The sequence below is a fragment of the Protomyctophum parallelum genome (assembly GCF_964188405.1).
Source record: "Protomyctophum parallelum genome assembly, chromosome: 16".
NCBI classification, from domain to species: Eukaryota; Metazoa; Chordata; class Actinopteri; order Myctophiformes; family Myctophidae; genus Protomyctophum; species Protomyctophum parallelum.
Window position 1 is genome coordinate 4601937 of NC_139711.1, and position 144179 is coordinate 4746115.

Sequence of the window (144179 nt, forward strand, 5' to 3'; positions counted from 1 at the left end):
TTGATCTGAGCTGCTCTTTATTAATGCTGCACTTAACACAGAAGACCCCTTTTGCTTTCATCCTTTCATCTGTGGCCACATGTCCTCACTTTTATCATTACAGAAACCATGGCCCTCTTTGTCTGCGCGGACACGGATTACTCTATGAAATGGAGCCCTTTGACAGTAAAGTCTCATTTAAAATACGTTTTCCCACAGCCCAGGTACAAGCTATTAACACACTGGGCTGCTTAAGGTTACATATTCCATTAGCTTTTTTTCTTCTTCTTCAGACCGAAGAATGAGAATGCATACATCACTACCGTCAGTTCGAGTGACTGGTTTTATCCAGCAGTTCTGAGATTGGCAATATGCAGGACAGTCTTAGACTTGAATGCCCTCTACTGACAAAGAATGGAATAGAAAGTTAAATCAAACCAGACAAAACTAATGTAGCTCTATGGGTCACTGAGTTTTCTCCTCAAATACCTTAAATAAGCACATTAACAATAATTACATTTAGAGGACTGGATTTTAGTTAACACAAGCTTCTCAAGAGTGTGTTGGCTGCTCCATTTAGCCACTTTGACTTTCACTTTCAACCTGGCTCACAATTTTGGGCATGTCATCACAAACGATTAAAAAAGGAGAGAAAAGTAGTCAAGTGCCTCAAAATGAAAACAACAAAATAGCGAACGAATATAGACAATCTACAAGCTCACAACTCATTGCATCTTGAAGCGTTGAGCGGTTACTGTTAGATTTTTTTTTTTCATTGTTAGTTAGGGTTAACCCTAACCCAAGTATCATTATCGCTAAAAGAGGTTAAGCAAAACTTAAACTAACTTTTAGCAAAGGTCACAAATTCTCTAAATTGAGCCTGTTCTAATCAGCACCAGGAAATAGTTACGCAGATGAAATGTGTTGATTTTTATTCAAAAGTTACTGTCTCCAGACAAGTACAAATCAGAAAGAGTGACAGATGGAGAAAGACAACTCAGAATGGGTAGAGTGCAGAGGAGAAAAAAAATCTGACATGGCCAAAAAAAAGGGAAGGAAAAAACAAAAGGAAAAAGAAAATAAAGCTCAAAGTTTTTGTATATATATATACATGATCTAATACGAATTTATACCAATGTAGTGGTAAGTAAAGTAATAACAAACAATAAACAGTACTTTCTCCGTAAAAGAATTTGTTTTACTTACATAAAATAATTAGGCAAAAACACACACAGGCTGTTCATCTACTTTTATCACATTACATCCGACCACCTCGTGTCTCATGTCCTAAGAAGCCAATCAACCAACCATTAAACATGACTGATCCTCTGACATGGAAGATTTACTGTAAGAGAAGATGACCTTTCACAAGCATGTTTAAGGCTTGGGCATGGAATGAAACACAAAGCAAAAATACCCCAAAGTAGACAAATCAGGATACCATTAAAATATTTGTGTATGTGACATGGACATGTCAAAATCTAAGCTTTTTTTTTTCTTTTTTCTTCTTTTTCTTTTTATCTAGCTGCCAGAGCTTTCTGAATACCTTCTCACCTTCAGTAGGGTTTGAATAACTAGCTTGTCCTCTTTTAAACATTGTGGATTTTTAAGCATTATTATAGTGACAGGACTGTTTGTTTTGCTTTAAAGCTGATTTTTCACAAGTCATTTCATTAGTCTTACCAAACTAATTTACACGTAGGAAAAAAGGTAGAAACCCCAGGACATTATCAAGACAAAGAAAAAACCATAAAAATACAAATTTAAAAATCTTCCTTTCACGCATGGCTTTCACATGCTTTCAATTGTTGTGTGTTTTTTTAAAGTCTACTTACACATTTCTCAAACGTTGTGACTGCAGGTTGAAAATAAGAAAATAAGAAAACCAAAAAGCACATTTATAAAATCAGCACCGATTCATATATTTATATATATATATATAACCTTTTTCGTATCATTGTTATTTAAAATGGAGAGCTAACCCAGTTCCACATATCAATATGCTGGATTTCCAAGGAAGAAATTAGATTTTCTTCGAAACGTGCTGCGGCTTTTTTGTTGTCATTTTTTCCTCTTTTCCTCAACAGTCCACACAGTGGCACTAACCAGGACATACATATATTCTAGGGGTAAATGGAGGAGAGAGAGAGAGAGAGAGAGAGAGAGAGAGAAAAAGAAAGGAAGAGAGAGAGGGGGAGCGGGGGGGGGGAAGAGAGGTCTGAATCTTTGGGGTAAAGCTTCAGGCCGTGTGGATCCACTGGTCTCTGGGCAAAATTCACAGCACTGAGGGGATATTTTTTTTACCCATTTTAGATGATAATGGCTTCACCATATAAACCACCAGTGGTTATTAGGACCCGACCCCGGTCCAAAAAAAAAAAAAGAAGCGAAGGGAAAAAGGAAGGGGATTTTAAAAAAATAACAGAAAGAAATGAATAAAACCAGAAAGCCGTCCATCCACGTGGCTAGAACACAGTACAAGCTACTACAGTCTGTTTATAAATTACTACGTCACACCTGGTTACTGACTACCATTATAAAAAGGGTTAGACATAAAAAAAGGCTCTTAAGTTAAACACCAATTTGTCCCCATTTGAAACAAATGAAAAAAAAAAGAAAGAAAAAAAAAAAAAGGAAGAAAAAGATGATGGATGCTTTTCTTTTCTTCGGATGTCTGATTTTTAAATCGGTTCGGAAGTGGCCTGTCACTCTGTTTTTTGAACAGGAAGAGCTTACCCAAGATTATAAAAAGTAAATATCTGAAACAAAGTCCTCTCTGAGCAAGCAACACTGAGTGTGGGAGTCGTTGGTCCACGTATGTCGAGTATACGACAGAAATGTCCTTTAGATAAAAAGAAAACACTTCTGTTTATCGCATCTAAAATTCTCTTTAAATACAAAGCGCCTCTTCTCTTCTCTCCTCTTCTCCCAGCATCTAAATATTAGCTTAAAACATGGACACCCCGAGGACCTAGAGACAAACAAAAAAAACAACATTGCTTAACAAATCAACAAATACCAAGGGAAACTCATTGCTACAGCAGTAGATTAACACACCACCAACAAATAAACAAAACACTCCGGCATCTAAGCATTTCACTTGGAATTTATGTAACTTTAAGCTCCTCTGAAAACAGAAAGCGTCGTGCATCATCGTACCAAAACACGGAAGACAGTCGACTGCAATTAATGATTCAAGTAGGCTACCCGCTACGATATTATTATATCACAACATGTTATATCATTGACTTAAAATGGCATTATATCAACATGGATAGTATGATTAAATAAATGTCTTTTTCCGAAATGACTTTGGACATGTGGAGAACTAGTTAAACTTGCAGAGTGACGCATTACTTTACCTGGGTTACATCTTCTGATAGTTGTACTCGAATGTTGACATGACATAAATAATCCCGTTTAGTGTTTCATTAGCGTGAGCGTGACAAAATAGGCTACAGCTGTTCCGCTCAACACATGTGAAATGAATGGTGAAAGATAACAAGGTTTCGACAGTGATGTCACTGTTATGCTATACAACACGGAACACCACCGTCGGTGACAAATCCTTGGTATCGTCGTGCAACCGAGTCAACTTTTCACAAACCTTGAACAAATGGACCAATTAAAACTGTCCCACACCCACCCTTCCATTATGTTGTGCAAATGATTCAAAAATAGGCGAAATGTAGGCCTATGTTTTTTCTTTGTGTCATTTTATACATCGTCAGAATCCGCGTGGTCATTTGTGCTAAAAGAGATCTTTCGAGACCCGTTTTAACGTGCTATGTAAGTCAATGGGGACGTGAGGCACACTTAGTTTAGCCCATTCTGAACGGGAACCCATTTTGGTGTTGGCATCATGTTATGCTTTAGCTATTGAAAAATAGCAGATCTACAAGCTCATAGCTACGAGCTTGTAGGTCTGCTATTTTTGAAAAAACGAAGAACGACTGTGACATTTTTAGAATCTGATCTCAGGTCAGAATGGGTTAATCGGACCAGTGTGTGTCCAGTGGAAACCTCGTATGAATCTGATCTCGGGTCAGAATGGGTTAGTTACCGTGCCATGTACCGGTAAGGCTGGTAAGGCTATACCAAAGCATCAAGTCAAATTGTGCATTTCAGGACAACGAGTCTCACCGATTCATCCATGATGGAAGCAGGGTCGAAGTAGTCTGGCTTCAGCTCGGACCTTTCACGTCGATTCTTTGAGGGAGGCTGGGAGAGAATGACACAGGTGTTAAACATTAACCCAACGAAAGAACGCAGTTTGAAAACGGTTCAATCAATACCAACTATTATTATTTTTTTCACCTTGTAAGATTCAGTGAGCTGCTATTTTCTACCACCACTGGTGGTGCCTTTACATTTTTTTTTAAATATATTCCATTTTGTCAAGTCCTTCATGTTATTGTACCGTCCTTCTAATGAGCGACAGTATGTTTACAGCATAACTCTATAAACCAATGACGGCACAGACAGCATGCGTCTCGCCGAGGCTCACCAGGTCGATGTCCATGGTGTCAAAGTCCATGCCTTCGTTCAGATCGTCCATGCGACCCTCCGATGACATCATCACATCCTCCACTATTGGCTCCTCGTCTTCCTCCATAAGTCCGGTGCCACGGCGACTGCACACACACATACAAACAAAAACACATTTACACCAATTGACTTGTGTGTGTGTGTGTGTGTATGGGAGGGGGGTGTGTGCGTGTGTGTGTGTGTGTGGGAGTGTTCGAGGGTAGAACAGTGCTAGGCATAATATAGCGCGAAACGGTGCGCAATCCATGGTTCAATATACACTTTTTTTGCACGGTTTTGCAACTTCACTTTCAATTTGACTACTTTACACACATATATATATATATTACTGCCAAAATGGCACGGTGTCTGTGACACTGACGAAAACCCCTCCCCGCGAGTGAATCCATAACAGTGTTTCTCCCCAACAGTAGCTCATCTACGAGCATGATTGCGTCACATTGTGAGCTTGTTTGTATGTTCGACGAGTAGTCAGATTAACAAAAAAAGCATAATGATTAGCCTACTGTCATCTGGACTCATGACAGCAGAGATTGAAAACACTTTAACCCATTATGTTATGCTTTAGCTATTGAAAAATACCGAGTGGCGTGCTATGAGCTTGTAGATCTGCTATTTTTCAATAGCTAAAGCATAGCATGATGCCAACACCAAAATGGGTTCCCGTTCAGAATGGGTTAAGGGTTAGGGTTTGAGGTAGGTTGTCGGTCTAATGACAGTCGGACCAATATCATGTCTAAACTAAAGCCTGTACCCGACCAATAACAACCAGAATTGTATTGTCACAAACTCTCCCTCAATGAAAAAAGAAAAAAATGAAATGCTAACCAAACTGAGGACTAACTGAACAGTTTCACCGCTAGTGTGTGTGTGTGTGTGTGTGTGTGTGTGTGTGCGTGCGTGTGTGTGCGTCTTACATAGCATGCTGCAGATTTGTCCTGAGCTTGGCGTAGTTCATGGCTCTTTCCTGCTGCTGTCGAGCTTCCTCCTGCTGTCTCTGTGCCAGCATCCACGTGACCTGGGAACTACGCACACGTGCACGCACACACACACACACACACACACACACACACACACACACACACAAAGACACATTAAGACACTGGTTCTCGATCTGGGGTCCGTGAGCGTGCTCCAGGAAAAAAAAAAAAAGTACAATCCATTTTTCTGCTCATTGAAAATAGCCGTATACATAAATGTTTGAGAACCACTGCATTAAAATAGCCATATTTTGTCCACACAGACGGTTAAAATGCCATTAACATGCTGATGCAGCATGCATGCGACGTTGAAATATGTCCTGCTGGCCAGAGGCCCAGTTTAATATTCATGTCAATTTACTGGTCAGCCACTGACCTTATTCATATAGAACTTGGCAGGCCTTTAGGCGTGAGGATTTCTAAACGCATTTATGTGCAAATAGGAACTCAAAATCAATCCTGCCCTCGTGCATTTTGGCTCCCGATCAGGTCCAATCGCCTGGGCACTAATTAATGAGTCTGATGTGAAGTTTAACAAGATAAAGATGTAAAAATCAAAATCAAAACTAAATGTCTTGTTGGGAATGGGTGTCTATGAGTATACTGTAAAAGGTTAGTGAGGAGCCTGTCTGGGATGAAAACAGTTATACAAAATAGCACCAAGTACTTTACAATTACATTATTTAATCCGTTTGCTTTCTTGCAAACATAAAACACTGAACACACACAGTCGCGCAAGTGTGTACTCAAGACACGAAGCAGACTGAATCAAAGCATTTATGAATTAACATATGAGAAGATGATTTGGGTGCCTACTTGTAGTCCATGGGTGTTTGGTGGTGCTGAGGCGTGTGCGGTAGGTGTTGGGGGAGCTGATGCGTTTGCGGCTGGTCGTGGGGGATGGGGGGGTACACGGCACCCATGTAGCTGTCCTCTCTGCCCCGCTTGGGGTCCCTCATGGCCGTGGAGGTGAGGTGGGGGGACGGCAACATGACCGGGGTCGTTATGCTCTGCTGCCAGACGTCGCTGCTGCTACTGCTCTCCTCTGGAACACCAAACACGAGATACACTTTCAATGACTTACATTTCAGACCCAAAGTCACAGAACTACCAACTCAAGTCACCAGGAGTCCAGGATTGAACTGAGGTATTGCAAGACGGTCGTAATTAGGGATGGGTATCGTTTAGATTTTTGCGAATCCGGTAGCGATTCCGGTTCTTAACGGTTCCCTATTTAGGTTCCAAAATGGTATGAGATCAAATGTTTATTTAACAAAAAAGCTCAATGTCAATGTAAGACGAAGTAGGCCTATAATGAATAGTATAACATCCTCTCCTTTATTGAGCCATTTGTGGATAATATAGTGATTATTTTAAATATAATATCCATTCTGTATAATACAAGTTTTCCTCCTTTTTAGTGTTGTAGGCTTTTTCTCTTATTACCAAACAAATAAAAGCATGTCTGAGATCTGAGAGCAACACACACACACACACACACACGATTGACTGGGCAAATTAGCATCGCTAATGAAGTGTGGGGGGGAGGGGCAGCGCATCTCCGGCGGATAGGTGAGAACGAGTTTTCCGATCGACGTGCTAATGGGGGGATCATTGAAAACAAAGGCGGCTGACATGCTGATTCCTGTCCCCATGCTGATTCCTGTCCCCTCTCTTAAAAGTTTCCTCCCATAAACTTCACGAAAATGACGTTTAAGAAACGCGTGTCACTGTCTCAGACTCTGACAACAACTAACTCCATGCAGAGAGATGGCTCCGCCTCTGCAAGCCACAAGCACACAACGCGTCGCTGATGCAACGCGGTGTGGGCTTGTAGATCAGCTCTGTTCCCTGCGCGTCTATTAAGGGAAGAAAATAAAGAAATATCGTGTGACTGCGTGTTTGTGGGAACCGATAGAGAGAACCGAAATTGAATTATTGTAATGGGTACCCGGTACCCAGGCACGTTTGGTTCGGTACATACTTGGTCCCGAGGTTCGGGAACCAGCCCTAGTCGTAATACAGTCACACAGCACTCATCTCGCTCACTTCTCCTAGTATGAGGACTCCTGACCACGAGGCCTTTGTTTGTCAGAGTTATACTAGTAGGGCTGGGCAATTAACTGAAAACATATCAAAATAAAAAATGAGAAACTATGACTGAATTATACTTCACTAGTCCTTACCCGTTCTAATATATGTGAATATATGTTCTAATAAATGACTTTGGACATGTGGAGAACTAGTTAAATATAGATCTAGATCTATACAGTGAGCCCCCTTCTCCTCCTCCCATCTGCTATTTAATCTGCTCTCCCGGCAGCATCTGGGTTAATCTGGGCTCCAACTCTTTCATAACATCATGCCTGGCCTATAATGCATGGCTGATGGAGACGTCCACTGTGTGTGGGCATTCGACAGGTCTCCACTAGAAGTAAAAAAAGGGTATCGAGCCGATTCCCAACAATACACAAAATACTAAAGACAAGGCGGTGATCCGAGCACTCAAAAAGGTTAAAGATGAGGAGAGGGTGGATAAAAATCAATGTATTTTATTTATAAAAAGGTTAAAAGAAGCCAGGGCCCTAATGAAGAGTCTGTTGGAATAAAGTACATCTACTTTTATCCACCCTCTCCTCATGTTTAACCTTTTGAGTGCTCAGATCGCTGCCTTGTCTTTAGTATTCCAGTCCCACTGATATTGGAAGCACCAGCCCTACTTTACATTTTTATTTTTTGCATCTCCATCGAGCACCTGGTTGATTTTCTTTTTGTCGCTTTTCAATAAACAAATTAATTGGAAAGGAGTTTTTTTTTTGGGGGGGGGGGCTACGTATATAAAACAGAGTTGCATCATGTCTCATGAAAAGAGTATAAAGAAGACTTCATGGTGCGGTCTGCACACGACACATTTTGCAACCACGCGTGACAGCAATGTCTTTCATACCTTTTACAAAATGGCTATAATATAACGGGGCAATATATTGTCCACCATTGAGAGGGTGGGATCATAAACTGGACGTAGTCACTGCTACAGGAGATCTATCGGTGACAGTGTTGGTGGCCCACAGCTGTACCGCATATCTCTTTGTTTGCCTAAAGGAAAAGGAGAGGCCTGTTTACCCAGAGCTGTCTCGGTGTTGTCATACAAGCTGAACTGCCATCGCTACTAATGTTACAGGACTTGTTTCAGAATGTCCACACAGCTAAATACTGCCAGTGAATAACTGCTGGTGCTCACACATTCAGCGCAAGCTGGACCAGTGCCAATTCACAATGTGTACATTCTGTGCCTTTTCTATGCTTAGGCGATTAAGGATCTTAATTAAGGATTAATGTTCAGTTCAATCCATGAACCATGAACTGAGTTCACAATATTCTGAGAGAAAGTGAAAAAAATAATAATTGTACGGTATGTCTCTCGTCTGTAAATCTGAACATGAAATGAAAAAAAGTGCACTTTTTTTGATTAATCAAGTCATCGAGAAGGTTTTTAATATTAGTTTTTATATTTATTAACAACTCAATGAACCATTTAAGTGATCTTTTATACTTTGTGAAAAATGGCTGATCTAGCTCATAACACGTCGTATTGTGAAGTGTTGCAAAGCTCTCAGATCGGCTATTGTCACTATTATCGTTTTTTTTTATGAGCTTGTAGATCTGCTATTTTTCCAATAGATAAATTATAACATAATGTTTAAAGAACACCAAAAAGGGGGTTCCCCACCCCAAAAATGGGTTAAGCGTCGTGTGTGTTTCTCTCTAACCTTCCGGCAGCTTCCTCTTGGCCGTCGAGGGTCCGGCCGACACGACGGGGGGCTTGGCTTTCTTGGAGCGGACCGAGGACCCCCGGCTGGAGTAGCCGCTCATGACGGACATGGTGTCGTCGTCGCCGCCCGCCTGGAGGGAGTTCCTGTAGGAGATGAGGGGGAGCCAGCAGTCCTCCCGCTGCAGCGCCATCTGGAACGTCATGAAGCGCTCCAGGTACATGTGACTGTGGAGAGAGAGACAGAGAGAGACAGAGAGAGAGACGAGGGACAGAGAGCAGGTGTGTGAGGTGACAGCGGCGTTGTTTTCGTCGACTTAAACCGTGACGAAAGATGTCCCGTCGACTACCTTTCTCCACTGACGGAAACTAAATGGAAACTAAATAAAAGAAACTAAGCTACGATGACTCAAACTAAGACTAAATATACTGACAATTTCGTCAACAAATAAAAACTAAGACTAAAATAGTTAGGAAGGGACTAGTGGTATATGGGGACTAGGTTGGTGGAGGGTGTGTAGAGCCCAGGATCACATTAGATGATTGACACAGGGGTGAAAAATGGGTTACAAAATTGTGGGATAAAAAATATATATATAAAAAAAAGGAAGGGACTAGTGGACAAGAGATTCAGTACAAGTCCTTTTACAATTAGTTGCATGCTGAAAATAGCCGATCTACAAGCTCACAACGCGTCGCGCTGCGAGGAAAATAAACTGTCATTACGACGGCATCAAGGCCCGCCAAAACACATTTTGTTCGACTAAATCAACTGTAGATGTAGTCGACTAAGATCTTATGATATTTAGTCGACTAAAACTAGACTAACACTAAAACATTCCAGGTGACTAAAACTAAATGAAAACTATTCAAGAGACCGACAAAAAAACCAAAATCTGCTGCCAAAAGAAACACTGGATGTCAGCAGCAAACACATCTCAGAGGCAAATATTGTACTTTTTACTCCATAATAATTATTTGACAATTTGACTAGTACAATGTTACTAATGCAAGATACATTATCCACTTTTACACTAAGACAATCTTAGATTAGCTATTTTCGAAGAAATTACAAACTTCCTTCATAAGTATATTTTGATGCCAATATTTTATTATTTTTTACTCAAGCCAAATGCGGAATACAGGAATTTTACTTTACTACTTCTTCCACCAATGGCTAAGACAAGATCCACAAACTCATGCACACTCACACTCACACACACACACACTCACACACACACACACACACACACAGCATACAACCAGGTGCACATTCCTGTGGGAGGGGAGAAGCCACCAATCACGCTGCAGCAGCGCCAGTTGTCAGGAACACCTGTTGCACAGAGACACCAGGGGCTCACGGCCCGTCAGTCAGACTTACACCGTCCTCTTGTCCTGTCTCATCAGCTTGGAAGAGAACTCGCTCAGGATGTCGAGAAACGCTAGGTTGAGGGGAGTGTTCCCGTCTCCCTGGGGACTGGGCTCTTTGAACGCAAACTCTATACCATCCCTGAGAGAGAGAGAGAGAGGTGGAGACAGAGGTAGAGAGAGAGAGAGAGAGAGGGATATATAGTCAAAGATAGATGGAGAGAAGAGAGGAAGACAAGGTAATAAAAAAAAAGCATACATTGACAAACCACACCAAACAGGATGTTCCCGATAACCGAATGAAAATTCTAAATCCCAGGATGTCACGCTGAATAGTTCGCATATTTTGCTTTGCATGCTTCTCAGTAGCTGCCACCGGTGATTTATAACCGCTTAAACCAGACGTGAAGAACACGGCATTCGTGTCTGATAATACAACGGTTATTTATGTCTTAAATCCCCCCCATTCCATTACAACAACACAACCTGTCAAAGTGGCTTAGAACACAAACGCCATATGGCAGCGTAATATAAATGTGTCGCACAAGCGGAGCAGAGGACTCACTTGTGCAGCATGGCGATGGCGTCTCTGGTTTTGACCTGGTCCAGACCGAAGGTGAGAGAGAAGCGACGGGCCAGCTCCTTGATCCCGCAGAACGCAGAGGAGGACCGGTCGAACGTGTGACCCAGTTCTGACAACATCTCATTAAACAGCTGGAGAAGACGACAGTTGCAATTATCTGTTTAGAAACAGTCTGACGTGTATAAGGCTGTGCGTGTGTGTGCGTGTGCGTGTGTGTGTGTGTGTGTGTGTACCTGTTGCAGACCGAGGATCAAGGTCTTGGCACACTGAATCTTGTCAATCTGCCGAGTCTTACTCATCGTCTCCTTGATGATGTCACCGTAGTCGTTGTAATACTACCAATAAAGACACAGCAAGAAATTCTTGAGTCAAGTAAAGAAATACACAACATTTGAGACTACAATAGACAACAAGACTAACGCCCTAAACACACCAAAGGGTCGAGACGGTTTTAGCGCTGTAGCGGTGTGATATGTCTTGTTGCACGTTATTCAATGGCCCAAACCACACCAAAGGGATCGAGACGGTTTTAGCGTTAACTCCTTGCAACCGTTTGGACCCAAGGAGTTGAATGGAGACCCTTTGGTGTGGTTAAGACTTAAGACTACAGTCCAAAATACAAAAGATACAGACTTCCATTAGTGCAAAAGTAGAATGGTTTTCAGCCATGCAAACTGTTTTGTTAACGCCATCTCACCCTCCCAGAATAGTGATTAGGGTTGGGTGACGATACGAATACGTCGTCAATCGCGAATATACGAATCCAATCGCCGAATATTTTTATTAGGCGATTTCTCGGGACGATTTAGCCCAATTAACCTGTAAAGTGTGAGCAACATGTGAATCAATTTGGCCCAGCAAAGTAGTAACAGCGGCCGGGTGGAAATCACCTCCTCCCGTTATAATTGTATGCTCCCACAGTCCCCGCACTCAGCAGCATCGGGCACCGGGGCACGGCACTTACGGCAGCCGCCAGCCAGAGTAAAGGCTGGGAGCTGGGAGGATGTAGCCTACATGTTGTTTAGGCTCCGGAGTCCAGACCCATGCAGTTTAATAATATACAGTCACAACAGAATGCACACTGCTGTCTCGTGTCTCATCACAATCCCAATACCTCACCCGTGAAGTTGGGGGGGAAAATAAAAAAAACTGTCTACTAGTGTTAGTGTATAGCCTCGGGGATCATTCGTTAGCTTAGCGCTTAGTTTAGCGCTTAGCTTAGCGTGTAGCCCCTACTCGTGCTGCAACCCACTGATTGAACTTCATATCCGCCTGTAATCTAAGTTATTTTTATTCACAACGTGAACGAACCCCGACACCAGCGCTGCAAAAATAGACAGATCTACAAGCTCTCAACGCGTAGCGAACGGCACTGCAAAAACAGGCAGGACGCGATGCCTTGAGAGCTTGTAGATCAGCAGCAGCCCCGGCCGCAGCAGCTTGTGGGCTCCGCTGCTCCGCTCCGAGCCTCCGACGGACCGGTGCGGGAAGGCAAGGGAGCAAGTTACCCTGGCTGCGCAGCTGAAACAGACTGATCTACAAGCTCTCAACGCCTAGCGAACGGAGCTGCAAAAACAGGCAGGACGCGGCGCCTTGAGAGCTTGTAGATCTGGCTTTTTGGCGACCTGCAGTGAGCTGTTCTCACTTTACCTTTATGACATGAATACATCGTTAATCGGCGAATATTTGTCAGACGATGGGCGGTTGAAAGAAATTGGCATATCGCCCAACCTTAATAGTGATATAAAACAATCTCACCTCCCACCCCCCCACTAGCGACGTCTCACCTTCCCAGTGTAGAGATATAAACCCTCAATGTCTCACCCTCATGTACTGTTTGAAGATGTCTGCTCCTGTCGACATCTCCACCACACAGTAGATGATCAGTTTACAGTACGCCGCCAGAAGATTCCTCCTCTTGTGGAGAGCTTCGATCTTCCCTGCCTCATCATCCTGCTGTCCATCTGATGGGACACACGGACACACATCAGTCCACATCAGCCACTCAAAAACCACAATAGTATCCATCAGGGACTTCGTGGCAAAATCTCAATTTATGTCGTCGCCGTTGCGGAGAAACCTTGAACTCGACGATTGTAATACAAATAATTGTGACAAACGATTTAATTATATATATATTTATTAATGTGGAACATTTAAGAGAAAATTACCCTTCTTTGTGGTTTTTAGGTTTTGTGAACAAAAAATGCACAAGGCACGACATGACTAATAATATACACAGAAATTACCAGTACAATAATATATATATTGTAATATTCGAAAACCTTTTCCAACAAAGAAACGCTTATGCAACAATAATGGGCATTATCTCGAAATATTTGCGATCAGATGATAATGCAATAACCCATTCTGAACGGGAACCCATTTTGGCGTTGGCATCATGTTATGCTTTAGCTATTGAAAAATAGCAGATCTACAAGCTCATAGCGCGCCACCGAGTGGCGCGCTACGAGCTTGTAGGTCTGCTATTTTTGAAAAATCGAAGAACGACTGACATTTTTAGAATCTGATCTCAGGTCAGAATGGGTTAATCAGACCAGTAGTGTGTGTCCAGTGGAAACCTCGTATGAATCCGATCTCAGGGATAATTGTGACAGGACTATATCGTACCTGTGCTGTTCGTCTCGTCGTCCTGGTCGATGAAGACGTGGGTGAGGATGAAGGAGAGGAGTTCGGCCTGGAGAGTATCGTCCGGAGAGTAAACCAAAGGCTCCAGATAATCTCGGCCTACTGAGACCATCTGATGGCTGAAGATCAACAGAACGTCACACAGGATGGTGAACGCCTGGAGGAGGTAAGAGGGAGGAGAGTGGGAGAGAGAGAAATTAGGACGGCGTCTTTCAGCGAGTTACATTTATCCACTTAGACCTCTAGACTTGTGAAATGATGATGTATTGTTCCCTCTGGTAAGAAGAGAAATAACGTGTCACACAGGTTAACCCATTCTGACCTGAGATCAGATTCATACGAGGTTTCCGCCGGACACACACTGGTCTGATGAACCCATTCTGACCTGAGATCAGATTCTAGAAATGTCAGTCGTTCTTCGATTTTTCAAAAAATAGCAGACCTACAAGCTCGTATCGCGCCACTCGGTGGCGCGATATGAGCTTGTAGATCTGCTATTTTTCAATAGATAAAGCATAACATGATGCTGACACCAAAATGGGTGCCCGGTCAGAATGGGTTAAAGCCATTGGATTTCACATTTAAAGCAAAGCGATATTTTGTGGTCAAAGGTAAGTACATTCGTTTTCAAATGGGATCTAGATAGATATATATATATCATTTGCAACAGTGTTAACAGTCATTACAATAATACTTCATGACTCAACTGATAAAATTGTACACAAACGCAACATGGGAAAGCACAATGTGGAGGAGACCTGCATTCAAACTCCTGTGTGGCAAACTACCTCCATCTATCTTATAAATACCTGAAGTCTGTCTCTGTGCTAAATGAACAGATTAGAAACGCTCCGTTTATTTTTGGCAATAAAACCATGAATAATAATTACAGCTCCCATGACTGAGCATCGATCTAGCTCTGCTCAACTGCAAAGCAGGAGCACTATGCTCTAAGATAAAGTCTGTAAATGTACAGTAGCTACAAGAGGACTTACAACTTAGGACAGAATTGATTCAGCCTCATCTTATATAAATTCACACTGGCTGTCAGGCTGCCTGTACTCAATTATACTGTACTTTAAATGTTTTCCTCCCCTTTATTTCACAATGTAATGCATGAAATAATGTTAAAGGAGAATTCCTTGCTAGAAGGCTTTCTTAGCTTTATTTGTAGTTGTTACGTCCCCACCAAAGAGGGGACGTTATTTGTGCAAAAGTGCATTATAGGCTGTTTCCACTAAAATAAGCCCTCAATGGGGGTTGGGTTTTTGTGCCAATTCGCTTATTTCCATCGAAATAAGTAGTAAAGTGTGCCGCTTGGGATACTATTTACATATACGGAGAGGATATATACAAAAAAAAAAGATTTTTGAGCGATGGAAATAAGCAAATTAGCACAACACCCCAATACCCCATTCAATTCAATGCAATGCAATTCAATTCATTGAGGTCTTATGGTAGGGGAAATAGCCAATAATGCGCTTTTGCACAAAATAACACCTGGACCTCTTTGGTGGGGACATAACTAGAGATGCAACCGATCCGATATTATATCGGTATCGGCCTCCGATCCAGCTTAATTAATGTATCGGAGATCGGATTTGATGCCACCGATACACGCTCCGATACAGGAGGGGGACACGTGTTTAATGTTTACAGTCCGTCCTGCACAGACAGTGCAGTGAGCGAATCCAACCTCCAGTATGTACAGACTGCAAACAGAGACTATAGAAAAAAGCCCCACTAAGGTGCAATATGCAAGAGAATGGAATCACTTACAGACTTAACAGTAATAAAAGTATAAAGTTTACCCGTCATGCAGGATCACTTTAGGGGTAAAAATGTACCTTTGCACATAATAATAATCCATAGTATTAATTAACAGGTTGCCATTCCCTTAAGGTTTACACTTTACAGGTTAAACAGTTCATATTCTTATTTTTACAGGTTAAACACTTAACCATAAACAACCCCTCTTTGAATTTTTTTGTATTTTTTTGTTTTGCTATGTAGCCTACAGCAAATATCGGATCGGCAAATATAGGATATCGGGAAATTTCAAAACTTATATATCGGATCGGAATTGAAAAATCAGTATCGTTGCATCTCTAAAATAAAGGTAAGAAAGCCTTCTAGCATGGAATTCTCCTTTAATGCTAATAGAAAATGTCTCAAAAGTCGACCTATAGCACAGGAACAATCATTCCAATGATCTGCTATTAATCTATCATCTATGAAAAGTAGGCTGAAAACCTTATTTTCACAATAGTCCGGCAGCCAACAGGATTCTTTTGTTTAAAGTGGGAAATTTGGTATATAGTCATTTCTATTGCTCTAAAATATTGTCTATATACATACATTCATGAATCCCCTTGCTGATCGGCTGTATTGAGCAATTTCTTTTATAGGGTGATATATGTGACCATACCATAAACATCCTTTATTACACGGCTAGGTTAAATACTTGATTCTGATTGGTCAATCGCCAAATTCCTCGGTCTGTCATTTCTGGATAATGACTGCTCCGCTCTATAACAGAACGATGCCTAATCAAACCCTCGGAAGACTTGCTGTGCCCCGCTGATTTACTGCTGTTTCCACCGTGACAGCCATGTAAACACACACACACACACACACACACACACACACAATGTCATTTACAGCTAAACATTGCTCTCAAAAATGTTTTGAAAACATTTGAGCGAGGAATAGACGGCCAGCGCGACACAGGAACTATCTGACGGCTATGGCCGTTTTTTAACCCAAGGAGTGTTTTTTTTGTGCAAACTACTAACTTGGAATGGATTCAGAATCATGAAAATCCAATTTTGATATTTTTGCCTATGGTCACATATAAACCCCTATAAAAGAATTGCTCAATGCCGACAGCCGGTCAGCAAGTGGTATTCATGAATGTATGTATATAGACAATATTTTAGGCCAATAAAAAAGACCCACACCACTCCACGCCCCCGGCTGCCGGACTACTTAACAAGGCCTGTGTGTACACACTACACACATTGCTCACCACACACACACACACACACACACACACACACACACACACACACACACACACACACACACACACACACACACACACACACACACACACACACACACACACACACACTTGGAGCAGTCTTTGCATGCACATCGAAACCCCAAAAACCAAACACATGGGATAGGATTAAGCCAAGTGCACGTTACCTGTTCTTTGACAGCTGTGTTGACATTAGTGAGGTAGCGTTGACACATCATACAGAACGCCCTCATCTGTTTCCTCAACGTCACCATATCGTCCTGATTTACAAGATAAGCAAAACAAACATCATTAACATCATATTGGCACTAGCACACAGCCCAGCCCAGTGCTTCACACAATCCACGGAGAACGGAGTGCAACTCACCTTTCTGGAGCTTCCTTCAGACAGCTTCGCCAGTTGCCACTGAATTACATAGTGGGTACACTGCAGAGAGTGGATCACTATCTGCTCACACACACACACACACACACACACACACACACACACATTAACAGTGTACCAGGGCTGTTATAATTTAACCCATTCTGACCTGAGATCAGATTCATACGAGGTTTCCAACTGGACACACACTGGTCTGATTAACCCATTCTGACCTGAGATCAGATTCTAAAAAATGTCAGTCGCTCTTCGATTTTTCAAAAATAGCAGACCTACAAGCTCGTATCGCGCCACTCGGTGGCGCGATATGAGCTTGTAGATCTGCTATTTTTAAATAGCTAAAGCATAACATGATGCCGACACCAAAATGGGTGCCCGGTCAGAATGGGTTAACTAAAGCCCAGATTTAAATAATTTTGTTAAGTGAAACAAAAAATAAGTTAACTAAATGAGAACTAATGCAGAATGCAAAACGAACTAAAATTAAATAGAATTGTATGCAATACATCCGCATTCTTTCATTCAACTTCTCTATAAATACAAGGCTTTCGTAATAGTACCTGAAAAAAACCGAAACTATAATGAAATAAAAACTAAACTAAAACAGGAAATTAATTCCAAAATGTATGCACTCGTAAAATTAAGTCTAAACTGAAAGAAGAAAAAAAACACCAAACTGAAAAATGTAAAAAAAAAAAAAATACAAATATACTAATATTTAAAAACTATAATAAGTCCGGAGAAAACCAACCTGCTCGGGCATGTCTCCGTTCTCGATGCCCGTGTTGAGCAGCTTGAAGTTGCTGGTGAACAGGTCCCACCCCGAGAGATCATGAGCACTGGAGTGAGATGGACACGAGAAATCTTATTTAATTTGCCGATAATTGCCGTCTCATTTCATAAGTAGTTGCACACGGTCACGATGCATTGTGAGCTTACAGATCTGGAACATGAAATTAATCGTCTGCTAAAAATGACATGCCCAAAATAGAGATGCCAGGTTGAAGGATTTTTCATTTAGACCACAAGATGGTAGTAAAATAAAGTAATGTCCCCGTACTTGTGGAAAGCTGTGATCCTCTTCAGTGTGGACAGAACCTGGTAAGCATCGTCTTCATCTGCTTCTTCACCCTGGAGAAAGACAATGATAGAGAACGACCTTTAGAGATATAATATACCTGAAAGGGGGTCAGACGTGTGCCCGGCACCACATTTAGGCCTGAACTCAAATAAATTAAAAAATCTTCTAAATCCTCCAGTTTTCTGAAATAAATATTCTCACGATTTTTCAAAAATAGCAGACCTACAAGCTCGTAGTGCGCCACTCGGTGGCACGCTCTATGAGCTTGTAGATCTGCTATTTTTCAATAGCTAAATTATAACATAATGTTTAAAACACCAAAAGGGGTTCCCAGATCAATCCCAGAATCACATGTAGCAGAAGATGCACATTCACCTACCCACTGCCCTCACTAAATTAACCAACCAGTAGAGGGCAGCAGTGAGGGATACAGTACTAATGTACTTGGGCAGAATCAATTCAGAGAAAAAGATCCAAGGTGTTATTTTAGCCACTATGGTGGGAGTATATAATACAAACATTTTAAACAAGCACAACTTTGCTGTGGTTGGAGATATTGTTCATAGTCTGCCACTGAGAAAGTTTGCTTGGGCATTGAGCCAGAACTCTGTTATGACTGTACTGTCCCAACAGGAACACTGTATTAACCCATTTTGGTGTTAGCATTATGCTATGCTTTAGCTATTGAAAAATAGCAGATCTACAAGCTCATAGCGCGCCACCGAGTGGCGCGCTACGAGCTTGTAGGTCTGCTATTTTTGAAAAATCGAAGAACGACTGACGTAGAAACATAGCTTTTTCAGAAAACTGTCATTTTCAAACAGACATTTTTATCAGGTCTAAATGGATTAAACGGCAACGACATTTTACTTAATCCCAAAATAGTCTTTGTTGTTACTATTATCGTTTACCTCTTGCAGGAAGTCCTCCAGTAGTCTGTTGAACTTGTCCACCAGTTCGTCTAGTAGCTGCGAGCGGGCGATGTCCACCCTGTTGTAGATGGTGTACTCCTCGTTGCAGAGGGCGTGGTAGGTTCTGGAGCAGGCCTCCAGGACCTCGATGTCCGTGTGTTTCTCTACGATCTCTCGGATCTGACGGAGTAACGACTCCAAGTGCTGAGAGGAAGACGACGAGATGAGAGAGAGAAGGTTTCAATGTGCGATATAGGGATGTGAAACGATTCATTTGGCAAATCGATACATCGAGGCCGCAGATTGACGCGTCGATCGTTTTTTTTTGTCTCATTTTATTTTGTCGCTGCACAGCGCAACTAAAATTCCTTTAAAGTGCCACAACTTCTTCAGATGCACCCATAGTGTTTAGAATTTGCATCAAAATCAATCAATAATAGTTTATTTTGTAACCTACTAACCAATAAACATGTGTTTATTTAACACGGCAACAACAACAAAATCCGTAGGCAGCATCAGTTGACACTTGACATTATTCTAACAACGCCTCTTAAAACCTAACCTAAAGTTTTCTGAAAACCTTCAAATTCTTACAAAACAAGCCCAAATTGATTAAATCAATTAATTACCAGCTGCATTATTATTATCTGTGGGTCTGCTGCTGACGTTATGCCACTTTTTAACTGCGCTCCGCTGTTATGCTCAAATTAGTGACCCTTAAGAATTCTGAGGCAACATGGCTGGAGACGAGGCAGACAATCAGAACTGCTCAACTAGCCATGCCGCGCAGACGATGGGATGTTATGGGTTGTTGCCAGTGGTGGGAACTGTCGTGACAGAAATAAGCCTCCAAAAACCAAACCAGGCAAGCAACTGTGAATGAATCCACGTTGGGCTGGAAATATGCAGGCTTGGCAACCAGTGTTGCCAACTGGTGACGGAGCAGGCTCAGCAGAAAATGATCTCCCGTCGATCTCCTGTCGGGACTTTCACAAGCTAATATTGACCAGCTTGCAGCTGGTAAAAAAACAAATAAACTATGCGTTACCTTCTCCAGACGTCCTGTGGTGTAGATCTCCAGGTCAAAGTACTGGGGAAGCTGCAGCAGGTTGGTCACCTTCTCTGCATCCACATTATACTGCATCACACACACACACACACACACACACACACACACACACACACACACACACACACACACACACACACACACACACACACACACACACACACGGAGATCAACTTAGCTAACTGACTTGCAATATTCACCAACCATTACGCAAATTAGGGGCCCCGTGTCCACAGAAAGCATCTTTTGAGTCCTCATCCTACCACCGAGCGTCACATTTCAGCACTCCCAGCGTCCAGCTTTTTTTTTTTTTTGCCAGAGCGCTCTGGACACCCCAAGTACAAAATTGATACAATTTGGGGAGAGGAGCACCGCTCATCAATTTCACTTTCCTGCACGGAGGGCTGGACAGAGACACTTTTGCTCGGTGCATGTTGTGTGGCGCTCTGGAAAACAATATCTTAAGCACTCTTATGCAAATAAGAGTATGCAAATATGCTTTCTTTAGACAGTTTCCTTAAACATTTCCGAATGATGACTACGATCTACAGTAGCTCTGGTCCATAGCTCTAATGCCGTTGCAATTAGAGCTATGCTCCCCATGACTTCCGGGGCTGACCAGCCTCTCAGCTTTAGTGTAAATACAAAAGGCAGGTTGTGTCATTAGAAAGCCTGCTTTCCTAAGTGGAAGCACTCTGAGCCCCCCCCAACACACGTATAAAAAGGTACTTTTTGGCCAAAAAGGGATTTGTTTTCCACCGAAAAATCTTTTAGTTACTCCACTGCGCCTTCTACCGATATTGCCAAGAGAAAACCCTCATAAAGAATATCTTTCCTCTGGTGAAAAAAAAAATATTTTTCTGGCCAAAAAGTACCGTTTATACGTGTGGTGGGGGGCTCAGAGTGCTTCCACTTAGGAAAGTAGGCTTTCTAATGACACAACCCGCATTTGTATTGGCGAGAAGCTAAAACGTTCTTTTTATTTAAGCTAAAGACGAGAGGCTGGTCTGCATTTATGCGAGCCCCAGAGGTCATCGGTAACATAGCTCTAAATGCAACGGCATTAGAGCTATGGACCAGAGATCCAAGTACGATCCAACCCTCGAGGCATACACAAACTAGATGTTTTCATAGAGAACTACAGGTTCTCACAGTGAGAGCAACAGCGGTCATGTAAGGACGTCTGTGACTCTGTGCTGTGTGTGTGCGGTGTGTGTGTCATACATACTTTGGCCAGCAGAGGGGGCAGTGTCACAGCAAATAGCTCTGTCATCCTGGTTCTGTCATCCAACTGTGTCTTCTTCTCCTTGGCTGTCATCACCTGATCATGCAAGCATAATAAATATTGAACTGGACAACTCCACAAAAGTCTCTCTCTATACGAGCTAAATTATGGACATAATTTAAAATCATTAGGCAAAGCAGCAAGCGTTGATAGGAGTTCAGAATAGATAGGGTAGCACAATTATGACTACAATTTACAATCTTGATTATTTTATTTGCCGAATACCGTAATCATCATTATTAATCATAATCATTGATTATTGGTTGGAAAGGATGATGTTATGGGCAAAATATGTAATGGCCTATGTGGCCTTATTGTGCTGTGAGCTTGATGGACGTGGAGATGCGTTGAAATGTTTTGGCCCTTGTGGACTCAGTTAACGGAGGTCATGGTGCAAACAGCTGACCAAAACAAGAACTTTTGAATTAACTGCCACATTTCCGCAATTACACAACTGTGAACCGTAAAATTACAATTTCCGATTACGTTCGGTTGAGCATTCCTAATTTCAAAACAACCCTTCCGACCATGAACCACAGGCACAAGAAAAGGGAATAATAATAATAATAATAATAATACGCTGTGAATCTCACCCTTTTCCCGGTTCCTCTTCCAACAGGCGGATGACACTCAGCGGCCTGTCGTACCGTACAGAGCATGATCTCAATCAGAGCCGTCTCCTGTCGGTCTGTCAGAGCTGCAGGACAACAGGAGACAAAAAATATATTTTCACGATTTTTCAAAAATGGCAGACCTACAAGCACGCGCTATGAGCTTGTAGATCTGCTATTTTCCAATAGCTAAATTATAACAATGTTTAAAACACCAAAAGGGGTTCACGCTCAAAATGGGTTAACTACATTGGAACAAAAGGAGTTGACTTTACACATGTATTTTCGCATTTACTCAAAACTGCCACTATTGTGGCATGCACCAGGTCTGACCTAGACTCGAGTGTCAACCGTGAAAAATGGTCCTGTCCAGTCAAGGACGCCTTTCTTTTACGCCTTTCTTTTTTAGGGGATAGACAGTAGGCTGACAGGAAACGGGAGAGAGATGGGGGAAGACATGCAGTAAAGGCCGTGTCGGGCTCGGGAGTCGAACCCGCGGCACACTGCGACTGGATTACCAGTCGGGTGCCCAGACGGTTACGCCACCGCCTGGGCCAAAGTAAAATATATTTGAAAGAAAACTATTCCACATATTTTTCCAAATACAAATTAAATGTCTGTGCCGGGGCGGTTGAGCTCTTTTACCTTCTTCTCCTGGCAGTGGATCGTCCAGCAGTAAACTGCTCATACAGTCCCAGTCTTTCAACACCTCTGGACCACAGTCCCATAGAGAGTCTACCAGGTAGGCTGCATGTTCATGGAGCTGAAAAGACAACGCATGGTTACCCAGTAAAGAAATCACCATCCATTTATACCGCTGCATATCGTGTATATTCCGCTCGAGCACCCAAACTGTGGAACGCATTGCCAGTGCACATTAGGGTAGCCCCGTCCGTCCCCATTTTTAAGTCTCGTCTGAAAACCCACCTTTATACAGAGTATTTTTTAACTACTTAATTAGCCAATTTGTACATACATGCTTGCTATTGTTTTGTGTGCCATTATAATTTTGTTACCTAATTTTGTTACCGTCTGTTTTTTCTTGTTTTTAATCCTGTTCTGTGCAGCACTTTGGAACTATGTTTTGAAAAGCGCTATACAAATAAAGTTCATATCATATCATATATACAGCTAGAACTAGAATCAACATTCCTTCACAAACTGACTTAATGATCCATAAAAATGCAACTATGAATGCATTTGGGTTGCATTTGAATGCATTTGGGTTCCATTTGTGTACGCTCTTTGGGTTAATAAACAACATGGTCATGTTTTTCCGTGTACCGTACCTCGCTCTCCAGGAAGAAGAACACGGTGGTTTTGATGAGATTGGCATTGACACTATGTCTCCCTCTCCTCTTGGGGGCGCCCTCCTCTTCTGGTTCCTTATGGCTGAACAACCTGTGGTGGAGATGTGCTCCGCAGTTAATCACTGTATCTCTCTCTCTCATAAGAAGTCCTCAGAGATAACAGACTGTGGCGGTCAACACTGACAGACTATTTAAAATGAAAGCCAAGTCAAGTGCAGAAACTCATTCAATCACACTTCCAATAATGGAATGTAAAAACTAACTTTGTGGACTGCCGACATACGAAATAAAGGCTTAAAGAATCCATCTGTCACATTTCTAGGTCAGCAGTTTTAAAATGTCACAACTTGCCCCTCTATTACCCATAAGTAGTTAGTAGTGGAGTCTACACATTTCTAATACAAACTACGCCTGATCTCTGCTCCTTGCCTCTTCCCTGCACTCTCTCCACCACTTTTCTTATTGTCTCCACCAGGCCGAAGGCGTGGGGAGAGAGTATGATTGTCTCCACCAGACCTAAAGCATGGGGAGAGAGTATGTTTGTCTCCACCAGACCGAAGGCATGGGGAGAGAGTATGTTTTGCACTCCGTCCATCCGCCCGTTACCAGCTAATCTCCGGCACCGTTAACCTGGTCAATGCTAAACTTTGCACACACACTCCCTGGATGCCAACGATGAACCTCTGCCCAAATATTCCAGAATGGCATATCTGTTATAGAACCCCTAGAGGCCAACTTTTGTAAGGAGATTTTTTGAAATTACTCCTCCAGATTTTGTCCAAATATCCCGCAAATCGTTACACAGTATCTCTATAGTCATGTGCTCAAGACAGATCTGTCCAATATTCAATTCACGAGAAATCCTTAACGCACTCTCCTACTAGGCTGAGGAATATATCCCACCCTTTTCACATTGGCCTGTTATAGTGCCAACAACAGGTGGATTTTTGCAAAACACATTTTTGGAACAAAAATCATCCAATTGCCATCAAGAACAAATGGCACCCTTTTCACATTGGCCTATTATAGCGCCACCAGGAGGCCACAACCCGACCTGGCCTGGTGGAGACCTGTGCCCCGAGGGGCACTTTATCTAGTTGACTAGTTCCCTCTGCTCTTCCCCCATTCTTCCCTGTGCTCCCTCCTCCGTTCCTAACCTGCCTCTACTGTTCAAGAGAAAAGTCGCACCATCATGTGACAGCACGTCCTCAATATGCACACTGTGCAACAGCTAGAACAGATGTTATCAGGCAGTATGTTCTAAAGAAAGTTAAGGTCATAGTGTTTTACATTTCAAAACAGTTATATTTGAAATATGTTTTTCCACTAGCTTACACAAATGTGTTGTGTGAACACTTTTCTAAATAAAATAGTCTGTCCCCTACACTGGCAATCACAGTTTTTACGCTTTAAGGAAGATCACCAGAGGTGTCCCCAAAAAAAAGTTAAAAAGCAAAGTTACACACTATGCCTTCAAGACATGCAACATAATATATGCAATATTTTAAAGGACAGCAGTCAGTGATCAGTGATACAAATTTAACTGGGTTGTCATTAAAGGGCCAATAGACAATATGCAGCCACTAGATGTCATACTTTTACAATACCTCTGTTGCACATGGTTCTCCATTCCCCAGTCACATCTATAAGGGGCCATGTCCACAGAAAGTGCTTTTGAGCTGCCCGAGGCCGAGCATCGCATTTCAACACGTGCCGAGTCCAGCGTTTTTTTTTTTTAGGGTGGACCGGTGGAGCACCCTGGGCGCTTCAAGTAGAAAATAGTTCGACCGACTCATAAGTCATCAATGTCACTTTTCAAGACCAGACCAAATCACAACAGAGGAGAGCCAGGACTAAATGAAAACTCTCATCCAATGCCCCTTCCTTCCACAATGTGGATGATCAACAAACATGAGTTTGATCCTCCTGGCTGTGTCTGACATCCTGCTAATAATGGCGTCAATATACGCTCTGGACATGATATCCAAACCGCTCCTCCGGTCAAAATGCGCTTTCTGTGGATCGATATAGTTCTATATAAGAATATATTTAGGGTCAAAGTACCGTAATTTCCGGACTATAAGCCGCGGCTTTTTACCCATGATTTGAACCCTGCGGCTTATACAACGGTGCGGCTAATCTATGGATTTTTACAGCTAACGCAGAGCCATCTCAGGCTCTGAGCTAACGTAGCTGCGGCTTATAGTCCGGTGCGGCTTGTATATGGGATTTTCCCTAAATTTGGCTGGTGCGGCTTATATTCAGGTGCGGCTTATAGTCCGGAAATTACGGTAGTCAACCCAACTCAACCCAAGGCACAGCTAGGAGGTGCACCACCTACGTAGACACACTGCAGCGTGAGAGTTAGCAACACTGCAGAGCATTTGGACTCACTGGGTGAGTCTGTGGATGTATCATTTTCTTTCCATTATTCTACCTACGTATACACACATGGATGCTTTAACCTCCAACTAGACAATCAGCAGACGCCCCTTATGTGCCTTACAAAGTACACGGTAAGATACATTGAATCCCAGTGGTTTAGGGTACACTGTCCATCTGTGTGCATGGCATGGACATTAAGAATCACTGTGACATACTTCTTGTAGAGGAATTCCCCGGCCGCGACGGCGACCGGCCGGTGGGCGGAGTAAACCAGGTGATAAACGCTCTCACAGTCCTCGGGGCTCAGCACCTCATCTGTACTACTGCGGAGTTACATGGGCACAGACAGACACAGAGAGAGAGAGAGAGAGAGAGAGGTCAGTCACCAAGGTTAGAGTACATGCTGGTGTCTGCCCGATTGAGCATTACATTGCACTGCAGGTAAACTTTGATTTTATGTTCATTGTCAATTTTTCGTTTTCATTTGAAAAACGTATAAAAAATAATTTAAAAAAATAATGAAACAAACATAACATTACAAAAGGCACTAAGCATGCAGAGCATAGGAATTAAAAGCAGGACATGCAGACACTATCTGCAGGTAGCTGCAGAGATATTAGACACACATCTGATATCACCTGTACAAGTAACCTGATAATCTGTGTGCTTCAACAACCACCCATTGAATTTAACCCATTAAGACCCGAGGCCGATTCTACAAATGTCTTCCAAATCCTAACAGTTTTCTGATAAACGTATGCTCAAACCTTTTCATGTCAAGTAACCCCCCCCCCCCCCCCCCCTTTTTCTTTTTTAAAGATTTGCACACACAAAAAAAAGCAGATCTACAAGCTCGTATCGCAGCACAAAGTGACACAATATAAGCTTGTATATCTGCTATTTTTGAATAGTCAAAGTATAAAATGCTTTTTTGCTCGTATCTCGCAGATGATTTCCCGGTGTGAATGGGTTAAGTGGGGGGAGAATAAGCTCGTAGAGAGAGAGAGACAGAGAGAAAGACACTTCTGATACAGCCTGTACAAGCATCCTGACAATCTGTGTGCTGCAACGACAACATCCCATTGAACTTAAGTGGGAGGAAAACAAGCCTGCTGGTTTTATTACAACAGCTGGTTATCAGATAAAAAATAAAACAAACCAGATACTTACTGCAAGACTAGAGTGAGCAGTTTTATTGCTTGTACTGCAACATCATATTCCTTGTCTAGGGTCATAGAAACAATACGATCCTGTGAACAGAAGAAGAGGGGAAAAAAATAAAAAATAAAGACTCATTTCATACTGATATGGCTTTTCATTTCCTTTGATCAACCACCATCTCTTTATTAGAGGTCCAAGTTTGCGGTATAAAACTGTCTCTTCACATACGGTGAGCAGTGTTGCCAGATGTGAAATATCCCTTTCTTTAAGTTAATTATATATATATATATATATATATATATATTAAACAAACTTGAGAGGAGCCCACAACAAAATGTCAAGCATTAAAGGGATAATTCCTAATTGTTTTACTTAAGTTGTATGAAATACTTGCCATTAATATAGTGGTTCAAACTGTATTAACCGATTGCCCGAGTCCCGTGGTGGGAGTTCTGCTCTGGTTTTGGTGAAATTAAGTAATTCCGGTCATTTTGTGGGGGGCACAGGGACCACGCATTAAAAGCAATTAATTATTTCGCTAAACTAGTGTCATTTGTATTGTTGACCTACGGTATTTCTACCATATAGTGCAACTTTCGTTAATTTTTTTTTACCCCTCCATCACACGGAACTATGTTTTTTGTCTCCATATCACTACGCCCCAAAAACAGTTCTATGTGATAGAGGGGTCAAAGTTGAACAAAGGTAGCGCTAATATTTTAGAAATAGGTCAACAATACAAATTCCGTACATTTTTTTAAATAATTTACTCCCATGTGTGTATATATATATATATGTACCCTGACGTTAGGGGGCGTCATATCCCAGGTCCGTATACATACGTACCCCAACGTATACGTAATAAATTTGTGCCTTTGTACCGCGACGCTCGCCATGTAAAAGCTTCTATAAAAAATGGTAAACATTGTGTGCTTGTTTAGGGATGCACGATATTGATTTCTTGAAACAGATACCGATAACTTCTTGCTTCTCAAGACCGATAACCGATAATGACCCCCATTTAATGGCATTTATATAAGGGGCCTCAATTTATTATTTATATCGTAAAATCAATGTCAACTTAACTCTGAGAGAGTACAAATTGAACCAAATAATTTCGTTCCATTTGTAAACTCTGACTCCCCGGATCCCACTTTGAGAACCACTATTGTCTGTGTGTGTGCATGTGTAAACACAAGTACAACACTATCCAAGTTCCAGTGATAGACGTTGTTGTTGTTGTTGATGACATATAAGTCATTAGCATGGTCTGTAGCATCAAGTAGCCTATTGCCAAACAGCTACTACTTCTACATTTCTCAACCAAAACGGACGCGTTTCACAATGCTACACAACTGGAGCAAATGAATAAACTACAACCGGTAACGAGTGACACGCATTCAACAGCACGATACACGCTCGTCAGCTACTGGGCTCAGACAGTCAGCGTCCGTAATGAATGTGAGTCAGTGAGTGAATGAGAGAGGGGCGATAGAGAGGAGAAGCGGGCGGGGCTATTAGCCCGCTATGGAACACACACATTTGGGCACACCACAGAAATGATAATGTTATCTGGCCGATAATTATGACCTCATAATTCCCGATATCGGGCCGATAATTATCGGGCATCCTTAGTTCCAATGACACTTGAGTGTGTGTAGTGTGTGTGTGTGTGGGGGGGGGGGCGGGCGGGCAAACTCCGTCTTTTAAAGTGAACGTGCATGGTGGCTATTGGAAGTGGGGTTTATGCTAACAGTTAGCCGCGATAAATGAGTTAATGCGTGGCCCACACTGGCCCCAGTGCCCCCCCTCAAAATGACCGGAACTACTTAATATTCACCAAAACCAGAGCAGAACTCCCACCACGGGACTCGGGCAATCAAATAATACCACTATAGAGCACCGAAGTCCTGACGTAACTCGCTCATCCCTTCGATTTCCCTGGTTCACGGAAGTAATTTCTCTATGGAGAATAACATGGGGTGATCTTAATATCGTCTACTATAAGCGTTGTGGTCCAAAAATAAACAAGCTGTCTCGGCGTTATTGTCAGGGAGGTGTCTCTGTATCGTTTGCAACAGTCAGTCACTCATATATGATACAGTCTGCTTCTAGCGAAAATCTAACTAATTCAGCAGCAGTAACATTAGCGTTTTCTCTCAGTCAGTTGATTCTTCATATCCATATGAGTGAAGCGGCCGGGATGACATGTTCATTTTTCAAATACAGTTCTTATATGAAGCAATCTAAAAATCCTCCTATGGTGATTTCAATGCAACAAAAAAAATACATGAACCTGGGGACTGACGCCCTCTACTGAAAGTGACGTCAGACTTCGGTGCTCTATATTAAACTAATCAACTGAAGTTCAAAAATTGTGAACTATCCCTTTAAGTCGAAGTGGTGAGATATTGTGTTTGTTGTGTAAGTAGCACTGACCTTAAATCGACTGGTGAAGAGCTCTAGTCTGGTGTTGAGTTCCCTGTTGTAGTAGAGCCCCTGTAGAGCAGTCAAACATTTCAAGCGCACCTCGCCTTGCTGGGAAAGAAAAACAACAACACACAAAGGTTATCATTTATGAAAGGCTCAGACCGGATGGTAGTTTAGCAGCATCACTAGCAAAGTGTTGTTAACAACAGGAGAGACTACAATAAAGGTCTGCTACCACAAAATCTTGAAAGAAACTGAAATTGACACTGTAAGAACAAATCCTGGTACAAAATATTTTCAGATGTGAGGTCCGTAAACCCTAATAAGTGGCATCGGGTCCCCAACTCCAAACCAAATCTAAAGCCAAGTGTGACCCACCTTATCGTGCATGGTCCATCCCACATATTTCAAATAGCTGTCATTGAGGAAGGCATCGCTGTAGAGTTTCATCCACACTCCAATCTCTTCTATACAGATGGCTCTGATCTCTGCTATCGAATCACTGACAATATGACAGAGAACGGCAAAAGCATTAATACAGAGTCTGTTAGGGTTATAACGATCTTTTTTCTAATTGATTAATGCGTACATTTTTGGGGGAGATTATTCGAAAATCTGATTATAAATTTTGACCACAAAATGACAAACATAACGCAAAATTATGGTAATTGCTTGTAAGATTATTTGAACCCAAACATATGTGCATCTTGACATTTCTTAATATTACCCAATACACAGCCGACTAAAACATAACTTTAATTTTCTAAACTAGAACAGCAAGCAAGCATGCACATGTAAATAGCACACATTAGCATTTAATAATGGATGGCATCGTCAGTTGTTAAATGATTTCAGACACAGATGTGCAGGCCTACCGATATCGGTGAACAAACACTCCTTTGAATATCGCATTCATCATGTTTTCAATCTCGTCCTGATTTTCTTGGAGCTAAAGGAAAAAAAAGCACAAGAACATATGTGAACACACTGGTTTGGTTAAAACAAGGAAGCTTCTTGGCCCAGGCCTCCGGTGTAGCCGGCTAGCGGTCCAGGCACCTAGGCTGCAAATGGTTCGAATCCCGATCCAGATGGCCATAGCTGCGTGTCACTCCCCATTTCCTGCCAGTCTACTGTCCTATAAATAAAAGGTGTAAAAAAAGCCCAAGCTAATCTTCTAAAAAAAAAGGCATGTTTTTTTTCCTCCAAAGCCCACACCGCCAATCAGGTGTTTTGACGTGTCTTGCTATTAGTTTTACGCTAGATGGCGTTCTTCGCCAACATATGAGTAACCATTTCACTCTGCATTACACAGAGATCCAGGAGAACATGTGACCGCAAGATATCCACCGTTTATCTTCCCGTTTATTCGACCTGCGGAAACGCCTGTATCTCGCCTCCTTTGTTTTCCTCTGCCTTTTTGGCGAGACCTGCCATTTTCAAATTTCAACTGATGATAACTGGGGAACGGATGGTCGAAATGAAGCGTAAGCTTAAAAAGGAAAATCGCTGTTGCTATAAATCGCTATTAGTTATAAAGCACAATGTTACATTCTTTAGAATCTCAAAAGTGCTACAGGGTTTAAAAGCACGACATGAAAACAGCATAGGCTACAAACAATTTCATGGGACCCAGCCAGGCTAAACAAAAGGGTCAAGTTAAAACTAGGTAAAATAAAAATGTAAGAAAATGCTTTGTTAAAAAGGTAGTTTTTATTTATTTATGTATTTACTGTGGCAGTAATTGAGTTTAAGGTAAGGAAGGAGTGCCAAGCGGGCATTGTTATTCGTTAATGCAAGCGGACAGTGTGTGAAGACCATCTATACCACCATGCAGTGTGTCTGCTCAATGGTGAACCAGCAGATGGACGCCCAGTGGGACCTGCTGTTAATACGCAACATAATAATAAACTGCCAATGGTAGCCGAATTGCACTCTGCAGTGCAGTGCGCTCCACACCGGGCACACACCTATGGAGGTGTTGCCTGTGATATAAGCGGAGTGGATTTGTTCTGACAGCAGACAGGAAATGCAACAAAACAGAAATTGGTTCTGGCCCATGTTTCTACAGGCTCACTGTCTAAACTGGATGACGCCAGCACACATATTTCCAGTAGCCAACAACAGACTATATAAGAATGTGAGTCACTGTTCCAAGTCATCAAGTAGCACAATTATGAAATTCGCTCGAAGCTTTAGAGATACAAGGCTTTGGAAATCCTGTTATAAATGGAGGCTCAATGGAGCTGGATTTAAAAATCCCATAGCTGGTAAGGACGGAGGCTCTCCGTAGCAACCGGAGCAACGCTAAAAGGTAAATTGATTGTTGCTGCTTTCATATATGGAGTATACGGTTGTCTACGAACATGTACGTAGTTAGCACCTTTAGTAACTTTAGTACGATTATAATCGTAGATAGCAGAGAAAAAGTTAAAGCACTAATTTCTTATTTAAGACAGTATACAGCTCGAGAAGAAATGCTGACAAGTTTACTATATTTATATACCGTACAAAAGAGGGTCTAACAGTGCGTAACGATCCATTAACCTAATAATGATGATGCAATCCAATCAATGGAAGCAGAAATATCAATTTCAACCTTAACAGTACAGTAAATTGTTGCAGAACACTTTAATTCTGCAAAAAATAAATTTAAATTAAAAGGCAACAGCATGGAGGCCGCTTGTCAATGTTAAACCTTTCAACTTCAGTGGACATTGTACAAGGTCTTTTTCCCCCCCTAAAACTGCCATCCCAAACTAAAACACAAGCAGCGATAGGTGTTCCGACTCCGGCACCAGGCTGACGGAAAACTCAAGTCAGATGAAACGGACAAGAATCAAAACACAGCAGAAAGCCAATGCTTCACGACGTCTCCACAAAGTGAGACCGACCTCACCTCTTTACGTTTCTGCAATAGTAGCTCAAGTCTGTCGTTCGCCCGCTTCGCCACAATCTTGTTTCGCTCTGCTTCGTACTGTCTCTGGGTATTGTCCATGTTAATGCTCAGGTTCAGAGCTACATTCACCAGGGCTGTCATCAGCTTCATGGCTGCCAGAAAGGAGAAAAAAAAGACACATTTTTACAGAACGTCCTCAAACCGCCAGTGGCTGACTGGAAAATGCACTGATCACGCAATATGGTTAACATGGTCAGTGCATTTCCCCAATCGTTGCCGTTTCAATTCCAGACAATGTGTTGCCATGTAATTCATTAGGGTTGTGATGGTATAAAAAAAAGGGGGGAAAAGCAATGTAATCCCATGGTTCAAAAAATATGTAACTTTTACATGTTGATGATAAATGACACACAGGGCTGTATTTTGCGTGTCTCAAGTACCAGGTCTTATTACCTAACTTGAGTAAACTAAAGACCTGGAGGCGTGATCAATGCCATTTGGCTATTCCGAGTGGCCAAAGAGCATTGATCACGCCTCCAGGTCTTTAGTTTACTCAAGTTAGGTAATAAGACCTGGTACTTAAAGACACGCAAAATACAGCCCACAAGGTCACACGACAAAACAAGAACACAAACTCTCCCTCTCTCACACACACACACACACACACACACACACACACCCTTACCTGCCAGTGTTGAGGTGTGTCTAAACGCTCGGACCTGCGAGTCCGACAGGCCGGTGAGGAGTGATATGACTGTGTCCATCATGTACTCGTCGTAGATGATGCTGTACTGGCACTGGCGCACCAGCACGGCGATAAACTCGCAGAAACTCGACTTGAATTTCTTCCACTGTGGCCCCGCTATAGTCAGAGGGTAGTCTCCGCTGTCCTGTAAGGGGGACAGAAATGAAAATATCACATTGAATCCATTTTGGGCTGGGACCCCTTTTGGTGTTACCATTATGCTATGCTTTAGCTATTTTTGAAAAATCGAAGAACGACTGACATAGAAACATAGCTTTTTCAGAAAACTGTCAGGATGTAGAAGACATTTTTTTAATCTGATCTCAGGTCAGAATGGGTTAAAATCTTTTTCCCCCCCTATATCTGCTTGGTTTTTTTTTTACCCTTTCCCAAAAGCAGTTTATAACATCCGTCTTGAGTGTTATATAAATTGTTTTATTATTATGATTATTTCTATTATTAGTAACACAGTTACCATGTAGTGTAACATAGCTCTATGTTTGTTGTAGGACTGTCCCAGAACATATTAGATACTGGTTAGAATGAAACATGAGACCAATTTCACCAACGAAATGCATTGAAAATGAGAATACAACCCTTCGCCAAGTACCTCCCAAACCCGTCCTTGTCCAATAGGCACGTTAGCAACGGTTACTAAGAGAGTAGACATTGGCAAGCTTTACCTTCTCACCCATTGAGAGGCGTGTTAAATGACGGGATTTCAACATATAAATAATGGATCATTTCAGTAGCAAGAGCTTTAACATGTCTTCTAAATCTAGTCAACAAGGCCTGCAGTAGGCTATGCACTGGACAAATGTGCATGACATTATTTCAATGAACTAAAAAATACAAGGAAATGTTAGAGAAACCGTATAGTACAACTCAATTCTATGTGACCAGGTCAATTTAAAAAATGTAGATTAAAACCTAAATCAGATGAGACGGAATTCTCAAACATTAAATTAAACTGCATATAAGGTTGGCAATTTGAGAGAGAGAGAAAACAAGTTTAAGATACAGTGTGTCACTTGCTGTACAATGCTACACAGACTTGGGAATGAATGGGTTCTAGTGTGAGTCAAAAGGACTGCTAATATTAATTACCTCATCAAACTCCTCTGTCATCCGTCTGATGATTTCAGAGTTCTGCATGTTACGGAACATTTCTCCAGTGACCACGCCTGACAAACACACACAGGAGGTTATTTACTGTCAAAGAAGACCAGCTCAACAATTGACATTCAATGTAGGCCTAAGCCAAATAGAGGCTTAGGCCTTGGACATTCTGTCCAACAGACTGTTGGACAGACTGAGACATTCAGGGCAACAGAACCAAGCAGCACAGTATTAAATGATGGAATTGGAGGGCCGTTGTGACTCAGATATGAGGCTAAGTGTGAGTGGTAGTCACCTTAAGACTCTGTGTGTGACTGTATGCGTTTGTAATAAAACTAGAAAAAAAACCTCAATCTGGGGATGGCGCATTTAGTCACTATGGTCCTACTCTCAGGAAAAACTGCTCGATGACCTGAGATCTGTAAAAAACTGTGTCATCTTTTAAAAGTAGACGTAAGAACTACCTATTCTGTTTGTGTATGTGTGCATGTCATTGCAGTTTCTCACAGGGGGTGAGCATGAGCTGTGTAGGAAGCACTCAAATGCTGTATCATGGAAATGTGTGGATGTTTTTTTTAATGCTTTATTTTGTGTGTGGGTGGTAAAGTATGCTGTCTGTATGAACACTTTTTTCATCATTATTTTTGTGAAGCACATACAGTTTACCTAGTGTTGCTTTTATCAATACAATTTACTTCAATGCTATACATCTTACACACACAAAAACACTTTGAGCTTAAAGAAATAAAACAATGGAGATACGCACCTTTACATCCCGAGCACTGGATGAAGAAATTGATTAGGTCTAGGAGAGCAACATCTCTGTCATGTTTGTAGGATTCAATCCAGTCATCGACAACAGACTAAGAATCAGAACAGACACAAATATTCTCATTCTCTAAAAGTAAAGGGCTAAAACCAAAGCAACACAGCGCTTCATTTCCAGGGAACAAGGAAAGCTGTCGTACTGTACCTGCATTGCGCTTCTCCCCAGCCTAACCACCTCAAACAGCATCATGCCCTCCATGCCATTCTCCTGGTGGTGGCCATTTAACCGGCCTGCTCCTTTGCCTCCTTTCCCCTTCTCCCCCACTGCTTTCTTCCCCTTCTTTCCACCCTACAAACATGAGAACAGGTAAACGAGAATAGGTGAGCGTTCAAGTGTCATTTTAAAAAGGTTACGTACACACAGTTTTATCAGCTTGGCTAAAACCAATCAATTAGCTAGGATAATGTAGAATGAACTTAATGAAGACACGTTGAAACGTTAAAATGTTGAAACTAGGCTTGGCTGTTTCAATTCTGTGTTCCAGCCCTATCTTCCTGTTTATGTTTGTCGTTTTTTTTTTTTTTTGTCCAGCACCTTGAAAGAAAGTTTGGTCACAAAAATAACAGCACAAAAGGCTATGTGCTCTACCTTTCCTTTGGATGACACTGTACTTCTTCCATCTGGATCTTCAGAGAAGTCTGTGTCTGAAGAGAAACGTGTGTCTGTATCCCTGGTGGGAGGTCAGAAAAACAGATGTTAAGACACCAGTTCACACCAACGCATATTCAAATGAATACACCGGGTGAAGCATTGAGACTGAGGCCACTCACTGAGGGAAGGGGAACTCCGACGGTATTTCTGGTGCCGCTATCATTTCTGTAACATCTTCCGGACAAACTCAACTTATGATTGACTTGAGATCCCAAAGGACAGGAGGGGGTCGCATGTGACCTGCAATACAGAAGGGAAATTTTAAAAAGGACAGTGTTACTAGTGTCATTGTCAACACTGGCCACATTGTCTACATAAACCTCTACCCTTTCCTACAAATTTGTCCATATTCAATAAAGGTTACAGAACATACCTGGCATTTTAGTCAATGTTAGTTCAAACTCACTGTATCATAAAAAGCCCTCCTTAAGCTGAAATTTGAAATGCAACACTTAAGCAACCCATTTTCCAGACACAGCCTTTCAGGACATCAAATGTGGAAGTCCCAATTATTATCTTTAATGTAAGCCAACATGCTCTCAGAAATACACTACACTTGTAGAACACATCACTTGGGAGTCAGGGACACTGTCTGCTAATGACAAGAAATTCAAATTAGACTGGTATTGTCCTATATTGTCTTTTAAAAATAAATGTACACCATTCACACCTTTCAAATTCCGGCACAAAATATTTTTGTAAACAGCATTGAAAGCGAGAGCTGAGCATGTAGCCAACAAGTTCCTCAGATAACACATGCTCCGTAGTAAAGCCAATGTTTCTTTGATGCTGTTTCACAGAGAGAAAAAAACTGCTTCACATGGTAACAGGAGGTGGCTAGGCTACAGATCCTCTTGTCACGCACAGCTGCATCCTCATTGGCTCCCTCTCTTTCTCCTCTCCCTCCATATCACATGAATCGGGCTCTTCCTCAATGGCCAAATATGGCAGTGCCCTATCCGCCCCATGCACGTTCAGCCAATCCCTACACAGTATCAACATCAACAAGGACGCACAGTGGGCTCCAGATGAACAACTGCAGTGTTGTGATGTGACATTTACCAGAGCAAATCTCAGAATGTGACAATAAAACACAGATTCTCACTGTGTGCCATCATAAACGGAACTGGGTATGAAATAACAACAACAAAACGTTAAGTGAATAGAATATGAAAATGTATTCCATAGATGTAATCACTAGAGATGGCAAACATAACTCCTCCCCACTGTAGCGAGGGCCTTGATCTGGGTGTGTCTTCCTGTAGTAACACATACAGTAGTGAGTGACACGCAAAGTGTGTCATTCAGAGATTAACTGTAACATTTCCATCACAAGCACTGGATAACTAGTTCAGAAAGAAAAATGCCCGTTGTCGCTCTGTGCATACAATACATGACCTGATCTCTAAGTAATTATAAGCAATTGATGGTGGTGATCAAAACATCACCTCCCCCCAGAAAAAAAGATGATCCACATGGCCTTAAGATGAAAGGTCTCATCAAGGCAGCACATGAGCATAAGCAACTCATCACCATGTCACTACACATGCAATCTTGCAACGTGTGACCGCGGTGTATTAATATATCAATCGTCGTAATAACGCGTGTTAGTACCGTTAATAACATGTTTACTTTCCAGAGCGGCATTTATGTTCTGCGGGATTCAAGGGGTGTTGACTGAAAAAGTGGCGCCAAACCCGGCTACGTTACAAGTCATAAACCCGGGATCAGCGAACCCAGACAACACTGCGAGACAGATGAAACACAACGGCTTCATAACGAGGCTGTGTGCGCGACGAAGACGCCACAATTCACCGATCTGTTGCCACCAAGCAGGCCGACTAGGTTGCGCTCTACGACGGCGCATGTCAAAATTGACACCGGTGCGGGTGGACGGGGGTTGCTAGAAGGCTAACTAGCCGAGTGAGTCTCTTTACGTCCCGCAGTCAATATTTTGATAACGAATTGAAATCAATAAAGAACAATAAAATGTAAAAACCGCACGTACGAAGCAAAAAGTGTGGCAACAACCACGAGATGTCTTGTTATTTACTAACAATGAGGACCCACCGACGTCCATCTGAGATGAATAAACGTAAAAAAACATTGAGCTCATAACAAAACAACTAACGTTACGAGCAGAGGCTAAAGTTAGCTGGTTAGCAACAGTCCTGGTGTTTATTTTGAACCAGATAAACATCACAAATACCAACAAGGAGAAAACAAAACAACCAAAACAAGGAAAACATGCATGCTAGACCTCTAAACATTAGCGGTGTTTTGCTGCTAGTAGCGCCGCTATAACACACATCGCGTCGCACGAGCCTCTTTCCTTCCGCTCAATAAAATTGACGTCATTTTCGACCAAAAAAGTGTCGACGCGCGTCGCATCGGCACTTTTTTCGGTCGAAAATGCGTCATTTTTATTTCCTACGTCATTTTGGTCGAGGCGAGAGGGGTCGCACGACTAAGTATAAACGAATACTTAAAAAGAAAGAAAAAAACATCCCGTCCTCTCGTCCTCCATCTTGCATCGGGACTTCCAGGCTGTGTGTGTTCTTGCATAAGCTGCAACACAAACACTTTGTTTACGAATTAAACGCCAATTAAAACAGACGAGCGACTCTAAACGCACGATTGTGTCTTTTAAGTTGAGAATGAACAGCATTTTGCGAGGCGAGACGGGGGGCAGGAACGTAGCTAGTTAGCCTAGCAAACAATCGAAGTAGCTGCTAACAGCGGCTAACACTAGCCGCGGCTAGCTGTGCGAAGCTAGCTAGCAAAATACAAACCAACTTAACTTCCAGATTGCTCCTCTGCTCCTATCCGCCATTTTACGGCTAACTTACCGTGCGTGTAAGACTTTACTTCCGATAGAATCCCGACTTTCGCTGTGCTTACGAGGACGTGGTCTCCATTACGACACAAATGTGTAAAAAGAGTTTGAAAGTGGCGGTCAGAGGCGGTTTTCGGACGCTGCTCCGTACTTCAGTTTGTTGTTTCGACGACCTGAGGAAGGGGGGGAAACTGGAGCACAGCTGCCACCTAGCGGTCACATTCGGTACTGTCCACAATAAACCGTGAAACGGCTGACATCTAGTGGCGAATGACTCGAAGTACAGCTGTCATCATCGATAAAAGCGAGCTATAATATCAGTATCTTGACAATATAATATGAGAGCCTTCAAAACTCACCAGTGGCACTGGTTAGAATTTGTGTAGATCTTCTCGACTGGTATTAAATGTATGTCGTTTTCTCGAACTTGATAATCATCATAGATCCTGCCAAATTCTGGGCTTGGAATTTTTTTTAACCATCCTCATATTTTACCTTATAGGCCTATTATGTAACACACTTTGACAGGACAAATTATATAACTCCGTTTTGAGTTACATTACAGTTTGCTAGTTACACTTATGGGATTTTCAGGATTGACTGGTTAATTATTATTCATTAGGTCGGAGACTGAGAGGCTTGTTATCGGTAAATGGATTGCCTTTCATACTTTACTTTATAGTATATGTATTGGTGTATTTAGAAACAAAGAGTAGCCTAGCTCTATTAGCTAACACAGTAGTTTCCGAACTTTCCGTGTCAGTACCTTAGAGTATATACCCATAACCCATGACACGGAAACTACCAGTGGAACCCATGAATTGATTTCATATTGATGTCAATTTAATTGACAAAATGTGAGAGGCATATTAATTATAATTGTCAAGAAAGACATTTTTGATTTGATTAAAGTACATGTCTTGTGCATTAGGAGCACTGTATGAGGCTTGGTCAAGAAAAAAAGTTAAATATGTTACATGATTCTATTCTACATGTCCACAATAAACAAAGAAAACATTTTCTTTAAGTTTCTTAAAGTACTTTAAATTTATTTCACACGTAAATGCAAAGCTGCATGACGGAATGGAAAGGGAGATGTCCCAGATGACCCAGAGTGACAGATGACTGACAGACAAAAAAGTAGTAGAAACTGACTCAAGTCTACTACAAATGTCAACAGCAGCAAGAAACTCTGAGAAAAAGAAAACCCTAAAATTCTAAAACTGAAAGCATACTCAGCAAAAACAATATTAAGAGTGACATATACATAAAAGGACCATACATGTGACCACCATCAAATCCGGATAAAACGTCAAAATTAAATAATAAAATTACACATGTTGAGCACTAACTTGGAAAAAAGGCACCTCTGGCAAGCAAAACAAAATGTGTCAGAGTGGTAATCTCTGTGTCCTTTAGTGTCTATCTACTTATGCAGTGAGATGCTCACCAACTACCCTTTATGAATCTGTGTCATGAACAATATCAACAAGAAAGGTTTATTATCATATTGTGACAATGTAGCCATCTTGTGCCCTTTTCCCTTTATCGTATATACAATTGTATACATGTGTACAGAATGCTATTTATTTTATTATTATAATACATTATTATAATACCTCTATATACATTAGATTTTAGGAGAGTGTGTTATAAAAATAATAATCAGTTGACAAAGCAGCATCAATTAGTCGTCATTCCAGGGCCTGGTTAAAGGCTTATTTATACTTAATTGAATGACCGTGTTGTATTTTGAAATGAAAAATGTTCTTGGCATGAATCACTTTTCAAGTAGCCTACAACAAAGTATATTTCAAGGAAGTATAAATTAGCTACAACCACTTCAACCCTAGGTACTTTGTTGACCAGGGTCCCCCAGGGGTCTATAACATTTGTACCCTATTTCTTCCCCCTCTAGTCTACGCCAAATCTCTTCGCTGAAAATAGCTGATCTATAAGCTCACAACGCATCTAATGTTCACCCACTTTTACCCAATGGTCGCCCATTATGAAATGCCCAGAATAGGGACTGTAGGGTTCATGTGGTTAAGCAATATACGTCTTGATCTTCTGTGTTATGGCACCGCAGCAGATGGGACACTTGTTGAGGGCCTCGGCACACTCCTTGCAGGTGACCAAGTGACCGCAAGGGATGAAGACAATACAGATGTCTCGGTCCATACATATTTTGCATTGTTTTTCCCTCTGCAGCTCCCGTAGTTTCTCCAATGGATCCTCATCTGAAAGACAGAATTATAAGTACTTTGAGGGACATTTTTCTGGTGATTGACCATACTGTAGAGAAATATATGCAGATGGCTGTCACCATATTGGTGAGAGCAGGCCATGCATTGTACCAGAGACAAAAAACTTTTTTGTATTTATAATCATTACTGTTAGTATACAAGACTGTGCTAATCACCTATTACTACTCGTTTCCTGGATTACTTTGTGACAATTTATTATTCCACTTTAAAGCCTTTTGTATTAATTTTACTTCTACGTCTTCAAGCAACTGTAACAAGTCAATTGGGGTGATGTACTATACAAATCTCAATACATACTACTTTATTGTCACATCACAAGCCTACAATCTGCAGAAATCAATCTACAGAAAAACAACTGAAGTTGAAACTTCACATGACAAATGTTAATTGAACTAGGACTAGTCTTGCAGATAGTTGCCTCTCGCAATTTCAAATGCTTCCATCAGTACGGAAGCTCTGATCATGCGATAAAATGTAAGTGAAGCCTCCTCCCCACTTTCGCTTTGTCTTTACAGTCACGCAAATGTATCCTAATATAAATCAAAATCATCTAAGCATATATATAGCTTACTGCTTAGCAGAAATGGAAATAGAAAAATGTAAAGATATTCTTTAATATATTTCCGTGAACTGAAATGGCAGCTTCCTTGCATGGATTTCGGGAGATGAAGTTTGAGAATTGAGACTACCCGGCGGTAGATTGTGGAATAGTTTTCAGGCTACGCAACACTAAACTAGGACTAACCGTTATTGGAGGATAGATATAATACCAAAGGGAATAATAACAATCTTGACAGTCATTTCCCTCTCGAAGAGATGGATAAAATACAGAGCTCTGATTTATGGTGCGTTACCCATTCAAATCATATTGTAGAAATAAAGGTAATGGGTCACACACACCAAGACTGCGTTTCAGTTTTTATTCTTGCATGATGGAATGACAGACGATTCGGCTATCCAGCCTTCATCAGTGTGTGTACACTGATGAAGGCTGGATAGCTGAAACATGTGCGTGACCCATTACCTTTATTTCTAAAATACAGAGGACACATTGAATTGTACATATGTGTAGAAAATACTGTATTATGTGCAAATATAAGTGGTCTACACACTGTAGCAAATACCAACAACATAATCATCATCATCATCAATAACAACAAAGGTTTGTTCAAGACCGTGACATTTGATTTAAAGCTGCAATCCAGAACTTTTTTGTCTGTGTGCGTGGATAAAATGTTATTTTGACCAAAGTGTATGGTAGAACATGTTAATACAATATAATTATAAGAGAAATGTAGACACCGGCGTGTGTTCAGGTAGGACACCTAATGGGCGATAAGTGGTATTGCCTGAAGCACAAAAACAACATTTCCCCTGCTCAAGTAGGCATTCCTTCTTAGCTCATTGGTAGAAATGGTGTTTGAATCCTGGGGGGAGGCATTGCAGCTTTAAAAAACAAAAAGGTAGGCCATCCTAAACAGATATAAAACAAAGGAGGCAGTCTTTCAGATGGAGACAGACAGAATAAAAGCAAGAGAAAGTACCTTGTGACTGGGTAGTATTACTCTCTGGGTTGGGGTTGGGGTTGAGACAGTCATGGATGAAAGCCTCCAGGTTGGGGTAGCCTGAACCAGTCCGGCTCATCTTCTCCTGGATCGTTCTCTCTATCACAATGGGGTCCAGGCCCATCTCGAGAGCCTTCTGAGCCATTTCTGACTGCAGCACATCTGGACAAAAACAGAGATGTTTGTTACAAGATAACCGGCATGGATCAATAAGTAAATGAACACACGATTAAAAAGAAAATAGTCTGAAATTAAATGTTTACCATTTTGATGACTTGAAAATCCATTCTGATGACCTGGTGTCTGTAGAGGAAATATGTTTATTTCATTATCAACACCGGAATTAATGAAGCAAAGCTTGACCTCCGCTTACATCAGCAGTCAATGTAATTAAGCAATAATGCAGGGAGGGATATACCACAAGATTTTGACACTAATGTGGTCGGAGTGGTGCATATCAGTATCGAATGGCATAGCACAATGATGGGTGTATTATTGTGATTATACAATTCTTTCATTGTATAATATAAAACTAAGAGAAATAAAATAATTTGACACCAACAGCTAGCGGCAGTCATTGCAAGGTGGCAGGTAAAGTAAAGGAGTGCTGGTATTGTGAGCTACTGGCACTCATTACACTTGACTCGGTCGGGACCCATTAAAGGTATATTCAGTGATTTCACTCAAAAAATCTTAGGTTTCGTTTTTAGCTGTGGGACCCAGCCTTTCGTCCAATCAGGAGAGAGTCAAAAACGAAACCTAAGGTTTTTTGACCTCAAGGGGTTAACTGGGGACAGGGAGGAACTCCTTATATGGCCAGCACACTCTATAGTAGGGAGGATTATCACAACAAAACAAAAAAAGAAGTGATATTTGAATTAAGTGAAATCACTGAATATACCTTTAACAATTTCAAATAAATTAGCTTACAGCTCCGTTTCGTCGAGGATGTTGTAGCTGAACACTGTTGACAAACTCCTGTCCCTTTTCTGCCAGCAGGAAACTGCACCTGGTTAAAGAAAACAAAAAGAGTCAGAATGTGGAGGAGAGGAGAGGAGAGGAGAGGAGAGGAGAGGAGAGGAGAGGAGAGGAGAGGAGAGGAGAGGAGAGGAGAGGAGAGGAGAGGAGAGGAGAGGAGAGGAGAGGAGAGGAGAGGAGAGGAGAGGAGAGGAGAGGAGAGGAGAGGAGAGGAGAGGAGAGGAGAGGAGAGGAGAGGAGTCTTACCCAGGATAGTGTTTGGCATGTTCCTCCCACGGGTCTTCCTCGGGTTGCCAGCCTTTCAGACCTCCACCACAGCAGAAACACGCCACCATGTCCCGTACTCCTACAACACAGAAATACAACGTTTACTGTAAATCTTAAGCTTGCTAAGATGTCATCCCAAATTGTATAGCCAACATAACATAAGTGCATTTATTGATTTTGGTACCAGCAACCTCCGCATACCCTCAAAATATTTTCCTTTTAAAATCAACACTAGAAAATGCTTGAGATTTCTCCAAGGTCAGAACTATCACATATTATACGAACCTCTGCTGTAGAAGCCAGCCGCGGCCAGTCTATCGTGGTGAATGAGGTGTTGGACACCGTCAAAACTCATAAGCCTGTCTTCATAGCTGCTCATAGGAACAGCAGCAGGGCTGTTGGGAACAACAGTGCGTGGGCTGATCCCTCCCTCCTCCACCTCCACACCTCTAAGGGAAGGGACGTTGCCCACGTCGTGCCCCAGGATGAAGAAGCAGTGAGGGAAGTGTTTGGAATGTTCTCCCCAGGCCGTGTCGCCCGGTTCCCATCCTGCCAGCATGTTTCCACAGCAGAAACACTGGACCCGGTCCCCGTCGCCCAGGTAGTAGAGACCCGCTTCTGCCAGGTCCCGGGGCCTCACGGGGACAGTGGTGGGCCACGGAGTAAATGTGGCCAGCCGGGAGTCCTCGCTGATCATGTGGGGGGCTTTGGGGTAGGGGGTCTGATCGAACACCTCCCCCGTCCTCAGACGAAACTCCATGTCTTCCATTTCCTCGTTGTAGGCGGAACCATTAGTCAGCGAGTCAGGGTTGACGTTGGACCGGTGTGTGCACCTGAGAAACTTGCACGACGGGGAAACCTGGAGTGCAATGAAAATAAGAGTTAGGTGGGTGTTGTAGTATTTTGGTAATTCGAATTAGTTTTAGTTTTTACTGGTATTTTATTTTCACCTCTTTGTGTCGTTCCACAGGCATGTCTTCCCCGCACCAGTTTTCCACGGTCTTCTGGCAGCTGAAGCAGCGAACGCGGTCAGCAGGGCCGGTGAAATAGAAGCCGGCGCGGGCCAGCCTCTTTGCCGACAGCTGCTGGGCAAGGCTGGAACCTCGGAACGACGCGAGACGACTGTTCATCAGAGACCAGTCGGTGGCGGCATTGTCTGCCTCCAACTCACTGTCTTGTGTGAAGTGAGACATTTTGGAGCCCAGGGTTCCGCTGAGATGAACAGAGACGACAGAAGACCTGAAGACAAAAGACATGGGTATTATTATTATACGTAGGTATGGCTTATTAGGCAGGTTCTTTTTTTAGCACGGCTGTATAAACGAATATCTATACATTATATAGATGTTCATTATCATACTTTCTACAACATTATTTTAAATTGCGCCATTTTTGCACATCTCCCATTAGTGCCGCTTTCTTTTATAGGTTAGAATGCGTGTCCTGTCTGTAACTCTGTATACGTTAATCTTTCAATCTTTTTTTGTTTCATTACAATCCAGTATAAGCTCTATTAATCGTATTTTGTGTATTGTATCAACGTCGTCACTCGTCTTGCAGAACACGCTACACTAACATTGAGTCTTTTGCCTGTTCTGTAACAATCAGCGGGAAATAATCAAAGTCAAAGTTCGTCAAACAAGGGTGTGCTGAAAAGGAATTTGTTGGCTGGCCACTGTGCCTTTAAGAGCAGCAGTCAGGCTTTGGTCACATGAAGGCGTTGGCTGTTCCATGTGAGGGAGGAGGAGTTGGATTGGCTCTCAGTACTGTGTGCACCGTGTGCAGCACTAGTACACACACACCCCCTACACACACACACACACCGCACAGTCAGGAACACAAGGCACACAGAGTGCCAACTACCAGCATAATATCAACTCATTCTATGACTTGCAGTTCTATACCTTAATTTATACTTCTGTAGAATGATGGTTGTTAGCCAAAAATTCATAATTATTTTGTTACGAAATATGTGTTTCAACATCGTAAAGGAAAAGAAGCTCTTCATACCTCTTTAACCCGTGTTATTCAGAGGTTTGATGTCAGCGAATAAAACATATGGAAATACATGGTGTATATATGAAGTCTATAGAAAACATGCCAATATCCAGAGAACATATATATGATTGCGACCATAGGTCGCATTTTCTATGAAAACCTGAATCTCCCGTCATCACACCTATCACACCTCCATATATGGTCACGCCTTGTGACATCACACCTCCATATATGGTCACACCCCGTGACATCACAGCTCCATATATGGTCATGACTGGTGACATCACGCCTCGTGACACATCACGCCACCATATATGGCCATCTATATATATGAAGATCACGACACAGACCTCATCTAACCCTGGATAACCATACATGGAGAAGACTGGATCATCACCTAGATCTGCATACTGGAGCCGGCCAGCAACTCTACATCTGACGGACCTCAAACCCTCTAGATCTCCATATATGGAGCTGACCTGTTCTGACATTCCATATGTTGATCCTTCCCTAGAATCCCTACCCGTCCCTCCTGTTCCGAGTTCCGACATTCCATATGTTGATCTGAACTTCATCAAACACTGTACACTCAAGACATGCTCCATATACAGCGTTGCAGTCCCTCCCCCTTTCAGAACAACGAGTGGCCCAGGAAATGAATCCCAATGCATTTTTCCCATAGGCAGAAAGATGAAGTTTGTTGTCATGATTTGTCACAAGAGTTGGCTTCGTACGACGCTTAAAGGAGAATTCCATGCTAGAATACTTTTTTACCTTTCTTAACTTTCTTTGTAGTCGTTACATCCCCACCAAAGTGGTCCAGGTGTTTTTTTGTGCAAAAACTCCTTATTGGTTATTTCCCCTACCATAAGCCCTAAATGAATTGCATTGGATTGAATGGGAATTGAATGGGGCTATGGGGTGTTGTGCTAATTTGCTTATTTCCATCAAAATAAGTAGTAAAGTGTGCCGCTTGGGATATTATTTACATTATGAAGAGAGGATATATACAAAAATTTAATAATTTTGAGCAATGGAAATAAGCGAATTAGCACAACACCCCATAGCCCCATTCAATTCCCATTAAATGCAATGCAATTAATTTAGGGCTTATGGTAGGGGAAATAGCCAATAAGGAGCTTTTGCACAAAATAACACCTGGACCTCTTTGGTGGGGACGTAACAACTACAAAGAAAGGTAAGAAAGCCTTTTAGTATGGAATTCTCCTTTAAAAGGTCTTTAAATATATATATGTTTTGAAATGCCTATGGGAAAAATGCATTGGGATTCATTTCCTGGGCCACTCGTTGTTCTGAAAGGGGGAGGGACTGCGACGCTCTATATGGCCAGTACAGAATTCATTCCATAATGTTGATCTTACCCCCCATGCCAAAGCACCAGCACTCGCCCGGCAGTCTGCCGTCTGCAGACGGATGCGTGTAGCCATGCACGCAACCTCGCCTTGCGTCTTACTGGTATTTGTGTGATTCGAAACGTAACCCACGTGACCCATAATGATATGTGTGAGAGAGAGAGAGAGAGAGAGAGAGAGAGAGAGAGAGAGAGAGAGAGGGAGGATAGTGGCCTCCAGTCTGAAGGCAGTAACGTTCATAGGCACTGCTTTGGGATATGCTGTGACCCATAAGGGAACAAAGAGCTTAATGTGGGACTTTGTTAACATCCTATAGGGCCATGTCTCGCTGTAGACAGTTACTTACAAGTACATCCTGCCGCTGCGGCAAATGCAATTTGTCAGAGTGAAAGTGTTCTCTGTGGGCATTTCATGTTCGGATGAGAAACAACCATGTCTGACATTTGATTAATGTTGATTGATCCGGCAGATATTTACTAAATTAATGTGTGTTTAACCAAAATTACATCAATATCATATTTTGAGGATTATTGTAGGTGATTTCAGAGCTTACTTAGCTAGAAGTCCAATAAGTTCATAAAGTTGTATCACTTTACTTATGTAAAGCAACTTAAGACATGATATATCCATCCAAAGTAAAAAAAATATATATATGAGGACGATAAAGTCTCATATCCACAAAATCGTTATTATATCAATAACTAGAACTTCGCGGCCGCTCACCCCAGAGTTACCTTGCCGCGCACTATGGGAAGAAGGAAATTGCGGGAGTTGACTCCACATGTAGTAACGGATGGGTTATTAGTTATTATTATGTGTCCTTATTAGTGTAGTGTAGTGTAGTCAACACTTTATGGCTCATACACACTGCCCGTTATTTGCTCCGATTATGCTGTCGGGGAGCATTTTTGGCGCTGACCGACAAAACGGCTGATCTGACGTTAAGCGGTGCCCAAAAGGTAGATCAGGATCTACCAATATAGATCACAAAGGCTTTGCAGGTAGACCACATGACATGGCCCTAAAAATATATATAATTTTAATATAAAAAACGATTTTTGCATCTGCCGCTTGAGATGACCTGAGATGACTTGATTGATTGACATCAAAAAGGGCCTGTCAGCTCAAACACACAATGCAATACTTGTTGCGTACAATCATCAGTAGCAAAGTCAAATACCAAAAATAAAAACCAATGGGATGATAGTTGTATTTTGCTGGTCGTTTTGAAAGTAGCTCTGAAGTAAAAAAAAGTGTGGGCAGCCCTGGTATAGATGATTATATATATATATTCATTCCGTGGGTAAATCCCTGGCTGTAGGCTACCCACATATTGGTAGCATATTACCTATATTAGGCCAATATTGGCGTTACGCATTTCAGTTGAATAATGTTGTGTGCGCACGTGCGCGTGCGGAGAAAGACAGTTATTTAATGAAACTCAAGATTATAACGTCCTGTGGTGCCGTGTATAGGCTGCACGGCTATTCCTGTGTGTGTGTGCGTGTGTGTGTGCGCAATGAAAAGTACTCGGCAGGCGAAATGGCGAATTCGAACGGTGTAATTGTAATAGTTTGGAACAAACCAAGTTCTGTGGAAGAACAATGTTGACGTAACTAAGAGATTCGCTGAGTAAGCGATATTTTATATACAGTGATTTAGAAGGAATAAGCAAAATTGTGAGGCGAAGATTCCTCTCCTTCCTTGTTTTATTCTCCTGCGGACAGGACTGTCAGGGAGACTATCAGAGCAGCACAGGGGAGTGGCTTCAAAGACGGGGTAGTAGTTGCCAGGTTGGCGAATTGTAAGCGAGTCGTAGTGTGTGTTGAATGGCATTTGAATGGCATTAAGGGCTTGTGAATGAATAATCTCACATGTAATTTGTGCTCACTTGCATAGACCTGGCGAATTTAGCATGGTGAAACAGTCTCAACAGTGTTCCGGGGGTGTGGGTGCTTCGGGCGATAATGTTTGTAGTAAACAAATGCATTGGCGGCATGAGTGTGTGACGGGAGGCATTTTTGGTGGCAGTGCCAGTGCCAGTGTTTGGCGGGTGGTGTCGAGTTTTGGCGCTCGGCGCGATAGGAGGAGATAGGTCCCGAACACTGCGAAGGTAAGTGTGTGACGTCACTGCCGTGTGAGTGTGTGTGGGTGTAGTGTGTAAGATGGTGTTGTGGGTGTTGCAATAGCGACGTAGCTGTTGTGGCTTTGGGTTTCTTGCCATGTGTTGGGTACAAGTTCTCCAATATAGAATAGATAGACAGTATCTCTAATGGGGATTTGACTGTACCCAAGCTTTCTGATATAGGATGATACAATAATTCACAATATCCTCATGTACGGCACTGTAATACCACCACAGCTCACTGACCATGGTTGTCATTTAATGATAATTACCTGCTATTCCACTGTGACAATACAATGAATAGGTTTCAGTCTGTCTGGGTTGTAAGGACAGATGAGTTTGGATCATACGAGTTGAGGCGTCCTTGATCCTGATCCTCTTCTGAAGGTCAAAGGTCTTGAAGAGATTCTTTATCCTGGCTAGAAGACCTAATGTCCTGTCAGAATCAGTTGAGAAACAAAATAATCCAATTCTGTCCAAATGCGTTGGTTGGCATCCGTTATACTATTCAGGTTATCCTGCTGTCAGAGTGACGTGTCGTCGGTTCCATCCAGTTGATGACTGTGATGTCAGACGTAAACGTGTAGTCAGCTCCATTATGGAGATTCAGCCAATGATGTCGGTATTGGTCCGCTCCATATATGGAGATCCATGTGATGAAGAGTCGATAATGTTGAGGTTGTAGTGTCCACCGGCTTCAACCATCCAACAAGAACACAGAGATTACCTTCTCACAGTTGTACCCAACTTGAGACCAGCCAGGCTTATCAGAAAATGTCCTTATGTAATGTCTTACCCAATTCCTAAAGCATTAAGCAACATTTCCATTATCCTAACTAAGGAGGGGGAGTCAGTGGGGAGATGATTAGGTTATGGATGACTTTGATGCAATCACATGATCAATCACCATCAATTGTCTCTTGATAAAATTGAGGACCAATCTTAACAGGATTAGTTAGTTTGGATTTTGGATCTTTGAGCAGTCAATGATATCATTAGGCACAACAACCACCACGAAAGTGTCACGCTACTATGATTGATTGCAGGTATGAACCTATATGGGTGTTGTACATTTATAAAGTAAAATATTTACAAATGCCTGAGCCCATAGAGACAGTCAGAACTATTGATCTAACACGGGTTAATGCGTCCGATTCCACCTAGCTCAGTCAAATGTGTGCACAAAGTTGAAGAAGACATGGCTGAGAGGATGCACTCATAGCCATGTGATTTTAAGTCACACTGTATTGACTGGCCACACGTACACTCTGGAAACATCACAAGGCTTTGATCCAACACAATGAGCCAGACAACAAACCACCCATATGGTGGTCTTCTGTTTTGGTTCGTGTTTGACAGCTGGAATGGAATGTGGCAACGCAAAGCATGCATGACCAGTGACGATTTATCGTCAGCATGTAACATAGCCGTGGTTACAAAAATAAACACAAAGCCGCTAAAGACAGCAACTAGCACTAGTTACTAGTGTACTATTAGCCTATACGTTAACTTGGGCACCAACGGTATTTAGTTAACCCTTTGATCGGTGCAGCTGAGCTGCATTAATGATGAGAAGAGATAGGCGTGGATAGTTGGATACAGGCAGTCAACGCTACAATATATAAATACGTCAGAAGTAGTGTTATACCTGAACTAAAACAAGGACCAATGGCACGTCACTTTTAGTTTAACTAAAGTTATAGACACGTTATAGACACAACCATGGCGTTAACAGCTACATAATAACGGTAGGCTATGGGTAAAGCGCTAGTCTGTTTTTTTTTCTCTCCACACAACTCACCGCGGCCAGTTGTAAAGCGTGCCTCCCTGCCACTGTGTGTAGTCCCTTGTCACCGTGTTTGAGAAGTATGTCCTTTTTAAACCACAGTTTAAAGCAGTTTATTTATAGCAGATAGCTGCTTGATGTGACCTCGTCGTCGTCGTCTCTGCTACCAGGAAGTCAGCGACGCAGTTGTTGTGTGTGCACACTGTGCAGCAGTGCGCAGCGCTTTTGCGCATCCCAGCTGACCACAACCACACGCATGAATGAAATGGGGAAAGTCTACCAATAGTGGGGAGTAAATAAATAAAATAAATATGAAGTAAATAATAATATAAGTGAGTAAATAAATACATGTATTCATTTAATTGCATTATTTATTTATTTGTTCATTTATTTGCATTTTATTTATCTATCTATAAATGCACCATGTCTATAGCTCTGTCTGCCTGTCTGTGTGTAATCCACCACGTAACTCGAGAACTGTTAGCCCCACCGACTTCAAATTCGACACACGCGTGCCACACCACCACAGGGGGTGCAGTGCCGGGTGTCAAGTCGGTCGGACCCACGGTTGTCCAGAGCCGCCCCAAGGCCTCTGGTCGGGCTCTGGACAGGGCCCCTGCCCAGGGTCCATATCATTCTGACATCTGCATAGACTCCATATTTGGGCATGCCTGACAAAGAACTCCATATATGGACATAAAAGCGACACAGACATAGGGTGCGTTCGGAAATGTGCACCGGGAATGTGGTCAGTTTGTTGAGTGTGGTGGGCGGTGACGTCACAGAGTGCGTTCAGTGTGCCTTATTTACGAACGACCACAGCTGTGGTGCATTCACACCGGACAACCCCAGCTTCAGTGTAGGGTCGGTCCCTCAGTGCAGGCACTCGGCACGGCTGGTGCGCAGTGCACTGGATTTTCGAAAGACAACGCACTGAGTGCACTGAATAAACGTTCCGGGCGCATTTACGAACGCACCCATAATATCTGGGCGGGTCATGCATTTCCAACTTGCATCGTTCCAAGTAGGCAAGTGCCCAACGGGCACCGCTGTAGATCGAGGCCCCATGGGCACCGCTCTAGTTTATTTAATTGTGGTATCTATTATTAAAGTTTAGGCATTTATTACATTTTTCGACCTATGGACTTCCTGTCGTGCTGTGAAACCAACCATGGTGACTGTGATAGTAAAGCTAGTTCAGGGGTCTGCGACGTTTTTTCAAGCCAAGGACCCCAGGCCAGCTGTATGACAAAGCATTGAACTCCCACTACTTCTAATCATTTTAATTCACTTGAAGGTTTTTTAAAGCTAACACACCATGTTGAGTGATGACAGAGATTTCAGACTAGCTGTTTTTAATTTAAGTGATCATGGGGTATGGGCATGGCCCTCATTTATCACCGTACGCCCAGTAGTAATAGTACAACATACATTACTGAACAGCATATCTACAAGCTCACAAAGTTTCACATTGTGAGCTTGTTGATGCTAGTCTATTTAACAAATGTCTTATTTTGAATAATTTTAACATTTATTTACAGAGCTCCCTTTCAAACTTAATTCCACGATCATCTTCCCATTTGGAATTAATCTTGGATGAGGTTTTGATCTTCCGGTGACAACTGAGCGGTAAAAGCGATATCAGTCCCCTTTTGAACAATTACATTAAATTATTTTCCCATATTCCCTCAGTAGGTGAAACAGAAGTTAGTTAAGACTTTACTAATGCAGAAGCTTCGTTGACCAGCCTTTTTGTTTCCAATACTATTACAGTGATGTATTTGAAAATAAAAATCTCACATAAATTGAAAAAACATGTAATTGCTGTAAGGTCTTTTAAACAACAACAGAGCCTCTTCTGCTCCACTGAGTAAATCAATCAGTTTCAATCAGTTTCACTCTTGATTAAATCAAGAGAGAAAGGTGTAATTTCCCCCACTTGATGTGACAAAGTCGATGGGTGTCAAAATTAAACAGACTACCGTAGATTTCACAACATTTTTAATTCACAAAAAAACAAAACATGAAGCATGAAGACAGGAGGGAGAATCTCAGAGCAGGTACTGTAAACCTACAGCCAGGTAAACGTAAACTACAGTAAAAAGTGCTCGTGCATCAGGAGAGACAAACCTCCAAACACTGAAAAACAATCCAATGTTCTGCAACAAAAATAAACAAAAAAATATACTGTAACTACCAAAATGGTAACATATGGCAAAATATTTCACCACAAACACATTAGCTGGGCTGGGTAAGGTTCTTAAAACAGAGAAACCTCTTATAAAACCGTCTTTATTTAACCTATATAAAAAAATATTGAGGGATGTTTTACCCATCAAAGAACACTGGCTCTCAGAAGAACCCTGACCTATTCCCCTGCCTTCCCTTGAGAGATGAAATCACCAATCACTCACAGTATTAGTACAAACGTTGGTTACTGGTCAGCTTTCAGTGACAACACTGTGCTTTGAGTGGTTCTATGAAAGGCACGGCAGTTTTTGTCAAACATACATTTCCATAAAATAAAAATAAATCGGTCTTTCCGTACATAAACAAGCCATACTACAGTACAGAAGGGGGGGGGGGGCATGGGGGACATTCAGTAGAGTGCAGTAGTATCTATATACATGTATGGAGTGGACATCCTGACAGTGGACAGTTCAGCCATAGAACCAGGCAGCAGTCCCAGTGGTCTAGTGGTTCCGAGAGAGCGTCTGCAACCAAAAGGTCACAGGTTTGATTCCTTTGCCCCGTTTGAAGTGTCTTGAGCTCCCATGTACAGTATGCACATCAAGCTGGAAGTCATAAACACCTGAACATTTTCAATGTAAACCCACTTTTTCTGAACAGTAGTGGTCTTTTTGTACCTGGACCCCTAGTAGCGCTGAGTTTCTTTTCTTAATCCGTTTTTAGTTTTTCTAGACTTTTTTTTAAAAACCGTTTTTTTGTTTCTCAAACAACACAAATGTGATAGTGACAGGGAGAGAGAGGGACAGGAAAGGCAGGAGAGGACGACATGCAAAAAAGAGCCTCGGGTCGGACTCGAACACGGGACAGCTGCGCGAAGGGCCACCACAGCCCCACCAGTATGGTATGTGCTCCTACCAGATGAGCCACCGGGGGTGCCCTAGTACTGCTGGGTGTCTAACCAGCAGTATCAATGGTATAATAGAAAACTAGCAGTATACCATTAGCTCCAGTATGCAATGTCCAGGTTTGGAGAACACTAAAAGCATCACCGTGATGTAACATCAGTGACCACCAGAGGGCGATGCAGGTCCTGGCAGGGGTCCTTTTGTCTCAGTCTGAACAGCAGTTCCTCTTTCTCCTGACACAAGGACTGATTAGCAGCAGTCTGCCTCTCCAGCGCCACCTGCAGGGCCTGTTGCTCTGTTATGTGCTGCCTGAGAAACAGAAGAAAAACGACTTTTAAGATATTACACACAGACAAAAATTCTAGAGAGATATACTATACTCTATTCTGTTGTACAGAACTACAGATATTGTACTCAGAGATGTACTCTATTGTATTGTAGGCTGCAGCCTGTCCAACAGCATAATTAAGTGTTAAAACTGTGCAGGACAGCTAGAGACTGGAGATTCAGATTTTTTTTACAAGTTGCTGCTCTAATTGAAATTGCAGTGACAATTATTTATAAGAATATAAATGTGATATCAATTGTAAACCTATTGTTACAGTACATTATATATTTGATATAGGTATAATCTAGATTTATTTACATACTTGATGAGAGTTTGGTTCTTGTTTTTTTGAACCGTTAGATCTTCACTCTGCTTAAGAACATTATCGATCTGATCCCGCAGAGCCTGATTTTCCTCCTTCTGGAAAACGACACACACACACAGACACACACACACACACACACACACACACACACACACACACTATTATTACGTTTTAGTGTGTGAATTTGAAAATATATAGATAGACCTATATTGATCCAGAGGCAGCACAGCAATTTGAGATACAGATACAAATGAAAGAATAGTACTTTTCTTTCACTATTGTTCTTATACTCTTATACTATTGTAGTTTAGTATTTTTTGTAATTAATTCATTAATTAGTTAATTATTAAATGTGTAATTTGTCATTTAAGCCATACGTTAATAGTTAAAGTGCAGTTTTAGTTTGTTACTGTAATTAATGTAAACATAACTACTTTTGGTTTTAGGACTACAAAGTCAAGTGCTTTATGACATTGATACACAAAAGCATTTGATTGGGTTTGAAGGTACAGTATAACATCGACCATAGAGGAAACCAGATGGGTGGAGGGAGACAAAAGAGGATTAATGGCATCTTTCATGGGTACACACGGTCGGTCGCACGCACTCTTGAAAAGCTATACTTGAGACAGCTGATTCCTTCATAATGCAATTACTTAATTTGTTTACAATTTTGGACAGAAAGCCGTGGTGTAAGTTTAACATCGAAAAGCAGCTTTCTGTGTCCAAAGCATTCACTGTGTTCACTTCATGATATCAAATACAATATGCAAAATAATGCAAGGTATACTACTGTATTATTAATCAGCTACACTGATTTGCCATATTTCAACTGAATCTACTGCTGGGCAGTCGAGTTTGATCAAAAATGAATCTGTAGAGTTTATTGGGGGTTTGACTACGTTTCTTCGTGTTTTCTCAGATTGAGCTTCCTTGAGTCGCTTGTGTTTTATGAATGGCTTTGTCGTTATGTTCATTTGTGTCTGTAGTCTATTGGCTATTTTGATTTGTACAAGGCGGCACATACCTGCATCTAACCTCAGAAACAATTACAAAACTTAAACTATTAGCATTCAAAAAAAATAAATAACTGTGCTCATCCTCCATGCAGGCTACTTGTGCGACAGTGCTTTGACTTTTCAGGCTTTCTCCCACGGGTTACAGTTTGACTCATCTGAAACATGAGTCTTATTGAGTGTTCTCGGGGAGGGGGAGCACTTAGAGGTTAAGACGTAGTTAACACAGATATAAAAACATAGATCCATCATTGGCCACTGCAGTTCATTTTATCACGACGCGAGGGCAGAAGTGTGCTGGAAGTGCGGAAGGCATGCTACCACTGGTCATAGTGGCCAATCACAGTGCGTCTTCTCCGGGACTTATCAATTCAATTAAAAGAAGCTTTATTGACATGATAAAACAAACGTTTGCATCGCCTCTGATTGGCCTACCGAATATCTCCTTCTGTGACGCACGCGGAAGCTGGGAAGTACCCTCCCTCGCGAGATACAGACTCCCCAGAGCCGAAGGAGGCATCTACCTTTTTATGTCTATGGTAGTTAAGATGCAGTCTGCTAGTTACAGAGTTGTTGGGGACACCCACCAGTGCTGCCATGTGTTGAAGTTTGATTTCTTGGTCTCGCACGAGTTCAGACTTCATCTCTATCACAAACAACAAAGATTCAAACTGCTTTTCCCAGAATTCACCTCGGTTGCCATGTGCCTGAAAGATAGAGTAAACATTTGCAGCAGAGGGTTAAATACACACACACACACACACACACACATTTAACATCTTTACTTGCATTCACATTTTACAATAAATTTCTTGAACACAAACAATAGTGGATGCGCAAACTTGAAAGAACACACACACACACACACACACACACACACACACACATACATACACCCCCCCCCCCCCCCCCCCCCGTACCGGGATGTTTCTTTGAAGGTCTTTTGTAAAAGATGATTGCTGAACTCGTTTCTTCAGCTGTTGAAACTCCTTCAACTCACAACTCAACACGTCTACCTGCTCCTAAACACACACATGACATATACACACAACAAACACACAAGGTCAACAAACTCATTTGACAGAAAACTCTCCGGGCCTTACAATAAATGAAAATATGAATAAAACGTGTCCTAAAGGGAAACTTACCATATTTAAAATCTAATTCCCATTGGTCGGTTGTAAGGAGACATATAGTGTGACAAAACACCCTATGCTTCTGTGTCCGTTTATGTCATGAAACGAGGACATCAGACATGTCATCGGGTGTAGACAGATGACAACAAAATGCACTGAAGACATACCTAGAGTAGGTCATTCTTCGCCACACATCTCCTCGCATCAGAACAATGGGATTTAGGTTCAAAATCAGCAACGTTTCCCTTTAATACTAAATGATCCACTGGCGGTTGACACTCAAACAGAAGATGTACTTGCATCGGTATGTTTCATACCCAAATGCAACTCATGTGATTTCTATAAGGCATTAAAAATACAAGAGGAACGAAATAGTATGAACTTGTACAACAACGCATACAGTACACTACACAACACAACACACACCAACTCTAACCGAGGTTGGCATTTCCATTGACTGGACAATACAAGGTCAGACAGTTAACAATCTTTACTTCTTTAATTTAATCCTCATCAATTAATATTATCCTTAAAAAAAGAAGAAGAAAAAGGATCCTGAAAATAACCTGATCAGACATAGTGTATATTTTACCTCTGGTGTAAATAGCAGAGAGACAGACAGACAGGTAGACAGACAGGTAGGCAGACAGACAGACAGACAGACCTTCAGGACACCACTCTCCTCATCATGTCGTTTCTGGAGCTCTGCGGGTAACAAACAACTTTGATTATTATAAATAGCAGGAGAAATAATGTAACATTGCGATAGCTCTGGCCTATTTTGGGCAAGTTATTTATCCCATTCTGAACGGGCACCCATTTTGGTGTTGGCATCATGTTATGCTTTAGCCATTTAAAAATAGCAGATCTACAAGCTCATATCGCGCCACCGAGTGGCGCGATACGAGCTTGTAGGTCTGCTATTTTTGAAAAATCGAAGAGCGACTGACATTTTTAGAATCTGATCTCAGGTCAGAATGGGTTCATCAGACCAGTGTGTGTCCGGCGGAAACCTCGTATGAATCTGATCTCAGGTCAGAATGGGTTAAAGGTGAAAAAATGTATATGGGCTATTGTCGTCGTATGATGACGTCAGGCTGTATGCCTTTTTGGTAACAAGTGTTCATGTACGTGGTTTATGTGGAGATGCTCGGGTCAAATGTACGTGAGTCAGAGTGTCATGAAGCTGGTCATCATTCCTGAACCTGGCTTAACCACTTAACCCATTCTGACCTGAGATCAGATTCATACGAGGTTTCCGCCGGACACACACTGGTCTGATGAACCCATTCTGACCTGAGATCAGATTCTAAAAATGTCAGTCGTTCTTCGATTTTTTTCAAAAATAGCAGACCTACAAGCTCGTATCGCGCCACTCGGTGGCGCGATACGAGCTTGTAGATCTGCTATTTTTCAATAGCTAAAGCATAACATGATGCTGACACCAAAATGGGTGCCCGTTCAGAATGGGTTAAAACCTATATGGTTGACTGGAGTACCTCAGGGCTCTATAATAATATTTTCTATTTTCCGTTATTGTGGGGAAAGCTTCTGCTGAGAATAGCCGATCCACAAGCTCACAACACTGTGACGTGTTGCAAGCTTGTCGATACGCCATTTCATATGAAAATTATGAATTACTATCGATATCTTAGTTACAACAATGACATTGCGTTGACATGTTTTTTTAAGGGCAACTGTAGCATAATCGCAATATCACACGATTGGCACGACAAGTCCCATATAGTAGTCGCAAATGAGAAAGTAGAGACTATCACTGGCTCTCAACATATAAATTCTCTTTGATCTGTAATCGTGCATATAAAACATATATTTCCCCTCAAATGCCCCAGCCACTACAGCATCGTTCATGTGAACTACTCTGTCCACGGTTATTCATTGCAATGAAGAGAAAATCGCTATGATGATCCGCGACGGCTGCCTGTCACCATTGGCGAGCACGGGTTGAATGCATGCTTCAAGCCGGCAGGCAGTCGCCGCGGTGGTGACAAACCGTGACATGACACTATTACTCACTTCCACTTCCACCATTTCAACAGCACATACAACCCACTCCACATGAACGATATTCAGTATTTTAGCTGCGACGTGAGCGCCCCCTCCTGAGATACTTCCGGGTCCTACTTTTGTGTCGCTTTTGTGTCCCCATAGAGTTATACAGTGACGCTCCGTCGGACTAAATCTGAGACTAAAACAACCACGAAAGTCTAATTTTACCGCTTTCCTCGCAACAACAAAGCTGCGCCGCTCTCCCAAATCTGGCTGTGACAGGCCGTCTGCCCCACATGGAATACTATCGCCATTTTATTTTATCGTGTCAACTAAATCCTCATTAATGCAAACTAGATTCAACATACTCAAGCCTGCACAAATTCTAAATATGCCCCCGAAATATTTTACAGAGCAAATGGTTGACACCTTCAATAATAACGATAATAGTCTTTATTGTCTCCACATCATATATTTTTGTTGTCATGGACACTTGTACCAAACAATTGGAAGCATTAAGACCCTTTTAACCCTCAATGGCTTCCTTTCTGAAAAATAACGTCATTGTAAAAAGATTCACACGTTTAGATATTCCATTTACAATGAGATGCGGACGGGAGCTGGTGCCACTTGGACCCGGACGTAACGTACAGTAGCACTACAAAATGACGTCGGACTTAAATACTGAATTGATGTAGCCAGGAGATTTTATGGGCGTTCTGTGACATCTAGGATCCTCCAAGTTCTTAGGGGTGCTGGCTGCTGGTGTTTTCACACCACCCAGACCATGCGCTATACATAGCGATTCTAATCATTTCAATAGGCCTACATACTGTATATATTAAATCATAAACATACCATTTCACATGAACAATGTTGGTGAAACTAAGATATGGGGATAATAATATACATCGCAATCGCATCGCGTTTTCATTATAATACTGCTGGGTTGAACACACTGCCACAGCCTCGCGTTTAGGGTTGGGATTCGTTAGGATTTTAACGGTTCCAGTTCCTAACGGTTCCTTTAACCGTTAAAGGAACCCTAATATTATTTTTCCCCCTTTTTGTCTGACATAGATTATGCTTGTATTATAACTAACCTAACCAAGTACATAATAAACACAAATTCAATTATTGTAATTGCACTTTACAATTATGAGGTGGCACTATTATCTAAACTTCAGGGAACTCGTCGCATTTATTGCACTTTCCGTGCTCAGCCTCAGAGTCACTTCCCTCTCTGTTAACCACACTCGCTCCGCGGTGGTGAGCGGTCGCTGAATGCACAGAACAGTGGTATCCTCCCCGACCCCACTCACTGTATAGGTGGGGAGACGGCACCCCAGTAACTTGACTCTGCTTGCATGCATGCACAGACGCATCGGAGCTAAGTGACGACTGATGAGATCCGTTTGAGGATACCGTTAATAAAAAAACGATGGAATCCGGATCCGCAATGTCGGAACCGGGTCTGAAAGGGGCCTGGTTCCGAATCCCAACCCTACGTCACGCTGCAATTGGCTAAACGTTTAAATCCCCCCCAGACGTCCCGAACAGTAAACTCTAGTGGATATAAACAGTCCCTTTCAGCCAGGGGGGGCCAAAGGGAGAGTGTGCTGTTGCAGGAGAACACCTCAGCATCATAATATAGGGAAAGATAGAGGGACATTTTTATGTTTATTTTATTTGAAAGTGAAATATCCATTTAATTAGTTGGAGTGTTTGAGGTTTGCTCCCTGTATACAATCATGCCATCATAGGACAAACTATACACACTAGTAGTGCCTACGATGAATCAACAGTGAGTCGTGTTCATACTCGCATGTGAACCTTTTCCTGTCAGCTACTTCCATGTATAATATATATATTTATGTATGTTTGGATGCTTCTGGGCCTCGCCTGTCATCACCCCTGGTTTTAGCATCACAGTGGCATGAATTGTGGGCAACTGCCTAAAGTCCCCGAGAGTCATGAACCGACTTATCGGGAACACATATCAAAGTCTGAGTCTGCAACATTGATATTGTGCCAACGTGTTATCAAGTTAATGTGATGTTAGCAGTCTGGCTTACTCACAGCTGTACTATTCTTATTTTTTTGCCTGGTGGTGACTAACTTTACACAACACTTCAATTATAATATTGAGAATAAGTAAACATATCTTTCAGTATCTAGTTAACCAAATTAAAATTGAAAGACTTTTTCCAAATTCGTTCAACTCTACTTTTTTGTAGTTTGCCAGTACACAACAATGCAACTCGTTGCAAAAAATAAAAAATAATTTTAGAGACCAGCGGACTGACCAGTGGCGTGGACTGACCAGTGGCAGACTGGTGCCATTTGGACATAATGGTTGAGAGTAGTTTCAGTTGCAAGGAGTTAGTAGCTGCAAGCAGTTGCATTAATGTACATGGACTGGACCTTAATTTACACTGACAAGTGTGTATTTTTGTTGGGATTCTGATCACCAGCAGTGATCTCAAAGCTCTGACAGTGATGAGACTTGCATGCTCTGCAGCGACCTACAATGGGTGAATCCAGAGTCAGACCTCTGCAACTGGTTGCTGGTTGCAACGAGTTGCGTTGCGAATCATTGGTGTGGACTGGGCTTAACACACACATGCCGTTTAGAATGTGTGTGAGACTAGTAGTGTTATTTCTTCTCAAATATCTATCTGTCTCACCCTCTAGATATCCATGCTTGTTTTCCTACATTTCGAAGGCCTTGAGGAGAAAGAATCCTCAACTGAATAGAAAAAAAAGCAGAAACTCCTCCATGACCTCATTTTACTCTGAGGGCTGTTGTCATGGCAACTTTGTTTTGTGGTTTACCTTCTATGTTCCTGTGGTGCTCCTGTGCCGTTTTCTGGTTCCTCTGCTCTTGCACAACATTGAGCTCAGCAGCTGTCTCTGGCTTAATCTGAGACAAGATTACATTCATATGATCAATCAGCAGTGGTGGACAAAGTATTCAACCAAATAGAGTCAAAGTAGGCCCAGGCCGTAGCGTAACGGTCTGGGCACCGGACTGGTGATCCAGTCGCGGTGTGCCGCGGGTTCGACTCCCGGACCCGACACGGCCTTTACCGCATGTCATCCCCCCATCTCTCTCCCGTTTCCTGTCAGCCTACTTTCTATCCCTTAAAAAATCAATAAAGGCGTAAGCCGCAAAAAAAAAAAATCTTAAAAAAAATTAAAATAGAGTCAAAGTATAGATACTCCTCCTCGATGTACATGTCTTAAGTAAAATTTAAAAAGTATTCAAATATACAAATTATTACATTTTCTTTTTAATATCAATGGCTGCTGTATTGAAATGTATGTACTGTAGACATTGTCACAATTTTTAATGCTTTTCCAGAAAAAGTATCAATAATACTGAAAATAGCAGATCATAACGTGTCGACTCGTGAGCTTGAGTACTACAGAACTGTACTTTGTCTGTCTGTGTGTGTGTGTGTGTGTGTGTGTGTGTGTGTGTGTGTGTGTGTGTGTGTATATATATATATATATATATCCAGTAAACTGTAAAGTAACCTACATATATTCAGAAATCTGTTCATCATTTATGTATAGTAATATGACAGATGTTCATTAATCAGTACAGTAATTGACAGGGGGGGGGGGCATTCGAGCATGGGTATTATTTGTATATGTATTTTATTTTAACATTTTATAGCGATTTATTATTTTATTATTTACTATAGTCCTACTAGACACCAATAAATTACATCTGGCCACAAAAGATCACAGGATCTACTGAATGTGAAGGTAGCCTACTGGGGGGAAGCCACACAGTGTCATAGGCTCAATATGTCAGTTTGACACATTCAGTAGATCCTGTGATCTTTTGTAGCCAGGTGTAATTGCTTGGGGTCTAGTAGAACTATAGTAAATAATAATAAAAAATATTAATTAAAATATTGCTATAACATTTTGTAAACTTTTAGCCCCATGCTCAAATTCCCCCGCCCCCCCCCCCCCCCCCTGTCAAAAACAGCTAAAATCCCTAAAACGAAAGAAAGCAGCTAATTAAAATCTTTTAGTTTCTCTAATAACAACCTAAAACATGAACCTTGGTTGAAAAAAACTAAAGTTGTCCTTTAATTATGGTGTGGTACACAGTAGAAATGTAACCAGGGTTGAAATCAGTGTACCCACTGGAGAATGTCACCCTCTGTCAAAAACATTCCAGAGATTCCTCAGATTCCATCACATGCGTTATCAGTATTTAGTTTGTTTTAAATCCAATGCAACACAATGTGTTGCAATGGACACAGCGTGTTGCCGCTGGGTGGTGGCTGCATGTGCAGTGTAGTCGTTAGGTCATTTCTAAGCCTGGGAATTGTATAGTCAAGGTCAAGGTCAAGGTCAAGGTAAACTTTATTGTCCACAAGGGAAATTTGTCTTGGGCTTTCACCCCAGCTACAGCCACACATAAAACATCAATGACAACAAACATACATTACAGAGGAAGACACAACATTACACAATTGCACACATGATGTGGATAATCAGGCCTCACGTAGTTACCGCTGTTTCAGAGCCTCGTTCAGCATCTTAGTTGATGCTGATACAAACGATTTTTTAAATCTAATGTACTTCCACTTTGGTTCTTTGTATCTTCTCCCAGAGGGCAGAAGTACAAACTCGCCATATAGAACATGGGTAACATCACTGACAATTTTTTGAGCCTGTTTTAATGTAGCCTGCTCATAAATAGACTGAAGAGAGTCAATATGTAGGCGGAGATTTTACATTCTTACTCTTTGGATTCATTTGTACTTTTTCTACCATCAGTTGATGCTTCGTTAACTATTTTAGTAAAATGCCCAGTAGTGCTACACGATTCTTGCTCAAATGTGAATCTCGATTTTTTTTTCCTCCACAAGAATTGAGATCACAATTCTCACACGATTATTTTTTTTTTCCTTGAAAATATTTATTTAAAAAAAACATAAGAGAAACTAAAAAGAATTGGACATCCAACTAGTGCTGCACGATAGGTGTCTCAATCACTATCTTTTTTCTATCAAATGTATTTATTTATTTTGTGCTTTATACATAGATTAGCACAATAATAACAATAAACTTCTGATGTTTTAGTAACATTGTTTTAAATCTAAACCTATGTTCTTGCTGTTCTACGTACTGTACAGCCAACCAGTTGAAGAAATCAACCGTTTTAACCGTTTTAACCGTTGCATTATTTACAATATTCCAAACCTTTAGGGAACCCTTTTTGGTGTTACCATTACGTTATGCTTTAGCTATTTTTGTTTTAATCGAAGAACGACTGACATAGAAACATAGCTTTTTCAGAAAACTGTCATTTTCAAACAGACATTTTTAGAATCTGATCTCAGGTCAGAATGGGTTAATGGAAGATGCTTCTGAACATGTATTCTATTGCTAGTTTGACCACTTCAAATACTCTTGAGCCGCCTGAGCAGCTCATACAGTGGCGTAGTACTGGTTGTACTGGGACCAGTGGCGTAGTACTGGTTGTACTGGGACCTCACCTTGTCAAGAATACTTTGGACCAATGAGCACAGCTCTCCGTGGGCGTGACCTTTCAGTAGCTCTGCCCTCTCCTGTGTTCCGTTGGCCAACAACACTTCCTTCAGCACCCTCACCTGCCAATCGTACTGCTTTTCTACGTTACCTAAATGGACAGAAGGGCAGACATAGGCAATAAATCCATCTTTATAATGCTCGCTCATATATCATGCTGCCTTGGTTCAATATGAATGAAGCCGTATAAAACCACAAACTCATCCAGTGCCACATGAAGCCTTTGGACGCCTCCAGGGGGCACCATAGATTGCCATGGGCGCCTTTAAACGTCTTTTTTTTCCTTTTTTTTCTTTATCCAGATTTAGAAAATTCCTCTAATCTGGTGTTCAGATGATGATATGCACATTACATGCACAATATAATTACAAATTCTCTCTTTTATTTATAATGGGCTTCGGTGGCAACGAGGGCCAAAACTGGTATCCACCTGTGGCACTGGCTGAGTTAAACCATATAAGAACATTAAAACACACTGTATAAAAGACACATTAGACCATATTGAAACACTAAACCACATAACAATGTGTGGCAACAATTTTCAGCCAGCCAGTTTGTTTAACGGCACATGGCGATCGTTAGTCATTTCCGTTTTCTTCTCCTGTTCAGATCCTAGATCCACTGTGTGCAATCCATTACCTCCCGTTTTCCATATCCTCAAACATTACAATCAACTAATTGTAAGGAGTATGATTATATGCGGCCACATTTATATTAAATTATCAAAGTTGTGATGCAGGTTCTTTGTGTGTGTGGGCGCAATTACACCTTCGCCTCACAGAACGCGTCGTCCAGGCGTCTCTTCCAGGTTTTTAAACAGCTAGTCATGGATGGAAATGACGCGTGCGTGTGGCTGCAACTTGACGCGTCGGCAAAAAAACTGAAAAGCCGCGTGAGAGAGTCATTTCCGTCCACCAGCGGTTTAAAAACCAGGAAGAGACGCCTGCTCTAAGCTGTCGCTTCATCGCACGTTTATGTGCCCACGCTCTGTGTGTGCGTGTGTGTGTTAAAAACACTACATATAACCAGCTATACACAGGCTTCTCACAATTTTTTTAAATATTTGAATCTTTTTCCAGGGGTCCTGGAAATATAGTTGGCTATGCATCGTTATTGGCTATTGATTTTCTTAATAAAAACCTTTTCCAAAACATGTACAGTATAACATTACACAAAATATGTAACATAAGCCAAACGGGCAGCATGATTGCAGCCTAATGTGTATCAGTCCAGTTAGTACGTGACAAAAATTACAGATCTACAAGGTCACATGCCTGGCTCCAGCCCTGAACTGCTAGCCACAATTCAGACTTGAGTGTCAGGCTACCCTGACCTGTCTTTCGGACCCTGTCCGAAAGACCAATATTTCAGTGACAAAACGTCTCTGCACCAAGAACTGAAGGATTATCTTCAGGATCTGCTGAACCGTGGGTGGATTTCAGAGTCAAGGTCACCCACTATCACATGCATGCAAAGAATGCCTTTAATATTTATTGCTGAACATCCCAAACAAAGTACTACGGTTGTCAGTGCCTTGACAATACATTTTGTTTATGAATAGTAGGCTACTGAAGTCTGCAGGCTACCAGCTAGGGAGGGGAACATTATCACACAAGTCCACATGACCAGCCAGCCTGAAAAGTGAGAATTCACCACTGACTTCACTAGCACTGGGTGAAATGGACAAAATGTATCAAACATTTTTGTGATACCACATAACTTGACATCGATTTTGTGACGATATGATAATACCCATCGTATTGAGATAATGTTTTTTTTATTCTAGACACTTAATTCACTTCATACAATTAATAAAATGGACATCAGGTAGAAAAACCAATTAATTAGAGACCTTTAAGTGAATTAATTTCAAACCTATATAACTAAAACAAAATATATACCTCCCAGCGCACACATGCACACACATGCCTCACCTCCTCCACCATCCTGATGTTTGACACCTCTCTGTGTCTTCTCTCCCTTCTTCCCTTTGCTTTTCTTCTGATGAAGAGAAGAGGGAAGAAGAACATTAAATCATTGTCATTCTTTTTAATTAAATTACTCAAGTGTATTAAATACTGGTAGGACAGAAAACCAGCAATACTAGAGGTTAGGACTGGGCGCAATAACCAAGGCATACCGTGTTATCGACTTTTTATCCCACGATTTTGTAACCCATTTTTCCCCTGGTGCCAACTGCCTGAACTGTAAATCTGGGCACCACTCTCCCTCTGCCAACCTGGGGAGTGGGGAGTCCTGAACTGAGTGCATGCTTCCTTCAATGCATGAGGAGTGACTGTATCTCTCTTTTAATGTTTATGCCTTGCTTTTCTTTTCTTTTTTGAGTGGTGCAACCACTCCAAGGAACAGCAATGTCCGTATGTGTGGTTAACCTATGTGTGGTCCCCCTATGTGTTGGTTAATGAGCACCAGTATAGTGAGTACCAGTAGGGGCGCTGTTGTGCCATGCAGAAACAGAGAAGAGAGAGAGACAGTGCTGCACTGTTGCCTGCTAATGAGAGAGAGAGAGAGAGAGAGGGGAGAGAGAGAGGGAAGTTGCAACACTCGGTTCACACGAGGGTGATTTTTTTTCTCCATTGCTCTGTAAAGCACTTTGAGCTGCATTTCATGTCATGACAGGTGCTATACAAATAAAGTTTTATTATTATGAATTCCACGATACCGTTGCTAAACAGTGATGTACATGATAACAACATCCCATACTGCCCCAGCCCTACTTGAGGTCTTGGTAGAATAGTAAACCAGCTGTACCAGGGGTCCTGGTAGAATATTAGCTTCAATAGACAGCTAGACTTTTGAAGGTCTTGCTAGGACAGAAAACCAGCGGTATTAGGCTTGTAGGATAGAAATCAACAGCACCACTGAAGATCTTGGTAGCACAGAAAACGGGCAGAACTAATGGTTCTGATTAGAGAGTAGCAAGACCAGCAAAAGGGCATAGGGTGTGGTTTTCTGGTTCCCCTGAAAATCAGCCATTCATTTTTTCCCCATAGAGATTTACTAAAATATTTACATCAATTCTTTTAAGCCTATAACTAAAACACATTAGCCGGGCCCGGGGAGCCACAGGCCCAAAATCTCAAAGGTTAAGGATTAACCGGTGATGTCATGACATACATTTTATTTGTGTTTTTGAGTGGTGCAACCACTCCAAGGAACAGCGATGTCCATGTTCACCTATACCTGTGTTCACCTATGTGTGTCTGTGTTGGTTAATGAGCACCAGTATATGACTATGAGTACCAGTAGGGGCGCTGTTGTGCCAGAAACAGAGAGAGTGGGTTAGTGCTGCAATGTTGCCTGCTAATGAGAGAGAGAAAGAGAGAGAGAGTGGTGGGGGGGATGGGGAGTTGCACCACTCAGTTCACACGGGTGTGATTTTTCTATTCACTTGGTCATTAAAGGACCACTTCACCACTTTTCAACCTATCTTCATATAATAGGTCCTCACTAATAATCATGATAAAATGGCGCAATTTGTTTCTACTCTGTCTGTGTCTCATAGGAGGGCTGTGGGCAGTTCAGAAACCGTCTTCCAGTGACATCATCGATGGGGAATACAAGCTAATAGAAACTGCAGGCTTTCTAGTCCTGAAAAGTTGCAATGCGAAAATGGAAGCCATCGTTCTCACGATGATGAAAATCTAATCATTTTTGTAAAAAAGAATCTGCCTAATGATGATGTCACTGGAAGACGGTTTCTAAACTGCCCACAGCCCTCCTATGAGACTGAGTAGGAAAAAATCGTGCCATTTTATCATGATTATTAGTGAGGACCTATTATATGAACGTTGAAAATTGGTGAAGTGGTCCTTTAAGGTCCACAGAATGAGAGGTCCACACCATAGACAACCAAAATAACTAAATAAGGCAAAATGTCATCATACTTTATGTCAAACTTACTAGGGGGTTTTCATGATTCTGAATCCATTCCAAGCATTAGTTTTGCACGAAAAACACCTAAATCTGGCCATATCCACCAAATGTGCAGACCTCATCACATTTGTGATGACGGCTATAGCGCTGCATGGTCCCAGGAATCACGATATAAGTGAAATGTAGTATATCATTTAAAAAATACAATTTAATACACATTATTATTATAATTTTGTTTACAGAATCAAAGGTTTTATGATTATGAACCACCGGGATCCTGGATGGCTAGGATTAAAATAATTGATATAAATATTTTTGTAAATCACAATGGGAAAGATTAATGGCCGATTTTTCAGTGGAACCAGAAAACCATGTCAACATGCCCTATACTGGTGTCTTGGTACTAGTAAAGAAACCAGCAGCAGTACAGTACAAGAGGAGGACCAGTTGAACAGTTGAGATCATCATGAGTAAACTATCCATCTAAGATAGTGTCCAGAAACACCTCCAACCCCAATTTGACTCATTAAATTACCAAATATTAATTGGAAAATGTACTTTACATCAATATAAGAAAAAAAAACGTTTTAAGAGGAAAATAATGTAAAGTCCTGCTGTGCCTCCCAGCCCACACAAGTAAAATACACAGACTGCTGCTTTCATTAGCCTTTACTACTCTGTTTAAAGAAAGGAGGAATTCAGTTTTTAGTGTTTATACAATGGGGCGTGCGTGTGTGTTCCTGTCCATGCTCTCTGTACAACTTACTCCCATGTCCAAAGCTGTACTATACTGTACATTAAAGAGGCCCCAGTGTTAACAAGCTGACTTGTCCACTTACTATTCTCTCTCTCTCTCTCTCTCTCTCTCTCTCTGTCTGTCTGTCCCTCCCTCTCTTCTCTCTTCTCTCTTCAATGGGGCTTTATTGTCATGGGAAACATACATTACCTTGCCAAAAGCAAGTGTGAATCATTCAGTCACACATGCCCCCCCCCCCACCCCCCCCCCCCCACCCACCCACCCACCCACACACACTTCGAAGAAAGAATTGTAAGGTGAACTGACAGCAAACTGTGTCTGTTTTCCTTCAATGTGTCAAATATATCACACAGCTGTTGAATCTAAAATGGAACTGACCTGTGTAAAGAGTGTGGATGTATGGATGAATGAATGGCAGGTCCTGCTACAACACAAAAAGGTTCTAGACAGCAGCTGTCAGTCAATGGGAAGTTTAACCAGCAGTCTGACAGTCATAAACTCAGAACCTAAGACATTAGACAAACTGTCTAATTGGACTGTTGAATTAAATACTGACTGTACTGTACTATTAAATATGGAAGTAAGATATATGAATTGCAGTATTAAATACTGACTGTGGTGTAGACTGCTGCATGACCATAGGCTAGTAGAATACAGATTTACTGTAGCAAAACTAAAAGAAAAGAAAAAACTAACATAAAGTAACCAGGTTTCTGATAAAAGAAATAACCAAATAATACCCCAATAAACACTCAATATTTCATTGAGATAGCCTATGTATACTATAGGTAATCATAAGAGAATTAAGAGAATTGCATTCAAAGTCTAATGTTTAAATGAAAATGTGATTGGAAATCGTATAAGCTCAGTGGAGGAGGTACATTGTAGTGTTATTTAAATATATCTAGTACTATGTGCCGGGTGTTCATGATATCATATCATTGATATGTCACTCGTCTGTACATGTCCTCTGCTCAAAGCAATACAACTAGCCTACAATAAAATAAACCGGTTTAATCTGACAAACAAATTAACAAACAGTTGCAGATTCCTTTATTTGTTAATGTAGTTTGTTTGTAGGATATAACTTGTAGAGTTGTCAGATTTCACAACAATAGCCTACTTCTGTTTGAAACCAGCGTAGAAAAATAAATGAAGAGGGTGAGATTGGAAACAGATGTTTAACAAGTGAAGTTGTTCAACATCAGACTTGTTTCGTTTTAACATAAAATAAAATAACCGATTATGCCGTCGCTGTTGTGCTCAAATTAGACACACACAAACACAAATACATACACTAAACCAAAAAAAACGAATGTTTGACGAAGGTAATTTTGTAACAAACATTCTATGCACGTTTCCTCTAAATACAGGGCCATGCGGTGACAGTCTGTTATTGAACCTCCTCTATGTGGCACTAAAACTAAATACATCAAATTACAATATATCTGTTAAATATGTCTACTGTCAACTTTGAAGCACCTACCGTGCTATGGTTGCAGCCCATCGCTCCTCTTCTTTACTCTCTGACCTTCTTCTTTCTCTCTCCGTTATGATCAAACTTTCCCAAACACACAACTGACCCCTCTCCGCCCTGAAACAAACTGTGTGCGCAGCAGAGAGCAGATCTACAAACCATCCGTCAGACTGCTTACCATTGAGTTTGGGAAAGTTGAATGCCCGAAGATCTGCGTCACCGCGCAGCGGCGTGCCCATTGGTATTTGTGATTTAAAACGGCTACCGTAATACTCCAACAAGATCCGCAATGTTCAGACAAAAATGAAGTTATTATGCAATTGACCTGAAAACCTTTGGACAAAAATAACTGGTTTAATTTGTTTTACAGGTAGTCATTTATGCAGTCCCACTCTATTGTATCCGTTAGGATTATTCTTCTGCCCTTTAAAGAAAAGGTATCATTCTGGGTGTCAGAAAACAAAAAATATATAGGCCTGTAGATTCACATTGACCAATGGTGGCACTATAGCAACTTTACTTCACTGACACATACCTTTTAACCTAATACAGTGGTTCTCACAGTGGGGTCCGGGGACCTGCAGGGGTCCTAGAGGAGGTTCCAAGGGGTCCTAAGCTAAATCTCGTAATATTATTGTTTAACCACTTTAGCTGATCTAAGCTCACAATCACAACCCGTTGTGAGCTTGTAGATCAGCTATAAGTAATAATAAACACATTTTGACATCTCTCGGACCATATTATGTTGGTTTGCTAGCACATTTTCTGTGGATCATTCATTTGGGACAAAATTAAAAAAAACTGACATATAGCTTTGGTAATTCAAGTTCAACATTCACTTTTCCAACAGCAGTAGAATAATGTTTAGCTATATCAGAGCTAGATAAAACAAATAAGTGAAAGAACTGGAGAACCCCACCCAGACAAAGAACTGGAGACCCCCACCCAGACAAGCACTTGGAATTGTAGGAGCCGAGGCATAACATTTAGTTTGACTCTGTTCCACAGATACATATTGAGTGAGAGAAACAATGTTGCACATTAAGATAATCATCTGAGTGGGTTTCTCTCTTATGGGGCTTTTTCCATCCATCCATCCATCTTCAACCGCTTATTTATCCGTAGTTGGAGTACATGGGCAACAGCTCCACCAGAGAGCTCCAGACAACATTAGTAACTTCCTACTGGGGTATCCCGAGGCGTTCCAAGGCCAGTGAGTCGATGTAATCCCTCCATCTGCACCGTGGTCTGCCCTAGGGTCTCCTACCCTACCAGTGCGACATGCATCGAGGACCTCCCTAGGGGGAGAGAGAGACCACCCGTCGGAGAAAGGGGCTTTTGGGTAGAGAATAATACTTGGCCATTATTGTCATGTTTCTATCAGAATGTAGGCATTTAACCTTGCCTGGTCACCTCTCTCATACTCTGTCTCATCTCATCTCTCTGTAACATAGTTATTAATGGAAGGAATGTTCTCGTCAGACATTGGACAGGAGGAATGGGGTTGCATTCAAAAACAGCAGATAGCTAGCCTGTACTGTTCACAAGTCAGCAGACCTGCAGTAACACCAATAAAACAGTGTCACATGACATGTCTGCAAGCGTGAGATACACATTATTATAAACACAAAGTACCACACATCCTCCTGGGTAGCAGCAGACTGCTGGGCGAGCGCTGGCTCTTTGGCATGGGGGGGGGGGGGTCAGATCAACATATAGAATGAATTCTGTACTGGCCATATATGGAGTGTGTCTTGAGTGTACAGGGTTTGACGAGGTCAGATCAACATTATGGAATTTCAAGGCCTTAATGTTGGGGCCTGTTGAGTGTGCTGCCGGGCGCAGCTGCACTAATAACTTTGGTCAAAAGGGAGACATCGAAGAACCAAGGGTTTGAGGTCAGATGTAGAGTTGCTGGCCAATATCAGGGATCTCCACTCCATCCCTGATGTCACGTGATGTGACTGACGGAAAATGTTGGAATGGGAGTAAAATGTACAATATTTGCTTCCGAGATGTAGCAGAAGTAAAATTTTGAGGTACATTTTAAGTACAGTACTTCAGACGGGGAACTGCCCATAGATCCGAAGTCCCGTTAGTACGAACATGCATTAAGTGCCACGGATGACAAGACGTCTTGCCTTCCTCTAATCTGGTGTACAGGTGATGACATGCACATTACATGCATAATAGAATTACAAATTATTTCTCTTTATAATGGGAGAATTGGCACTCAGAGCCTAAACTGGTGACCACCAGGTGGCGTTGAAAGAGTTTTAAGGTTGGTGAACATGCACAAACAAACTAACAGATCAAGGATGTTCTAAAGAAAATCACAAAGAGAAAAATAACTTGCTCCCATCATGGTCAACTGTTTATTCAAGTTTCAACCAACAAGGTATTCAGAAAGTTATCTGGTGAGCTTATAAACACAAGGTAAATGACTAAAGTTCAAGATACACAATCTTTATTAAATTTACTCTAAAACAAGTACAATTATTTTAACCACTTGAACTCAAGCATCCATATTTAGGGGAGGGGGGTGGATCTCCACTAAGCATCCAAATTCAGGAAGGGGGGGCGTTAGCCAAAAATAGCTGATCTACAAGCTCACACCTTCTGAGGTTGTAGATTGGCTATTTTTGCTTTAGAAATTTGGCGTTAATGGGAAAAACGTACAGAGCTCAGGTCCAGTTTACTTAAGGGTTAAAGTGGTTAATAAAAAAAAAGACATCCAGTAGACTGGTAGGAGAATAAAACCAATTAGAAAAACAAAACAAAAAGAGTGGAAATAAAATAGCTGCGGACACAATAAATTAAATATAAATACAATTATCTGTCATCTGTATAACATTCTCTAATCTAACAGCAGTCCAAAGTGGCAAGTACAGACTTACCAGCCACAGATGAAATTGACTAAGTTAGTTTTGCATTTTTTATTTTCTCCCAATTTGGTCATTTAACATGCCATTATTCCCCGTCTCCATTGAAACCTGCAGTTTGGTCTTGCAGATGGTGTGATGATCGACCACATGCATCTTGGCTGATACATGTGACATCAGCAGCCAAATTATTTTCACAGGACAGTTATTTCACCGGGAGGATGTAATGCATGCAGACGAACACGCCATCCTTCCCAGTTCCAGTCTCTGTTGAAGATGTGATCCAGTGACCAACCTGTAGGAGTCGCTAATGCAACAATAGAGATTGCCCTCCCCACCCGCCCACGAATACAGCCAATATCCTCTGTGCATAACTGCCGTCCCAGGGTTCCAGAAGGTGACGTCATCGGTTCTGGTACATTTTCCCATAGCTTCGTTAGATTGGCTCTGCAACAGATTCGAACCGGAAACGTGAGAATTTCCGGTTCAAATTTGTTCAGAGACAATCAAACAAATCAAACAATGGGAAAATTAATCATTGGAAAGCCAAGCCAGCTTCATCGTCGAGGATTCAAACCCCAGCTACACAGTGGTGGGCAAAAACTCGACCCCTGCGCCAACTGACGCCCCTCTCAAATGTCCTTTAAAATCTAACACAAACAGGCACGTATGCATGCGTGCACAGTGCACACACACACACACACATACACATACACCGTGTAGTGCTCAGATGTATATGGGGTGGTAATTTCGAGGTGTGAGTTTCTTGCGGCAGGTAGGACAGCTGTGAGAGTGACGCAGTGCATCCCTGAGACACTGACTGCAGAACACATGACCACAGCGAGTAGAAACCACTAGCCTACCGCTGTCTACGATCTGAAAATGAAAGAATTCATATTAATACAGACTATAGGATGACACAGAGTAGACAATACTAGCTTAGTTAACACCCTTTATAATCTGGTAAATAGAATTATTCATATTAACCCATTCTGGGCGGGAACCCATTTTGGTGTTAGCATCATGTCGTGCTTTAGCTATTGAAAAATAGCAGATCTACAAGCTCATAGCGCGCCACCGAGTGGCGCGCTACGAGCTTGTAGGTCTGCTATTTTTTGAAAAATCGAAGAACGACTGACATTTTTAGAATCTGATCTCAGGTCAGAATGGGTTCATCAGACCAGTGTGTGTCCAGTGGAAACCTCGTATGAATCTGATCTCAGGTCAGAATGGGTTAATACACATTAGACGACAGCAAGTAGACACGACTAACCTACCGCTATCTACAAACAGAAATATTCATATTGACACATTCCCTCCCGTTACCATAGGCGGTAACGTGAGGGAATGTGTCAATATGTGCCAGAGAAATAAACAACATAAGCAAAGAAGAGCACTCATCCGGCCAACCCGGAAGTGATTAACTATTATGCATAGCGTGACCTCAAATTAATGTATTATTAAGCTCTAAACATGGTCCTTTATCTCAAGCTGAGCCCTAAAATGCTTCAGATCGCATGCGTGCAGGAGATTTTGGATATTCAATGTAGTCACCATGGGAGCCACCGGAGGCCAACGATGGATTCTAAGAACGGTAAATAAAGTACTATTAATTCTGGATTAAATAACATTAAACAAACCCGAGATTTATCGTGTTGGCAAAGGAGGTTGCTAGCATGAATCCCGAGAAATCGTGGGTCTGGCATAATTTGGTTAACACAACATATGGCCACATTGTGGTGGTCTGACAAGACACTGTTTTGCATGGTGAAACATGTCTCAAAGTCACACTTTTATCACAACAATCAAGCAAAAGGAGATTCTGCCAGTGAAGTTGTCCAACAAATAAACAGTCAAATAAATATTGTACAATTATAGGAGTAGGAGACACGCATGAATATAAAATATCTAAATATTGACAAGCAATTTAAACTGTCTGGGGTGCAATCAAAAGCCAAAGTATATATATATATATATATATATATATATATTATTATTTTTATCCCACGATTTTGTAACGCATTTTTCACCCGTGTCAATTATCTAATGTGAACCTGGGCTCTACACACCCTCCGCCAACCTGGGGAGAGCAACGGACTTGAACTCATGCTCCTTTACACCTGACAGGGGGGAGTTTCCCTGGTTGGACTTAGTAGTAGATATTAAAGGACGCATGAAGTGTTTTAAATCAAATTCCCCTCCAATTATAAAATTGGTTTCTACCTCTGTGTAGGCATCCATACACACAGGACAGCTGACGGTTCCAGGCGTCGCCCTGGAAACAGAACATAAAACATAAGAATGTGTAAGGGGAGGAAATGTTTGAATGACAGAGAAACTCATTGGCTGCAACATTTCCTCCCTCCACGATCAGTCCACTGTGATCCTTACTATTCATAATGTTCTTTTCCATTTCAGATGTTACCTTTTGAATTAAATTGCATTAACAGAGATCAACCAGTAAATTAATCCCGATTATAGCTTACACTTGCCATGTCTATTAACTAATTATATCGCCAAATTAATATTAACCTCAACAATGTATGTCTATTAAAAGCAGCACATCCCTGATTTTTAACTTTATCTTTGTACAATTGGTCCCCAATAGAGCACCGAAGTCGGTAGAGGTCGCAAAGTCCACAGGTAAATCAGGAGCAGTACCATTTTAGCTAGAAACAGACTATCAAATATGACTCAACTGTCATAAATGATACACACACACACACACACGTCCCTGACAATATCGTCAAGACGGTGTCCATAGAGAAAAACGTCCGTGAACACTTTGGAACCAAAGGACTAGCGAGTGACATCAGGACTTCGGCACTCTATAAAGCTCATTATGGCCCGGACCACTGGCCCTGGTGGTCCGGGCACCTAGGCTCCAATGCAGCCCGACAGCATGTTGGAGTCCCGAACCTGTATTACTTTACTATTATTTATTTGACTATTTTTATATATTTCGGAAAAAGTCGCCGATTTAATATTAAGGTTCCCACTCTTCCAGTAGCCCGTTCAACCTTTAGGACTGTCTAATACCTGGTTCTACTGTTTTGTTCTTCATTTGTTTTGTCATCTTCATCACTGCTGACCACGTAACTCTCCGGACTCTTGTTGAGAGAACCTGACAGAACATGAGGAGATAGGAAGAGAGAAAATAAAGGACCACAAAAATATATAGATTCTTCTCCTCCTATTCTTCAGATGCTACCTCATCTGAGTTGCTTTTAGAATATGAACTGAAATCTGAGATTGTACTCATTTACTAGGCTGTAGTAATATCACTGATCTAGGACCTGGTCCTTGTACTCCATACTTCTGGTTGGTTGATTATAATATTTTTGATTTAGTATCTGAAATGAGTAGAAATCTAGAATGCAGTTGAATAAAAATAACACTTACGTTCATCAACCACCTGGACAGACAGAGAGAAAGACAGACATCAAAAGTCAGAAAAGCGGTTTTCCAGAAAGGTTACTTTCAAAATAATGTAATTAAGACTGAATTCTTTAATAAGAATTTCCCCGACACATACAACAAATGACAACATTCTTCACTGGCTCCCAAAGCAACTGATGATAGTGCTCGCCTGATCAGTTCAATTCAGTAGAAAAAAATAACAGTAAACGGATACATGTATTGGTTTGGACGGCAGTCTGCGGGAGGCCCTGGCAACTCCCGGGCCCTAAGCGGCCGCGTTGTTCGCGTATATAGGGTGGGTCAGCACTTTGTGCATGTCCATGGTGCGTCAAGAGAGACAGAGTGAGTGTGTGCGTGTTGTGTATCTCACCACTATAGAGTCATTGTTGGTCAGGTCAACAACAGCTGGGTCAGATCCCTCGCAGGTCAAATCTACTACATCGCCGACACCTACACGTGCAGTGATAATTTTAGTAGTAATACAGATGGCAGTACTAGTAATACAAATAGCAGGAACATCAGTAGTCATGTCCAACTCATCCGTTATTGAAGGCATCTGTGTCATTTATTTGTATTTCTTTGGCTATTGGAAAATAGCAGATATACAAGCTCATATATAGCCCACTAGAGCTTGAAGATCTGCTATTTCTGAATAATCTTGAATATTTTGTGTAAATCCTTGAAGAGCTAGGCCACCCCACCACTTCAGGACATTGTGGTACTGCATCTAAAACGGCTTAATGTCATGGAATGGTTTTTAGAGTGGTGATTTAAGCCTTTAGAAAACCATTAGAAATACGTTTGAGGGACGTAAACAATATGATTTAAGATTAAAAACAGTTTTAAAATGCATGTTGAAGTTCCTTTAATGAAACATTTGCTTCTGGAGGTCTCTGGAGCAAAACCCGTTCAGATGGGGGTTTGTGATTTTGTCACTTTTGTGAAATATGTTTTTTCCAGAAAACAGTTAGGATTTAAAATATTGTTTTTAGAATCGGACTCAGTCTTAAAATCTTAATGTGCTATGGACAGCTCGCCCTGCATTGTCACTCACTTAATACTGTATGGCCCTATAACAAACACTTACTGTTCATGCTGCTGTCCAACACGTCTGCAGCATCGTTGGCTTCTGATGCGTCTGTGTTGGAGTTAGTGGGGCTAGCGTCACTACTAGCAGAGCTAGTATCATCCATCCTGCTTGTCTTCTTGTTACCCTTGGATAGAGTCGTGGACTTTCTCTTCCTCAGACCCTGAAGTAAAAAAATACACCCACCCACACACAGAAATTGGTATCGCATGTGCAAACGCACATACATCTAGCATAGCCCAATAATACCGCTCTATATTATACATTTGTATAAATTGTATATTTGTCTGTCATTAAATGTTTCAATTAATTGAATAAACAGGACCCCAATGCCATATGGTGCTTTCTTGGGTTCAATCCTTTTAGCATTGCATTTGTATTAAACTGTACTCTTGTGTGTTCTTTTTCGCAAACTGTTATTAAAGTATTCAAACTAATTAACTTACACTGCTCATGGTTCCGTCCTGTTGCTCGACAGCTTGGATAGAGACGAGAAAAAACAAAATAAAATGAAGTCTAGTCTGATATTTCACAACAGTAAAACTGTGGATTACTTCCTTGTTGTGTAGATGCAGCATGCCAGTGTATTATTGTTCTAACGTTAGATTTTTTTCCTCATGCACCACTTAAATTGTATTTTAGATAGCATGTTGAATTGAGGCGTTCATTTTTTACCTGGTATCCTAGCTTGTTTTCTCCGCAACCGCAATGTGATCGTTACCTTATTGTAGTTTGTTTACCAGAGTTCATGCGTACTCTGTTTATTCCGATCTCACAAAGTTCCAAGTCACTCTAGACAAAATTCTAAAAAGTGTTGTATTTAGTTAATGCTAACCCACTAGCACTTATTGCTAAGCATGACCGGGTCACCGGTCGTTAGCTTAGCTTATTTTAGGTCCTTTGACAAACATGAACAGCAGGTAACAATTAAACACACCGAGCAGCAGGTAACAATTAAACACACGGAGTTTCCTCCCTCAACACAAATATCTAACAAATGATAGTTAAATATTAACATAACACAACATGCTAAACGGTGGCCATTCTGGCCAAGATTAGAAGTATAGTTCTGTTTCCCACATTAATACATTGAATCAACACCAGTTGGCGTTTATTCCACGAGAAGGAATACAACAAATATACATAGGTGTATACAACGTATAAACATTAACCTTTTCAAATCAATTCAAATTTCAAATGAAAACACAACCTACCGCCGTCAGATTGTGTTTGAGCTTGAGGTAGACTAAAGCAGCGCACGCGCAAACACACTTCTTCTATGGTGTCTGACTGTCTGTGTGTACTTCCGGCTGCTGTTCTTTTTTTTGCGGCAGCAACCGGCAAGGCAGCAGGTGGACAAACATCAAAATTAAACTCTTGTGGATGTGAGTTCAGACTGTCTTACACCAGTGGTTCTATTTGAATTATATTATAACGGAATGATAAGTGATCTTCTTTGGTTTCTTCCTGTAGAACTCATACTCATTGTGTATAAAAGGCCCTTTATATTAAAATTAACTGACAGCATGCAAGATATTAGATGTATAACTATATGAGTTTCACAGAGACAACCAGCATCTTTCCTCTTTCTGTGTTGGATGTGCATACCGGTAAATGACTAAAGATATAGACCTTTTACTGTATTCATTTAAGTTTATAGTCCATAGTTGTTTTGATAAAGATGATGTAGGCTATGTTGTTGGGCCAATTAAGTAACAGACAATCTCTCAAATGTTTGTCACCACCAGACCAGTTAAAGTACTTTTTGGGTTGAATTTAATTGAATAGTAGTGAATACAGCTGTAATCAGGTTAGGGTTAAGTTAGGGTTAGCTCTGGTCCATAGCTCTAATGCTGTTGCATCTAAATGCAACAGCATTAGAGCTATATGGACCAGAGCTAGGTTAACCCTATAGTCTCTTGATGGGTTCTCAGATTGGGTTAACCCATCCCTAACCCTACGGTCCCTACCATTATGGTACTGAAAAAAATCACACCCGTGTGAAATGAGGGGCACTAATATATTAAAACACAAACATTAAACGCCATTAACAATAAAGAGACAATATGACGTAATGAGACACATGACGTAAATGTTCCCTTCATTGTCAATGGTGGCGTTTACAAAACAAACATTGAACTAAACACAAACATTAATATAAAAAAGGCAAATCTCAGATGGAAATAAAAACCACACTTGTGTGAAGTGAGTGGTGCCTTTTATCATGATGATGATGTCCGATGATGTCAAAAACATGACGTAACAGGGGACCTACACACAAAGGCAGACATTGGAGCAGTTATAGCACCGCTCAAGAATTACACCCCAGTGTGAAATGAGCAGTGCCTCACTATTAAAGATTGCCGTGATTTTTTTCCACCCTAAAACATGATCATCAGGTCTTATTGTTATATAAGGAGGTATAATATTTTTTTAAAGTGTACAGTATTTGTTAAAATGTTGTTTTTATGTGGGCATGCCGATCTCCCTTAGAGATAGGGTGAGAAGTTCAGTTACACGAGAGACTCGGAGTAGAACCGCTGCTCCTTCGCCTGGAAAGGAGCCAGTTTAGGTGGTTCGGGCATCTGGTTAGGATGCCTCTCGGGCGTCTCTCTAGGGAGGTCCTCGACGCACGTCCCACTGGGAGGAGACCCCGGGGCAGACCAAGGCGCAGTTGGAGGAAATACATTGACCAACTGGCCGTCTCGCGATCCCCCAGGAGGAAGTCACTAATGTTGCTCTGGAGAGGGAAGTCTGCAGCACTCTGGTGGAGCTGTTGCCCCGCGTCCCGACTACGTTGCCCCGCGACCCGACTACGGATAAGCGGTTGAAGATGGATGCCCACCAGTTCATTAAGTATGCCTGGTGGGTGGTGATCCACAACTGAAGCCGCACCCACAGCTGTAGTTGTATGATAAAGGGGGAGGGGTTAGGCTGATAGTGTGATGTCACTATATTACTGTTTATTTCATTGGCCCGTTTGACTGTCAAGGGTTCAGCCTCCAGGAAGAAACCCTAAATACAAAGTTAATATACCATTGCACATAAAAACGACTCCAGGGTGTCTAATGAAGTACTGTTACCTCATAGACACAAAAACTGGAAAAATACAAAAATGGTGGCGCTCCCTCTTTAAGTATTTGATGATGATTTATGATGAAAAACTACTTTCTGGGTCCTATCTGATTGCATTAAACACTATTAAACTCACTTTGCCTGTGGCTCAATGTGCCATTCACTTTAAGCATGCGCATACCCTCTATATACTTGAAATGCTGATCATGATTAGTCCACTTTCGACTTCACTGGCCTGTGAGATTAGCGGGAACAGCCACACATACAAGATGGTTAGCCCCCTAGATGCCTCGCTGGGCAAAAAAAAGACAAAAGCACACAAAACATGAACGTAAAAACACAATATAGAATAAATAAATGAGGCTTACAGGCCACAGATTTGCAACATCCAATTCAGAAGAAACCTTCCTTTTCTTCTCTCTGCTCTTTGCTGCCATCTTGAATATGCTGCAACACGGGTGTGATCAAGAAAGAACGAAAAGACTATTTGCTGAATTCTGACAGCCCCTGCCTGTCCTGTTAGAATTCAGCATATGGGCACATGGGAACGCTCTGAGTCTAAGAGGAACAAGAGGAACTAAATCAAATCAAAGTTTTACAAATCAATAAACAAACACAAACAAGGGGTCTACTAACGGTGAGCTTCTGGCGTCATATTGATGATTATTTTGCAAACACAAAAGTCCCTTCTCTGATGGGGTGGTTTGAAAGGGGAAGATGGTCATCGTGCATCACATGTCACTATGTCTATCCGCACCTCCAGCTGGAAGGCGTCTGGGCGCTTCTCAGGGTTGACAGCCAGCATGTCCTGGAGAAGCTTCCGCACTCCCTCCGACATGGAGCTCCCGCTCTTCTGAGGGATACGGAGAACCATCTTGGGGTTCTCCAGCAATGCCTTGCCAACCGGCACAATTTCCATGCCCTGCTGTATGTGCGTGCCAAGGAGTTCACGCTTGGAGTCTGGGTCAATGAATGTGATCCGCTCAAGCATAGCCCAGATGATGATGCCCAGGGCAAAGATGTCGGCCTTTGCCGTGTAGTGGCCCCACCACACCTCGGGTGCCATGTAGGAGTCTGAGCCACAGGCCGACGACAGCCAAAAGTTGCTGACGTCAACAGTAGCCCTCTTGTTATTGGCTCTACCTCGTCCTCCGCCTGTCACTGCACACATGTCGCTGTCTTTGTCACTCGAAGCAATATTATTTTTGCAGACCTTACTGAGGCCAAAGTCGGCTAGCTTGAGGACCGGTGAGCCAGACCTCTGTGAAACGAGGATGTTGTCTGGTTTGAGGTCACGGTGAACTATGTTGTTCTTGTGTAAGAAAGCCACGGCACTCGCCAGTTGACGCATGAAGCTTTTGTTGGTGTGGGGACTGGGCTGCCGTGACAAGATATACTGGTTGAGGTCCCCGCCCTCACAGAACTCCATGACGAACCACAGGTAGCATGGCTCCTCAAGGTAACCCAGGATGCGCTCACCTTTGAGTGAGGTCTCCACCAGCCGCCGGTACAGTTTGGAATTTTTATTCCCGTGACTCATCTTCTCGGCCATGTCATTCCTTTGTAACACACATTCCTCAAGTTGGACCACATTTTCATGTTTTTGACGCAGACTCGCCATCGCCCAGAACTCAGCTAGGGCCAGCTCGACCTTTTCGGGAGTGTCACACAGGACCTTTTTAACAGCTACCCGTGCCCCGGTTTGTCGGGTGATAGCTTCGTAAACAACCCCATAGTTTCCCCTGCCAAATTCGCGTAACAAATTGTAACGTGGCGCCATAACAATGGTGTGTTCCAATGGTTTGTTTTTAAGGAAAGTAATGGTGACAGGGTCTTCTTTCATGGGGACATCCGCACTGCCGTTTTCCACCGCATGCTTCAATTCGGCCTCCGAGTTTAGCTTCTTCAACCTATTGACATGAATAATCGATCGGATAGGATAGGATAAGACTTCATTGGCTTTCCTTAGCACCCTTCCCATCTTTCGTCTCCTCCGATTGCAAGTGTTCATGTCTTTTTTGTCATTTTTGTGTGCTGAGGTGTTTTTCTTAGCTTTAACTACTTTCATTCTAACTGAATAGTTTGAACTCCTGATGTTTAGTTTGCTTGCCCTGAACATGAGATCTCTCCACCGTGTTGCCCAAATGTCTGAAAAAAGTGCATGTTCACTGCATATCCTGCAGAATACGATTCTGTCGTACCTGTCGCACAATAAGAAATGGAGAGGTTTGTGAGCCTATATCATTTGTGGTGTAGCGTGACGCCATCAGCCTCGCCCAAATATGTCAACGCTAGTCGTGGGGGTAATATACATCTTTAAATATATTCGGTCACGGGATCTATGGCATGTGTGTTATGTTTGTCACCGATGACCGCTTGGGATGTGTTGTTTCCGAGTGAGAATTCTGTCGGACAACCAGTGTGCAGAACCAACAATCCATGAATATGAATGTATGTATCTGTCGGTCTCTCTCTCTCTCTCTCTCTCTCTCTGTGTGTGTAGGGGGGCGGGGATGTACTGTAGTCATCACCTTACCTGATTGGCCTACCCATCGGCTTCATGGATTGGCCATTCAAGCTTTGCATCACGTTTGTGTTGCTGCAGGCTTATGCAAATTTAAAGTAATTAGTATAGTTTCAATATACAGATTTTTGAGCGGTACTATAGCTGCTCCTAGCCTCGCGTAGCGATACTAATATCACTGCGTGGATATTAGTCTCGTCCCTCTCAGCAATAGATTTTTTCAATCTCAATGTCCCGCCCCATATTCGCATACTGGGCCCTGGTTGGTTATAGCCTGGCTCCAGACGAATCTGGTTGGCTCGTCACCACTTCGGCCGTGAAGTCCTCCCACAATTGATAGTGGCCAGACTTAATCTGCCTGGGGCAATATGCATCGCGAACGCAGATGAAGGCTGGATATGTGAGGCTAAGATGCTCTTAACACTTGAGTATGCATGTGTGTAGCAGCACAAGTCTCTGTCTATTAGTCTATTTCAGTACGAAATAGGTCCATATTGACATCCGAGATGTCATTTGTTCTCAGAACTGCTCCTATATAGGCCATACCTGTCCTGCACCACTACCTTCAACACCTGGGTAGGCACCGCTGACTTCACACCGGGTGTGATTTCTTTTTTTGAGGTGCCCCTATGCACTTATGCATTATGCATTTGTACCACGGAGTGTGAAGATTTGATTGGCTGAGCATGCACAGAATGTGATGATGTATGATGATAAGAATGCCCCTTACTTCACATGAGTGTGATTTTTTTTTCTCGGTTTACCTATGATTCTATAACTTCTATATGCATTTGATGCATTATCTCATGTTTACCTCGCTTATTGTGAATTGCTCTCGAGAAAGAGCGTCTGCTAAATGCCTAAATTGTAATGTAAGTGCTATAAGAAAAACTATTGTGCAAATTAGTCAGACTACTTAGTACATTATACCTGATGGCCAATCTGAGAGAAAATTACTTGATGTGAGTTTTCTCATTTTCCCATCGTCGATGGGAAATTTTAATTCACTAATAAATGTATTATTAATCAATAATTAGTTCAATTGAAACAAGGGCTTCGTTAAGACCTCCGTAATATTATGGTGTGAAAAGTCGGAGCAATTGGTGCAACCAGTGAGGAGCTACGACAGTGTTTCAGACATTCATTCATTCAGACATTGAGTGAATTATAGTTAGATTAGATGTGTCTGTTGAGCAAATCGGCTATTTCTGTCATACACAATTCCCATTGACAATGAATGGACAATTTTACATACCGTTACAAACTGTTGCACAACAACCAGGGGGGAAAAGGCAAACCACAAACATTTTGGGGGGAATGCAATGAATTTTGAGAAAAGTCGAAGTCATGTTGGAGCTATAACAACCCTTGGACCGTGTAGGTAATACATTTCATTTTGCCCTGGATTCCTTGGACCACGATGCAACTCCACATGCCATATACCATTTGTGCCTGACTGCATTTTCTACAAAACACACCTTTTACCAGCCCAACAGATCTTGTCTTATCCCTGGAGTCATATGATTAAAACATAGGCCTATCAGTCATATTTTACGACTGACTCCAAAAGGTTGCGATCTGCCCCAAATCTTTTGCACAGATTGAGCGGGGGCATCTAAACACGGAGCCAACCACAATTCTACTTACACGCATAGAGATAGAGGGCACCACAAATGTTGCATACACATGATGTTTCCCAAATGCAGGCACAAATGCTCTTGTGTGTCATGACACGTGACAATGACGGTCAAACAAGGTTTTCGTACTCCATCGTTTGCCTCTAATTAGATTCACAAAATTGTGTCCGGGGCATAGACTGTAGAAAAATAGGTCCGGGGCCTATATGTTACGAAGGCATCTGACGGGGCCCTGGGTAGGCAACCCAGCCTGGTGGAGATCTGCATTCAGGAGTGCTTGGCTCAGTTCAGGCTGCATGAACAGTACTCGAGCACTCTGTTTCTGCCCCCTCTATATCGTAACTCTCCTATTAGATGGCTCTGCTCCCACCGAGTGGTTGAGAAACTGTTGGACGACCAAAAACACTAGCTGGGGTTCCTGTGGTGTGTTACATTGAAATTGGTGACCTATGAATGCGGTTTAGACGGAAGCAACAGCTGTATCATTTTAAATAGTCTCACACAGGGCCTTGCAAGATGCGGGCTGTAGCGCTTAAAGGGCCACTTTTGCAACCAGATCTTATTTTAATGTTGTTTGGGAGACAAGAAACACTTTCCTGCATGGGGTTTTTATGTGGGTAATATGTCTTTTTAGATATTTTAGTATTTCAGTGTCCATGGGCTCCATGACGTCATGGACACTGGGCTCACTTCCTTCCTGGACTACAATTCCCATAATGCTTTGGTCCACTGCTCCTTGTGGGTAATGGACACTGAAATACTAAAATATCTAAAAGGAAAGTGTTTATTCTCTCCCAAACAAATGGTTGCAAAAGGGGTGAAGTGGCCCTTTAAGCGCCACTAAATTCCATTGTTAATCCGGGCCTGACTGGACGGGAAGAGGGGAGGGGTGGAGCTTGGTGATCATTATAGTTCACAAGTTACCTCGTCCATCCGCACCTTCAGCTGGAAGGCGTCAGGCCTTTCCTGGGGGTTGACAGCCAGCATGTCCTGAAGAAGCCTCCGCCGTCCCTGTGACATGCTCCTGGTCTTCTGAGGGATGTGAATAACTCTATTGGGGTTCTCAAACAGCGCCTTCCCAACGGGCACAATTTCAGCGCCTTGCCGTATGTAGGTGCCAAGGAGTTCACGGTTGGACTCTGGGTCAATGAATGTGGTGCGGTCAATCATAGCCCAGATGATGATGCCCAGGGAAAAGATGTCGGCCTTTGCTGTGTAGTGGCCCTTCCACACCTCGGGTGCCATGTAGAAGTCTGAGCCACAGACGGACGACAGCCAGAAGTTGTTGACATCCACAGCATTCTTGTTGTTGACTGCAATTCTTTTGCCGCCTGGCACTGTGCACTTGTTGCCGTCTCCGCAGCCTGAACTGAGACCTGTGCAGATTTTGCTGAGGCCAAAGTCAGCTACCTTGAGGATCGGTGAGCCGGACTTGTGTGAAATTAGGATGTTGTCTGGTTTGAGGTCACGATGGACAACGTTGTTCTTGTGTAAGAAAGCCACAGCGCTCGTCAGTTGGCGCATTAAGCTATTGTTGGTGCGGGTATTGGACCGCTGTGACAAGATATACTGGTTGAGGTTCCCACCCTCACAGAACTCCATGACAAACCATAGGTGGCATGTTGTCTCACTGTTGAGGACAGTTTGGTAAAGCTTGGTAGTTTTATTCCCATGACTCATCTTCTCGGCCATGTCATTCGTTTGTAACACACATTCCTTAAGCTGGACCACATTTTTGTGTTTCTTTCCCAGGCTCGCCATGACGCAGAACTCGGCCAGGGCCATCTTGATATTTTCAGGGGTGTTGCACTGAACCTTCTTAACGGCTACCCTGGTTCTTCGGGTGATGGCTTCGTAAACAACCCCATAGTTTCCCCTACCGACTTCACACAGCAAACGCGGCATGTCCACGTCCCGCCTCCTGAGGCGAATTATGTCCCTTTTGGATCGAATAGGATAGAGGGCGAGACAGCTTCTCATCTTCCTCGGCCTCCTCCCTTTGCATATATCCATTACTGAAGCTAGTTTGTTTGAACTTGCTGACTTCAAAGTTTTGTTTGGAGTGAACGTGAGGTATCTCGCTGTGATATCAAAATTCTTCAAAATATCAGGTGAGGGTAATTGGCCAACCTTGAAAATATATTAAACTTTTGAATTGTGCCAAAATCCCAAACCTGCCACACAATCAGAATACTTAACAGTCATTCAGCTTTATATTATGTAGAGTGACATCAAATAGGTGTCAACCCTGCCATGGTAATTATTATGCCCATAGTTGTCCAGAACCGCCAAATTGGCCCAGGGTCCATTATACTGTATGGAGCTGGCCTGTGCTGACATCACAACACTCCATATTTGGGCATGCCTGACACAGAACTCCATAAGCTGGCCTGTTCTGACATCACACCACTCCATATTTGGACATGCCTGACACAGAACTCCATAAGCTGGCCTGTTCTGACATCACACCACTCCATATTTGGGCATGCCTGACACAGAACTCCATAAGCTGGCCTGTTCTGACATCACACCACTCCATATTTGGACATGCCTGACACAGAACTCCATAGGAAAAATCATACCCGTGTGAAGTGAGGGGCGCTCTTATCATCGTACATCATCATGCATCATCTCACACCGGCCAATCAGAATGCCTGTTGCCACAAATCTACGTCATATTTGGCGGACATTTCTCCTTTCATTGTCGATGGCAAATCACTCATTCTTGAGATGAGGGACAAAAGTGGAAAAAACATGTCCCACACATAAGAGCCTTATTATTGTTAAAAATAAATAAATTTAATAAAAATAAAAGCACTTGCAAAGTTAAATGTAATACAGTTGTGTATTATTATGCCATTAATTTCATTATAATTGTTTTCATATGCCATCTGAATTAGTTAAAAGCAGGCACTGTACCCAAAAACGCCTGTATTTAGCCTGTCCCCAGCAAGTGGTCATAATTTCAAACTGCTAAAAAAGTGTCTAATACTGTCACAATCACATAAATATACATACTAAATTAAAGTAGATTGTCAACAACATAGCAAACAATATACACAATAATTTTAATTTATATTTTCCATTAGATATCTCATATCAAATGTGTGTCCCACGTCTCCCGTCAACTCCGTCAGGTTTTTTAAAAGTCTTAAATTAATCAGAAAATATTGTCGACAGATTTAGCCTGAAGACTCCTTTTCCAAGACCCGTTTGTATTTGTTGCAACAGTGGAGCACCTGGTCTGACAAGCAGTCAATTGTTTGATATTTTAAACAAACAATGTTGATATCAGGGTGGTCACAGCTTTTACATGTCAACTCCGTCAGGACATTATTATGATCTTTGTTAAGAATTCCAAAATAATGTTTATTATAAAAGTTTAGGGTTAGGTTTAGCTAACAAATGAAGCAAAAACAAAATGGCTACATTGTACTACAGAGGGTTAAGATGAAAACAAATGACATTTTGTCAACTCCGTCAGACGTCAACTCCGTCAGGTTTTGTGTCTGACGGAGTTGACATGTATCTGACGGAGTTGACAAAAGTGTTCCTAAAACAATAAAATTATAGTTTTTGAATAATGGGACGTATTCTAATTTGGCACACAGTTAGAGCATGCCTTAAGGAACATTTTTGGCTATAGGGCCATCACAGATTTGTCTCGTGGTGACCATGGCAGCCATTTTCCAAAATTGCAGCCACCTGATGTTATTTTACAATAACTCAAGTTCTAGACCACCTAGGATCTTGATTCTGGTGACTAAGACTACATTTTCAAGGATGAGGGATACAGTGGTACAATTTAGATTTTCCCTGTGACCATGGCAGCCATATTTCAAAATGGCCGCCACCTGCTGTTATTTTACAATAACTCAAGTTCTACACCATCTAGGATCTTGATTCTGGTGACCAATCATACATTTTCAAGGATGTGGGATACATTGGTACTATTTAGATTTGTCCTGTGACTATGGCAGCCATTGTTTTTCAAAATGGCCGCCACCTGCTGTTATTTTACAATAACTCGAGTTTTAGACCACCTAGGATGTTGATTCTGGCGACTAATAATACATTTTAAAAGATGAGGAATACAGTGGTACTATTTAGATTTGTCCTGTGACCATGGCAGCAATTGTTTTTCAAAATGACCACCAACCTGCTGTTATTTTACCAATAACTCAAGTTTTAGACCACCAAGGATCTTGATTCTGGTGACTAATCATTACATTTTCAAGGATGAACTTTCTCTGGGAGGGGTCAGGGCTTATTTCAGGTGCAGGTTGAGTTGCTACTGACAGGACATTAAAAGGAGGTGGGCTTTCTGGCCTTTGACTTGTCCCTTTCAGGTACAGATGCACAGTTTGACTTCACTGGCCACTGCAGTGTGGCGTTGATCTTGGTGGCCTCCTGCCAGTGTTTCTCCATCCTTCTCATGACCTCTGTGTTCTGGGGCTCTGTTATAGTCAACTTACATTGTCTTGGCTGGAGATTGCTTTCCTGCAGGGTCCAGCCCAGTCTTGTGCAGATGGCTGCTGGCCCACCTGGAGGCCCCAACCTCACTTGTTCGGTTGGTGTGATTAGGTGGGGTGGTCTTCCCCAATCAGGATGAAGGGTTTAACCCTTTCAAATGGCCAAGTGTCTGTATTTAGTTGTGAGGCTAGATACAGGATACGATTTCTCACCCAGCCCCAGGTGACTTGAGGTGAAGGCTCCTTTGATTTGGTAACATTGCTTTGGTTGACATGCTGGGGACACAGAACGACACTGATGCCTTCAGTGTCTGCACATCCTGCCTGATAGTCCTGAAGGCAGATCTTCTGTCTTCAGTCTTTCGCTCACTGTTCACCTCAAGCAGGTCTTCAAGGTGTTTGCCTTTGCACAGGCTATATGGCTAGGACTCGTGCTTCAACCACTCAGAGAACTCCAACATGGTGTTGGTTGCTCCTGGGCCGCAGAGCATTGTGCGGCAGAATTCAGCTCTCATCTCTGGTGGCAGCTTGTTGAGGAGTCGTGCTGTGAGCCGCATCTAAGTTCTGTGTCTCCCTCTGGGCCTAGGGTAGACACTTGCTATTTTCCGTAACACTAATTGGTGGGGCTGTCCAAACTTGTTGTTTAGTTGTCAATCGGGTCTCTGTTGGTGAAGTCGGGTCTTGGTGGTCTAGAAGATGAGTTAGTCAGGGGATATTAATACAATCTGGTAATACATTCCTTATCAAGAATTTTCTTCACCAATGTGTTTGGAAGGGTGTCTACTAACATATCCCACATTGCTTTATATTCAACCACCCTAGGGGAACTTTTGACAGCTGCTGAAAGTTGGGGTACCATCAACAACCTATATAAGGCAAAATGTTCATTATGCTTTAAGTAGCATGTGACATGTCAAACTAGGGAGTTTTCATGATTCTGAATGCATTCCAAACATTAGCTATGCACGAAGAACACTCCTTGGGCTGAAAACGGCCATAGCCGTCATCACAAAATGAGGTCGGCACATTTGGGCAAGTGGATATATGGCCGAATTTAGCCCAAGGGATTTGACCCCTAGTTTGGCCATATAGACTCCCTAGTTTGGCCATAGCCACTTGGTATGGTACCCAACTTTCAGCAGCTGTCAAAAATGTTCAATAGAAACCAATGTGGGATATGTTAGTAGACACGTTTACAAACACATTGGTGAAAAAATTCTTGGTAAGAAATGTATTCACAGATTTAACATTATTCTGATCATATTCCCTGACTAAATTGGTAAAATAATAGCAGGTCCACCATTTTTGAAAATGGCTGCCATTGTCACAGGATAAATCTAAATAGTACAACTGTATTCCTCCTCCTTGAAAATGTAGGATTAGTCACCAGAATCAAGATCCTAGGTGGTGTAGAACTTGAGTTATTGGGAAATAACAGAAAGTTGGTGGCCATTTTGAAAAATGTCTACCATGGTCACAGGACAAATCTAAATAGTACCAATGTATCCCACATCCTTGAAAATGTATGATTAGTCACCAGAATCAAGATCCTAGGTGGTGTAGAACTTGAGTTATTGTAAAATAACAGCAGGTGGCGGCCATTTTGAAAATGGCTGCCATGGTCACAGGGCCAATATAAATAGTACCACTGTATTCCTCATCCTTGAAAATGTGGGATTAGTCACCAGAATCAAGATCCTAGGTGGTCTAGAACCTAAATCAGTTAAACTTGTCAACTCTGTCAGATGTTCGTCAACTCCGTCAGACGTTCGTCCCGTGATGTTCTTGTTAATTTCCAAAGAAATAGAAAATTCGATGTTAAATCTTTTGTGCTTATGTATTGAAACACCAACTGAAATGATACGTAATTATGTTTTTTTTTTTTTTTTACATGGTTTTCATGTTATAATATTGAAAATAAAGGTTGAAATGACGGATTTTAGAAATTGGATATTTCATAATAGTGTGATATTGGAACAAAACAATATTAAAAGAATTGTATTACTTAACTTGATTACTGAAAGCCATTATAAGATAACTGAGGACTTTATTATTGTTGAAATTATCAAATTCAATTAAAAGGGATTTTAGTGTGTCTGACGGAGTTGACAAGAATCAGGTATTAAGTGCATAAATGTCCCATTTTAGAAAGAAATGTTATGCGAAAAACCTGTTCCTTCTCAAGATTGGTAGTTGAGACCTGTGTCTACAAATACATCTATTTGATTTGAATGTATCTTAAAAAAAAAAAAAATCTAGTTTGAAAAAAGTTTTGTCCCTTATCTCAAGAATGGGTGAAATATGAGACGTGTGGGGACAAGATGGCGTACATTTTCCCTTCATTGTGACGTGTGGGGACAAGATGGCGTACATTTTCCCTTCATTGTGACGTGTGGGGACAAGATGGCGTACATTTTCCCTTCATTGTGACGTGTGGGGACAAGATGGCGTACATTTTCCCTTCATTGTCAACGGCATTTAATGTTTGTGTCGCGGACATCTTGTGGGGACAAAAGCTGTAGGAGGGGCTAGCGCCCCTCAATAAAGGGACAGAGATAAACATACAGAAATCTCCATACGTATATGGGCATAAAAGGTGGGTGGAACAGGTATTCTGCATATCCGGTTGTCCAGAACCAGAACAAAAGCCTCATTTGCCATGCTTTGACAAAGAACTCCATATATGGGCATAAAAGGGACACATTAATAACTAGAAAAAGTGCCCTTCTGGGCACAGGTCTCCACCAGGATTCTTCCTCAGCCTAGTGGGAATATGTGTGCACAGTTTCATCGCAATCGGACGCTGCGTTGAGGAGTTGTGGCGATTTGTACAAAGCGGGCTACTCCTGAAAACTGTAGGAGCCAATCGTGGCCAATCAGGATGGAATATGAGAAATCAAACAAACCTGTCTTGATCACATGACTATGGAGATCATGTGTACCGATTTGCGTGAAATTTGGATAAAATCTGAAGGAGTAATATTAGAAAATGTGTTTTACATATGTCGGCCTCCTGGTGGCGCTATAAAGAGCAGATGTGAAAAATTCCAGACAAAGGTTTTTCCGTGGCCTCTAGGGAGTTGGCATACAAAGTTATCCACAGATCCGTGCAGTTAGAGGTAAAAACACTTTTCGGCCAGTTATAGCGCCACCTTGAGGCTGAGTTGAAATTGTTCATGTGGCATTTCGTCCTCGGCCTAGTGGGAATGTGGGTGCACAATTTCACGGAAATCACGCGATGTGTTCATGATTTGCAGCATTTTGTTTGAAACTGAGCACTCCTGTGAACTTTGGAAGCCAATCTTAACCAATCAGGATGGAGTGTGAGAAATCTGAAAGACCGGTTTCGTTGAATGGCTCTAGAGAGACTGTGTACCAATTTGCGTGATGTTTGGACAAAATCTGTAGGTGTACTGTGCAAAAACTTGTTTTGCACAAAGCGGCCTCCTGGTGGCGCTATAACAGGCCGTTCTGGAAAGTTTGGGGCAGAGGTTCATCGTTGGCATCCATGGAGTGTGTGTGCAAAATTTGGCATCGACCGGGTTAACGGTGGCCGAGATTAGCTGCTCACGGACACACGGACGGACGGACGGACACACACACGGACGGACGGAGTGCAAAACATACTCTCCCCCCATGCCTTCGGCCTGGTGGAGACAATAACTGGTTGGGGCATTGCATTTCCGGTTGTCCATAACCAGCCTCTGCCCGAGCTCTGGACCTGATCACCCCTACAGTATATCTCCATATATGGATCTGGCCTGTTCTGACATCACAACACGGGCACCGCTCTAGTGGTACTGAAGTCACAGTACAGCCATCGCAGTGCTGACATCAGGTGACTGACATCATAAACTGGCCTTGAACTACTGAGCATATGCCCATACATGGACATGCCTGACATCACAGTAAGTGGCAAACGAATGATTGAGAAGCTGGGCGGAAAGCAACTGCTGACGAACCACATGTACCATGAGGATCAGCCGGTCCGCTACAATGCCCTGCTGGCTGTGCAGAAACTCATGATTCCACAACTGAGAATATCTGGTCTACTGATCAGCAGCAAGCCTTAAGCCATGGCATCCAGACGCTTAACTCTTCTTGTGTATGATGTGTCTAATCAATGTGCATCATTCATATTGCTGTTTTAATGATCAAACTGTACTGTGTGTTTGTGTAACTAAGACGCCGTCTTAGTTATGATTATGGTTACTGCGCTAAGTGCTCCGACAGTGGGATGGATACAATGGGTATTGCTTACCAGAGGGGCATGAGTCCAACAGGCGTCATTCTCAACATGAAGGTCATGAAATGTGACATGACAGAAGAACAAGAACGCAGATAATACAAGCAGGAAACAGGCTTTCCTCACAGTGTGGCTGGGCTGGCATCTCCCTTGTATAGATGAGGTAAGACGCTGCTCAATGCATCCATGAAGTATTCAGACTATGTCCCAGTTTGAATATAAGGAGCCAGTTGAGGTGGTTTCTATAGATGCCTCCCTTGGAAGATTTCCAGGCACGCCCAGCTGGGAAGAGGCCGGTGGGATTACCTTGGGATCCCACAGTCAGAGGCTGGGTAACGTAAGGGAAAGGGGAAAGTCTGAGGTATTCTCTGCTGGAACTGTTATACCTCTCTGCGCCTCGGTTGACTTTGGATAAGCGGTTTGGATAAAACTAATACATTAAATTCTAATGAGTCGAGACTTGAGACTAATCACTCGTCACTGTTGCACTTTTTTTGGATCCCATGTTTAACTGATTGAGCTGTTCATACCACCTGCGTGTGAACACACCATGCATAATTGTGTCACTGAAAACCACCATCACAATCAAAACCTTCCAAAATTATATTGAAAATAGCCCATGGTCACAACCGTGTGCTCATTGTGAGCTTGATTTGCTATTAAAAATAGACATTTAATGGTATTTATGTTAATCTGTAATCACGATTACATGCCCAAAATTGGTAGCCCAGGGTTTCACTAGAAGTTCGGGGCGGCCCTCACACCGCCGACCCGACTGATATGCCCATATGGAGATCTCTGTCCCGACTGATATGCCCATATGGAGATCTCTGTCCCGACTGATATGCCCATATGGAGATCTCTGTCCCGACTGATATGCCCATATGGAGATCTCTGTCCCGACTGATATGCCCATATGGAGATCTCTGTCCCGACTGATATGCCCATATGGAGATCTCTGTCCCGACTGATATGCCCATATATGGAGATCCCTGTTGTCATCAGTTTATGGGCACGCGCCCTTTTGTGCCCATATATGGATTATGGAGCTGACCTATTTGTATGTGGCTGATGCCATGACGACACAGTAAAACAACAAGATGGCAACCGGAACACTCAAGACAGACGCTCTGAGAAAATAGTGGAAATAGGGGGGGGTGGACAGGAATACCCTCTGTATAGTTATGATTGCGTCATGGTGACATGAGCGTGGTCAAAGGTTCGCCTCCCTTAGGCTAACAAGTCAGTAAAAGGGCAATAGACTAGGAAAAGGACGTGCCTATTGTAAAACTTTACTTATAATACATAAAGGAGTACAGTACAGTTCTGTTCAGTTTAAGAGCATCATATCTGTTTCATCTCTTAAGGACAGGGGGTCAGAAGTCATGAGACCTATTGGCATTATCATCACAAACACAAAACATAGCAATATGAAAGACATGATTGATTAATACAAAAACTATGCAACAGAAGCTACATCTATCTCCTCATATGTCAAAAACAATGTCAAGCAAGCAATAATATAATGTAAAATGGTAGTGCTTGAAAGTGTTTGCTTGCTATAAGGGACTGAGACGCCTTTTTCACAGCAATTGTATAACCTAATATATATAAAAATGGGCACACACAAAAAAAGACGTTTTCCCCAAATCTATCCAAAAAGGCAGTACATTCTTCTCATGGCAGTCTGTTTACTAACGATACTGTTCATTTTGCCAAGAAATAAAAATAAATGTTCAGTCCCAAAACTGTGGCTAATTACAGAAACAACGGAGCAAATCTGTCTCATTACAGAAACAACGGAGCAAATCTGTCTCACCTGTCTGAATTTTAAAGGACATTACCTACAGAATCAACAATTTGACCATTTGATAAATGACATTCTTTCATTGTTTCTATAAAACCATGTACATTTCAATTAAAAACAAAGAAACAGATAGTGTGAACAGTGAGTAGGAAAATAATGTCCTGATTACAGCTGAATTCCAAATTTTAAATGACTTTCTCGCCAGACACTTTAATGAAAAAGGACACCACAAAACATCAGCTTTGCCATCCGAGTTTAAAATGTCAAACCGTTTGCCAAAAGCACAGTGAAATTTTAAATGCCAGAAAAATGCCACGTAAGTTTAAAAAAAGAAGAAAAAACTAAAAAAAAAAAAGAAAAAAGAAAACCCAAACCACAAAGAAATATTCAGTACGAGTCATGATGTCAACTGAACAGAAGGTAACTGAATTCATGTTCACAGTCTTAGTGTGAGAACCAGCCACTGATCCAGAAGCTGCCTAACCAAACAACATTATTATTATTACACAGTAAAATCTTCAGTGTTCATTTAACCATTTGTAAATCCGAGTGTACAAATGTAACCATTCGGTTACATATATCGACACTCTCTCGGTTAATTTAACTATTTATACTCTGTTGCACACCAGTGTCGCGAGACTAAAATAGCTGATCTACAAACTCGGAAATATATTTCAATACCTTCGCGTTTAATGACAGGCCCCAAATAGTGACGCCAGGTTGAATGTGGTTCACTCCGAGGACTTCACTGTGTATAATACTTGGCTTGTGTTCATTCCAGTAACTAACATTAAACATAAGAGATGTGAGCAAATGGTCATCTCAGACAGAGCTGTCTGGGGACTAAAGGAATTACAGCACAACACTCAAATTCATAAGTATAAAACTCTACTTCATAAAACTCTAAAGAGGACTTATGCCATAAGTCAAAATGTGACCTGTATTGCTTGATTATTTACCAGATATGTACATTGAAACCATTCAACATAACGATATATCACTCAAATTTGACCAGGTGGTGCAAGGGTGTTGTCGGGGAGATGTGAACTATGACAAAACAAAACGCTGCATCAAAGTACTTTAGTAGTTTGTCTTTATTCTAATTCAGCATGTGGTGCGGCACAGAGACGGTGTGTGTTAGTAAAAGCTGGGCCACATACTAAATTCATGGAATGTTATCGTGTTTAAAATTAAGCAATAATATAACACACAAGGCTATTTGACTATACCAAGGCTACGGGTGTTTAAAACGCCAGAAGCTGTGGTATAATCACAATATATCATGGCCTTGAATGTATTTTATACTAATTGGCTAGTTCAAACAAATTCATAACCCCAAGGTTTCAGGTTAAAATCCCCCTAACTCAACATATCCATCCTAGCCTTGAGAAAGACATTGGCTCTCTCAGCCGCAGAGCAACAGCTCTGTAACTTGATCTATGCTCTGACATTTCTGTTTGGAGTTGGACAAATTTAGACTTTTTAGAGAAATCTACTTTTAGGGAAATATCCAGTTGTTTGCCCTATTTCTTGTGCGTGAACACCAAGCAAGTCAAAAGAAAGGCAGGTATAAAAATGGCACCCAGTCTCAATAATATATAGAAACTAGTAAGAGGGTGCTCACTCAGTGAAGGACTTATCTCCACCAGGCCGGGTGACCTACCCAGGGCTGTGTAAGAGGGAGAATGTGACATTGGCAGGGGATGTCTTGTCCCAATATGGAGTTCCACATGGCTCAAGACTCGCCTTGAAGTACGAGATAGGTTATAAATTCACAAAAAAAACCTAGTTGTAGTTTTTAGACTTGGCTTCCGTTTAAACTCGGGGAAATATGTAAATGTTTTTACCGTTTTATATTACATTGGAAACCCAATGTAGTGATACTTTTGTGTTTTAAAGGACTAGTCTTTTGTGAGAATCTGGGATGACTGAAAAAGGTCTATTTCTGCCATCTAGAGACATCAACCAGTTTGGCGTCATTTTTTTAATGACATTGATCAGTGAGAACATACATTTTGATCACTCTCGTAAACCAATAAGACATGGTTACTACAATGACGGTGTCAACATGATAGCACGCCCATATGCTCAGCAGTCAGTGGTCGGGGGGTGGAGGAGGTGTGTTCTCATCCTTTTTTTTCTTTCGTATTCCAAAAATAAAATAAAAAGTAGAGATGGAAATGTAAACAATGTCAAGAGAGGAAATGGAAGAAGAAGAAAAAAGAAAGAACATAATAATCAGCACCAGACACAAATAATAATAATAAAAAAAAGAAATATCAACAGAACACATGACAAGACGGAGTGGCTCGGTCCTCGAGCCTTAGCACCAGTTTGCATCCCCCTCCCCCACTGTTCGTCCGACCGGGCCAGGGGGATGTGGAAGGCAACTCCGTACCAGGACTTTAGTTCAAACAGGTACCACACAGACAGAACTATTAAAACTCTCTCAGGCCTCGAGGTCCTCCGATTTGTCTCTATGAGTCTCTGCAGAGTCTCTGCAGAGTCTCTGCAGAGTCGTTTGTTTAGGAATGGATGGACACGCTCCAGAGAGAGAGAGAGAGACAGCTCACTTGTTGTCATCGTCCTCGTCGCCCTCCACCCTCCACCACTCCTCATCATCATCGTCGTCCTCCACCCCTTCCTCTTCGTCCTCCTCCTCGTCCTGTACATACCCGCCCCAGGTGTCATACACGTCCCCGCCACCCTCCTCCGCCTCCTCTTCTACTTCTCCATGATACTGACCCTCCTCTCCCTCGTCCTCCACTATCTCCATCTCCTCCTCCTCGTCGTCCTCGTCCCCGTCCCCCTGCTCCTCCTCCTCCTCCTCCTCCTCCTCATCTTCATCATCCCCTTCCACCTCCAACTCGTCCACCTCTCCTTCCTCCAGCCCTCCGTCCTCTCCCACCTCCTCGCCATCCTCCTCATCCTCCTCGCCATCCTCCTCCTCCTCCTCCTCCTCCTTCACCACCATCACCTCCTCCTCTTTCTCGTCCTTGTAGGATTCGGGAGTCGGGTGAAAGAGAGAACGGAACGTTTTTCTGCATGCGCCGTCTGCGAAGCAGGAGGAGGTGGTGCTGGGGGGGATGAACCTGGTGGTAGCAGTCCTGGCGTTGATGTAGAGTCGAGGAGCAGCTTCCGGTTTGACCGGCGTGGACAGAGCAGCGGCGGCGGGGGGCGAGGGGAGGGAGGCAGCAGGAGACGGCGGCGGCGGTCTCTGATCCGAGACCAAGGAGCCGACGGGACCCGACGACGACGAGGGGGTGACGGTCCCTCCGGGCGTCATGTGGGCGGCGCTGGGCGCATATTCACGGATCTCCCCCGGTTCCAGCGGGTCGGGGCCACAGGGGTCGTGTTCGCTGCAGGAGAGCTTGCCGTCCAGCTTAGAGATGAAGAGCATGCCCTCGCGGTGCTCCTTGCAGTACGAGTTGGGACACATCTCACAGTAGGAGGCCGCCTCCTTGCCACACACGTCACACTGGTGCCATGGGCACTCCCATCGCCCTAGGGGGGCACAAGATCACAGTCAGTACAGTCTTAAAAACGTCTCCTATGTTAGATGTGCTTTTATTTTTGGAACATTTTAACAGGTTCCGTACATAGGACGCCTGGGGACGTCATAGGGATTCGAACCGAGCTGAGCCTTAGACGTCGCTGGATGTCCTAGCGCATCCTCAATGATACGGGGCGAGATAAGAATACTCCGAAATTTTCCTACAACATTTTTGGCCCGTTCGCCTTTCGGCTGCCGTATGCTACGCTCCGGGCTCATATTAGCTTACCGTTGACTTACATGTTAGCGCGGCGGAAAGAATGACTCGTATCTCCTAATCCAGGGCGCTCTCCGTGGTTATGAACGGATCGATATACTGGCGCTTCATTTCTGCTCCTCATCCGTCTCTCCCGCAAAATATGAACGCTTTTTGAATCATATAAATTAAAATGATCGCAATGTAAGCTAGGAATGTAAAGTTAACTTTTTTTAGTAGATTGTTTCCGGGTCATGGCTTTCAGAGTAAAAGCGCTGAGACAACCCCGGCCACCCAGAGCTCCTATTTTGAAGCACTTCCGGCACTGATAGTGTTTTAACAATTACATTTGCTGATGAATTGAGGAATTAATGAATTAGAAATTCTAAAGAATTTTGGCATCATATATTTTCTTATATTCGTCATTTCGAATTCTACTCCAACACTCCCGTTGTGTGTATTTCTTACTAATTAATTCATGATTTGTTCTACGTTCCAGTCACACTGTTCTAAAGTGTCCTTCAGATGTGATGTAATTGTTATGTTTCAGAATAAAGGCTTCAAATTTAACCCATTTAGACCCGAGGACGATTCTAGAAAATGTCTTTTGAATGCTAACAGCTTTCTGAAAAACTCATGTTTCTATGTCAGTGGTTCTTAAACATTTTCATGTCGAGGACCCCCAAAAATATATGTAATTAGCTGCCGGCCACCGCCTGAAAATATGTTGTTCCAGGGACCCCCCCCCGGAAGCAAAGATTTGAGTTAAAAGCGTGTTAACATTTAAACGTGTTAAAAACGAGTTAAAAAAAATATATATTCCAAATTTGCGCCACATTTTCACGATTTTTCAAAAATAGCAGACCTACAAGCTCGTAGCGTGGCACTCAGTGGCGCGCTACGAGCTTGTATTATTGGGTTAAATAATTTAAAAAAAATCTCGAACCAGGAAGCAAATGGCTTTCAGATCACTTGCCTGCAGGTCTCTTCGACAGGTTGAGGCAGTCGGCGTGGTAGACCTTTGGGCAGCCAGGTTTCTTACAGGACACAATCTGTCCTCCGTCGCCACAGCTAAAACACTCATCCTCACGCTCCTTCGTCAGCTCCGGCTTGCTCTTCTTCTTCATAGGAACTTTCCTTTTCCCTTCTTTCGGTGTCTCTGCTGGCGGCTTGTTCTGAGAGACATCGAGACACTGGATTACCACAAGGTTGTTCTGCAGCACTTTGGCAATCTCAGACATGGTACATGACATCGTGGCTGAGAGAGATCTCTCAAATATATATTATTTTGATGGACAATGTGACAAATGTAACACCTTGAGCAGAACCTACTAGGCTGGTGACCTCAAAACATGGGCAAGCCACCCAGAGGAGACGTAAAAAATATTATGGTTCTCATTGGTATTTATAATAATATAGTTTGGATTTTAATTTGCTGTCTTTTCTCATGAAATTAAAATGTATTTTTACCTAAATAAAGATGATGTATTTACCTTTGGCCGGACGCCCAAGAAACCACTGCAGTTCGGAGCTCCGCATTTACAGACAGTTTTCCCGTTGCCTAAACACTCCAGGTTGTAGTTGAACGTCAACTCCACACCTGTTTGGATGAAGAGCATTAGCATGCCATTTAGCCACAGATGATGGATTTCAACAAATTACCTGAGTCCTTTAGACTGCAGCCGCAGCCAAATCCATTTCTCAGATCCGATCTTTTGGCCCGACTCACTGTTCACACTGCATTTTCAAGTGACCAGATCGGATCTGTCACAAATCTGTGAGTGTTCTGCTTTGGTTACCATGGGAGCGACGTAGGCGCCCTGACGCTTCAAGTGACGTTTTGGACAGTTTGCTGTCGGGATGAAACTCCATTTTTGAGGGTTTTTTTTGCATGAATCAGTGCTATTGAACACCCTTTACGTCTGTGTGTTGTTTAGAAAATATTGAACCAACGAAAAGTAGTAAAAAGCGCTTGGGACAAAACCTATTAACTCCATTGGACCCTCAAACTGTCTGCTAAAACAGGTAACTCCACCACCTCTCACGGAAGTAATTGACAATACATAAAGTTACAAAACCAACTTTGATGAGGCAGTATTGCTTTGTTTTTCCTGAATTAAGTGGTTTCTACCCAACAGCAAAGATGTGCAACTTGGATGGTTAGATCAGGTTAGATCAGTCTGCGTTCAGACTGAGACGGATGTCCTGGAATCTGAAACCACCTCTTAATGTGTCTCAAGTCGCGAATTCCATGTGACTCGTTTGTGTTTTGACAAATCTGAATCCAATCTGGATGAGCCACAGATCTGATTCAGGCTGGACTTGGCTGCCAGTGCAGAAGGGGCCATGGACACTTGTCAACAATCAAGGCCAACTCAATAGAAAACAAGTGTGTACGTGTAGGCAAACTCAATAGAAAATACATCTGCAGACCTTTTGGGATGTCCTGTAGAGCAAATAGGCCCACCCGGGTGTCTCCGTTCACCGTCCACTTCTGGGTCTCACAGTTGGGCTGGCAGCAGTGGTTCATGAAGCGAGCCTGGTTGCCCTTGGGCCCGGCATCAATGATGCGGTCCTGGTGTCAACAACAATACACATCCTGGGTTAATATGAGCACAGTCTCGCGATCGAGAAAGGCCGTCATAGGCAGACCTGTATCCCGAGAGAAGACAGACTATGCACCCACTGCACTGCACACAAAATGAAGTGGAAACCGAGCTACACTTCCTAACCATCTGTCCATTGTACCAAGACATCAGAGACACATACTTCCCACAGATTACAACCACACACGGAGGTTTTGAAAACATGACCAATGACAAAAAACTCCCATATCTGCTGGGCGAAGTACAACAATGTGCAAACCAAACACAGCAGCAAGATGTGTGAGCTGCTGCGATAGGAGAAGGATATCAAATGGAACACAACCACCCTAAAGACTAATCATTGCGTATATTCCTGCACTATACCTGCATCCAGTGATCTTGGTACATAGAAATTGATCTATTGAAGATTCTGACTTTCAAATATTGTATGTATTGCTGTATTGTTCTTTCTGCTTTGGCAATGTAAACGTATGTTTCTCATGCCAATAAAGCTCTTTGAATTGAATTGAATTAAATAATATAAGTGATAAGTTTTTGATTGCAACAAGATATTTATTGGTGTAGCACCTTTCTAAAAAGAAAAAGAAAGAAAGAGACCGCTCAGTGGCCTTGCGATTAGTGTCCAGCCGGATCACACCAAGGACTAAAAATGGACCCCATGCATCCCTGCTTGGCACTCAGCATCAAGGGTTGGATTGGGGCAAACCCCTGCGACATTCTAGCATCATGTCCAGGGGAGTCTGCTTGCACGTTATGCTGCCTCGCTGCACAGAAACAGGAGATAGGCTCCTGCCCCTATATGGCTCGGAAAGTCTTACTTACTTTTCTTTTCTAAAAAAAATGTTTACACTTTAGTTTTAAGTGCATTACACGGCACACAAATAAAAACACTACGATTCATATCAATTCGTAGATCATCAGTCATAGTTTCAATCCCCAGCACCGCCTCACCTTGTCCAGTGTAAGCATGTAGAAGTTACAGATGTCGTTCTCCTGAGCATGTCTGATCCTGGCTCGACATTCTTCCTCGTCGATCACCTCTCCCACGTACTCGTTCACAAACGCCCCCTGTGCACGAGGGAACGTGACAATGATAGCGACAAGAAAAAGAACAGAGAGGAGGAGAAAAGAATGAGATGACATAGGTCTGGCAGCCATTTTTGGACTATTTTAAACAAAAGTTACCGGCTGAGTATGTTCAGGTGTAGGACAGCTGTCTAATAGTTTAATTATTCTTATATGGCAAGTGACGATCTGTTTGAGAACACTGTAATGTAATGCAATATGATATAACCTTATTACCTTTATATTTTTACTTTATTTTATTGTGCGTCTGTTTTGGTCCTGTATTTCAGTCTCTTTTTATTTACTTATTTTTCTTAATGTATTGTATGCTTATGTGTAGTCTAGTGGTGTATGTATGTATGCATGTTGGTATGTCTTGTTGTGTGTAAAAAACAATAAAAACAATTTAATAATAATAAGAATGAGATGACATGTCATTTTAATTTACATTTTTACACGGTTAAGAAAAATAACCCCCGGGGGGGGGGGGGGTTGGGTTCTTAACCCATTTTGGGCGGGAACCCATTTTGGTGTTAGCATTATGTTATGCTTTAGCTATTGAAAAATAGCAGATCTACAAGCTCATAGCGCGCCACTCGGTGGCGCGCTATGAGCTTGTAGATCTGCAATTTTTCGAGCTTGTAGGTCTGCTATTTTTGAAAAATCGAAGAGCGACTGACATAGAAGACATTTTTTGAATCTGATCTCAGGTCAGAATGAAAACTGTCAGGAGGACGTAGAAGAAATTTTTTAGAATCTGATCTCAGGTCAGAATGGAAAACTGTCAGGACGTAGAAGACATTTTTATAGAATCTGATCTCAGGTCTCAGAATGGGTTTTAACCACGGACCTTCTTGATGTCGGTGGGGGCGCGCAGGCCCCAGCCCCGGGACAGCGTCCGGAAGATCTCCACCACGGTGTACTGCCGTTTGGTGAAGGTCTGGTTCTCACAGCGGTCTCCCGCCGCGCACACCTGAGGGTGGCACTCGTACATCAGCATGCGGTTGATGCACTCCGAGTCCGGGCCGCACGGGTGTTCGTCCGACGCCTTGCAGTTGCACCGCGGGATGTCCGACAGGTCGGCCGTGATGATCTGCACCTTCCCTATCGGTCGGTTCACCTGCGTAAAAAAGGCACACAGCGCGGTTTTGTTGGAACCTCCTCGAGTGGGTGATAATTACACGGACGTGTGTATGTATGGTTTCGAAACGATACCTTGATGTGTTTGTACGGAGGAGGTTTCTTGTCGTTCTTTCGGTCCTCTTGCAGTTGCCTCATTTCCCTCTCCGTCTGCAGTTCCCTGAACCTTTCAGCTGCTTCGGTCAGTGCTAAGAAGACACGAGACATGATTGAGACATCAACATAGGGCTGCAACTAATTATATCGATTTTTCATTACGAATGTGTCTTGGGCGCCGCTGGCCTTAAAATTGCTTAAAGCTAAGCGTTAATGTAAGTTCGCCATCTCCCTCTCGTGATGGAGAGAGGTAATTGCAACAATGCCGAAACTACAATAAAGATAGGGCCCCATCTTGCCTTAGCCCTTATACCTAAACTTATTAGCCATATTTTACTATTTTGAAAAACATTTTTGAATAGTTAAAATGGCCAGTCTACAAGCTCACAACGTGTCAATGTAGATTGGCTAGTTGAACTATTCAAAAATGTTTTTCAAAATAGTAAAAAAAAAAAGGCAAAGAAGTTTAGGGATAAGGGGTTTAGCAGTGGCGAAAAGTGTCCAATCCAGTGTAATATGTCAGCATATTTACATTGTGCAACCAGTACAATGTACCTGTCTTGTAGATGGCATCAGCGCCCTTTCCCATCTTCTCTATGTTGTGCGTGTCACCCTCCATGTAGGGGAACACCCGGGCCTGGTACGTCCACACGAAATCTTTGGAGCCAAAGAATTGTACCGGAAACTCGCCCACTTCGTGTTTCATCCTCAGGATGTTGTTTGGAACATCTTTGGCGAGACAAACTTCAGCAGGCCACCACCTAAACGCAGATCAGGGTGTTGGAAAAATAAGGTGTAATGTTGCCGTCGGGCAGAAACCTTGTATCTCTATATTTGAACTTCTTTGGCATCTAATGCCCTACTTTGTCTACAGTGTCACACAGAAGTAGATAAGAGAGCCAATCTGCAAGCTGAGAGATCACAACGCGCCACAATCCAATGCTTTAGCTTGTAGATCTGCTATTTTGTACGTGAAAGTGAGATAAATATTTAACCAATTAAAAGTATCAACAAGAGCATGTGACATATTTCAAAACTTATTTATTTAAAGACCTTTTAAGCGCCGTACGAAGCCAAATCGTGACAAATCATGACAACACACACAATATTTTGGACCAAACAAATAATTACAAAGAAGAAAAACAACAACAAAAAAGTGTTGTAACCTGCCGTTTTTTTCCTACTTTCTAATTCTTTGTCTGGCCCGAAAAATTGTGTTTGTTGTCATGATTTGTCACGACAAGAGTTGGCTTTGTCCGCGGCGTATAAACGTCTTTAACCCATTCTGACCGGGCACCCATTTTGGTGTTGGCATCATGTTATGCTTTAGCTATTGAAAAATAGCAGATCTACAAGCTCATATCGCGCCACCGAGTGGCGCGATACGAGCTTGTAGGTCTGCTATTTTTTGAAAAATCGAAGAACGACTGACATTTTAGAATCTGATCTCAGGTCAGAATGGGTTAATCAGACCAGTGTGTTGTCCAGTGGAAACCTCGTATGAATCTGATCTCAGGTCAGAATGGGTTAAATAAATACTTTCTGAAAAGGGACTGCGACGCTCTATACCGGAGAGATCCATGGTCCCTGTCCTCACCTGTAACGAGCCCATTTGACCCACAGGATGTCCTTGATGCGCGGCCTCTTCCCAGCTTTGCAGTCGTTGCAGAACCAGCTGCCGTGAGGCATCTCGATACTCAGACACTCCTGATGGAACGCAGCAGGACAGGACTCGCAGCACAGCAGACTGCCCCCTGTAACACCAACGACAGTACAACGTTACAGTACCGTACCACAGTATACGGTTTACGGCACCATATACACCAAGGCGCTCGGGGTTCTACACAAACACGGTTGGCCTGTGTTCTGAGGAGGGAAGTCGGGGGCGGTTGACGGGCACCTTTCAGCAGGGAATGTTGGGGCGGGAGGTGTAGAACGAAGGACTCCTGGAGGGGGCTCCTCCTCACTGGCAGGTGAGTCAGTAGCGGTGACAACACAGACATGTGTGTGGGGAGGAATCAATGTCTCCGATACATGTGATGTCACCGGACATCTTTTCACCTGATGGTGAGCAGCTTCACAAAAGGTGTAAGGCAGGGGTGGGCAACTGTGACGATGGAGAGGGCCACTATATTTCCACACTCACTCCAGAGGACCACATACAGTGCATACTACTGTCGTAGCAGAAATAGCTGATCTAAATGCATTTGGTTATAGTTATGTTAACTTTACTGTATGAACTGTTAATATTACTACATTGGACACACAAAGACAATATTTTTTTGAGTGGTGCAACCACTCCTACAACCAGCTTGCAATGTCCTCGTACGTGTTTGTGTGTGTGTCTGTGTGTGTGTCTGTCTCGTACTTGTTTGTGTGTCCGTGTGAGCATGAGTATGTGACTTAAAAATAGCAGTAGGGGGCGCCAGAAACAGTGAGAGGGGTAGTGACTCTAATGAGAGAGAGTGAGAGAGGTAGTGACTCTAATGAGAGAGAGAGATAGAGAGAGAGAGAGAGAGAGGGGGGGGGGGGGGGGGGGGGAATTGCACCACTCAGTTCACACGTGTGTGATTTTTTTAATACAAGTCATTAAGTAATTGGTCATGTTTGCATGTTTGGAATTGTAACAGCTGCAATATCAGTGTTCTGATGCAGCTGCGTGTGGCCCCCGGGCCACCAGTTGCCCACCCCTGGTGTAAGGCATGCAGGGCGGCTGTGGCTCAGGAGGTAGAGCAGGTCGTCCAATGACCCGTGGGTCGGCGGTTCGAATCCCGGCTCCTCCTGTCCACATGTCGAAGTGTCCTTGGGCAAGACACTGAATCCCACATTTGCCTCCAGTGGTTGCTAGCATCGGTGTGTGAATAAGGGAAGTGAGGACGCTGGTGTCGACTGTTCGCCGCTTCACCTCCCAATGTATGAATGAATGAGCCATTGCATAGCGCTTTGAGCATTTGGAAAAGCGCTATAAAAATGCCATTCATTATTATTATTATTATTATTGTGATGCATAGTTAACCCATTCTGACCGGGCACCCATTTTGGTGTCGGCATCATGTTATGCTTTAGCTATTGAAAAATAGCAGATCTACAAGCTCATATCGCGCCACCGAGTGGCGCGATACGAGCTTGTAGGTCTGCTATTTTTTGAAAAATCGAAGAACGACTGACATTTTTAGAATCTAATCTCAGGTCAAAATGGGTTAATCAGACCAGTGTGTGTCCGGCGGAAACCTGGTATGAATCTGATCTCAGGTCAGAATGGGTTAATCCCTCGCAGGTCCACTGCTGAACAGGCACCCTGATCAACCTGTAGGAGTGGCCAGTGCAATGGCAGAGAACGCCAGCACCACCCACTGACATCACCAAGTATGTTCATGGGAGCGCCTGGCCAAGCCAGAAACCCCGGTATAGGAATTGTACCCCCAGTCACCATGGCGGCGAGCATGAACCTTACCCCACGCACCACCCGGACACCCCAATAAAAAAAAAGGAATTTAATATAATTACACAAGACAAGTCTTACCTTCAGAGCAGACAAAGCACCAGCTGACATTGATGTGTTCGTGGTTCTTGCAGCCCTTGCGAGGGGTGAAGTGATTTGGACAGAGGAAGCTGTTGTTGGCCAGCACCAAGCTGCCTGCAGCCATGCAGTTGTCGTTAGCATGGTAGGCCACAGGGCAGCGTACACAGCGAGCCAGTCGACCTACACCATAGGACAAAAAAAGGAGGTTCCATTATTCAAGTACATGCGAGTGTTCCCTGGTGGATCTGTGATCTGCAAGTCTCGCTGATAAGTGTGTTTAGCCAGATGTACTCGAATATCTTGCTTCTTCAGTAAACTTTTTCTTGGACCAGATGTTCAAGATGTTGCACAAAAACCAATAACACATGTGGGCGCTGTTGCCGACTCAAAGTGACACAGCCACTGTGATATTTGTAAAATACCGCCTTTGCAGATTCCTCTCAAAACCAAAAATACTCAGGCTGATGACCACCAGGCTAAAGGTGTGGTCGAGACTATGTTTTCGTCAGTCCGTGTGTCCTTGTGTGTGTGTGTGTGTGTGTTCCTCCAACTGTCTGTGGACAGACAGACAATCTCCGTTGGATCAATCAGCGTGAAACTTTGCACACACAATTCCTAGAGACCAAGGAAAAATCTCTGCCCGTACTTTTTCATATCAGCCCAGCACCACCAGGAGGTCGATTTATTTATTGATAGAGTTTTTTGTTTTTTTACTAACCCTAACCCATGTGATCAAGACGGATCTGTCTCATAATTCTATCCTGATTAGCTTCCAAAGTTTGCAGGAGTGGCCCGTTTTGAATGAAATGCCTCAAATTATGAATGCTGTGAAACTTTGCATGCACATTCCCACTAGGGCCAAGGAAGAATAGCCACCCTACATTTTTCAAATCGGCCTCATGGTGGTGCTATAACAGGCACGTTTTGGCCTCTAACTCTTGAATGGTAGGTCATACAATCAAAATATTTGTTCCCATGGGTCATCACCATGCTCCAATGGAGCACACTTTTCTAGTTCAAGTTCATGTTTGTTGACTTAATCGTCACTTAGTTCTCCCGTTGTGTGTGGTTTGCATTTACAAATTGACCAAAACATTAACCAACTAAGTCACACTTGAGCCATAGTTATGATAATTCCAAAACGTTATCTTGATGCCCTCCTTTAACCCATTCTGACCGGGCACCCATTTTGGTGTCGGCATCATGTTATGCTTTAGCTATTGAAAAATAGCAGATCTACAAGCTCATATCGCGCCACCGAGTGGCGCGATACGAGCTTGTAGGTCTGCTATTTTTGAAAAAATCGAAGAGCGACTGACATTTTTTGAATCTGATCTCAGGTAAGAATGGGTTCATCAGACCAGTGTGTGTCCGGCGGAAACCTCGTATGAATCTGATCTCAGGTCAGAATGGGTTAAATTAAATAAACATTTCATTCAAATATAAAGTTTATATAAGTCATAAAAACATTACAATAATTTTGCATTATTGGTGCAATGCCGGTTTTGGTTTGGCATGTCTGCCGTTTTGGAGCAGGCCAGTTATGAAGATCTCCACTCATCTGAACGACTTCACTCACACTCAACGATGTACTCCCATTCCTTAGCAGTACCCCCACCAAGTGTGAAGTCGATCGGATGAACGGTTCTCGATACATGCAAAAGAAACATAGAATCTTGGAATTTATAGATAGATCGTGTTTCTTTCCATTTAGACCAGAGGAAGATTCCAAATCTACAAATGTCTTCTGAAATGTTTCGTTTTTCATGTCAAAGGAACCCAAAATTTTAATTGGCCACCAACCCCATCTGAAAATATGTTAATCCAGGAACCCCTCAGAAGCAAAGATTTGAGTTAAAAAACGTTTGCTCTGAAAGAATATATATTCAAAGCTTTTCACAATTTTTCAAAAATAGCAGACCTACAAGCTCGTAGCTTGTAGATCTGCTCTTTTTCAATAGCTAAACATAATGCTGAAAACACCAAAAGGGGTTCCCGCCCAAAATGGCTTAAGAGCTTACCTTTGGAGGTGCAGAGGTTAAGCGGGTTTGTGATGTGGCAGGCCAGGCAGACGTGCAGCGGGCAGCGGAAGCCTTTATTCTGCGGCTGTGTGACCGAGTTGGGCAGTATGCAGTCTTCATGGTAGAACTTCCCACACAGAGGGATCATACAGCGCTTCACCCCGTTACCTGACTTCTTACACACAAAGCATGTGTGAACACCTGAGGACAAGAAGCAAAACTAATGAAAAACAAAACGCAACAAAAAACAAAAGGTTGTTTCCAGATCGGTAGTCTCTCGAGATAAATGGTAAATGGTGCATTTACATAGCGCTTTTATCCAAGGCGCTTTACATAGATTGTGCATTACATTTCATACACCGATGGCAGCGGAAACCATGCAAGGTACCAACCAGCACATCGGGAGCAATTAGGGGTTCAGTGTCTTGCTCAAGGACACTTCGAGTTCGAACTGGCAACCTTGCGGTTCCCATCCAGGCACTCTACCCCTGAGCCACCGCCGCCCGAGATAAGACGTGTTGTCTCCCACAATTTTCAAATGTCTCCTGCCTAATAGTATGTACCATTTCTTTCAGAATCTCTGAAAATGTGTAGAATTTTAAAGCACATCTCCTGCCTCTTCCAACTTCCGTTTAGCCTGTGCTGTCGCAAAATTAACTCTTACTGGAAACCAAATTAGTCAAATCCTATCTGGCTAGAAAGAATATTTTTGAAGATATTTTAAAATACATTGTCTTGAACACAAGAATGGTCACAAGAATGACACAAGACTGGGGGCACCGTGGCACAGTCAGTAGTGCTGTCGGCTCACAGCTAGAAGGTCCTGGGTTCGATTCCCGCTGGGGACGCTGTGGGTGGTGGTGGTGGTGGGGGCGTGTTCTCTTCTTCGTGTCATCAGTGCCCATACCCGAGACGGGGGTTGGTGAAAGGGCCTTTCTGTGTGGAGTTTGCATGTTCTCCCCGTGTCCCCTAGGGTAGGTACCCTCACAAAAACATGAAGTAATCCTGGTCTCTAAACTACCTCCCCCTGGCCAGCTGGGGCGCCGGGGAATGGAATTGGTCGGAAATAACGTGTTCCTTTCCACACGCTACGTCCAACCGGGGAAACTCCCCCCTGTCAGTTGAAAAGAAGCAGCTTGGACTCCTCATGCATATACGGTAAGTAAGTATGAGGTCAATCCACTGCCCCCCCCCCCCCCCCCCCTGGCAGAGGAAGTGCCCAGGATGAATACTGGACTACTCGCCCCTGTGCTTGCCCGTTTTTCCTCCCGGAATTTTCCCCAGTGAGGGGGATAACTTTGTAATATGATATTGGCTGTTTGTATTCTTTTTGGAAAAATATAAAAAGATACTCCTGTGGAAAGGCTATATTATTTGACTTATATTGAACCTATAAACAATTTAGTATTATTTAGTATATGTAAGGTTTTGCCCCCTCAAATGGTACCTCGTCAGATAATCCCCACATATCCTACAACAACTTCTGTGAACAGACTTCACTGTAGTAGCTTTTCATAAATGATATTTGTACTTAGGCTGTCCTGCTGTCATGAAAGTTTATAGTTAGAGAAATTCAAAGTCCAGCCGTCTGCTGTCCAGCCTCTCCCACCCCTCACTGGGGAAAATTCTGGGAGGAAAACAGAAACGGGGCGAGTAGTCTTGTTACCCCCAGGAATACATGATTAGATAATTTGACAGTGACACTAGGTGAAAAAAATGGGTTGCAAAATCGTGGGCAAGAAATTAAAACAAAAAACCACAAGAATAACATGCACCCACCAGTAGTGCATTCATGACAGAGGAATTTCCCTCGAGGAGACGCTGAAAGGCCAATACACTGTGGGTGAAAGGCTCCAAAGCACTGGCCTTCACACACCAGAAGTTCCCCCGTCCTCTCACACACCTGCACAGAACGACACAAAACCACACACTGAAACTGGCTACTTGACCACAAGTTGCTACAACTTTTAACACAATAAGGCCAAAGGGAGGGTGTGTCAGACTAAGGGCCGATTCATACTCTTATTTCACCGCTGTTTCGGCACTGTAGTGCCTCGTCAGAAATTTTCAGTAGCACCGAAGAGCCGACTTTAGGACGGTACCCCCCCCCCCCCCCCCCCCCCCTCAAGTCACATTGTAGGCTCTACAGAGCCGAACTGACTTTTATTCAGCTCTAAAATCGTAGTATGAATCGGCCCTAAGTCCTGCAGAAAAACTTCATACACGACAAAACCAGCAGGAGGCCTCTTACGGAGACACGACAAGTTGAAAAATAAATCTATTTTGAAGCAAGAAGCCCCAAGAGGCTATGGTTTACACAGTGATGGAAATTAGCAGTAGCTACACTATATGCTCATCAGTTCACATCACATCAGTTCCATGTATTGACTGTTGAACTGCAAATATGTTAAATAGCAACAGTCCCCGTCAAATAAACAAACGCATAAATAAATTAAAAATTAAACAAAGAAAAACATCAGGTCTGGGCGACCATCTTACCTGACAGACATTCTCCTTCAAGGTTGATCCTGTCTTCCCTTTCAACTCCATCTGGGAGTAGAAGCTATCATTCAGGCTGGGACAGGGCACCTGTAGAAAGAGAGAGAAATAATGAGGAATAATGTCACTTTGGGTGACGACGGAATTAAAGCAAACTTCGACACTTTGGTAGAGATCTGGTTTGTGCAGTTACGGAGCAACCACTGAAGTACTCTACCTAAGTTTAGTTTTCGTTTAAGCTACATATTCCTTTCCAGCAGACATCTGCAATGACCATGCTACCTAACTGCCACATTTTATTGATATTTTCCATGCACCTCATGTACAGTATATATCTCACACTGCCATATTTACAATATCTGTTTCCTTCTCTATCTAGCTCTCAAGAATTTAACCGTTTTTATTTTCCTTTTTTACACGTAAGAAGAGTTCATATTCTGTTATGACAGGTTGTTTAATCTGCTATTGTGTGGATCTTAATCCAATGTGGTGACAACTACAGGCAAGGAGCGGACTGTGAGTTTCTGTTGCCGTACAGAAATGAAGACAACTTTGAAGGAAAACCTGCAGTTGTCCCTCCTCTTACAATTGAGCCTGTTACAGTTACTCAGGCACACCTTTGTTCTACTGGCACAAGGACCGAGTATTCAGCTCTCGTGGATGGGGTCATCGTGACCATGCAAGAATTTTACAAAACGGAATTGACTCGAGAGTTACATAACAGGTTACCTCAGGTTTGGGAGTTAGCGCTCCATTGGCTGGGCCCTGTCTCTCCACAAGGCTGGAGCACTCCATGTCCATTTCCTGTTTGGGCGTTTTCAATCCCGGTGGGCTCGGAGGCCCGGAGACCATGGAGGTGGCGAGGACATGCTGGACAGCAGCGATGGTGTCAGCCGACGTGCTGGGTGCAGGCACTTCCTTCTGCACAGATTCAACCTGTGCAAAACACCTTCGACTTTATTTGAGGGGAAATTGGTTTTGCAGCAAGACATACAAGATGATATAGTACAAAGCGGGTACATGGGGTACATCAAACGCTACATACTACAATATGACGTCACTCAAGAGGTTCGGGTGGGCGGGACCAGAACTAAATTTGGTAGTTTGGAAGAGCCACCTTCCAGGAGACATTCCTCTGAAATCTCGAGTCTCTCCATCGACCATTCATAAATACAACCCATCACTCGGAAAGGGCAAAACCTGTCCTCCATACTTCCGTCACAAATTCCCCACAGCTCCTTGCAGTCGCAATATTAATTAATTTAACCATCTGTCCCGGTGCTGCCGTCTAGTGTACACACTGCTTGAGCGACTCGCTGTGACTCGCTGGAAGCCACAGGTGACAATATGCAATACAACTGTCCGTTAGATGTTTTCTCATCTGGGAGCCCTCCGGAACCAAACTGACTTTGGTTGCTCAGGTGTAGTATGCAGCTAGCTTAATCATGCACAGGTGACTGACTAGCTCCCATTAGTTATCAACCCACCAGCCCAATATCATTGACTTGCATGTGCATTAAGCCACATTTGAACCATAGAAAAACATATGAGCTTGCGCGTCTGTTTTCTCTCCTGAATGTTTGACTATTATGTCATGCCAAGAGCAGGACCCACTAGAGTTGAAGCGGTTAAGAGTTCTGGTGATACCTGAGTGACTGTGACTTCTGGCTTGCTCTTTGAGGTAACTCCACTGTGTCTCTTTGCCTCCTCCTGGATATGACAAGGAGAGAACCAAGAAACTGTGTTGCCAAGAGCACTGCAAACAACAACCCATGGATCATAGGACGTACTGTAGTTGTTGGGTAATGTCTGTTTGGACTGAGGTTACACTATACCTTCTCCTTTGAAGGATCAACAGAAACTTCTTCGATGGTGCATTCCAGGACCTTGTGCGAAGACTTCCTCGGCCTCTTCCTCTCTTGGTTTACAGGAGCTATGGGATACAAAAACTTGTTTTTTTACTACCTATACAACCGTTCCTACATTTGAATGATTTTAAACTTGGCCTACTACAGCATCAGTATATTCTACATCATACCAATATATAATAATGTAATTGCTTCCTTTTCAAATCTAACGCATACTTGTAATACTAATATATGACGTGTCGTTTGCCAACAAGAGTTGCGATAGAGTAAGCTTAAGCTATATGAATTCATTAGGACGTTTTATTTCTGTCAAAACAGAGTTACATTGGCTAATTGAATTAATATGAACCAAAGATCGATATCTGATATTCGTGTTAGCATTATGTTATGCTTTAGCTCATAGCGCGCCACCGAGTGGCGCGCTACGAGCTTGTAGGTCTGCTATTTTTGAAAAATCGAAGAACGACTGACATAGAAACATGGCTTTTTCAGAAAACTGTCAGGATTTACAAGACATTTATAGAATCGTTCCCAGGTCAAAATGAGTTAAAAAAAACTACAGAACAGGGGTTGATGATAATGTGAACAAAATGTAAAACACAAACACACACACACACACACACACTATTTACCAGCGTCCAGAGGTAGATGAGTGTCGTCTGCTGCCTCTGTGGAGAGACAGGGCTGCGTTGGGGTCACTGGGTGTGCCCCAGCAGCAGGGGCCTCGTCCTGGGACAGGCTATCTTCCAGTGCTGCTGCAGGCCCAGCAGAGGGGGTGGGGGAGGGGGACGGGGTGGATATGGAGCTGGAGGTGACAGCACCTGGTGACGGCAACCCTGCCGTCTGCTGTCTAACTTTATCACCGACTGGACTAGTAGTACCCTGTGGGACGCAAAACAAAAACAATTCCTGCTGAGTAAAAGGTGGACATCAATGTAATACAATGGTCTGAATTCACACGCACACATTTTTCTCTGAATATTGTCTCTGCCAGGCGTAAAACCTTGCATGTCCAAAATTGTACATTTCCGGGTGGGAAACGATACGGAGCAAAGGTTGTCAGGATTGTGATTCGGAAACCACGACACGCCGTCGGGTTGGCATTGCGGCATGGGCTATTAAGCTTTATAGACTTAAAATATTTATTTTATTTTTAAATGACAAAACATAGGGCATTAATTTACAGAACATCAAAATGTGAAATATTGAGTTAGAAAGCTTCCACCCAACAGTGGCGATATACATACTGTATATACAGATAGGTGACAAAAGGACAAACCAATATAAAGTGTTAGGGTTATTTCATGAAGGTGTCGCTTATTCATGGCGAATAAGTGAGTGGGAATATGATACATTATTTAATGCCGTCAGATCTACAAGCTCTACAAGCTGTGAGTTTATGGAACAGCTATTTTCGGGGCACGACACATATGATATATCTTATGTCATGTGCACTGCAATGCATTTATGTGGTTACTCTGTATGTCGTGTTTTTTTTTATTAACGCATTCTGACCTGAGATCAGATTCTAAAAGTGTCTTCGATTTTTCTAAAATAGCAGACCTACAAGCTCGTATCGCGCCACTCGGTGGCGCGATATGAGCTTGTAGATCTGCTATTTTTCAATAGCTAAAGCATAACATGATGCCAACACCAAAATGGGTGCCCGGTCAGAATGGGTTAATTTGCAGGGACCCTCCCTAAGTGTACTGAAAGCATGCCATGATAATGCCTCGCCCACAGCATGACAGAGCCACCAGACCTCATCACTGGCCGGGTCAAGCAGTCGGGCTCTTGGTGTACTCCACACATGCACTCGCCCACTTGTGAAGACGGATGACTCATCGGACCATATCACTTGTTTCTACATCTCTGTAGACCAGTGCCTATGGATGGACTTTTGTTTTTGCACCACTGAATTCGCAAATGTGCCTTTAGTCTTTGTAATGAGGTGTTTATGCACTACAACCCTACTATATATATATATAACATCCCTCTGACACTGTATAATGATGTCCTGAATTGACAGTTTTCAGGTCAGATTTGAGAGCAGAGGGAATGACATTTCTTCTTTTCTTTTTGCATTTTTATAGCGCTTTTCCAAGTGCTCAAAGTGCTTTACAATGGTTCATTCATTCATACATTGGAAGGTGAAGCGGCGAACAGTCGACGGGAAGAGCAGTTAGGGGATATAAAGTGTCTTGCTCAGGGACAATTGCAACACATTGGTAGGGCCGGGAATCAACCCTGAGACCTTCTGTTTCCCAGGCGGCCTCTCCGTCTATAGATGGAGAATGCCTCGAGCGACATTCTCAGCGACCTGAGAATTAGTTTTTCCCTTACATATCACAAAAATGTACAAGCATGATGGTCAGAGTGTGTGTGCTTCATATTATAATTTAGCCAGTTTAGTTTGTGACTGAACTCCAATAACAAACCCTCTTTTAATAGTCTCTCTTGTTAATCTTGATCCAAAATCAAGGTCAGCTGATTCTGCTCAGCATTTGTACTGCCACCGAGCACGATTGGATAGTACTTCTGCTTCATCATACATTTTTCCTATAATGTGTCACTCTCCTGTATAATACACAGTACACATACAGTATATATATATACACACAGAAGAGACAGACAGGAAGACAATAGCGTCAAAACACGGTTCACTGTTGCAGCCATCATCTGTATGTGTTCATTTATCTCTGAAAAGCAACTTACAGGTAAATATGTATACTTTCTGAAGATTTTACCGTGTGCATTATACAGTTATAATTCAGTAAAGCATACCAAAAGTGAATCCAGTGATCCTCGTTTTTGTTATACGACTCTTACATAATAGTTGTTTTCCACTGAACATTTTCCAAAAACATATAAAGATGAAATAAAATGTTACCGTCTTGGAAAGCTCTGTATTTTTCTTAAATTTCTTCTTTGGGGCAAATATTTGTTCATACTCTTCAGTCGACTCCAACAGCCTTTTGCTTGGTTTCCGGAGCCGCTTGTTTTCTGAATGCGCTGTGGAAGGAAACATGGAACACACACGATCAGCTTTTTGGTCGTCATCAGTTGGCTCAAAGATGGTTAAAATGAAAGCATTTTTTTTCATCCGTTTTCCGTGAGTGACATGGTCGTACAATGAATAAAAAACAAACAATAAAGGGGGTTAGGCTTTACAGATGTGATCTCGGACTTACCAGCCTTTTCGCTCCTCTCCGGGATGTGCGGGTTCTTCTCTGTGCCGAAGTTCACATCAGGAGACGGGGCGAGGAGTGGCTTTGCCGTTGCCGCGCCTCCGGACACCCCGTTCACTTCCATGGTCACCCCAGCAACGGCGCCCCGCACCTCGGCTGCCCTCTCGGGAACCCCCTCGGCCATCTGCCAGCGCTTCTTTGGAGCCACTTTGGGATCAGAGCTCTTATCGAGGTAGCTAACTGTGGGTTCTGTGGCTGCGACCACGGAGCTAAATCCGGGTTCTGCGAGGTCAGCGTGGCCGCTAACAAACTCTCTGCCATAAGCCAGGTCGGCTAGTTCGGGAGATAGGCCAGGTATGCTGACCTTTAGTTTGGCGGGCAGTCGCTGCTTTCTACGTTGTTTGTCCGAGCTCGGCCCCCGAGTGAGAAGAGGCATCCCTTCACATTTGTAGGTGTCATTTTTCATGATAGCTTTAGTCCTGTTCCTGGCTTTGACTGCTGTGCTTTTGGATGTGGATGGTTTCATTGGCCGGTTGTTCTCCGTTTTGATCGCCGATGTCCAGGTTCCACCGCGCCCCGAGAGTGGGTCATTCCCCGAGGAGCTCGGGATAACCATAGGCTCCTCTTTGATCACCACCGGTGTTGGAGGGACAGTCAGAGGTCGGCCCTCTTTTGCTCTGGTGTCATGCATGTCCTTCAGCAACATCAGGAAGGTACTGAATTTGTAGTTGGCGTCAGGGTGAAACGTGGATAAATCAGGATCCTCGCACTCCTCCTTGACAAGGGACTTAAATGTCAGTTCCTTGACGTCTTGGAACGCGTCCATGGGTGAGAGAGAGGATGGAGGGGAGGAACAGGACGAAATATCAGAGACCATATTCTCTGTTTTAATCTTGACCGGCTGCACGACGGGTTGCCCGGGGCCTGGAGATGGAGACTTGGTCTTTATCAATGAGCCGTTACGAATTAGCTTTTTATCAGGTTTTCTGGCGCGTCGTTTAGGGGACAATACACTGCTAGGGGACAGGTCAGTCTCGATCGGATCATTACCAATAAAAACTTTATCATGCTCATCATCAATGCTATCGTCTGTTGAGTGTTGGCAAGAGGTTGACGTGTCATTGACTTCCGTCTCTTCCTCTGCTTTCAAGGCCCGAGTCATAAGACGACTGCTGGCAGGAAGAAGCGTAGAGTGCTCGTCAACAGAGCCCTCGAGCGATTCTTTAGAGCTCTCCAAACCCTGTTCAGACTTTTCTGCATCGTCGGGAATCTGTTTTGGGGGGGAAACGCTAGGGGCAACGCCAGACTCGGCGTTCTTAGGAGTGATTTCTTTCTCAATGGACCTGCCTTGTAGTTTCTTAGGACCCTGCTCTTTCTTATCTGACCTGCCTTGTAGTTTCTTGGGACCCTGCTCTTTCTCATTGGACTTTACTTGTAGTTTCTTAGGACCCTGCTCTCTCTCATTGGACCTGCCTTGTAGTTTCTTAGGACCCTGCTCTCTCTCATTGGACCTGCCTTGTAGTTTCTTAGGACCCTGCTCTCTCTCATTGGACCTGCCTTGTAGTTTCTTAGGACCCTGCTCTCTCTCATTGGACCGGCCTTGTAGCTTTTTAGGACTCTGTTCCCTCTCAGTGGACCGCCCTCGTAGCTTTTTAGGACCCTCTTCTTTCTCAGCAGACTTGCATTCTGGCTTTTTAGGAGCGTGTTCTTTCTCATCAGACTTGCCTTGCACCTTTTTGGGACTCTGTTCTTTCAAATCGGACTTGCCTTGTGGCCTTTTAGGACCCTGTTCTTTACTGACCAGTGTCTCTGGGTCCTGCGCTAAAGGTATTTCCGTTCGTTTCGGGCGCTGGAGCATAGGTACCGAATCCAGATCCGCGTACGGCGAGTCCTTGGGCTCTTCTTTAATTGGATCTACCGTACTGCGCGTCTGGTTGACCGCTGCGAGAGCAGCCGGCTCCTCCTTCACTCCCCCAATTATATGTCCAAATATGTCAGAGAGGCATTTCTTTTTCTTCTTAAAAGCCCTAAGTGGACCTGGGGGATTTGGATTCGGGGTAGAGTTCGTGACAGGAGGGTGCAGATTTCCATTGGCCGAAGAGCCGGATGGGAGGGACATATCGGGGTCTGTTGAAACAGAGGGGATCTCCTGTGGACTTTCAGGAGGAGGTGGAGTGGGTGCCCTTTCGCCTCCGTTGACCGACGCGGTCGACGGGCTCTCTGCGCCGCGCCGTCGCCCCGAGAGCAGATACTCCGCTTCCGCCACGCTGACTTTCCACGCGGTCAATAAACTCTTGGGTATCTGCGAAGGACAAGAGAAATGTTCAAGAGCTGACATTTACAAACAAAAAGGTTCTGAATGTTTTCTAGATTCATTCCATGTAAACGTACTGTATACTTGTAGCTCATCTCCTTCTGCTTCCCTCGCCGTCGAAGCACTGGGAGATTGTCAAATTGATGACCACCCACAAACGGGAGAATGGCTTTCCCCTGAACCCAGGAAGACTCGACGACCTCCCCGATCGTTGCCAGAAAGTACAAGCGGCACGGACGTGGACTGGGCACTGCAAAGGACAAAACAACTTTATTTATCTACAAGCTATTTTCGGCTACTGTATGTATTTTATTTTATTTGTAACCCCACCGGGTCAAATTTGGCACATACCAGTTGATGGCCAAATATAGGTGAGATGGGAGAGTGCAATACTGTAATACTTGGATAGTATTACAGTATATTACAGATACTATAGGATAGGATAATAGTTTTTTGTACTATAATGTATAACGCTGTCTCTTGGTGCCCAAGACAAATTTCTCCTCGGAGACAATAAAGGCTAATTGAATTGAGGTGGAAATGGAAGGCCTATGGGGTCAGTTTTGGCACATGCCAAGGTAGGACTGGAAGCACTGGATCTAGGCTGCCAGTGTGTGAATGTATGCCCAATTCTGAGATAAGTTGTGCTACAATAAAAATACACACCGTCACCAGCTAACTCGATGACTCAACTACAAATATATTGAAGTAGATTACATTTGACCTCACTTATTGTCTGAGATATTTGGCAATGTCTGTTTGGGACAAATTTGCAACAAGTGCTAAGTATAACTGCAATAGTGTAATAAGTGTATTAGTGAAATAACTGTAATAGCCTACTGCTTTAGATTTGGCACATAGCTACACTTATCTATTGTTTGTGCTAAATTCAAATTGAGTATCTCATCTTAATATAGCATCTGATTGATGGCAGAAACAAGTATTAAATAGGCCTAATCATACTCCATCACTCGAAAATTGATACTCTCGTACAAATTCTTGTGACCTTGTGCAAAACTTTACTACAGTTACTAAAGTGGTCGTCAATTTGTATGTGCTTAACCCATTAAGCCGATTCTACAAATGCCTTCTAAATCTCAAGTAGTTCTCACACTTTCAAGATTTTTCTAAATGTGAGCTTGTGCATCTGCTATTTTTGAATAGCCAATGCAACAATCTAAAATGACAGATGCGTTCCTGGTTTGGGTAATGGCTTAAAACAATAATTTGTTCAACTCGGCATTTGCTGTGAATTGAATTTACAAATGGAAAAGGGATTCCGGGATCTGACATTCTTCTCTCTTTGACAAATAAAAATGTATAAATCTGTCACACCCCATCCCAAACATGACAGTTTCAGCACTCTGGTCCATTATCCCAAAACTGGGAAAGCATCAGTGTCATTTTAGACGTTTGCGTTGACTATTTTTGAATATGCTCGCTGCGAGCACATTCCATTTTGGAACATTTTAAATGCTTTGTGTTTTTAGTTACATAATCAATATAAATAATACATGACTTTGCAAACGATGCATGTAAAAGTATGTACAGGTGAAAAGAGTCCCTCCGTAAGAAGAGGCAGACTTCCATCACGTTAATATATTAGTAATCAATGAAATATCTGATACAGACTCTTCTTTGTGTATTTGATCCATATTTCTTTGCACGTTCGAATTAAAGTGCTGAAGGTTCAATTGTAGTCGTTTTCACAAAGCACTCCTCATTGGAGACACTTCAGTGACATGTCCATCAGTCACACAACTTCAGTCTCACCTTTCATCTTTGTGTGGTTCCCCGCCTTGGGGTCAGAGGTGATCTGACATGGCCACCATGGTCTTCTGTTGAACTTTGCCCACACCAGGTCCCCGTCCATGTACTGTGCTGTTGGGAGGGGCTTCTTCTTTGGGCTGTTGGGCTATACAGAACAAAGTAAACATGTTAGTATATTATGCAGAACACAGGCAAATTATTTACTGTGTTGCTGTACATGCAGCTACTGGTAGATTATACTTTTCTGCCACAGACCTGATGTTCTAAATAAAATGTATAAGTTAAATTATGAATTTCAATTAAGTCAAGGAATAAGAAACTAGTCTTGTTTGTTGTTGGCTTTGATACGTTCACGGATGACAAACAAACAAAACGGTGGCAACGCAGCGGCTTAAAAATGGAACTATAAAAGTGTGGAAGACATGGAGAATATTTTTGACCAGCAGCAGCTGCACGTAAAAACTGCAGTGGTGGACGTCTCGAAGTCAGACGGACCTACAGCACTATTGCATTTTTCTAAATCGTAAGTAAAACTTCTCACTAGTGTGTGTGCGCAAGCGCGCTTGTGTGTATGTGTGTGAGAGAGTGAAAATCTCCTTCTCACGTGTGTCTCCCTCTCCCCGTTATGTGTGTGTGTGTCTGTCTGTAAAAGTGCCAGTTTTGTTATAATTTTTTTGGTGTGAAAAAAAAATATTATTCTTATATTTGATTAGAATAAATGTCCCTCCTGTGTGAATATGATGGGATAGTTAAGTGTACACTACTGAATTTAAATTTAAGTCATAATGGTGGTACCCAGAGAGCAAAATATTTTCTGAGGAGGTACTTGGTGAAAAAAGGTTGAGAATCACGGATCTATGAGAATACATAATTACAGATCCAGGCCGTTAAAATAAATCCCTACTGTCTATTATGTCTAATACTGTTATCCATCCATCTTCAACCGCTTATCCGTAGTCGGGTCGCGGGGGCAACAGCTCCACCAGACTTCCCTCTCCAGAGCAACATTAGTGACTTCCTCCTGGGGGATCCCGAGGCGTTCCCAGGCCAGTGAGTCGATGTGTTTCCTCCAACTGCGCCTTGGTCTGCCCCGGGGTCTCCTCCCAGTGTGATGTGCCTTGAGGACCTCCCTAAGGAGACGCCCGAGAGGCATCCTAACCAGATGTCCGAACCACCTAAGCTGGCTCCTTTCCAGGCGAAGAAGCAGCGAATCTACTCCGAGTCTCTCTCGTGTGACTGAACTTCTCACCCTATCTCTAAGGGCGATGCCAGCCACCCGTTGAAGAAAACTCATTTCGGCCGCTTGTATTCACAACCTTATTCTTTCGGTCATGACCCACACTTCATGACCATAGGTGAGAGTAGGAACGAAGATTGCTCGGTACACAGAGAGAATACTGTTACTTTTCAGGAAATGGTTAAAAACAACCTGTGTTCAGATACAGTGTAGTTATTTAGTCACAAGCTCTTGTTAATTTAACCCATTTTGGGCGGGCACCCCTTTTGGTGTTTTAAACATTATGTTATAATTTAGCTATTGAAAAATAGCAGATCTACAAGCTCATAGCGCGCTACAAGCTTGTAGGTCTGCTATTTTTGAAAAATCGTTAAAATCTTTGAATATATATTTTTTCAAAGTGAATGTTTTTAACTCAGGTCTAAATGGGTTAATATTGAACTTAAAGTGGACCACTTTCACTTTCGAATAATAATAATAATAAATAGCAGATCTATAAGCTTACAACACGATGCGACGCTTGTGGATCAGCCATATTTGCACATGAAAAAGTAACGAATCAAGCGATGCTTGGTTAAACCAGGAGTCTTCCTCAATAAAATGACAATCAATATAACAGCATTGGGTAATCCGGTTTCAATAAAAGTGCACCGTGGGTGTGGCTCAGTAGTTAACATGGTTACATCACAGCAAAAAGGACGGTCCTGGGTTCGAACCTGACTGTGGCTCAATGGGGCCTTACTGAAGTTCGCATATATTGAGGGCTGTGTTCCATGTGGGTTTCATCTCACACCAAAAGCCTTGCATGTCTTTTGCCGAAACACATGCATGTTAGGGACAAATGGTGAGTTGAATGTGGAAAATGTAATTGGTCAAATAAGTAAACTAAACAAACTAAACAGAAGATTGAGGCAGTATCCCAGGCACTTTAGACTCACATTAGAGTTGGTGCTGGCCGGTGACATTAGACCCCGGTCAGGAGTAGAGACGAGTTCATTGTCGCTGTCCGAGTCTTCACCCATGCTCCACCCATCTCCCATGGTGATGTCAGGCAACGCGCTGGGGCTTAGTGTGGGGTTGAGTTCAGATATAGTCTTAGCCATAAGATTAAAGACAGCCGGTTTGTACGAGCTATGATTGTCTGCCCCCGAGCTGGAAGTTATGGTCTTACGGTCGGCTACAGTTCTGCCCCGGTTCCGTTTCGGGGAGCGAGGAAAAGGTGTCAGCTCTCCATCACTGTTCTCCTCCGCCTCCTCCCCCTTGACTTCTCCGCTGTCAAACAGCGTGGACTCAAAATGCAGGTAACCATTGGGAATGGGGGAACAATGCTCCAGGCTGTCAGAACTGTGAGGGGAAAATCCGTTTTTGAAAGGCTCCATCTCGTCCTCATCTGGAGAGGGTGGCAGACGGACTAACGGAGCCTCAAACTCATCGTCCTCGTCGCTGATTGGGCTCGGGGACGGCGAGTGGATGTGGTTTCTGGCACGGCGGCTCCCTAGGTCAGACCTGTCAACCAGAGTTCACGTTTATAGTTTATTTGTGAAAGTGTGCAGTATTCTTTACATGCAGCACAAGCAGTGCAATGGGATACTTACCACTTCCTCTGTGGGCTGTAGCGGCGGGATCTCTCTGGCTGGCTGTAGCCCTGGACAGGTGCCTGTTTGAGTGTAGAAGATGGCAGTTGCATGGCTGACGTTTTCTTTGAGACACGCTTAGCACTGCTGCATTGGTTTCCATAGGAAGTGTTGGTCAGGCCATTGGGGGGCCTCAGTTCTGGCTGGCCTGAGCCAAATACTGAGCCTCCCCTAACAGCCCGTCTGTACGACTGACTCATGTTTTCATGGCTCTTTCCTGTAAAAATCCAAATGGTGCCTGTTAGGTCAGTGCTGCATGAGGGTTTTTCAAAAAATGTTGATTAGTTGGTCGGGTGATCAACATTGTCATTCATGCGCCGGGCAGTGTAACAAAGGATCTGATGATAACATAATGCAATCTCCAAACACCGCTGAAAACAGAGCGACAATGGCAACCCGGTGCGACAGTAGTAGGATAGCAGGCACAGCCACACACATAGCCTGCACAGCACACACTAATATGCCGACATTGCTGCTGGCCTCCATTCTAAAGGCCGCCGGACGGCATAAGACAAAACAGGATACAACCTCTAGTGTTGCTCCGTCCATAAATGAATCCACAAAGTATACTACTGTAAAATACTATCGCTTTGACTGATGATCGCTGATTGTATCAAATCCAAGGAGCGCAGACTAGAGGTGGTGACACTAGCCATCTCTACCTCTCCCACATACACACTCACACATAAACACACAGTCACACACACGCAACCCCACACAAATAACATAGGAAGCTTACCTTACAAAAGGGGACTGGACGAAGTAAGTTAAAAAACTACAAACACGTGGGATCAGACGCGACAAACTTACCATTTGGAGGTCGGCTGCCGTGAAACCAACAGCGGATGTTTCAGAAATGGGCATAAAGCGAGTGTTTTTCTCGATTTGTGAAAGCAGATCTGCTCAATCCCAGCTGCAGCAGCACTAGCAGGCCAAAGGCAGGGGGAGAGAGCTCTCATTCTCTCCACCTCATCTCCTCCTCATCAGACCCTAAAAGACCAAAAATCTCAATGAAATAACCTTTCCATTGACGCTGTAACACACAACTGCAGCGGAATGTCAGTGTGCCATGGTTGGTCCCGCAGCGATCACAATAATATAAGCTTATATATATTTGCTACATGCTGTCGAAGAAGTGCCCCTGGTTGTGTTAAAACAAGCCCAGACTCACTGGCTGTGTGTTGGTGAGCGGAGCAGCGACCAATCGGCTCAGATACCCAACCCCCCGTCTGACTGTGCACAGGGCCGTAGCACCACACACACTCACACATACACGCACACAGTTACATTGACATTCACACGCGCACGCTGCTTTAATTTATATATGTGCGTTTATTTTATATATGTAAACTCATGGAATAAGAATAAACCATAGCGCATAATAATCGCTCTGTTGGTTTGTAAACCATTCGCGCTGCCTGCCAGTCAGTTTATAATTAAAGGCCGCGGATTCTCGAAATTGGCTCGGGATCTGGTGTGTGTTTCATTGTGTCGCTTGCTGAAAAGGGACAGATTAAGATTAACAACGCGTCGCGGATGCGTCATGTTAACTTTGATGATCTGTTATTTTCTTTCGGCGAGCGACACCTTCGCGCGTCGCAGTATATAGGCTACATGAGGCCTGGGCGCGTAGGGGGAAACACGGCCTGTGTGCTGTGTAATGAAACTTCGTGCGCCATGTTGTTGCCTCTGCTCTGTCTGGAGAAGATTCTTGACATGAGGAAATCTAGGCCGCTAGGTGCTCTACAGGAAAAGGAAAAAAGAGTCACCGGCAATAAACGTGTCAGTGTTGCGAATTCTACTACTTTCAAATAATGACCCGGGCCTATTATGTTCTCGTGCTGGGTTCTATGAATGTATAAGGGCATTATGACTATGAAAACTGATTTATCCCCAAAATGCGCATGTCGCCACGACATACAATAAGACACGCTGCCTCCTGCAGTGGGCCAGTCCCGGGCCGGTGGATCATTACACAAAGCCCGGCCAGGGGCATTGATCCCATCGAATACTTACCTTTCTGTGCTACAGAACTGAACTGCTCGGCCTCGGGTACATTTTTGATACGGTGGTTACAGATTTTTCATAAGCTTTCTGGCAGGCTGACGGTGACCGCATGAGACTGACGGAGTAACCATGAACAGATACTTAACCCCCACCCCAAACATAGGCCTACATAAAGGATAATTTGCTTGGTGTGTTCACCTTACCCTTTTCCTCTACTTTTTCAAAACACGATATAGGTCCATTATATAATGTAAAAGCGTAACGTACACTCACACAATACATGATTAATACGATTTAAAAAATGAAGGTATTACTATTGTCTGGGGACATGAGACCCCTTGTGTCTACTTCAAGAATTGCATGCTTCGTGCTAATGACATGTACTTACAGTAGACTACATTAATCAAATCCACCAGAAGTAAGGACTAGCCTATAATGTCCTTATACTCCTTATAGTATAGTAAAGTCATCACAATTTATTTCCTTTATTTTGGTTTGACACATCACATTAGCTTTTAATACATAGTCCAAGCATTTGTGTTGGCTTGTTATTACTTAACAGCATAACAACATACATTTTAATCTGCATTGATTATCAAGTGATAGCTGGATGGAACAAAGAGGCCACATACACAGTCCAAAACCATATTCACAAAGTGTAGAATTCAAATGGATACCCATTATGTGTTGAGTTTTTAAATTTAAGTGAATAAATCCGATTCCTTTATGATACTGTATTGTAGAAAGAAAAGGGAAACATATCACACTAAGACAACACAAACAAGAACTCCACATACTTTGAAGAAATAGCTTTGCAAATGTTCCTATTAAAATGTATTTTTTTTGTTTTCTTTTCTTTATGAAAGTAGAAAATATGAGAACAAGACAACAGAGTATAGTGTATAGTATTAATAAAGCACAATAACAAATATAATGACTCAAATCCCAAAACAAAAATATTAAGAAAAGCATCCTTTCTCTATGATGAATACATTGTATGCCTAGGCTATTATGCATGCATCTCTGTTAAACAGGATAACATACTTCAGAGGAGTGATTATTGTAAAACGATGAGACGAGGAGAATGTCCACACTGTACAACGGTAAGTCATTCACGGACTACTTAAGTCATGAAGTTTTTCCTCTCACGCCTTCAGAGAGAAGCATTCCACTGAACAAACTCTTGACAGATGTGTTTAAAGCAGTGGAAAGTGAGCAAGCTGCTAGCTACTCATTGTTGCCTTCTACTTTGTTGCTGGGCTCACATAGGTCTCTTTTCTGCATCATGGTGTAAGGGAAGGTCAAGGGTGGTGTAACATCACAGCTAGTGTAGTCCAGTTTCTTGGAACCACTGCAATTCAAGACAGTTGGATTGCTGAAGTCCAGTTTCTTTGTACCCTCACAGCTGCCATACTGCTGCAACTTCTTAAGCCGAGCAAGGCTTTTTATGCTGCCAGGTGGCCTCCCGGGACTGACCTTATACCCTGCTGCTTTGGTGGTGCCAAGCGGCCTTCCTGGACTAGTTTTGAACCCTGCAGCCTTAGTGGTCCCCAATGGACGTCCAGTACTCGTACGGTACCCAGCTAACTTTGTGGTCCCCGCTGGTCTCCCTCGCCTGCCTGATTTCACAATACCTTTCTTCTTCTTGGAGCCATCAGACCCAGCTGGTGCCTCGGTGCTTCTATTTCTCACAGTTTGGGGCTGGAAATCATTTGGGGTGTCCTGCATTTGACATGCCACGGGCTTGTGTAAGCCCTGTGGCAAAGGGTGCAAGTTTGAAAGGGACAGCTGCAAAGCAGGGCTTGGTGAAGGGTAGAATTTGTTGGCCTGCGTGGTACATAAGTCAAAGTGACTGGCAGAGTGCTGACAATCTTCTGACAGTCCGCTCATGCAATAGTCATTACCGCCACTGGTCACTTGGTGCATCATTTTCTGTTGGTACAAAGGAGAAAGACAAATACAAACGTAAATAGTTGATGGTGTGGTGGTGGTGTGTGTGGGGGGAGCAATAGTGAACATTACATGTAGAGCTATCTATATTTAAACGGAGACGCAAACAGAATAAAACCTTCTGTTTTTTAATAGTCTACTTTTGATTTGGTAAAGCTGAGCATCTCCGCTGAAGAGACAAAATGCATTGCCAAGACAAAAGGATGCAGAGACGCGTTCGTTACCCGTACACAGAATTATTACTATTGGAAATATATACATATTCTCGGTTGTTATATATACACAATGTTCAAATATTTAAACAATGCAAATTATAAGGACGTACCTCATTTGTAGGCGGAACATGGAATTGAAAGGGTTAAATTCGGATCAGATACATTTTTGGCGATTGACAGCCATAACATCTGTAAAAGGATGCATGCAAACCTACGCCCCAGTGTCCATGAATGCCGTCTTGCATCAGGATTGCGACTTGCGATGGTTATTTCATGCTTTTTTATTTCTTTTGAGCAGAGGTTGAGATGATAGAGGCAGCCATTTTGTTTGAGGAAAAAAAAAAAGTAATAAAATAGATGTACAGCTCGCGCATGCGCCCCATGGCGTTGTAGAAGTGCTACAACTCTTCTGCTTGCTCTGGAAAATGTTTCCATTCAATCCACGTGTTACTGTCAATACGGTAACAAATACTCAGCTTTTCTGTGTTCTAACAAAGCAATACATCAATGTGATAACAAAGAACAGTAAAAAATGTTGGGCTCCCAAGATATTTAACCTAGTAGACACTAAGAGTAAATATAGGATCATAAATGCCTAAATTGTAAATATAATCTTGATATATAGGCTATAATACAAATATTGTGTCAATGAAATTGCTGCCTGTCAAACACAAAACAGTGTACCGCTTTTAGAAGTTTTTATTACATTAAGAACAACTCGACAATAGACACTGGCTTTGCAGAAATAGCAGTGTTGGAACCGGTAGCAATGTACAATTTATAAGCATTTCCCCCCATGTTCGCTTTCCAGGCGGTCCACGGTTCAGTCCACAGGACTTAGGTTTCCTTGATGAGCTTGGTCAGTTTCTGAATCTTCGTTTTGGTGGACATGTCCACATACTTGTCTCCAATACTGATGATCATTCCACCAAGAATGGAGGGGTCAGACTGTAAGGAGGGAAGGTAAATATTCAATAATTATTATTATAAAGTACATTTACCTTTCATAGAATGTAGCAAAAAATGCTTTGTATAATTGAGAATGAACAAAAAACGTCCACATACAATAACATACATTTTCTCCCAATTCATACAATCAAATTTGACCAATTACTATTATTACACTAAGTCTTAACCCTCTAACACCCGCATTAATTTCTACTTGCAAAAAATAGATTTCAACCTTACTACTACTAGGACTGACACTAAAACATATGTTAAAAAAAATAAAAAAATAAAGTTTGATGGAAAATTTATAATAATTATATAATAATATAAAAAAATCATAATTTACATTTGGGGGATATCTTTCACAATAATGAATAAAACATGTTCTAGACATTCTAATGATCACAAAAAAAACATTACAATTATTTTACCTACTTTTATTAGGGTAAAGGTCAAAAGTCTTAGGTTAAAAAAAATTCAAAATCGCACAGAGTCCAGACATTTTTAATTTGTGTGAATTTCAGCCTCTGTGGGGGGTATTTATATGCAAATATCATGACCAATGTCATTGAAATGGCATTGCAATGAACATCACTGATGACATTTAGGTGAAAAAAGAACAGAAAAAAATTATAATAATTTAGTAATTAAATAAAATAAAATTGTTGCTAAAAAGCAACGCTGGGTGTTAGAGGGATCTCTGGAAAAAATGTCTACCTTTGTTTCCAGCTGGATAGTTTCATTATTCTTAATGAAACCCTTGAGGGCAACTTTCAGGTCAGCAAGGTTGGCTTCATCCAAAGGCTGAAATGGAAGCAAATGTTTCACTAAAGTCAAAGTTACTGGTGAACAACATTACAACAGATGTGCAAACAAACGCCTTTTTAACCCATTTAGGCCGAAGGCCGATTCTAAAAACGCCTTCTAAAGCCTGACCTAAGTTTTCTGAAAAACTTCAAATATGTATATAGCAGCATAATTTATTTTGTATTTTTTTAATACTGTACATACAGTACAGAACCCATATATGGGTTCCGGCCTGAGGGGGTAAAACACCAAAAGGGGTTCCCGCCCAGAATGGGTTTAAACATCATGGTAGGACCGTAGGAGTGTGTGTGAAATGGCAGACATGTATTACACAAAGTGCTTTAGAACTTTGTGAGTATTACATGACATTGAGAAACAATTGATGGATAACTAAACTAAAGCAGCTTCTATTACTACTTACTCAGAGATTAAAATAGGGTGCATTTTGCATCCCAAAACGCAGTTTATAGTTAAGGGACGCAATAAAAAAAAGACCTCTGCATCCACAGGATGCACTACTGTACTGTTTTTTTTATTCTAGTTTATTTTGCTAGCTTTAATTATAATCATTTATTCTTCTGTTTTCTACATGAATATAACCACATTATAACCATATAAAATGAAATGGGAGTTAAATGCTGCAAATTGTAAAAATGGCAAAATATGACTCCTAACGTTGTTGAAGTGGGAATCATCAAATGTCCCTGGGACTCATCTAAAAAGACCATCCCTGCATTCCGGGACTCATTACATTGAAAACCCATTTACATCACTGCTATTTCGGGCATGCCTTTAGATGAAAGAACAAAACACACCATGCAACACCATCATACATTGAAGTATAAAATAGGGCTCAACTAATTAAGCCCCAATATGACCTGACATTTTTTTGAGTGGTGCAACCACCACTCCCTTACGGAGCTGTCCAACGTCCAAAATGGTTGAGAAATGACAGTTACCATGTGGGGGTCCCTCTACTGTACCGTCACACCCGAAATCATCTCTCTCTCTATATATATATATATATATATATATATACGTATACATATAGTTGAGTGTGTGTGTAAGGCTGCGCAACAGTGACACTTGGTGGTCCACAACTTTTGTGCAAAAAAAAGATACAAGGTTACTGTCTGACAGCAACGATATAGCCCATCAGTTGAGCAGCATGAAAATGAGTGCCGTGCACATGCATGTTGAGTGGTTCTTACATGAGCGGTGGTGACAGAACAGAGGACCTCTCCACGGTGAGCACTCATCATCTTCCCAAAGGCAGTGATCACATTCGCAGTTATTGGCAGTCTGCCATTGTCAGACAAAACATCTGGACAACAATAAAGTTTATCAATTCAAAAATATTATTTTCCAGAAAACCATGTTCTTGCATTTTGTCAGTAATACATTTGATACACTTGAGCCTTTTGGTTAGCTAGAAATTAAATGCAATACAGCTCTGTTCATTTATTGTTCTCATCTTTAAACCAAGTAATAGAAAAGCATCAATGGCGACTTAAGTATCATCAATAATAGCATCAATATAATAACAATTATGATCCCCAATCCAAAAGGTGGTGGAGATTTCAATAGAGATGCCAAATCTGAATGAAATGTTTGGTCAACTGATGATTTTCCTAGTTACCTGGAATAACCTATAAGCTTTAAACCTACCATACCCATTTTGGGAATGTCATAGATGAAATGTTTCATTATTTTCAAAGATATTTACAAGCTGTATATTGGATATTTTTGGTGGTTAAGATCTGGACTAAAATATCTATACCTGGTTGAATACATTTTGATAAAGGGCAGGGACATATTTAAGAAGCGTTAAGATAATGTTGCCGGTCAAGTGGCTCAGTTTGCAAAGGCCACAAAACTGCACCCATATAGGGCTAGGCTACAAACAACTAATTTAACTTACTGATGAAGTTGATGGTGGTTTGTGAGACCTTAGCCTTGGTAAGAGCAGCACCGATTGTCTGCATTTTGAGGTTACGTTTCACAAAGGGGTCCATGACAATACTGGAAATCTTGGGGTCCTTGATGATGGTCTGAGGGAACAAGCCAAGTGGAATCAAGGTCTGAATAATACTTTAGATGCCCATGTAATGCAAAAGAATTAAACAAAGATGCACAGTGGAGACAATTTTAAACAGTTGAGTCCGCCTTCTGTATCCAGTAATTTCCACACACTCCAGACAGGATAACAAACTGACAAAACAAAATTATCCCTGTGAATCCATTTGTTTTGCCACTGAATGAGATTCACCTCCATAAACAGATCAACATATGACTTCAGTTGGAAAAACATTCAACTTTGCCAATGAGGTTAGCAGATTTCTGCCAGCATTGCATCCACAAATGAGGGTGCTGGGAAAGAACGTTTAATTTTAATTGAATGTTCAATGTGACTCCGTACCTCCCTGGCTGTGACAGCCAATATTTATTTCAAAATGTGACGATGCAGAAGAGGCTGACACATCTAGCTGTAATGCATGTGCAATGTTACAGTAACATTAGACATTTCATGACAGCAACACACACGGGAATGCAAGGCTGTTTGCGCAATAATTCCAGGCAAAATGGCTTTATTTAACACCACTATGCAATTAATGTCCATGCAGACATGAGTTTATTTTCCTTGTAAAACTTCTGCAGTGCAGTTTTAAATTCATTTTTAGGGTGTTCTGCACCTGGCTTTGTTGTGAACAGTGCACTTCATTGAGTTACTATAACGTGCAGCTATTGTGTGTGCAAAAAAACTAAAAACAGACTACCATTGATGGTCGTCTATTACAGCTACCAGGTAAAACATACATTGGGGGGTAGCATGTAGTATGTACAACAATATGGTGTAGCTTTAGTCATACTTGAGCTCAGCATTGTAGAAAGTAGAAACAAAAACAAAACAGGTAACAAAACAATACAAATAAAGTAGACATTATACAAAATTAACCAAATATATACAATAATCATATAATCTGAAGCTATATTCATTTTTCATACAATATTCTAATCTAAAGTAATGTGATGATATTTTTCTAAAATATTGTACAGTTGTTTCTCCTAACCCATGACTTACAGAAACTGTGATCAATTCTTGCTCCACCTGCTCCAGTTGTTTCTGCTTGCTGGCAGCAGAGTACAGAGCAGTGGCATAGCGGCCCTCCACTCCATAAACCTGGATAGGAGGCTAAAGGGAGACATTTGTAAAGTCAAGCATGGAGAAAAGAGTTGTCCCATTCATTTTATACAAAAACAATACATTATTTTTGGTCTAGGCCTGGGACTGGGAGTTGGGATTATATATATTTTTACTAGGTTTAATACTTACTCTAACCAGAGCGGCATGTCTGATCGCAGACGAGCTGAACTGACGGATCTGGAAGAAAACATATGTGTGTGATTCAAGTGATTCAATATGACCTAGAACCAGAGCAGAATCATACACCTAGTCTGCAACAGCTAGCTGTTAGCTAAGCACATTAGCTGACATTCAAGCGCAAGGCCCCGTATAGACATCTTAATAATATTTAGCATCGTATCCCGATATGCAAAGTGCGTTCTACATCAAAAGCAATATTTGCCGTTGGCATTGATGAGTAGGGGTCATTTTACACAAAGAATCGACAAAAATCATTGAATATCTTACCTGCTGTCCTAGTATGTGTGCTGCCATTTTCTCCTACAGCTGTCTGCGGGGTCGAACTGACGAACTTAATGCGCATGTGCGGCTCGCCGGCTGAGTAGAATAGTATCCTGTTATGGGCAATGTAGTTTTCTTTTGACGGGTCAACGTCAACGTCAGGCTTTCCACCGCAGGTCAAATCAAGGCTCTGGTCAAATCTAGACCAGACCGTGGTGATCATCTTGTGTAGGGCAGCTAGGGCTTTACGCTAATGTTACGTTATATTCATATGTCTACCCAGTACGTGTTGCCCCTGAAAGAATAGCACATACGTGATATAAATAACAATGGAGATTAAATGTTTTCAATTTTCACCGACTACAAGGTGGATGGACGACGGACGTACAAAAAAGGTCAAACTTCAACAATGTAAGCAACGTTAATTACATTAATGGTCCACAAGAGGGCGTTAGATTTACATTTTTCATGGGTGGCTATTTTGGATGACGTCATCCAAGCGCGCAACGGCTGCAGCATTAGTGATTGATCACGACACAACTGAAATCAATATGTTGACAAAGAAAATTGCCAATAAATGCGTTAGTCGTTCAGATTGAGGCCTGTAGACAACGAAGCAAAATTTGTCAAGATAAACCCAGTCAGGATATTGTTTCAGTTATCCGGGCTTCAGTGAACACTGAACAATCGCACGAACGGTGGTAAGTCAACCATGTTTGAACCCAATAGGCCATAGATTTATCTATTCGTCATAATTGTATCATAAAAGCCGGTAAGCCACCCGGACGGGATTATGGTTAATTCATTGAACAAGCGAGACCCTCTTGTAAACAAGTGTAATGCTTTAGGTCGTGTCGTCCACTCAGTCACAGTTAACTTGAAATGTACTGTAATTCCGCAAACTGTTAATAAATACTTCAATCGATCAATCATTCATATAAGAAGGCTAAATCACAGTTAGGCTTTATCAATGTTGGGGGATGTCTAGCTCTGGTCCATAGCCTTACTGCTTTGATTCTGCCCTGCATTGCAGGCTATGGACTAGCCCTCCAAGCAGGACCCAATGCTACTGAAGTTTCTGACATTTTTTAGACTTGATTGATTGATTGAAATCTTTATTAACAGTTTGTAGAATTTACAGTACATTTTAAGCACAAACTCAATACAAAGACTGTCAACTGTGAGTGGACGACCCAATTAAGCATTACACTTGTTTACAACAGGGTCCACATTGTTCAATTCATCAAAACATTTAAAGACATACAAACATTTAGAGACATACAAATAGACATTTCTCTGTAGGTAAAGAACAGAACAGGAATTCATCATAAACCAGACCCAGAGCATTGGGTCCTATTCCACCTCCACCCTGCCACCGGGTACGCACACATATATAAACGTAAACAACTTCGGATAAGTCCTTCTGCGCTCTTTCAGGACTTTGTTTCGTGTGAGGGCTTCTGAATGTGTGAACTTTAAGTACCTATAAATACCGCTGCGAATATCTCCTGTGGCGCGGAAGCCGTTAAGTATTTTTAATCTTTGTTTGACCGATTTGGTCGCTTTGATTCTTCTCTTCCTTACTTGTTTATTGACACCTCATTGTACCGCCTATCTGGCTAGCTAGTGGCGCTATAGCTATGACAGAGCAGATCAGAGGCAGGGCTGCACAAGCCAACCGCACACCGGGAGGCGGTACAATAAACGGTAAACAAACAAGAAGAAATAAAGCGACCAAATCGGTCAAACAAAGATTAAAAATACTTAACGGCTTCCGCGCCACAGGAGATATTCGCAGCGGTTTGTATAGGTACTTATAGTTCACAAATTCAGAATAACTTAAACTAAAAAAGGCTGTCAAACGCCGCAGATACGATCTTAGAGAGAATATTTATGTCCGCGTTCCAGAATTCCCATACGAAAATATAGTTATGAGCAGGCCAGGGATCCTACATAAAACTCATCCAAATTTCAGAAAAGCTTTATGGAGGGTCCCGAAAGGGGCTAGTCCATAGCCTTACTGCTTTGATTCTGCCCTGCATTGCAGGCTATGGACCAGAGCTAGGGGATGTCATTGTTTAAGTTCATTCAAATAATGTGAGGAACTGAGGATCCTTGACATTTGAGTCTAGAAACTCTGTCCCACTGCTCAGTGTAGTGCCAGACTGCCAGTGCCCATTTCTTAGTTTTAGTCTCCAGAGATAGGAAAAGTTGCGACAGGTTGGTCAGACTCATAATGCAGTTACTTTCTTCTCTTTATTATCATTTGGTGACTTGTCTGAGGTATTACTAGTCTTCATTATCAGAGCCTTCCCCATTTGACGCTTAACACGTACACTTAAATTAAACAATATTTTGGCAAGTTGCCATGGCATCACCCTGTGCCATCTATCTCCTGGCCTCTGGTACTCTTTATTTTATTTTTTTCCAGATCCCCTTAACTAATTATTATTATTATTGATAGAAGTAGCAGCAGTTGTATTGGTAAAGATCAGATGTATGTTTTTCTGCATCTGTCCTGTGTTCCTGTACTGCCTGAATTTCCCCGGCCTATACTATATAGGCCTGTATACCATTACCCACTTTGCCTAATGTGTGTCGTCTTGTATCTACTCTCATTGTACCCAGACCACAGGAACAACAATTTTGCTGAAGAGGCACTTCCTTTACTGTCACTATGGCTCCTCGCCGCAAATCAAATCCTGAAACGCGCAGAAAACAAGAAAGAGATAGAAAGCGTCAAGCTCGCATGGAAGAAACAACAGAAGATGCAAACCGTCGCCGGGCTGCACACAGACAAGCCGTGGCACAGCGAAGAGCGCAGGAAACGGAAGAGGACAAGCAGCAACGCCGAGAGTTGCAGAGACAGCACGTCGCGAAGCGCAGAGCGAAGGCCGCGAAAGAACATTTAGAGGCACAAGCCGTAGAGCAGTATCTAGAACCCATAGAAACATATGACCAAGAGCACACAGAAGCTATAAACCGTCGCAGAGCTACACAGAGACAAGCCGTGGCACAGCGAAGAGCGCAAGAAACGGAAGAGGACAAGCAGCAACGCCGAGCTTTGCAGAGACAACACGTTGCGAAGCGCAGAGCGAAGGCCGCAAAACATTTAGACCTGCAAGCCATGCAGCAGGCCCTACAACCATACACAGAAACATGTGACCAAGAGCACACAGAAGAAACGACAGAAGCTGCAAACCGTCGCAGAGCTGCAAACAGACAAGCCGTGGCACAACGAAGAGCACAAGAAACGGAAGAGGACAAGCAGCAACGCCGAGCGTTGCAGAGACAACACGTCGCGAAGCGCAGAGCGAAGGCCGCAAAACAACATTTAGAGGCGCAAGCCATGCAGCAGTCTCTAGAACCATACATAGAAACATGTGACCAAGAGCACACAGAGCACATTGGGGGGAGGGAAGTGCCCAAAGTTGTCTTGACAAAGATGGAACCTATACGTTGAAGTCATAGACCGTAAGGTTGAAGTCCAAATGTAATATTTGATCTAATAGGAACTGTTTGTTTTCATTAAATACATATTGTCACTGACTAGTACTAAAGTCAAATGCACTCCAATAATTTCTGAGCTTTTCAACTCCCATCTTTAAAATATTGTGACGTTATTACTCCCCACAGAATTGTTGGATGTCCAAGTACCCTGAGCACGATACTCTTAAGTCCTAACCACACCAAAGGGTGTGAAAAATGGGTTACAAAATCGTGGGATAAAACATAAAATAAAATAAAAGAATCATCCAAAAGAAGGCACCTCACCAGGCAGCATTTTAAGCTCCTCTGATAGGTATGCCCTGTCCCTTTCCTGCCTTAGTTTGAGTATTTGCATTTTCCATCTGATTGATTTGAGACATGGCCAATATGTCTGTCTAGTCTCGTCCGTCTGTTATAGTCTAAAATATATTAGGCCTTTCCCAACCTTAACTGGGTTATTCAGGACTCCATCTTTCCCCTAACCTTTAAAAGTTTTATGTCGTGGCTCTGTGTAGAGGATACCTTTGTATAACTTCAAGTCTTTATTTAATAATTGAATTTGGTGCTATTACTTGTAATGTTTAGACGGTAGATAACACCTACTGTCTGTTATGCTTTGTTATGTACAGTAGATGACTATAGTATGTGCCACTGATACTCTGTTCTATTTACAGCAGATAACTATCCTGTTCGAATACCAAACAACTCGCCCCTTTACCAACTTGCCCCGGGTGTAAAGCCGGCGGAACTGCGCGGCCTGGTATTCCTAAAGTAACCTAAGTAAATGATGCTAACGGTTAAGCCTAAACTTAACCTCAGTAAAACTATGCCTGAACCTAACCCTATACCTAAACTTAACCTCAGTAAAACTATGCCTGAACCTAACCCTATACCTAAACTTAACCTCAGTAAAACTATGCCTAACCCTAAACTTATTTCTAACCTTTATTCTCAGTAAAACAAAATAAAGAATACATGAACCGCGGCACAGAGGAAAAATCGAGGGGCGAGATGGTTTAGGGGTGACTGTACCTGATACCTCCTGTTCTATATGCAGTATTAACAATGTTCCATGTTGCTGCACACAGCCAGACACTATTTTCTTTGAATTTTGTAGATTAGTTGATGATGTAACATTTGTATATAGTTTTCTTTTACAACGTTTTCAGATTTGTAGTGGATCTTTCTTCCACTTCCACTTGCAAAGGACTCGTCTGTGGGGCTGAGAAAATCCATTTAAAAAAGCAAGCGTTGACTGGTGATGCAAACATAATCAAGGAATTAATGATGCTTTGTGGATTACATGGCTGCCAGAAAAAATGCATACATTTGCTTTCATAATGTATAATCTGTGGAATATTTGATTTTATGATGTGCTATGAGTAGTTACATACTACACCATACTCATGCTTGTCTTCCAGCCAACTACAGGACCACAGTGGAAATATGTTTCATATGTTGTATAACCTGATAGATATTTAGGTAGCCTACTATGCATGTCTTTGTATTGTATTTTAATTACCCAAATAAAGTCAATGATTCACAGTTATTGTTCCGTTTAACTATTTTGGAGGCGTTCTAGCCCTCCTATATGCAGCTTTAATGTTTGTGTTGTCTGAACAAACATTAAAGATGCCATTGACAATGAACAGAGAATGGTCGGTGGGAACTTGGCCAAAAAGGGACCACCCTTCTTGATGATGTACGATGATTAGAGGGCCCCTCACTTCGCAAGGGGGTGATTTTTTTATTATCAACCTTGTGCCCCTATTTTATGTGAAAATAGCCAATCTGAAAGCTCATGCACAATGTGAGGGACCCAGGCACCCATACAAGATTTATGTAATGCATTTTTTTAATTAATCAAAATAATATTTTTTTTAAATCTACAAGCGCACAAGGTGCCATGCATGCACATTGTGATACTTTGTCATAGACTGTAAAATATACTTTGTGAGCTTTTAGATATGCTCAAGTAATTGATGTAGGCCTATAGGGATGTGATGTTTATGGTATGTTAAACTATTTTTGCTATGGACACTCTGGAACCCCTGGGGGTCCCCGGACCCCACCCACTTTGAGGACCACTGGTCTGGAGTAGAATTTACACAACAATGATGACAGTGCTGTCAAATAAATCTATGAAGCCATCAAAGACTATAGGGTTGCCTAGGGTTGTCTACAGAAACCTAGGTGTTTGTAAAGACGATTTTAAACTAGTTATGGTAACAACTGATGAGGTACATGGTAAAGTGAGTGCCCTCCAACCCCACAAGGCCACTGGCCATGACAATATTCCCTCCAAATTTCTCAGAGACTCAGCCATCTCTATAGCTCCAATCATCACCCACCAGACCTCTCCATCAAACAGGGACAGTTCCCCCAAGATTTCAAACTGGCCAAAGTAACCCCCTTGCACAAGAAAGAGAGTAAATTAGACCCCGGCAACTACAGACCTATTTTTATTCTAAGCTCCATCTCAAAAGTGATGGAAAAAATAGGCAATGAACAGCTTGAAAAGTATCTTGCCACAAATAAATTAATGTACGAGTTCCAATCTGGCTTCAGAACATCCCACTCCACTGACACATGCCTTCTCTATTTGAGCGACCACATCAAACATGAGGGGGATGCTGGCAAATACTGCAGCATGGTCATGCTCCAAAAGGCTTTTGACACCGTGAACCACTCCATACTGGTTAACAAGCTAGAAGCAATTGGTTCCGATAGCAGATCAGTGAGCTGGATGCAATCCTACCTGGAGGGGAGAGAACAGATGGTGGAGGTGAATGGAACACTGCCCCCCCCCCCCCCCCCCCTCCCAGTGAGCTGTGGCGTTCCACAAGGAACCATACTAGGGACTTTACTGTTCCTAATATATGTTAAACGACATGACATCAGCTTGTGACTGCAACTTGTTCCTGTTCGCAGATGACTCGGCACTGCTAGTCTCGGACAGGAACAAACTGCAGGTTGAAAAGGCCCTCAGCTCTGAACTCGGTAGAATCTGCACCTGGCTCGCTGATAACAAACTATCTTTACACCTGGGAAAAACTGAATCCATTCTCTTTGGATCTAATAGTAATCTCAGCAAGGCAAATGGCTTCTTGGTTAGAGTGGGTGACAATGTTATCACACGTAAAGATGAAATTACCTACCTAGGTTCCATCCTGGAGTCTAATCTTTCCGGTGATAAAATGGCCACCAACGTAATAAAAAAGTCAACCAAAGAACAAGATTCCTTTACAGGATCTCCTCACAGGTCAACAAAAACACCTTGAAGACCTTAACAGGAGCCCTCGTATAGGTTTCTTTGACTATGCATGCAGGCTCCTACTTATGGCCTCACCCCCCGAACCCACCTCACCCCTGCCCACTTTGACAGGCTGGAATGGCTTAGGGTCAACGACAGAGTACATCATCTTGCAATCGGTCTGGTCCACAAGATTCGATACACCACCAAGATACCCGCATACCTGTCTAGATACTTAATGTTAATGAAGTCCACACCCACAACACCAGAGGGAGTTCAACGAACCATGTACAACCCAGATTCGGCACAAACAAGGGACTAAATTATTTTCGCTCCTATGCCACCAAAATGTGGCACGCCCTACCAACAGTCATTAAGTGCAAATCCCTTGACTCCTTCAAAACCGCTCTCAAAGGGCACCTACGGACGGCTGCAATTCGAAACTGGCCCCCGTAAAATATGAATCCCCCCCACCGCCCACCCCCTTTCCCCCTCACTGTATATGTTTCTTTTCCCTTTTTACCTCCCTTATGATGAATTCCTGTTCTGTTCTTTGACTATTTGTGCGTCTCTAAATGTTTTGATGAATTGAACAAGGTGGACCCTCTTGTAAACAAGTGTAATGCTTAATTGGGTCGTCCACTCACAGTTAACAGTATTTGTATTTGAGTTTGTGCTTGAAATGTACTGTAATTCTGCAAACTGTTAATAAATATTTCAATCAATCAATCAATGCCTCACTTGTAGGCAACCCATAGTCATTTAATTAGAAGAAATGCCAGTGGACTACTTCCAAACTATATAGTCTCAAATCTCTGTCATCAACAGGTGACATGCTTCATGAGCATGGAATAATACAATAGAAGTAGCCTATAGTGGGAGTCCCATCCCATGCTTGTCTCTTACACAGTTGGGTTCCTTCGCTTAAAAAACGTTGCAGACCCCTGAACTAGACCATCACACTCACCATGGTGGTAGTCTCTCGACTGCACTGCTCACAAGGGCGCTGTTTTTCCTTTTTTTGGCCAATGGGTTCCCAGATTGCATTCAAGTTTAGCCTAGGGCTCATTTCTAATATGTATTTCCCAGAGCTCTGGGTCTGACTCTGGGTACGTGACTGTTGTAATTCCCCACAATGACCACACGAGGACAGAAGAGGACAAGTCAAGTGAGTTGGTGAACCGTTCCCGACCCGTGACATGAACATTTCCTCCCAACAATTCCCATCAATGCTATTATGCTAACATCAATAAACTAAAGAAGAATATAATTAAACAAACACACACACACACACACACACACACACACACACACACACACACACACACACACACACACACACACACACACACACACACACACACACACACACACACACACACACACACACACACACACACACACACACACACACACACACACACACACACGCATTTGTGTATGGTTCAATGAGATTAAACTTGATTTTTTTCCTTCTCTTTCTTTATACAAGTTATTAAAATCTTTAAAATGCGTCTGCGCATGCTCACTATAGGCAGCACTCTTTTGTTATTGTGGGTGGGCGGGGCTCGGGGCAGGTGTTACTGTTGAGTCGCTCGAGCTGTCTGCTGTCAGAGAAGGCTACTGATCCTCACATCAATAACTAGCCTGCACTGGCTGGTCGCGAGCATTTAGTGACTTAAAAACTAATTAACTACTAATTAGCTTTTTATGACAACTGGAGGATGAAACTATAGGCTGATGAAATAGAAGAGGAGCCTTTTAATTATTAGGTTCATGCTTTGCGGAGTTCTTGAGGAAATGTAATGATACAAAAATTATAATTAAAACATTACCGGCCGCTACTATTGTGAGAACCAGCTGGTTAGCTACGACATTCATTGATTTATTACGAGACTGACATTAGTTATTAGAGTAGCCTAATAATAACTACGGTACAATTAGACTAGGTGGAACTTGGAGTTAATATGGATTTTTCACCTGGGAAATTATTAAAGAATCAGAGATTGTACTTGTAGAGACTTTTTTGACGGACAGACTGGATTTGACTAGCCTCATCACCACCATTATCACCACCACCACCATCACCATCAATCATCAGAATGTTCCGACAGGGAAACAACAAGTGTTTCACCATCGAGTCTCTGGTGGGTAAAGAGCCCAGCATCGGGTCTTCGAACCCGGCCACAGCCTGCTGCACCGGCCCAGCCGGAGGAGGAGGAGGAGACGATCCCATCAGACCCACCGCCCTGCGGTTCGGGGAGCTGGGCTCTTGCTTCGGGACCACAACGACCACCGGCGGCACCGGCAGGTCTCTGTACGGGCCGCCGGGGGCCGCAGCCGGGCTGGAGCACATCATCACCCCGGCAGCCTACCACCGAGAGCCGCCCGGCGCACATCATCATCATCATCATCATCAGGTCCACATCCCGGCGCACGCCTTCTTCACCTCCGCCGCCAACCAAAGAGACGCGTTTAGCTTCTACCCCTGGGTGCTGCGGAACCGATACCTGCACGGACACCGCTTCCAGGGTGAGAGACACTTATCGATCCGCTGATTGTTGTTTTGTTGTTTCTCAATGTTGGGTTCGGGAACAACCAGCCAGGGGGGGGGGGGGGGGGGGTCCGAATGGACCCTTGTGGGCCTATAACCAATAATGAACCCTTTATAACGAGAAACCACATAATGAACACTTTCGTAGCAGATTTGTATAGGCTATACATTCTCGGAGTTAAATGAGGATTTTACAGCGTATACGTTGGGATTAAAAAAGGTGTAAAATGAGGGTGCTTTCGTGTAAAGGAAACCGGGGGTCCTTGAAATGGAAAAGGCTGCATGGGAATCCCTTATCTTGTATTTTTAGTCTATCTGAACTTGAACGAGATGTGATTTGTAGCCTAATAAACCAAGGGGTCCATGATTTGTTTACATTTGTTACAGTCTCGCTCTGCGTTAATGGATATGAACTATACATTACATTTTCATGGATATAGGCTATACTTAGAGGAGATTTATGTTATCGATCTATAGATTTTAGGCCTAGCCTACTGCAACTGTCCGAGCAGCGCATATAGTATAATATAGCATAATATACAAATATGCCTACGAACGATATCGGTCTTCATAGGTGTGTTGAACCACGTTGATTTTGATATTTGCTGATTGAATTTAGGTTATTTAGGTGTTTTTACAAGGTTATCAATCTTGTAAAAACACTTATTATCGTAAAACGTATATTCGTTGCATCGTTGGCACGCAGGATTTATTCCATTATGAAACAGGCCTAACCAAATCCATATACACATTCACCGTAAAATGAACATAAAAACAATCGTAAATTATTTATACTTAAAATGTATGATTTCACCATGAAAACAAAGACAATTTCGGATTTCCTCGTTTGTAA

The 144179-nt window shown here is 42.4% G+C and overlaps 10 protein-coding genes across 12 annotated transcripts in view; 1 reads left to right on the top strand and 9 right to left on the bottom strand.

Annotated features, from left to right (window-relative positions):
- Positions 1-894: 894 nt before the first annotated feature.
- stag2b (STAG2 cohesin complex component b) lies at positions 895-38785 on the bottom strand. The gene is made up of 34 exons (XM_083786107.1): positions 38634-38785; positions 35904-36024; positions 35722-35803; positions 35278-35421; positions 35071-35167; positions 34293-34369; positions 33126-33330; positions 32441-32592; positions 30420-30493; positions 29923-30046; positions 29554-29652; positions 27124-27203; positions 26169-26276; positions 23548-23659; positions 22904-23021; positions 22241-22344; positions 21591-21683; positions 20342-20431; positions 19294-19497; positions 18362-18432; positions 18053-18140; positions 17287-17367; positions 17087-17179; positions 13859-14033; positions 13052-13191; positions 11461-11562; positions 11210-11358; positions 10658-10786; positions 9278-9504; positions 6324-6552; positions 5445-5552; positions 4487-4613; positions 4123-4200; positions 895-2950 (listed from the first exon to the last, which is right to left on the bottom strand). Exons 2-34 carry the CDS (start codon positions 35945-35947, stop codon positions 2927-2929), a joined length of 3828 nt encoding a protein of 1275 aa, XP_083642233.1. The 5' UTR covers positions 35948-36024; positions 38634-38785; the 3' UTR covers positions 895-2926.
- An 869-nt stretch (positions 38786-39654) lies between these two features.
- Positions 39655-51162, bottom strand: xiap (X-linked inhibitor of apoptosis). The gene is made up of 8 exons (XM_083785356.1): positions 50995-51162; positions 44648-44936; positions 43983-44556; positions 43677-43776; positions 43383-43461; positions 42716-42755; positions 42432-42614; positions 39655-40860 (listed from the first exon to the last, which is right to left on the bottom strand). The coding sequence occupies exons 2-8, from the start codon at positions 44888-44890 to the stop codon at positions 40667-40669; spliced, it is 1413 nt and encodes a 470-aa protein (XP_083641482.1). The 5' UTR covers positions 44891-44936; positions 50995-51162; the 3' UTR covers positions 39655-40666.
- Positions 51163-52963: 1801 nt separating this feature from the next.
- Positions 52964-70689, bottom strand: LOC310872930 (coiled-coil domain-containing protein 69-like). Of its 2 annotated transcripts, none has more exons than XM_083785134.1 (9): positions 70607-70689; positions 66403-66467; positions 64415-64556; positions 61725-61812; positions 57544-57584; positions 56664-56765; positions 56331-56450; positions 54725-54822; positions 52964-54383 (listed from the first exon to the last, which is right to left on the bottom strand). In XM_083785134.1, the coding sequence occupies exons 1-9, from the start codon at positions 70625-70627 to the stop codon at positions 54215-54217; spliced, it is 846 nt and encodes a 281-aa protein (XP_083641260.1). In that variant the 5' UTR covers positions 70628-70689; the 3' UTR covers positions 52964-54214. The 2 variants fall into 2 exon arrangements, with proteins under 2 accessions (XP_083641260.1, XP_083641261.1); XM_083785135.1 differs by having other exon boundaries at positions 66403-66464; positions 70607-70660.
- Positions 70690-72966: 2277 nt separating this feature from the next.
- rnf4 (ring finger protein 4) lies at positions 72967-79257 on the bottom strand. The gene is made up of 8 exons (XM_083785318.1): positions 79201-79257; positions 78433-78464; positions 77987-78149; positions 77270-77349; positions 76882-76894; positions 76519-76603; positions 75703-75754; positions 72967-74355 (listed from the first exon to the last, which is right to left on the bottom strand). Exons 2-8 carry the CDS (start codon positions 78439-78441, stop codon positions 74206-74208), a joined length of 552 nt encoding a protein of 183 aa, XP_083641444.1. The 5' UTR covers positions 78442-78464; positions 79201-79257; the 3' UTR covers positions 72967-74205.
- Positions 79258-81782: 2525 nt separating this feature from the next.
- LOC310873383 (serine/threonine-protein kinase 35-like) lies at positions 81783-82841 on the bottom strand (the record flags this gene model as incomplete). Its single annotated transcript, XM_083785752.1, has 1 exon — positions 81783-82841. One exon carries the CDS (start codon positions 82839-82841, stop codon positions 81783-81785), a length of 1059 nt encoding a protein of 352 aa, XP_083641878.1.
- A 3287-nt stretch (positions 82842-86128) lies between these two features.
- LOC310873384 (serine/threonine-protein kinase 35-like) lies at positions 86129-87127 on the bottom strand (the record flags this gene model as incomplete). Its single annotated transcript, XM_083785753.1, has 1 exon — positions 86129-87127. The coding sequence occupies one exon, from the start codon at positions 87125-87127 to the stop codon at positions 86129-86131; it is 999 nt and encodes a 332-aa protein (XP_083641879.1).
- An 11189-nt stretch (positions 87128-98316) lies between these two features.
- On the bottom strand, positions 98317-125591 carry nsd1a (nuclear receptor binding SET domain protein 1a; the record flags this gene model as incomplete). The annotated part of the gene is made up of 24 exons (XM_083785754.1): positions 125268-125591; positions 124419-124674; positions 123762-124329; positions 121590-121731; positions 119894-120066; positions 117506-119804; positions 117205-117326; positions 114947-115196; positions 114282-114379; positions 114094-114156; positions 113176-113382; positions 112447-112536; positions 111727-111850; positions 109948-110148; positions 107927-108106; positions 106001-106157; positions 104959-105164; positions 104383-104495; positions 104018-104287; positions 103054-103170; positions 101930-102071; positions 100990-101096; positions 100473-100671; positions 98317-99251 (listed from the first exon to the last, which is right to left on the bottom strand). Exons 2-24 carry the CDS (start codon positions 124655-124657, stop codon positions 98317-98319), a joined length of 7002 nt encoding a protein of 2333 aa, XP_083641880.1. The 5' UTR covers positions 124658-124674; positions 125268-125591.
- Positions 125592-126933: 1342 nt separating this feature from the next.
- Positions 126934-128958, bottom strand: LOC310873409 (uncharacterized protein). Of its 2 annotated transcripts, none has more exons than XM_083785779.1 (2): positions 128845-128958; positions 126934-128396 (listed from the first exon to the last, which is right to left on the bottom strand). In XM_083785779.1, exons 1-2 carry the CDS (start codon positions 128872-128874, stop codon positions 127692-127694), a joined length of 735 nt encoding a protein of 244 aa, XP_083641905.1. In that variant the 5' UTR covers positions 128875-128958; the 3' UTR covers positions 126934-127691. The 2 variants fall into 2 exon arrangements, with proteins under 2 accessions (XP_083641905.1, XP_083641906.1); XM_083785780.1 differs by having other exon boundaries at positions 128740-128952.
- A 355-nt stretch (positions 128959-129313) lies between these two features.
- Positions 129314-134137, bottom strand: LOC310873214 (ATP synthase subunit O, mitochondrial-like). The gene is made up of 7 exons (XM_083785549.1): positions 134037-134137; positions 133719-133766; positions 133467-133577; positions 132306-132435; positions 131596-131708; positions 130295-130381; positions 129314-129577 (listed from the first exon to the last, which is right to left on the bottom strand). The coding sequence occupies exons 1-7, from the start codon at positions 134061-134063 to the stop codon at positions 129467-129469; spliced, it is 627 nt and encodes a 208-aa protein (XP_083641675.1). The 5' UTR covers positions 134064-134137; the 3' UTR covers positions 129314-129466.
- Positions 134138-142874: 8737 nt separating this feature from the next.
- The window catches only part of LOC310873386 (homeobox protein EMX1-like), a gene marked incomplete at both ends in the record, with an annotated part of 11545 nt that continues 10240 nt past the window's right edge, over positions 142875-144179 (top strand). The window contains one exon of the mRNA XM_083785755.1: positions 142875-143304. Coding sequence (XP_083641881.1) covers positions 142875-143304 — 430 coding nt within the window. The remainder of the gene's footprint in view (positions 143305-144179) is intronic.

Bases quoted from the DNA above. Each gene is read 5' to 3' on its own strand.
- LOC310873214 (XM_083785549.1), bottom strand. From the start codon at position 134,063: ATGGCAGCACACATACTAGGACAGCAG. The intron at 132,436-133,466 runs GTAAGTCATGGG...TTGTTCCCTCAG, and splicing joins AAGAATTGATCACAGTTTCT to ACCATCATCAAGGACCCCAA. The intron at 129,578-130,294 runs GTAGACATTTTT...CCCTCCTTACAG, and splicing joins CTATCCAGCTGGAAACAAAG to TCTGACCCCTCCATTCTTGG.
- LOC310873409 (XM_083785779.1), bottom strand. From the start codon at position 128,874: ATGCAAGACGGCATTCATGGACACTGGGGC. The intron at 128,397-128,844 runs GTAGGTTTGCAT...TTGTACCAACAG, and splicing joins GCATTCATGGACACTGGGGC to AAAATGATGCACCAAGTGAC.
- rnf4 (XM_083785318.1), bottom strand. The intron at 77,350-77,986 runs GTAAGTGTTTGT...CTGCACGTGTAG, and splicing joins GTTGGACAGCAGCATGAACA to GTGTCGGCGATGTAGTAGAT. The intron at 75,755-76,518 runs GTATTAGACAGT...TTCTGTTTCCAG, and splicing joins GAACAAAACAGTAGAACCAG to GGCGACGCCTGGAACCGTCA.
- xiap (XM_083785356.1), bottom strand. From the start codon at position 44,890: ATGTCTCACTTCACACAAGACAGTGAGTTGGAGGCAGACAATGCCGCC. The intron at 44,557-44,647 runs GTGAAAATAAAA...ATTGCACTCCAG, and splicing joins CTGTGGAACGACACAAAGAG to GTTTCCCCGTCGTGCAAGTT. The intron at 42,615-42,715 runs GTAAACATTTAA...GTTTTTGTCCAG, and splicing joins ATTTTCAAGTCATCAAAATG to ATGTGCTGCAGTCAGAAATG.
- stag2b (XM_083786107.1), bottom strand. From the start codon at position 35,947: ATGATAGCGGCACCAGAAATACCGTCGGAGTTCCCCTTCCCTCA. The intron at 23,022-23,547 runs GTACGGTACACG...TTGTCTTTTCAG, and splicing joins TCTTCTTCCTGGAGAGCGAG to CTCCATGAACATGCAGCCTA. The intron at 20,432-21,590 runs GTATGTATGACA...TGTGTGATGCAG, and splicing joins TGCCCCCTCTGCTGGCCAAA to TATAATGTGGATGCAGAGAA.
- LOC310872930 (XM_083785134.1), bottom strand. From the start codon at position 70,627: ATGGGCTGCAACCATAGCACG. The intron at 66,468-70,606 runs GTAGGTGCTTCA...TCTCTTCATCAG, and splicing joins TGGGCTGCAACCATAGCACG to AAGAAAAGCAAAGGGAAGAA. The intron at 64,557-66,402 runs AGGTGAGGCATG...TGTCCATTTAGG, and splicing joins AAACATCAGGATGGTGGAGG to TAACGTAGAAAAGCAGTACG.